At 35.6% G+C, this 127170-nt stretch overlaps 3 protein-coding genes across 5 annotated transcripts; 1 reads left to right on the plus strand and 2 right to left on the minus strand.

The window, feature by feature from the left end:
* The first annotated feature begins 25125 nt into the window (after positions 1 to 25125).
* LOC142341440 (uncharacterized) lies at positions 25126 to 43088 on the plus strand. Its single transcript, XM_075392381.1, has 5 exons — positions 25126 to 25735; positions 30028 to 30220; positions 35819 to 36100; positions 39456 to 39496; positions 42811 to 43088. Exons 1-5 carry the CDS (start codon positions 25427 to 25429, stop codon positions 43036 to 43038), a joined length of 1053 nt encoding a protein of 350 aa, XP_075248496.1. The 5' UTR covers positions 25126 to 25426; the 3' UTR covers positions 43039 to 43088.
* Positions 43089 to 47651: 4563 nt separating this feature from the next.
* On the minus strand, positions 47652 to 93981 carry LOC142340652 (uncharacterized). Its single transcript, XM_075391343.1, has 8 exons — positions 93736 to 93981; positions 93191 to 93332; positions 82980 to 83253; positions 64293 to 64474; positions 55800 to 55960; positions 51218 to 51362; positions 50117 to 50295; positions 47652 to 47971 (listed from the first exon to the last, which is right to left on the minus strand). The coding sequence occupies exons 1-8, from the start codon at positions 93979 to 93981 to the stop codon at positions 47687 to 47689; spliced, it is 1614 nt and encodes a 537-aa protein (XP_075247458.1). The 3' UTR covers positions 47652 to 47686.
* LOC142341438 (uncharacterized) lies at positions 66696 to 82305 on the minus strand. 3 transcript variants are annotated; one of them, XM_075392379.1, is made up of 8 exons: positions 82036 to 82305; positions 81525 to 81707; positions 81024 to 81336; positions 75418 to 75546; positions 74726 to 74888; positions 72526 to 72850; positions 72042 to 72211; positions 66696 to 67158 (listed from the first exon to the last, which is right to left on the minus strand). In XM_075392379.1, the coding sequence occupies exons 1-8, from the start codon at positions 82177 to 82179 to the stop codon at positions 66867 to 66869; spliced, it is 1719 nt and encodes a 572-aa protein (XP_075248494.1). In that variant the 5' UTR covers positions 82180 to 82305; the 3' UTR covers positions 66696 to 66866. The 3 variants fall into 3 exon arrangements, with proteins under 3 accessions (XP_075248494.1, XP_075248493.1, XP_075248495.1); XM_075392378.1 differs by having other exon boundaries at positions 66696 to 67167; positions 82036 to 82303; XM_075392380.1 differs by having other exon boundaries at positions 67080 to 67183.
* Positions 93982 to 127170: the final 33189 nt, after the last annotated feature.

Raw genomic sequence — 127170 nt, forward strand, 5'->3', positions numbered from 1 at the left:
ATAGCAAACCGCGATGATTTGTCATTACAGAGAAGCCCTCTCCGTAGAGGTAGTATCTAAAGTAGTCGATTGACCAATCGACTCCCAAAAGTTCTAGTTAATTGGTACTGTATCGTTCTTCTGTAGGATTAAGAAATCCTGACGCAAATGCTGTCGGTTTACATCCATCAGAAGTTTTTTGTTCGAGGGCAGCACCCAATCCAGAACGGTAAGCTTTACTTTTTACACGAACATCCAGTGTGGGATTAAAATGGCTATTTTCAGTGCTTGCAGCAATTTCTTGCTTGAGGCATTTCCTTTATGATACGGTAATGTTTAGTGTGTTCTTCAGTCTAGAGAAGTTTAGCGGATTTTGTAGAAGTGTTCTAAGGTGGTGGCAAAACTGTGCTAGGTTTGGTATGAACTTTTTTATATAGTGTACTGACCCATGGAAAGATCTTAGGCATTTTAAAGTTGATAGTGTTGGTATTGCTAATATAGCTGCAGTTTTGTTTTCAAGTGGTGATATACCAGTTTGGGTGAATTTGTACCCAAACCATTCAATTTCCGTTTTAGCGAAAAGACATTTTGGAAGACTTATTCTCAAGTTGTCATCGTATAATTTTTTAAGGCATTTTTGTGACATAACTAAGGTGATCGGATTCTGATCCTGCGCTAACAATTAACAATTATAATATCGTCAAGGAAACAATAGGTGCTTTGAAGGCCTACAAGTGTGTAGTTCATTGCTTTTTGAAGTTCAGCTGGCATGTCAGTAAGACCGTAAAATCCAATGTTAAATCTATAGGTGCCGGCGGACTCTCCACAAATGATATTGACGTTACAGGGTTTTGCGGTGTCTTTGTACAATTGTAATTGACAATACGCATATTTGACAATTGTAATTGACTCTAGGCATATTTGCTTGTGGAGTTTTTGACGTTTGGGTCTGTGATTTTTTTATGTTTGCGACACTTTTTTGCGAACTGTCCGATAATTCCACAATTTTGCATTTCTTACCATTTGCCGGGCAAATTTGGCGGTGGTTAATACTCCAGCGCTGACCACAATTAGCGCAGATGCTTGTATATTGGTAGTTTTGGGAGACAGTTGGATAGCCAGTGAAATATTTTGTGGCTGCTGGTAATTCGTGTTGCGATTTCGTCCTTGGAAATTATTGACAATGTTGACCGATTGAGCGTTAGTATTCAAATACCGAGTTAATTTTAGTTGATTTTGAGCCCCCATTTTTATGTTTTATGCAACTTCAGTAGCTTTGGCGATACTGTCTCTTTCAGGAGTCCTCTTTGAGTGTCCTGATCTTGCATGTTGAGTATGAAAGTATCTCTAGTTAGAGTGGTTTCTGCATCAACCAAACTACAATTTTCTGCCTGTCCAATGAGACGTCCATAGAAGTTTTCCACTGATTCCTTTTTTGTTTTTTAGGAGAGGAGAAAACAAAACAATCATAGGAGATGTTTGTAGTTTTTTGAATGAAACCTCCATCACTCGCCAAAGTTCCTTTAAAGGCTCTTTTTCGATTTGGAAGTGGGGGTGTTTGCTTTTGAAGATAGAACAACCTTCTGTTCCAATACGTAGGTAGAGGAGAGATGCAGCTTTTTGTTTGCAAAATTCCCAGGGTTTATCCCCGCGCAAAATACCATTTTCATCTATCTTCTTTCATCTATTTTACCAAGTTAACTTTAATTGTTCGTTGACGACTTTTCTGTCCATTTCAGTTGCTTGAGTATGGTTTTCCACAGGTTCTTCATATGCTGGTTCAGACGGGTATGTGACCGCTAGAGGTGGTCCATTAAGCAAAGTTTCCAATTGAATCCCCTCTTTAGCCAACAATGCAAAGTTCCATTGTTGCGTCCATTTGTCCCACGAAAGCAATGGTGTGATAGTAGGTTTCTCCCAGAAAGCGACGATGTGGAAAAGCGTCTTGCGGGTGTCAACTGCTGACTGCACCATGTTGTACTTATTTAATCTGTGACTAGTCAATTGAGTAGCAATTGTATCTTTACCAACTAAATAAGGCAATTGCGGTGCGATTGACAAATTACTATTCACTGGTTCAATTCCGAATTATGAACTTAGCATTCGCGGCGTGAATGACTTTGCTTATTTTGAGCTTGCTAAGTGAAAAGCAGTTGACTAACTTTAAATTGCGACTGATTTACAGAGATGCAAATGAGAGATTGAAAACAAAATAATGAAAGTTAGTTCAAAAGTAAATTAACAAATTATGGGCTTGTTCACACCTTAAAAAGGAAGTAGAAGTTTGTTTATAGTATGAGCCGACAGTTTCCTGTCTTCTTGGTTGAACAATCATAAAACAATAATCAAATAATATTTGACGAACTGAATTAAGATCAACTGCCCTTGAATTGGATGAAAAGATTAAATCTGAACTAAAATACGGTAATTGATATTCTGATGATAATATCCATCACGTATGACACGGATAGCAAGACGCAAAAAATTGCTCCGTTAAGCCGGTGAACCACGCCGCGCGCTTTTTAACAATTGCTATAAAGATGGAGACGGGAAACAAAATTGTCGAAAATGATTTCTACTACACACAATTGTTATACTTACCACCCGCTTGTATCAAACTGTTTTGCATATTATTTCACAGAAGTTTGTCAGCAAAAATAGCTTCCACTAGACAAACCAATCTATTTCCCAAAGTATAAAGGCAATGAACATTCAAACACAACCAAATATTACTTCTCATCTTCACATCTCAAATACGCAAAACGCTGGTGCTTGCGTTCCTCACCTGTTCTTTTCCAATACGGATAAATTGAGACTTTATTGATCAATATGTCACAATAGAAATGGTTTCCGCAACTGTATAAACAAATTCATCACTCGCTCGGTTTCCGGAAACAACGCAATGGTTACTTGAAGGTACAGTAAGAAGCGACGAACACTTTCCAGATTCTATTTAGGATCATGCTAAAAGAGGCAATGTGAATTGAGAAGTCCAGATGCCATGAACAAAAGAAACAACTCAAATTGGTACCCAGAAAGAGACATGCCAGTCTTGAGCTAGCTAGCGAACCGTCGAAATTAAACCGACAATAAAAATTAATAAAAAAAAAATGAGTGAGGAAAAATCTGGACGGACTCTTTTCAGTACATGTTCAAGGCTTCGTGTTAAAAATAGCATGTCCTATAAGTTTTTAAATTTGACAGAAAAGCAATTTTCAAATTAAATTTACAAATTGTTTAGTTGCCAAATATGTTATATTGAGAGGAACGAGGAACATTCCTTTTATCCTATCCGTGAAGACACATTGAAATCACGGCTGAGAAACCTTTAAACGAAACAAAGACTGCGGTGCATAAAAGAGACAGCAAGAAGCAGGTTGAAAGTCAAAAACGTGATGACGGGGGTTTCATGTCGTCAAATTAGAAGAAAATTTTTGCGATATATTAGTTGTTTCCAAAGGAGCCGACAAACTTTCTACAGCAAAAGCACCCCTATGAGTTAACTCGTACCCACCAGTGCCATCAACGAAACCAAAAGGGACAATATCTGAATTTCCACCTTCTGATTTTGATCAACGTGGACCAACAATCATATGCTTCTCCTAGTTTGATGCTGCACATCTAAAATTCCTCACAAACGACTCCCGTCGAGGTAATTTAGCTTTGAATCTGTTATGTTTTTGGAGAAATAGGTTGCGTCAAATCTGCTAACAGAATTTTTTCTGACCTACTACGATTGCTACATAAATATTCTTCAGAGAACATATTTTGAGATTATAATAGGCACCGTTATAACGCTTGGAAGCAGGCTTGACTACCAATAAGCAACACCGGCGTTGGAATTAGACAAGCAGTCGACCAATTGAAAGCGGCATATGCTCCGTCAGCATCGTAGTAACAGAAAACCAAAATTTCAAACAAACGGTTGAAGATCTGGACAATCTAAAATTTACCCAGTAGACACAACACAATGTTCAAGAGGCTATTGAAGATGCCACTTTTTCCCACCTTCTTGGTCACCAGAGTTCAAAGAGAAAAAATACTCGTTTGTTTTCACTATCATTGCCTCAATCAGGTGTTTGGCTTTGGAAACCTCCAATATGTAGTCTAGGCCTTCACTTTCAGCCAAATGAAATCAGAGCCGGAATGAAGTATCGGATTGGTGTTCCGTTATACATTGTGGCCCGAAAATACACGTACTGTAAAAACGGAAGACTGAAACAGCTGGGTGGTCATGCACTAGATTGTCATGGTTGTGGGATATGATATCGCGGCGCGATAGAGTGAGGGATAGAGTATTCGCTGGTGGCCCGACTGCAAACCAAGCACCCATCTGCAAACAGAAAAATGTGATACCGGAGAACAAATCAAGGCCAGGAGACATTTTTTGTCCAGCTTGTCAACGGGATAACCAGCTGCATTAGATATAACCCTATCCTTGCCACTTCAGACCAGTCTAATTTTATATGCTCTGGCGAGGAGGGGTATTTTTGCTCTGACAAATGCTGAATAAAGATAACATGAACAGTATGCACAAAAATGTGTTGATTTAGGTACCCAGTGTGCTTTTCAGTGTTGGTTCGAGAGACTTTGAATCATATAGCCTTGCTTGCCGATAACCAAAGCTTTCAAGCGATCAATTGCCTTTAAACGATTATCTCAAGGAGTTTTAGTGACCTCAATGTTGATCGATACAAATCTTCTGTTATGATACTCATTCATGAGACAACAGCCTCAGCTCCACAATGGTTAATTCATATTCTTGGCTCACCCAAATTTTAGTTACCCGTTATTGCTTTGAGAGAATTCGTTTGTCACCCAATGATTGGGAAAAATCCTTTTTTTCAACCCGATTGTAGGAGTAGATGAAAACAAAATTTTGAGGAAATTTTTGTGTGGGTTCATGGGAACAAACAGAAGACAAAGTCTAAATTGCGCGGGTGATTACCATGGTGATTCGCGGATGCAAACTTGATCGTAATAAAAATTGCTGATAATCAACTAAACATAGAACTGATTTCGACCATGAGATCTCAAACCAAGTACTCAATTTAAAAATTATATAAAAAAATATTCACACTACCTTTTACTTAACAACCTTTGCCCCACATAACATATACAGCTGATGTCGCCATAAGATGAGCAAACCAGACCAAAATTCTACTCTTGTTGGCAATATCTTCACAGATTGTCAAGATCCCAAATGCACGGGAAAAACGCCTGAGGAAAAATTTGTATGAGATTTGGTTTACAATAGCGGCAAATGGCAGACAATTTTTTTAAAAAGTTTTTTTAATCTTCCTTATAATGTTTTTCTTACTTTCTGTTTGTGATAAGAAGCAGTTTCTTCATTTGTTTTATAACAATTTAAAAATTTGTTGTCAATAAGCTATTAATTTTATTCCAAAATGTTTGGTAAAACACATTTGTTCAAAATACATGTGTTAAAGTGTTTCGCAAGTGCGACTCATCATCCTTAAAATGAACGACAAATATAATCATAAAACACAACCAGTTAAACCTGTCGCACCAGTTAAACTTGAAGTAGAAGTTTTTTTATTGTATGAACAGAGAGTTTGCTGTCTACCTGGTTGAACAATCAGGAACTAGTAATCAAATGATACATGACGAACTGAATTAAGATCAACTGCCCTTGAATTGGATGTAAAGATTAAATCTGAACTAAAATACGGTAATTGATATTCTGATGATAATATCCATCACGTATGACACGGATAACAAGACTCAAAAAATTGCTCCGTTAAGCCGGTGAACCACGCCGCGTGCTTTTTAACAATTGCTATAAAGATGGAGACGGGATACAAGATCGTCGAAAATGATTTCTACTACACACAATTGTTATACTTACCACCCGCTTGTATCAAGCTGTTTTGCGAATTATTTCACAGAACTTTGTCAGCAAAAATAGCTTCCACTAGACAAACCAATCTATTTCCCAAATTATAAAGGCAATGAACATTCAAACACAACCAAAAATTACTTCTCATTTTCACATCTCAAATACGCAAAACGCCGGTGGTTGCGTTCCTCACCTGTTCTGTTCCAATACGAATAAATTGAGACTTTATTCATCAATATGTCACAATAGAAATGGTTTTCCACAACTGTATAAACAAATTCATCACTCGCTTGGTTTCCGGATCCAATGCAAAGGTTACATTAAGGTACAAAAAAAATGGACGAGCACTTTCCGGATTCTATATAGGAGCATGCTGAAATAAGCAACATATAATCAGAGAAGTCCAGGTGCCATGAACAAAAGAAACAACTCAACTTGGTACCCAGAAAGAGACATGCCAGTCTTGAGCTAGCTAGCGATCCGTCGAAATTAAACCGACAATAAAAACTATTAAAGAAAAGTGAGTGAGGAAAAATCTGGACGGACGCTTTTCAGTACATGTTCAAGGCTTCGTGTTAATAATAGCACGTCCTATAAGTTTTTAAATTTGACAGAAAAGCAATTTTCAAATTAAATTTACAAATCGTTTAGTTGCCAAATATGTTATATTGAGAGGAACGAAGAACATTCCTTTTATCCTATCCGTGAAGACAAAATGAAATCACGGCTGAGAAACCTTTAAACGAAACAAAGACTGCGGTGCATAAAAAAGACAGCAAGAAGCAGGTTGAAAATCAAAAACGTGATGACGGGGAGTTTCATGTCGTCAAATTAGTAGAACATTTTTGCGATATATTATTTCTGTTTCCAAAGGAGCCGACAAACTTTCTACAGCAAAAGCACCCCTATGAGTTAACTCGTACCCACCAGTGCCATCAACGAAACCAAAAGGGACAATGTCTGAATTGCCACCCTCTGATTTTGATCAACGTGGACCAACAATCATATGCTTCTCCCAGTTTGATGCTGCACATCTAAAATTCCTCACACACGACTCCCGTCGAGGTAATTTAGCTTTGAATCTGTTATGTTTTTGGAGAAATAGGTTTCGTCAAATCTGCTAACAGAATTTTTTCTGACCTACTACAATTGCTTCATAAATATTCTTCAGAGAACAACTTTTGAGATTATAATAGGCACCGTTATAACGCTTGGAAGCAGGCTTGACTACCAATAAGCAACACTGGCGTTGGAATTAGACAAGCAGTCGACCAATTGAAAGCGGCATATGCTCCGTCAGTATCGTAGTAACAGAAAACCAAATTTTCAAACAAACGGTTGAAGATCTGGACAATCTAAAATTTACCCAGTACACACAACACAATGTTCAAGAGGCTATTGAAGATGTCTTTTTTTCCCACCTTCTTGGTCACCAGAGTTCAAAGAGAAAAAATACTCGTTTGTTTTCACTATCATTGCCTCAATCAGGTGCTTGGCTTTGGGAACCTCCAATATGTAGTCTAGGCCTTCACTTTCAGCCAAATGAAATCAGAGCCGGAATGAAGTATCGGATTGGTGTTCCGTTATACATTGTGGCCCGAAAATACACGTACTGTAAAAACGGAAGACTGAAACAGCTAGGTGTCATGCAATAGATTGTCATGGTTGTGGGATATGATATCGCGGCGCAATAGAGTGAGGGATAGAGTATTCGCTGGTGGCCCGACTGCAAACCAAGCACCCATCTGCAAACAGAAAAATGTGATACCGGAGAACAAATCAAGGCCAGGAGACATTTTTTGTCCAGCTTGTCAACGGGATAACCAGCTGCATTAGATATAACCCTATCCTTGCCACTTCAGACCAGTCTAATTTTATATGCTCTGGCGAGGAGGGGTATTTTTGCTCTGACAAATGCTGAATAAAGATAACATGAACAGTATGCACAAAAATGTGTTGACATAGGTACCCAGTGTGCTTTTCAGTGTTGGTTCGAGAGACTTTGAATCATATAGCCTTGCTTGCCGATAACCAAAGCTTTCAAGCGATCAATTGCCTTTAAACGATTATCTCAAGGAGTTTTAGTGACCTCAATGTTGATCGATACAAATCTTCTGTTATGATACTCATTCATGAGACAACAGCCTCAGCTCCACAATGGTTAATTCATATTCTTGGCTCACCCAAATTTTAGTTACCCGTTATTGCTTTGAGAGAATTCGTTTGTCACCCAATGATTTGGGAAAATCCTTTTTTTCAACCCGATTGTAGGAGTAGATGAAAACAAAATTTTGAGGAAATTTTTGTGTGGGTTCATGGGAACAAACAGAAGACAAAGTCTAATTTGCGCGGGTGATTACCATGGTGATTCGCGGATGCAAACTTGATCGTAATAAAAATTGCTGATAATCAACTAAACATAGAACTGATTTCGACCATGAGATCTCAAACCAAGTACTCAATTAAAAATTTATATAAAAGAAATATTCACACTACCTTTTACTTAACAACCTTTGCCCCACATAACATATACAGCTGATGTCGCCATAAGATGAGCAAACCAGACAAAAACTCTACTCTTGTTGGCAATATCTTCACAGATCGTCAAGATCCCAAATGCACGGGAAAAACGCTGAGGAAAAATTTGTATGAAATTTGGTTTACAATAGCGGCAAATGGCAGACAATTTTTTTTAAAAGTTTTTTTAATCTTCCTTATAATGTTTTTCTTACTTTCTGTTTGTGATAACAAGCAGTTTCTTCATTTGTTTTATAACAATTTAAAAATTTGTTGTCAATAAGCTATTAATTTTATTCCAAAATGTTTGGTAAAACACATTTGTTCAAAATACATGTGTTAAAGTGTTTCGCAAGTGCGACTCATCATCCTTAAAATGAACGACAAATATAATCATAAAACACAGCCAGTTAAACCTGTCGCACCAGTTAAACTTGAAGTAGAAGTTTTTTATTGTATGAACAGAGAGTTTGCTGTCTACCTGGTTGAACAATCAGGACCTAGTAATCAAATGATACATGACGAACTGAATTAAGATCAACTGCCCTTGAATTGGATGTAAAGATTAAATCTGAACTAAAATACGGTAATGGATATTCTGATGATAATATCCATCACGTATGACACGGATAACAAGGCTCAAAAAATTGCTCCGTTAAGCCGGTGAACCACGCCGCGTGCTTTTTAACAATTGCTATAAAGATAGAGACGGGATACAAGATTGTCGAAAATGATTTCTACTACACACAATTGTTTTACTTACCACCCGCTTGTATCAAGCTGTTTTGCGAATTATTTCACAGAAGTTTGTCAGCAAAAATAGCTTCCACTAGACAAACCAATCTATTTCCCAAATTATAAAGGCAATGAACATTCAAACACAACCAAAAATTACTTCTCAGTTTCAGATCTCAAATACGCAAAACGCCGGTGGTTGCGTTCCTCACCTGTTCTGTTCCAATACGAATAAATTGAGACTTTATTCATCAATATGTCACAATAGAAATGGTTTCCACAACTGTATAAACAAATTCATCACTCGCTTGGTTTCCGGATCCAATGCAAAGGTTACATTAAGGTACAGTAAGAAGCGACGAGCACTTTCCGGATTCTATTTAGGAGCATGCTGAAATAAGCAACATATAATCAGAGAAGTCCAGGTGCCATGAACAAAAGAAACAACTCAACCTGGTACCCAGAAAAAGACATGTCAGTCTTGAGCTAGCTAGCGATCCGTCGAAATTAAACCGACAATAAAAACTAATAAAGAAAAGTGAGTGAGGAAAAATCTGGACGGACGCTTTTCAGTACATGTTCAAGGCTTCGTGTTAATAATAGCACGTCCTATAAGTTTTGAAATTTGACAGAAAAGCAATTTTCAAATTAAATTTACAAATCGTTTAGTTGCCAAATATGTTATATTGAGAGGAACGAAGAATATTCCTTTTATCCTATCCGTGAAGACAAAATGAAATCACGGCTGAGAAACCTTTAAACGAAACAAAGACTGCGGTGCATAAAAAGACAGCAAGAAGCAGGTTGAAAGTCAAAAACGTGATGACGGGGAGTTTCATGTCGTCAAATTAGTAGAAAATTTTTGCGATATATTATTTCTGTTTCCAAAGGAGCCGACAAACTTTCTACAGCAAAAGCACCCCTATGAGTTAACTCGTACCCACCAGTGCCATCAACGAAACCAAAAGGGACAATGTCTGAATTGCCACCCTCTGATTTTGATCAACGTGGACCAACAATCATATGCTTCTCCCAGTTTGATGCTGCACATCTAAAATTCCTCACACACGACTCCCGTCGAGGTAATTTAGCTTTGAATCTGTTATGTTTTTGGAGAAATAGGTTTCGTCAAATCTGCTAACAGAATTTTTTCTGACCTACTACAATTGCTTCATAAATATTCTTCAGAGAACAACTTTTGAGATTATAATAGGCACCGTTATAACGCTTGGAAGCAGGCTTGACTACCAATAAGCAAAACTGGCGTTGGAATTAGACAAGCAGTCGACCAATTGAAAGCGGCATATGCTCCGTCAGTATCGTAGTAACAGAAAACCAAATTTTCAAACAAACGGTTGAAGATCTGGACAATCTAAAATTTACCCAGTACACACAACACAAAGTTCAAGAGGCTATTGAAGATGCCGCTTTTTCCCACCTTCTTTGTCATAAGAGTTCAAAGAGAAAAAAGAAAAAAAAACTCGTTTGTTTTCACTATCATTGCCTCAATCCAGTGCTTGGCTTTGGGCACCTCCAATCTGTAGTCTGGGCCTTCACTTTCAGCCAAATGAAATCAGAGCCGGAATGAAGTATCGGATTGGTATTCCGTTATACATTGTGGCCCGAAAATACACGTACTGTAAAAACGAAAGACTGAAACAGCTGGGTGCTCATGCATTAGATTGTCATGGTTGGAGGATATGATATCGCGACGCGATAGAGAGGGATAGAGTGTTCGCTGGTTGCCCGACTGCAAACCAAGCACCCATCTGCGAACAGAAAAATGTGATACCGGAGAACAAATCAAGGCCAGGAGACATTTTTTGTCCAGCTTGTCAACGGGATAACCAGCTGCATTAGATATAACCCTATCTTTGCCACTTCAGACCAGTCTAATTTTATATGCTCCGGCGAGGACGGGTGTTTTTGCTCTGACAAATGCTGAATAAAGATAACATGAACAGTATGCCCAAAAATGTGTTGACATAGGTATCCAGTGTGCTTTTCAGTGTTGGTTCGAGAGACTTTGAATCATATAGCCTTGCTTGCCGATAATCAAAGCTTTCAAGTGATCAATTGACTTCAAATGATTATCTCAAGGAGTTTTAGTGACCTCAATGTTGATTGGTACAAATATTCTGTTATGATACTCATTCATGAGACAACAGCCTCAGCTCCACAATGGTTAATTCATATTCTTGGCTCACTCAAATGTTAGTTACCCGTTATTGCTTTGCGAGAATTTGTTTGTCACCCAATGATTGGGGAAAATCCTTTTTTTCAAACCGATTGTAGGAGTAGATGAAAACAAATTCTTGAGGACATTTTTGTGTGGGTTCATGGGAACAAACAAAAGATAAAGTCTAAATTGCGCTGGTGATTACCATGGTGATTTGCGGATGCAAACTTGATCGTAAAAAAATTGCTGATAATTAACTAAACATAGAACTGATTTCGGCCATGAGATCTCAAACCAAGTACTCAATTTAACATTTATTTAAAAAAAAATATTCACACTACCTTTTACTTAACAACCTTTGCCCCACATAACATATACAGCTGATGTCGCCATAAAATGAGCAAACCAGACCAAAACTCTACTCTTGTTGGCAATATCTTCCAGATCGTCAAGATCCCAAATGCACGGGAAAAACGCCTGAGGAAAAATTTGTATGAAATTTGGTTTACAATAGCGGCAAATGGCAGACAATTTTTTTAAAGTTTTTTTAATCTTCCTTATAATGTTTTTCTTACTTTTTGTTTGTGATAACAAGCAGTTTCTTTCATTTGTTTTATAACAATTTAAAAACTTGTCAATAAGCTATTAATTTTATTCCAAAATATTTGGTAAAACACATTTGTTCAAAATACATGTGTTAAAGTGTTTCGCAAGTGCGACTCATCATCCTTAAAATGAACGACAAATATAATCATAAAACACAACCAGTTAAACCTGTCGCACCAGTTAAACTTGAAGTAGAAGTTTTTTATTGTATGAACAGAGAGTTTGCTGTCTACCTGGTTGAACAATTAGGAAATAGTAATCAAATGATACATGACGAACTTATTAAGATCAACTGCCCTTGAATTGGATGTTAAGATTAAATCTGAACTAAAATACGGTAATGGATATTCTGATGATAATATCCATCACGTATGACACGGATAACAAGACTCAAAAATTTGCTCCGTTAAGCCGGTGAACCACTCCGCGTGCTTTTTAACAATTGCTATAAAGATGGAGACTGGAAACAAGAATGTCGAAAATGATTTCTACTACACAAAATTGTTATACTTACCACCCGCTTGTATCAAGCTGTTTTGCGAATTATTTCACAGAACTTTGTCAGCAAAAATAGCTTCCACTAGACAAACCAATCTATTTCCCAAATTATAAAGGCAATGAACATTCAAACACAACCAAAAATTACTTCTCATTGTCACATCTCAAATACGCAAAACGCCGGTGGTTGCGTTCCTCACCTGCTCTGTTCCAATACGAATAAATTGAGACTTTATTCATCAATATGTCACAATAGAAATGGTTTCCACAACTGTATAAACAAATTCATCACTCGCTTGGTTTCCGGATCCAATGCAAAGGTTACATTAAGGTACAGTAAGAAGCGACGAGCACTTTCCGGATTCTATTTAGGAGCATGCTGAAATAAGCAACATATAATTAGAGAAGTCCAGGTGCCATGAACAAAAGAAACAACTCAACTTGGTACCCAGAAAGAGACATGCCAGTCTTGAGCTAGCTAGCGATCCGTCGAAATTAAACCGACAATAAAAACTATTAAAGAAAAGTGAGTGAGGAAAAATCTGGACGGACGCTTTTCAGTACATGTTCAAGGCTTCGTGTTAATAATAGCACGTCCTATAAGTTTTTAAATTTGACAGAAAAGCAATTTTCAAATTAAATTTACAAATCGTTTAGTTGCCAAAAATGTTATATTGAGAGGAACGAAGAACATTCCTTTTATCCTATCCGTAAAGACAAATTGAAATCACGGCTGAGAAACCTTTAACCGAAACAAAGACTGCGGTGCATAAAAGAGACAGCAAGAAGCAGGTTGAGAGTCAAAAACATGATGACGGGAGTGTCATGTCGTCAAATTAGTAGAAAATTTTTGCGATATATTATTTCTGTTTCCAAAGGAGCCGACAAACTTTCTACAGCAAAAGCACCCCTATGAGTTAACTCGTACCCACCAGTGCCATCAACGAAACCAAAAGGGACAATGTCTGAATTGCCACCCTCTGATTTCGATCAACGTGGACCAACAATCATATGCTTCTCCCAGTTTGATGCTGCACATCTAAAATTCCTCACAAACGACTCCCGTCGAGGTAATTTAGCTTTGAATCTGTTATGTTTTTGGAGAAATAGGTTGCGTCAAATCTGCTAACAGAATTTTTTCTGACCTACTACGATTGCTACATAAATATTCTTCAGAGAACAACTTTTGAGATTATAATAGGCACCGTTATAACGCTTGGAAGCAGGCTTGACTACCAATAAGCAACACTGGCGTTGGAATTAGACAAGCAGTCGACCAATTGAAAGCGGCATATGCTCCGTCAGTATCGTAGTAACAGAAAACCAAATTTTCAAACAAACGGTTGAAGATCTGGACAATCTAACATTTACCCAGTACACACAACACAAAGTTCAAGAGGCTATTGAAGATGCCGCTTTTTCCCACCTTCTTTGTCATCAGAGTTCAAAGAGAAAAAAGAAAAAAAACTCGTTTGTTTTCACTATCATTGCCTGAATCAGGTGCTTGGCTTAGGGCACCTCCAATCTGTAGTCTGGGCCTTCACTTTCAGCCTAATGAAATCAGAGCCGGAATGAAGTATCGGATTGGTGTTCCGTTATACATTGCGGCCCGAAAATACACGTACTGTAAAAACGGAAGACTGAAACAGCTGGGTGGTCATGCATTAGATTGTCATGGTTGGAGGATATGATATCGCGGCGCGATAGAGTGAGGGATATAGTATTCTCTGGTTGCCCGACTGCAAACCAAGCACCCATCTGCAAACAGAAAAATGTGATACCGGAGAACAAATCAAGGCCAGGAGACATTTTTCTGTCCAGCTTGTCAACGGGATAACCAGCTGCATTAGATATAACCCTATTTTTGCCAATTCAGACCAGTCTAATTTTATATGCTCTGGCGAGGACGGGTGTTTTTGCTCTGACAAATGCTGAATAAAGATAACAAGAACAGTATGCCCAAAAATGTGTTGACATAGGTATCCAGTGTGCTTTTCAGTGTTGGTTCGAGAGACTTTGAATCATATAGCCTTGCTTGCCGATAATCAAAGCTTTCAAGCGATCAATTGACTTCAAATGATTATCTCAAGGAGTTTTAGTGACCTCAATGTTGATTGGTACAAATCTTCTGTTATGATACTCATTCATGAGACAACAGCCTCAGCTCCACAATGGTTAATTCATATTCTTGGCTCACCCAAATGTTAGTTACCCGTTATTTTTTTTGCGAGAATTCGTTTGTCAACCAATGATTGTGGAAAATCCTTTTTTTTCAAACCGATTGTAGGAGTAGATGAAAATAAATTTTTGAGGACATTTTTGTGTGGGTTCATGGGAACAAACAAAAGATAAAGTCTAAATTGCGCGGGTGATTACCATGGTGATTCGCGGATGCAAACTTGATCGTAAAAAAATTGCTGATAATTAACTAAACATAGAACTGATTTCGACCATGAGATCTCAAACCAAGTACTCAATTTAACAATTATATAAAAAAATATATTCACACTACCTTTTACTTAACAACCTTTGCCACACATAACATATACAGCTGATGTCGCCATAAGATGAGCAAACCAGACCAAAACTCTACTCTTGTTGGCAATATCTTCCCAGATCGTCAAGATCCCAAATGCACGGGAAAAACGCCTGAGGAAAAATTTGTATGAAATTTGTTTTACAATAGCGGCAAATGGCAGAAATTTTTTTTAAAAGTTTTTTTAATCTTCCTTATAATGTTTTTCTTACTTTCTGTTTGGGATAACAAGTAGTTTCTTCATTTGTTTTATAACAATTTAAAAATTTGTTGTCAATAAGCTATTAATTTTATTCCAAAATATTTGGTAAAACAAATTTGTTCAAAATACATGTGTTAAAGTGTTTCGCAAGTGCGATTCGTCATCCTTAAAATGAACGGCAAATATAATCAAAAATACAACCAGTTAAACTTGTCGCACCAGTTAAACTTGAAGTAGAAGTTGTTTTTTTATTGTATGAACAGAGAGTTTGCTGTCTACCTGGTTGAACAATCATGAACTAGTAATCAAATGATACATGACGAACTGAATTAAGATCAACTGCCCTTGAATTGGATGTAAAGATTAAATCTGAACTAAAATACGGTAATGGATATTCTGATGATAATATCCATCACGTATGACACGGATAACAAGACTCAAAAAATTGCTCCGTTAAGCCGGTGAACCACGCCGCGTGCTTTTTAACAATTGCTATAAAAATGGAGACGGGATACAAGATTGTCGAAAATGATTTCTACTACACACAATTGTTTTACTTACCACCCGCTTGTATCAAGCTGTTTTGCGAATTATTTCACAGAAGTTTGTCAGCAAAAATAGCTTCCACTAGACAAACCAATCTATTTCCCAAATTATAAAGGCAATGAACATTCAAACACAACCAAATATTACTTCTCCTTTTCACATCTCAAATACGCAAAACGCTGGTGGTTGCGTTCCTCACCTGTTCTTTTCCAATACGTATAAATTGAGACTTTATTTATCAATATGTCACAATAGAAATGGTTTCCACAACTGTATAAACAAACTCGTCACTCGCTTGGTTTCCGGAACCAACGCAATGGTTACTTGAAGGTACAGTAAGAACAAGCGACGAACTCTTTCCAGATTATTTAGGATCATGCTGACAGAAGCAATATAAAGTGAGAAGTCCGGATGCCATGAACAAAAGAAATAACTCAAACTGGTACCCAGAAAGAGACGTGCCAGTCCCGAGCTAGCTAGCGATCTGTCGCAGTTAAACCGACAATAAAATTAATTAAGGAAAGTAAATGAGGAAAAATCTGGTTGGACGCTTTTCAGTACTGTATAGTGTATTAAAAGTAGACTAAAGAATGCGTAAAGACTGTACAAAAAAGTGTAACTTTCTTAAAATTACACTCTTACATTCTTTTCCTTGCTGATTAGGAGTGGAAGAGTGGAATTGGCTTTACACCCTTCTTCTCGCTTAATCACGGTGGAATACGTGTGGACAACTAGGCTCGGGGGGGGGGGGGGTACATGATGAATGTTGCATAATTAAGGCTCATTCGATAACTTTGTTAATTTGAGAGCCAGGCAAGTATGAAATTAAAAAGATAAGTTGCTTAGTCGCCAGATACGTCACGTGGTAGGAAAGAAGAATATTTCTCTGATCCTATCCGTCAAGACGATTTACAATCGCCGCTGAAAAAACTTCGAGTGAAACAAAAACTGCGTAAAAGAGACAACGAGTGATATAATGTATTATTCATCAAATCTTTTATTTTTGAAAGTGTGTGAATAACGCATTATATCAGCTACCTGTCAGTTCGGTTTCCAAAGGAGCCGACAAACTTTTTACCGCAAATGAGTTGTCCCGTAACCTCCAGTGGAAACATCGTCACCAATACTCCCAATCTGGTCCTGCATATCTAAAATTTTTCATAAAAGACGCCCGTCTAAGTAATGTGGCTTTGAATCGATTGTTTTCGGACAAAAACCTGCATCACATCAGAATTTATTTCTGGCCTAAACAAATTGCTAATTGCTACTTAAATACTCACACTATCTTCTGCTTAACATGCGCTGCCACACATAACAAATACAGATGCTGTCGCCATAAAATCAGCGAACCAGATCAAAGGTCAACTCTGGCCGACAATATCGTCCACCAACTGAATCAGAACTGACGGCTCCAGGGGGTGCCAAACAAACAGGGAAAACTACTCGGAAAAAATGTGTAAAAAATTAGAGTTACATTAGCAGCAGATGACAGAAAAACTGAAAAAAATTTCAATTAATCTTCCTTACATCATTGATGCAGACGGAAATTCAGAATGTGTGCTCCACCAATCAGAGACTGAGAAGACTCTATTTTTTCATATATATTTCTAGCACGGCTGACTCTAGTCAGTCTAGTAGATAGCTGCACTATGTGTATATCTCCTCTATTGATTAAGTGCCTGATTCACAATAATAATTAAAGCTTGTCTTTACGGTTTTACAGAGTCGGTTAGTTTTAGACAGCTAGGTAATTCTTCTTCGCGCGAAGAAAAAAGTAGCACTTAAAGTAACTCTTTATAATTTCAGGCAGTAAAAGCAGCACAATTATAGTCTGCCTTTAAGATATTGTTAATTTTTGATTGTGATGACCAGTAATTTCTCTTGTTTGTTTCACAACAATAGTTGTGTTTTATCATTATATTTGTTGTCCATATTAAGGATGATGAATGATTCGCACTTGCTAAATACCTTACCATGGGTATTTTGGTTACTCTGCGCAATTACCGCATGATTTTTTTCACTTGTACCTCGGCAGATATTTTATTTGATAGGTTTAGCAAATTGCGAGTCAGTTGTGCGATTCAGACCTGTTTTGTAAATGTAGTTTTTTATAGTAGTCAGTTGACTTAGAAATATATCAGAAAAAGGTGAGACATGTAATTTCCCGGGCTGATTGAAATAGGACACTTAAGAACTTTTTAAATTGTAAAGCTAATATCACTGTACCGAGTACGTGACTCAATAAATTGCCTTGTTTGACAACTAATCCATTTTGCACTGAATTAGTTTTGAAAACTTGCTGGCCGTAGCAAAATCTTGTGAAGGGTGCTTTTTCCGGCAAGAATATAGAGAAAAGGGGCCAAGATATGCAAATTCTTGAGTAAATTGCAAGGTTTCTGAAATGTGTTGGGAAGGATAAAGGGAGACTAAGATCAATAAACTTGATCGAACTCTATCCTAGCTGAAAGAAATATCGTCTCTGCTTTTCCAACTTCCTCGACTCCTAATGAAATAATTCATGAGCCACATTTTTTGCTCCTGTTGCCGTGCAATTAGCTATGAGCTGCTTCATAACACACTCCTCCTTCTTCTGAAATGCTTTAGGTCAAGCACTAGATAGTACCTCATATACAAAAGGAGAGAATGATCGCGTGAAGATTGCAGTCGCAAGTGCACAAAAGATTTCAATGCCAACGCCAATTGATCTGTTGCTATAGACTGCATTTGGAGGAGCAAGTGCTCAGGAAACATTTTGGAATGTCCAGACGGTCTTCTACTTAGAGTTTCAAAATTTAATTGTGCTGGCATCGGAATTAAAATATTTGTTTAAGCTTTGTAATACTTCTTCATTTTTGCCTATGGCTTTCAAGATTGTTGCCATAACAGATAAATGTTTAAATATTCAAAAAGATTTTTGCGTTCAAAAACAGTTTTCTGTATTGTTTAAATTTAATTCTCTAATCTCTAAAAAAGATGTAAAGAAATGTTTGAATCCTGCATCGAGAGAAAAAAGATAGCCACCAGTTTGGTTTTCACTATTTATAAGACAACTCTGGTTATTGATCACTCAAATTCGTTGAAGTAATCTTTTCATATTCCAGTTTTGACAAAAAATCCGAAAAAAAATTATCATAAAAAAAACAAAAAAAATGTTTAATGCAGTTTGCAAAGATCTAAATATCATAAAACTGAGGACATATACTGCAGTAATTACTAATTCTGATCAAAGTGTTTGAACTTTTAGACCTCAAAACTTAAAAATTAAATTAACAAAATTTCGTTTGTGTTCGGAACATTTCGAGGCCTCAATTGTGCTGGTACATAATTATAGGGAAGCTATGTCAGAAATTTAATATTCGGGGTGGCGGCCATAAAAAGCTTGGAATATAAACAAAAATCAAACTCAACGTAAAGTTTTCAGAAAGTATGTAAGCTGAATTGATTAGTGGAATCCAACTGGCTGCTACATATGAAAAATGATGACGTATCAATGCCATTAAAGGTTTTTTAGTCTTATTTTTGACATACTCTGACAATTTTTGTCCCAAAAACAAAAATTAAAAGCGTTTTGCGCCCATTATCTCAAAGAGTCGACAGTTTTCTGAATTGCAGTTCGACAAATTTAAACTGGTTCTGTTTTATGATTAAATTTGTCGTCCGTCTCAAAGATAATTAGTCTCACGCGGGAAATACTTTACCATATGTATTTAGATTACTGCGTCAAATTACAGTATGATTTTTCACTTGTACTTCTACTGATGCTTCATTTTATAGGATTGGCAAATTGCTAGTCGGTTCAGACTTGTTCTTGTAAATTTCGTTTTTTCAAGTAAACAGTTGAGTTAGAAAGATATAAGAAATAGATCAAACACGTAACTCCCTGAGCTGATTGAAATAGGACACTTGAACAATTTTTAAATTGCGAACCCAATCTCAGTGTAACCGAGCACATTATGACTCAATAATCTTTCTTGTTATATAAATAAATCAATTTGCTCTGACTTTGTTTTTTAAAACTTGTTGGTCAAAAACTTCCGGAGGCTGCTTGGTTCGCAAGAATATATAGAAAAGCTGCCAAGATATGTAAATGCTTGAGCCCGTTGCTGCTTTGTTTCTGAAATTTGTTCGGCAAAATAAACGGAGACTTAGACCAATATATTTGATCGAACGCTATCTCAGCTGAATTAAATAGAGTCTCTGCTTCTTCTACCTCCTCGAATCCTGATTAAACAAATTAGGAGTCACATTTTTGTTTCTTTCGCCACGCATTTAGCAATGAGCTCACTCATAACACCGCTAAGTGGTATTGAAGGCTGCCCTCCTTCTTCTGAAATATTTTAGGTGAAGCACTAGAAGCTGCCTGAGACACAAAAAGAAAGAACTTTCTCATGAAGAGTGCAGTTACAAAGTGCACAATAGATTTCAATGCCGACGCCAATTGATGTGGTGCTCTAGGCTCCACTGGGAGAAGCTAGTCTATCAATTGGAGTTCCGGAATTTAATTGTACTAGCATCGGAAGCTGTTGCAGCTGCTCAAGAATCTCAGCGGAACCTAATCTTCACGGCCTGGTTCTCGAGTTTTACGCCGGCCTGGTTCTTCACTCGGTTCGATTTGACTAACAATCTCGTGGAAACTATTAGTCGCTCGGTTGTATTAAAGGACTGTTACTTTAATTTTGTTGATTGAACTAAGAATAAATCCTTAGTGATAATCTATGTCCAATCTCGTGCTGAAGTTTGTAAGGCTTCAGCCCAAAGCTATTACTGTTGCTAACTTCTTGTCAAGAAAGCTGAACTAACCTATAACGCGGGATATTTTAAGATCTAGCAAAACTTAATATAAGACCAAAATTGATGAGGAATCGAACTCTGTCAATCTGAGAGTCAACTGCTCTTTGTAACAGTTTCTATCGGTTCTAAATACAAAATACTTGCACTATTCAAACAATAGGGTTAAAGTAAGTAATAAGATAAATATCATTTATCACATCATTGTCACTGATCGCTGATTGGTTAATCAAGTGAAGTGATTTAAGTCAATGTTTACATAGTAAATGTCAAATTACCGCACTATTTGCTTTTGTTGACATAAGCACTGATGGTACGTACGTAGCACTAAATGCCTCAAATGTATGACATTTGACTTTTAATAATCACCTAAGGGATCATAGAATAAACAATTTAAGAAATTTAACAATAAATGACAAAATATCAAAAAATGCACTTTTTACACCATATAAATGTTGATAGCCACACCTATGGGTATTATGCAATAATGTTCGTTGGGTCCGTGGATAGCTTAGGGGTTACCCTAACCGTGTGCTAAAACCTTGTGTTGCTCAGGGTATCGCTTCCCAAAATCGGGGGGCTGGACAAATTTTCGGTCCCAACTTGTAAAATTTTTCAGTTTTGACCTTTTTTGATTTTTGATAAAATTTCAAGTTTTAGGGTTTTAATTTCATTTCTGTTGGTCTGATGGCTCATGCTTCTGTTCATTTGTGGCGCCAACAGAAGCAAAATATATGCTTATGCTTTGTATGGCTTCTTCATTTTTGCCTATCGCCTCCAAGATTGTTGCCATTACAGATAAATTTATATTTTCAAACAGTATTTTGGGTTCAAAAATTTTTTTTTGGATTGTTTAATTTTATTTTTCGCTAAAAAAGATATAAAGAAAATTTTGAATTCCGCATCGAGGGAATAAAGATAGAGTCGTCAGTTTAGTTTTCACTATTTATACGACAACTCTGGTTAAGGATCGCACAAGTTCTTTGAAGTAATGTTTTCATATTCCAGTTTTGACAAAAAATCCGAAAAAAAAACTATCAGAAAAAAAGACAAAAACATTTTGTGCAGTTTCAAAGTTCTAATTATCATAAAAACTGAGGACATACTGTAAACATTAATACTGATGAAGGGTATTAAATTTGTGAACCTCAAAACTTAATAAAATAAGATAAAAAACTTTGTTTGAAGATATTCATGGTGGGTAAAACGCCTTTAAGTGTTTAAAATTTTTTGGGGCTTCAATTGTGCTGGTGCATAGATAAATCGAAGCCACTTCAGAAATATAAACGTCAGTGTGTCATAAACAGCTTTGGAATCGAAACAAAAATTAAACTCAAAATAAAGTATTCATAAACTATGTAAGTTGAATTGAATAGTGGAATCCAGCTGGCAGCTAGGCATGAAAACAGTTGACGTAACCCTATCACTAACACTTTCGTTTTATTCATGTTTTTGAAAAACTCTGATAATTTTTATAATTAATAATACATATAAAATATAAAATGCTTAGCGCATAGTATCTCGACTACTACATGGATTTCAGTTAAATTTTTGAAGAATGGAAACTTTGATTTTGGCGAAAATTGAACGGCAAAAGATATTTAAAATACTTTGATGAAGCGTTGAAAATTGTTATATCTCGTAAACTTTGTTTTAGAACTTTATGTTTCAGTACAAAATTTGAAGTAGGTTAAATTTAAAAAAATTAAGTTAAATTAAAGTACCAGAGTAATTTTGTCTAATCGTCACATGTCTAAACAACGATTGCGCTTCCAATTTTGATCAATCCGGGGACGGTATCCGATACCAAAAACAATTTTTTGGCAGTTCATGCGAGCATCTGGACTCTAAAACATGTCAACTACTCTTTCAGTGCCCAATTGAGACGGTTTGTATGCGAACTTTACAGGGTTTAAGTAGGGTTTCCTCATTTCAAACTTGAAAAACTCCTTATTTGAGTTCCAGTTGAATCAAGAATCATACTTTGAAATCAAACTAATGCATTAAAATTTTCTTTTTGTGTTTTTGAGATAACGCTAATCATTGCAGGCATTATTACTTACATTTCCAGCTTTTGCAGTACCATATTCACAATAATTTGTTTTTAGGGTTTTCTTTCGGCCAACTTTTTTTGCAAAACTGTGGTGTGCCAAGCTTTGGTGATCATTTCGGAGTTGAGATAACTAAAAATTTAGCGTTAATCAGGAAAAAAACATAACTTATTTTTTTCATGACAGTATCAAGATCATTGCATTTTATACCAGGAAAAGGGTTACTTTGAGCAATCATTTATGCAGTTGACATAGACATGATTACTAAGGCAATCCTTTTATTCATTCGCATGTTAATTAACATCCTGTTTTCAATATGTGCATACATGTAATTAAGTCTGCCTGTAATCTACTCAGAATGCGTAACACCAACGCCAATCGTTATTTGAAGAACGCCGCCACTCTTTGATCTCAATGCTAGTGAGTGAGCGCTCTAGTGAGTGCAAGCTGCAATTAATGCTGCTACTGTTCTAGTGCGGGCTGCAATTAAATGTCCTCTGCTGGCGAATTAAATGCCTGTCTGCAAATGCCCGCTGCTAGCTAACGCATTAAACGCTTTTATCATGCTTTTACGATGTGCCTAAAATCTTTGAACAAAATATTTTTTTAAGGGAAAAGTTAATTCATGATTTTGTTGGATAAACAAAGGAGTTAAAGGATAATGAGTTAATTAAAAAGTTTTTCTTCTCAGTTTCAGTCTACGCTATCGAACTCTTCACTGTCGAACTCCGGCTAACCTTCCGCAGCTTGTGTTGAATCTTGCACCGCTTCCATGTATGATGGATCACATTTTTTCATCGTCACCGACCTCCTCAACTTTGCATGGCGACCAGGAGGAGGCATTATAAATGCCATCACCGACCTCCGCCGACCTTCGAATGCTGAATTGATTAACTGCAGAATTGATTGCGCATGCTGAATTGATTGCCAATGCTGAATTGAATTGATTTAATGCTGAATTGATTGCGAATGCTGAACTTAAATGATGAAAGAAGGAGTAGAAAAGGTATGATGCATCAATTAACAAACGGTGCCCATTGCGTCTCTGTCCTCCTGAGTTGCGCAAACTGAACGCCAACACAACACGGCTCAACCCCAGCTAATAATTGTCCCAAACGATTGGGACGATGAAGGGGTTCCTATTAGTGGTAAATTGCATTTTCCATCCTACATATTTAAAGAAAATTTTAAGATGCCAACAATTTTTTTTAAAAAAAATAAGAATTTGCACCAAATAATTATGTACAAAAAAGGCAATTTTTCTAATTTATGAATGATTTTTATCTAAAAGAAGAATCTTCTAATTCTTTGTAATCAAAAATGCTAATCTGTCAAAAAATTTGAAAATTGATATAACACTATTCTGTCAAAATCTTTTGTACGATAGCATTTCATAAGATAAGACGAACAGCAGTTTCAGCGCATAAAATGTAGATTTCAAACGCAATTGTTTTAAAAAAACTGTTGGAACAATTTTCAATTAATTTTAGTTTTTTCAGACTATCCCGGACTCTAGTGGCATAGTAAAACAGTAGTGATTCGTGATATTCATATAGAAAAGCGTTAAATCAGTACTGAATCAGAGCATTCTAAGGGCAATTCACCTCTCGTTATGTAGACAAAACGCAGAACCCGTTTTTCTCTACTGAACATACCGTGCTGATTCTTTTTTCTGGTCAGAATAAAATCATTGTAAAAATGAAATTTTCGAAAATCGCAAAAATTTACAATCGTGTGTCTGGCAATTAAACTTGATAAACTCCCAAATCAAACAAGTCGTTTAAGGCCCTTTAGTTTTAAAAAGCTTATTTTTAATGCATATTTATGGTCACTCTTTCTTAGGCACAATTAATTGTTGTCATACCTTTTTTATCTCTTCTTTTAGTCTGGGAAAAAATAAATTAGTCCATAAAATAACTTGCAAAGTTCTTCTGAAAATAACAAAAAGAAGGCAAAGTTTCGGCAGCAGGCAGAAGTACTGATCGCATTTATAGGATGCCAAAATTTGAAATATTGGGTAATAAAGAATTATAAAGCTCTTGAATCCCCCCAATCCCTTTAGTTGGTATCAAATGTTTTGTGCTATCCAATATTGATACATATAAAGTTGCTGTATAATAATTATAAACTTCAAGCGGGCCGTAAACAGTTTTAGGTTAGTCTAATAGACAGAATTTATGACATGATAAGAGCTCGGATACCAAACTGATCGAAGAGGTGAAATTTGTCTGATTCAGTACTGATCAGGACTTGACGTTCAGTCCGGGTAGATCAAAAACAGTTTCGAAAGAAAAAACCCTAGAATGATGAAAACCCGCTGGCTTCAAATGTTAGCCGTTTACGGGTCCGCTGCCTTCATTTTTTCTGCTGCTAAAAAGCAATGTTTTGAGAGCTTAAGGGTCCGAACGACTGAAATGTTGGTGGCACTTTCCTTGATTTCGTCATTCGTCCCCCAGTGACCACTTAAATATTGGAATTAAGACTGATAAAAAGAATAATTCGTTAGAACAAAGTGCGCGTAAAATATCATCTGCTTCTCATTAATTATGAATGCCTCTTGTAACTTTAATTTGATCACATTCGACAAGTATTTACAAGAATTAGGAACAATTATATATCCAAATTTATTCAAAAAGGTATATTTATAAGAAAACTTTTTTTACACAGTCAGGCCACTGTTGATATCACCTCAAATGGAGATTTTTTTTGGTTCGGCTTGCTTTTAGAAAATTGTTGAACAAGTGCCAAATATTTTTTTTGTAAAATCTAGTTAATAATTCACTCTATGTTTTTGCTTACAGATTATTACCACTGTTGTCGAAGTTGCGAAAAACTAGCAAGAGAGATTTTGCAAGACATTTTCAACCACGAATGAATTTCTATAATATTTATAACAATAAGAAACAATTTAATCAAACTTAATATCAGAATGAAGTTGACCTACTTTTTTTATAGCACCCTTCGGGGCGACAAACCTAGTTTTAAAATAATGCAGCTTTATATAATCGACTATTCAATATCGCGACTTTTTAAATCATTGAAGCCGAATTTTCGTTTTATTATTTTTGTTCTTTCCTTACAATTACAGCAAACGGTTGGACCTGATATATCCTTTGACGCAGTGGAGTGTCCATGTATTAATCCGATTGGAAATCCTATCAGCACTGTGTTCACAAACAAACTCACTTCTTGTTTCGCCTTCTGTGTTGTGAAGAAATGCTACGCTTTCAGTTTCTACGTGAGTAAAGCGTGAAAAAATGTTGTCAAATTTCAAATTTTCAACAGAAATTTCACCCAAATATCTGTGCTTCCAACATAATTAATATTTGATCCAATTTCTGTACAAACAATTTTGCTCGCATAGAGAAAACACTGCATGAGCAAGACGCCGCTCTCTTTTCGCTCCACTCTTTAAATTTGAGCAGAAGCTAAATCATTACAATTTTTTTCACGTTTTCCATTTCCTGCTCTAAATGCACTCCAACAAATTTTATTATTTTTTAAAAAAAGGACACTTGTTCAATACTCATCTTCAAGTCGTAATAATAAAAACTAAGGCGACTTCTGGTTAAATGCTTGATTATTATGAAGAATACCAAAATACACGGAGATACATTGTGATGACAATAACGATACGTTGAGTGAGATGAATTCTGTAAAATTTTACAGAACGACTCCAAAAAATTTTCCATTTCATTTTCTAAAAGAACATATCTGGGATCTTTTCTGCTAGCGCCCCCCCCCCCCCAGCCATATATAGCCGTTAAATTTGCACCCCCAAAGTCTAAGTTTTCGCGAATTGTAAGAGCGATATTTGTATTTCATTGAAACAAGAAAGTCTAGGTAGATTGAAGGCACTTTTAGAATAGTTTCCTTAAAAAAATTTAAAAAACAAACCCTTATGGTAGCTGATAACAACAAAAATGCTCTAATGCAGAAATTTTTATTGATGCTTACGTTATATGCGACAAATTTTGTTTGAGTACGTAATATTTTCAAACCATAGCTGTGCTGGCTTTCAGTAAAGGCATAAGGTTCATATATGTTCAGGTAAAAGGTTACTTAGCTTTAACAATATGTTTTAACATTTATAAAGGGGGGGGGGGTGCCTAACTAAGCGGGGGGGGGGGGGCGCTAGCAGAAAAAATCCCATATCTGACACCTAAAAGTATACCATTTTCGTAAAACCCAAAGAGAAAACATTTTGAAAGCAGGTTTTTAAAATAAGGCTTACACTGAACAAAGTAACTGTTGTTTATTAAGGATTTTGGAAAAATAAGACGAATTTCAACCGGCAATTCTCTATGATTGGTTAAAGAAGCTGCCGCAGACAATGAACATAGGCGCAAATTAAATATAAACGATCAAGAACTAAGTAAAAAAAATGAAAAATACAAAACTAGTAGCATTAGAATTTGCCGCAACTTTCATCATATGTTTTTCTGCCCAAATTTGTATTATTTCGATAATAGACTGCAACAAAATATGAAGCAGCTATGTTCTTTTGCAATTTAATTTTCTCAGATTTTGAGTTGAGTTTTTTCTCAAGGATATTAATAACTGCAATCAAAACTGCTGAGCAGAACTATTATGGTTTTTTTTCTTGCTTTTTCATAATATTTTCAACTTCTTGTTTTTATCAGTGAAGTTACGCCGGCTTTAAATCGGCTTATTGTTTAGTTGTTCACTCAATTTGCCGACAGCATTGAGTGCGTGACTTGATTTGCCACACACTTTCAGCGAACAGTTTGTTCTCTGATGCGAGTCATTTTTTCACCCTTTGTTTATATAACTCTGAAATAAATTACCCTCTCTGTCTCTCTTTCTTTCTCTTTCTCTCTCTCTCTCTCTCTCTCCTCTCTCTCTCTCTCTCTCTCTCTCTCTCTCTCTCTGTCTATCTTTTTTAATAGCCGCTAGCCGCACAGCGATAGCTGGGGCTAATATTGGCCATCGCTTGTTTTTTTTTTTACAATTCAAAGAATTTCAATTGTATTGGGGCGCTGTCTTTTTTTAAGATCTGTTCACACATTTTCATGATTTTTGAAGTCAGATTGGAGTAGTGATTTTGGTCACGCCGAAATAGGAAGTGGAGCGAAAAAGCGAGTTGTTTTGCGGCGAGAAATTTTTTCGCTCTAAATTTAAATTAGAGTGAGAAAAAGGTGTTTGAACAAAAATTCGTTTTCTCGCTGGTGGTTTTTTGTTCACATGCGGCAATTTCACTCTGATTTTTACAATTTTTTGGATCGGATTTTTTTCTAAATGGTTTTTCCAATCCATTAATAGCTCATTCTAGGCCTAGTTTTTTGTTTGAACCAAATCTTCATTTCTCGCTAGTGTTTTTTTGTTCACATGCGGCATTTTTTGCGACACCGTTTTTTGTGTTTTTTTAAATTCTTTTATCTGATGAAAAATTTTTTATCGATTTTTAGTCAATGAAAATTCTTTGAGTTCTACGTCAGGACTTGTCCTGTTATGTTTTTTATTTCATCGTCGCGATTTTCATCACGACCATATGGCGTCACAACCGGTTCAAATCTGCTTTTTGTGCATTCGTTCATGCAATTTCAACAGAAATGCGGGTGTGACGTCATTTTTAACTCTTATTGGAGCGAGTTTTTTGTTCATTCGTGTGATTAAATTTTTGGTCACACTTGCCTTACCTCACTCTCAAAAATGACTTCCCCTCTTTCAAATTGACATTTATTTACTTTAATTCAAAGAGATAAGGCCAAATGGGTGTGTGTGTGTCACTCTAATTGAAGGCTATTTGAGAGCAGCTCACAGAGGCAGCAAAAACTTATACAGATTTTTAATCAAAATATAACAAACCAGCCTTCAATAAAAAGACGAATTTTTTGGTCTGTATTTTTTACAGTTTTTTAGACTGCAGATCTACGAATCCATTGCGGCTATTTTCTGGCATTCTGCCAGCTACGTTCTTTCTTTGCCTCTTTCTTTCTTTGTTTGTTTCTTTATTTCTTTTTTTCTTTCTTTATTTCTATTCTTCTCTATCTCTCATAAATGTTTCATTTTAGCAGGATGAGTAAAAATTGATTAAAGGTAATTTAGCTGACGTCAATTCAAAAACAATTTTTGTACAACTTCAGTTTGAATCAGTTACGGACTTCGCATTGGTTTTAAAAAAAATATTTTTGGATTTTTTCCATTTTTGCCCCCAGGTTAGTAGGTGCATATTATTTGCATCCCCTTGATGCACGTTACCTATTTTAACATAATTATTTAGTGTTCAATCAAACTTTACTCCCTAAGAAGAGGTTGCATAATATACTGGAAGCTCAAACGGAAAAACTCGTCTTTCTCCCAGAGCTTTTTTACGTCCCATTCTATTTTTTGTTCTTTATAGATTATATGTCCAAAAATTTATCACAAATATTTTTTTGCTGTCTACCAGCCAAATGCGATATCGAATATAAATATTTTAGAATCAGGTATCAATTATGTTTTATTTAATTTTCTCAGCAAAACAATATTTGCACGTAAGTCCCTCGTTTGAATGATTTTGTAAAATATTTCATTTCGCATACATTCATGTTATGGAAATCTTTCTGTTTGTACATGGTAAAATAAAATGTGATAATAAAATAGAATTTTTTTTTCAAAAAAGTGAACGCGAGTATTCATATCAGGAGTTGCAACTAATCTATAGACGTCTAGTTTTTAACAATAAAATAATCGAACACTTAATCGAGAAAATAAATAAATGTATATCGAAGTTTTTACATCAATCTAATTATACAGCAATTTTTTAATTCGTGTTTTGTTCAATTTAGAGTTGTGGTGAACTAAATTTTTGAACTCGACTTAAAAAACTGACCTGCAGTTAATGCGTAAATTGAATGAAGGGTGCCAAAATGACCAATAATGGCGCATTTTCAGAGGAAAGCAAGATTTTTCACGATAATCCTACTTATTGCAAGTTCTAAGATTTTCAGCCAAGATTTGCAATATCTGACAGTGACTTCAAATATTCATAATCCTGCAATATATTAAAAATAAAACTTTTTTAGCGAGAGCTAAACATTATGAATTGATTTAAACTCTAGTTAGAAATTGTTGTTTTCAAACGTAAGAAAATCGTCGGTATGTTTGGTTTTAAAAGTTAGAAACCTTCGGCACGTTTGGTTTCTAATGTAAGAAACAGCCGGTTTGTTCAACTTATTTGGTTATCAGGCTTAAAAAAGAAACTTCAATAAACTTTTTCATTTTTTCAGGCCTTCTCTCTAAGAAGAAGGTTCTCGTAAACAGAACGCTATTAAAACTATTTCACTATGTGAAAACAAAAAACTCAAATATCGCACGGAAAAACCGAAGATTTCTAACGTCTTAAACCGAAGATGCCGAACATTTTTTACGCTTAAATCCGAACATGACATCAATAATTATAACCAGATGCAACTGTTTCTAATTAATTTACAACCAGTAATGATCAATTAACTGTTATTGAAATCATCCATAACTAAAATTAGTTGTAACGCACTTGAAATTTAACAAAGAAACGTCATGTTTTAGCCATATGAGCAAGAATGCGCAGTATACGCAATAGGCAACATTGGGTACATTCTGCAAGCCCTGCAGCAGATGGACTGTCAAGGATGGCCCCATGCCCCAGTTGGAAGGAAGTGGTACCTCAGGACAGCCGGGGGAGCCAAATCAGAAACAATAACATGCGATGATTACTTCACAATGTATCCACACGCAACAGGTACGAGAAAAAACGCGCAGAATATCGCTGAATTGCGCTAATAAAAGCTGAAAATAGTAAACGCGCTACTTTTAAAAGTTTCTGCACAAAAATCACTTTTTTTCCTCGAATATTTCGGCTCTTAATCAGTACTTCCTAAAATAGTTTCAGTGCTTGATTACCACTTTCCCCTCACTTTATTCTGAGCTTTCCACATTTTTCTAAGCATATTTCATTTTTTCAGCACATTTTTGTCATTTTCATTGCTATTTCAGCGCTCATATGTATCTGTCAACTATGTCCGTTTCCTCTTCCCTGGAAATGGGAAATCATTTCACAAATGGTTCTGAAATAAACGACAAAAAATTAGTTGCAAAAAAATCAGCGAATAATCCCACAAACCGCGTCGCTAATTTTTGCAAAAATTTTTACAATTCCTTTGTCATCTCAGTGCTTACGTTTTGGTTACAATTTATACGGTTTTTAAATTGTTATGTTTTGGTAATTAATTAACCCGACTTCATAATTTCAAAAAAATCCCTCATTTAAAACAAAACTCTTTTCTGAAAAAAATTTAACAATAGAGGTAGCCACCGACATCAAATGTGCGGAAAAGAGAGACGAGATGAAAAGATTAGAATCATTAGACATGTCTCTAGTATTCACAAACACTGTGAAATGCGAAAACCAGCGACCTATACATCAAAATTTGAGCACTTTCTCGTACTCATTAACTTTGCCGATCTTAATACATGTGCGTAACATACATGCGTAAAACAGTGTGCTTTTTGCTATGTGATGAAAGAGTTAATTGGAACGTACTAGAACAAAAAGACAAAAAGTTTAAATATATATAAAAATTATCTGCAGATATGTTTATGTTGGAAACAAAATATGCATAGTTTCTATGGTTTCGTGTCAACAAAAATTACAATGTTTACATGCTCTCATATAACTGTTAAACAAACACTTTTGATGCTGAAGAAAGAGCTTATGTTAACTGTTAAACGAAAGAAACAAATTATCCTCAAAAACCCTGCCGCTTCTTCCTAACCGACTATCATTTGATAGTAAATTGATCTGCTTGCGTATGTACCGGCAAAAAGAATTATTAACAAAGTCATTTCTGTTGATTTTAATTATAAACTAAACTTATTCCCCAATTGATTGTTGATATAAACGTATAAATTTTAATAGTTTGCTAGCGTATTTTTTAATTCAATATGGTCAATTAATTTCAATGTTTCAAAAATCAAATTTCTTGATGAGTACGAAATGTTTTTTTAAAAAGGAAATTGAAAAAATAACCCAGTGGTTAAATATTACAAGTTTAAAATGTTATATACAAAATTAGTACAATGTTAAAAATCAAAATTAGTTGTTCCGGTTTTTAAAGGTAAAAATCACTTTTGAAGCCACCAACATTTCTTTCGAACGGTACAAGTTTGAATTGTTGGAGCAGATGCTGTTTTACTTGCGTTTAAAATGTGACCGTGATCTGATAACCCAGACTTCACGCGGAAGTTTATTCTATTTTTGGATGCTTCTTTTTTGTAATGATCGACTGCTCGACCTTAGGAGAGTTAAATGTTCAGTTTTGCTGTTTTTTCTTACTAAGACGTGACCACTTAGAAAAAAACTCTCAAGGCCGTCTGATTTCAATAGTGAAATATCACTTTTAAGTTTTGAAGCACTCATATTGCTGATTAAAAGTTTTGCAGGCAAAAAGTCAGATTCTGCTCAGAGATCTCTAGATATCTCAAACTTTTTTCTCACATAGCAAACTTTAATTCTCCAATTGATTTGTCGATTAATTCGCTGCATTGCAGAAAAATTCAGGTTCTGAAGAAATAGAGCTCTGAAAGTTATATGAGAAAGGACTCGGAAATTGAATAGCATCAATCGTGCTTTCAGAGTAACTAATAACATATAAGGTAAAGGATCCAATCGCTGTGGCCATATTGGATAGGGCTTTGTTGAAATTTAAATTTTAATTGGGAATCAATCATTGCAGTCAAGTATATGCAGTAACTTTGGGGCTTAATATCTTGTCCCCGAAAAATTATTGGATCACAATTTTCATTTTCTTTCGAGTCGCATTGGAGTAATTGAGATAGGCCTATAGTTCTCAAAAATTTTTACCTCCCTTTTTTTGTTGACCAGACTAATGAAAGCAAGTTTCGAATTTTCTGGGAAAATATTTTGACAATGTTATAATGTATGTGCTAAAAACAAACTATAAAGGGTTCCGATTGCACATCATCGACTGATTTGTCTATAACGAGACACTCCCTTCCTTTGCCAATTTTTCTTCTTGATGAAACTCCATTGTTCTTTACTTGTTGGTAATCCAATGAAAAATTGTTTGCAAAACTCGTTTTGGGTTGTTTTCAAAAGCCTACTAACCAAATTTCTCTAATACTTGAAACTGGTATACGCTTGCTCTGATGAATTCTGTTTCCAAATATAAAAAAGTCTGTGTTGTTTTGTGATTTCTTCTTTCAGTTCTTTTGTTAGCCATTGTTTTTCAGCAATTTTTTTTCTTTTTGATTGAAAACTGTTTATAAGTGGGGTGTGCAACTCTAGAAAATTACGGTAAACGTTTTCGAAGACATTGTACCTGCTATTTCAATCTTCACATTGAAATAATTTACTCCAGTCCTGATTTTTAAAGACGAACAATGAATTTGTTTGCATTGAACTTTCTTTTGTTTCTACTGATAAATCTTTGCTTCCTATTTTTAGGTTCCTAAAGAAGATTGGTAGTTTATAAAACAACTAGGTAATCCATTTCAACTGATGGGGAAAAATCTGAACCTCTTGAACTTGGTTTATGCTGGAAGACCCCTGATCGATTAGTGTTACGCCCTGTCTGGTGGCTCGTGTTGGTTCTTTTGTGTTTGACGAAGTAAATCCATGAATACTCCCAAATTAATTGGATTCTCTCCTGTTGAAATAATTCAGATGATAATCACCAAAAAGCAAAACTTCGTCAGTGATTGAGAACACCGAGGAAGTTCCTGATGTTAATTCGTCAATGAACAAAATTCTCAAGTTTTTGTTTGGACAATACGAAGCCTTAATTAGGATTCTATTAACCGATAGCCCAGATATTTCTAACCATAAGGACTCAAAAAAAGTTTTTATTGGGTACATTCATTTAGATTATTTCGCTCTTTCGAAGATACGTCCCTTGGAACCCAGATGGCAAAACACCCGCCCTTATTCACTCCTGTTTTTGATTATCTTGATTTTGAAAAAAAATTTATGTTTTGGACTCAAAAACTCAAAATAAAAGTTTCAGACAGTGAAAAAGTCATATTTGTTTTCTAAATTGCGTGCACTGATATATGTCTATCAGCATGTCTGATTCATAAAAGTGAGAAAAGGGACCGAGATTTAGATGAACATCACTACTTAGGAGCAAGCGCATGAAGTGTAAAAAATACCATTTTGCTAACTTTAAAAAGACAAAAAAGCGCAACCTAATTCTCACATTATGATGATCATGATTTTGGTTGTGTGACATAACTGAATATATAATTTTTTTCATTTATGGTGCAAAGCAATAAAAATCAGAAACTATTAGTTTGGATATGATCATTTTTTGCTGTCAAAAACATTAAGTCTCAAACAATCAACCGATTGATTAAAAACGTTGTAATTGTCGCAGTGCAATAATGTTCTATGATACAGTAATTTCATGCTGTTGATAACAGTTCAGAATACTCTTGACAATTTTTTGTGTTTAAGTGTTTAAGTGAATTCCTCCATCCAAGTTTAAGTGAACACCATCATTAGATATTTCCGATGATGTAATGTAACATTTCAACATTTGTCCTTTTAATTGTTCCATTTAACTCCAAAGCAAAATTTTCCAATTGCTTATGGAACTCAATTGCAATTTTATTCGATTCTCACGTTCATAATGGCCATTTTTAACTTGTGGAGTTTCAGAAAGTAGAAGTCGACGAGGTTTCAACTTTTTAATTAATTTGGTAACAGTATCACATAATTGAGAAGCTACAGCCGTCCCTGAAACACCCTTATGATTACTATGATGACCGGCTGGAAAAATGAGTGATGGGCATTTTGCTCCTGACGAAACTGTTTATCCCAAATCAATAATTGTAAGAAACATCAGATTGCCTGTTTTTTTGTATGTGCTGTCTGAAAACATAAGACGGTTAGTGTTTCTGTTAATAAATTTTGGAAAAAAAATTTAGTTCAGACGGCTCAAAAAAAAGTCGAAATTTGAATATTGTGACCCATTAAATTTTCCAAAAGCGAACTTATCTGGTCTCGTTAAAATCCAATTTTCGATTGGAATTGATCAATCATTGGACAATTGTACGCGTTTGCATTTTCTTTCAATTACATCTGCTGTTTTGTTTTTCAATTACATTGTTTTGTTCTACGATCCTCTCAAGCTTGTATGTCGATTAATAGTTCCTGTTCTTGTACGATTTTGTTTTTTGTTGTAACTGTTTTCGCATGTTCTCGACGGTGTTTGTAAGTCTTCAAAGCCCATTACTCAATTAACAGTGAAAATCAAAGAAATTGGATCTTTCTCTGCTTCTAGAAAAATGCTGGAGTACAAAAAAGGACATAGGTCCTAAAAAATTTTTTCCAGTATATTACTGTATAAAATAAGTTTCAATTATTATTAAAATTTTTATAGGAGTTGAGCATTTGGAACTTTTATATACTTGACATTGATTTCTTTCAATTTTCATGATCTGTATCAAAACAGAGACAAACTAGATGCACGAAAAATTTTTGTGCGTTCATGATCAGTTTCTTGTGCGTTCATGTTCAGATTTTCGTGCGTTCATATTCAGAATTTCGTGCGTTCGCCAGATTTTCGTGCGTTCATGTTCAGACGTTCGTGCGTTCAAGTTCAGAGTTTCGTGCGTTCATGTTTAGACTTTTGTGCGCTTTTTGATGTTTCCAGACCATGTAATTTTAAACGCACGACGCCCCTCTCGTTTGTTCATCTTCGGTCTGGAAATACTTGCTTCCGTCTGGGACCTCAACCTGGGAACCGAACCAACCAAGCTATCAAACTTTTGCTGTCGAAAACTAGTGAGAACATTTCACAAAGTACAAATGTGAAATTCGCTGACAAATAATTATTATTACAACTATAATGCAGATATCCCTAAATGTAACTCTTTTACCCCGACAGAGAACTGACTAAGCAATTCGACTGTTTGGATGTCATCTGGATTGAGATGCCCTGGCTTTTCTGTGTAATGGTTGCAAAAAACTTGGAATGTTATCTCCTGCATTAGTTATGTCAAGAAATCTTTTCATGCAAGCTTTGAATTCCCAACTCAAAAATATTTAAATTGAAAAATTTTTTTGGTGTTAAATCGGAAGCATTTAAATTAAAGTGACCACGTGGTATAAGTTACAGGCTGAAAATTATTAGAAATTAACCTTCAATTATTTGACAAAAATTGTGCCTAATTGAATGATAAAACGATACGATACAAAAAACCACTTCAGCCGACAAAAATGACGACCTTTGAGCGCTTTCGGCGAAGTAAAACCGCCAAAAACCGACGGTTTAGAGTGTTCAAAATAGTCGAAATTCTCAAGTCGGGTTTTTTTCAGACGGACCGACTGACAAACTCCGTCAACGGGGCTTCAAACTGAGTAAGGACAAGAATCGACATTTTTGCTACAGGGAACACGGCCACCAGATGCGACTGGACTATCTGGCATTTTCCAACTTCATAACTGAGATCAATGCCAACTCCTACCACAATATGACTGCCGAGGGATACATGGTTAGACTAGAAATGGACCAGTGCATTATCCGGATGCCCTCTGAAATCAACCCGTTTTGGGATTTGCCCTACTTTTCGCCTAGTATACACGGGGAGAGCGGAAGAAGTTAGTATTATTTACCCAGAACATTATTTACACCCCATTTAATATTGCCAGCCAACATGCGGTTCTGAGGTAATTTTGATTGGAGGTTGATCATATTAAATAACAAGGCGAATCGTGATAATGTGCACAGCACATTATGTTCCGACCCCCCCCCCCCAACCACTTCGAACGCCCTCCACGCATACATGATTGTGTGTGTGTGTGTGTGTGTGTGTGTGTGTGTGTTTGGGTATGTGTGTGTTTTTGTGTATGTATGTTTTTTTTGGGGGGGGGATGATATTTAGTACTTTGGGGACACCGACTTTTTTCCCAACAATATAACTTCTGTTGACTTCTATAGATTGAGATGAGCAAAAAATTCTTTGTCGCTGCAATTTTTGACTTGGCGCGAAATCATCAGCAGCAAAACAACTCTGCCAAAAATCACAACTTTTTTGATGATTTGAACGCACGTTTGATTTCTGCAAACACAATACAATTTACTCCCATTTTAATTATCACCATCAGAATGAGGTCAAAGCTATTATTGCAACCATCAGTTTTGGAACCAATCTATCCCCCCCAGCAAAGTGGGTATGTAACTTTGGGTCTTTCCCAATATAGCCCCCACCAGCTTAGTTGTCAGATAACCTATAGCCCCCATCATGGTAATTATACCATAATGGGGGCTAAAATTTCATGGGGGGTCTATAATGGGAACGACCCGTAACTTTTACGCCACCCCACGCCTACATGCTAATGTTTTGCACAGTAATACTCTGCATCACAACACATGAATTGTAAAACGTAGTAATAAGAAACAAGGTACGGAGGGCGGGGGAAATAGATCCCATAATTCTCCCCCCATATCTAAAAGATAGACCGACACATTTTTTTATAAATTTTTAGTTGAAACAGGCTCAATAATGGGGTCTTACCCATTATAACACCCCCCCAGTTTAGTGGTTATATAACTTATAACCCCCAGTCATGGTAAATATACCATAATGGGGAGCTATAATTGCAGGGGGTTATAATGTGAAAGACCATTTATGGAATAGGTTTCAACTACATATGAACTAAAGTTGTGCAGATCTATATTTCGGTCTTTCCCATTATATCCCCCATGAAATTTTAGCCCCCATTATTGTATAATTACTATGACTGGGGGGGGGGGGCTATAGGTTATCTGACCACTAAGTTGAGGTGGGGGGGGGGGGGTCCTATAATTGGAAGACCCCTGTTTTTTAGACAAAGGGAAAAAATTATGGGATCTGTTCTGCTCCGCCGCCCCCTATCTTTTTTTCATTACTACCATTTACAATTCAAGAGTCCTGATGCAGCGTATCACTGTGCAAAACAACAGCACGTAGGCGTGGGGCGGCGTAAAAATAGATACCCACTTTTGTGGGGGATAGACTAGATCCAAATCTGCTAGTTCTTGAAATTTAAATTTAGAAAGGTTTTGTCAATCTGATTTGGTGTTTTCGAACTTTATTGTTCAAAAACCCCAAATCAGGGTGACATAACTTTTTTAAATTTAACTTTCTAAAGCCTTTTAATAATTTTTTAATAACCTTAACTGGCAAAAACAAAAAATTTTGTTTTTGCCTTTTCCAGACAGAAATTAGAAATTTTTGAATCTATTCTGTTTCGAAGGTTTTACGAAATTGGTATCATTCTACCCTAGGCGCAGTGAATATTTTTACACGGTAATTTGCTATCCAAAAACCGAAAATCTAAAACCAACATCAGAAATACACTTTGACACCACGAAAATGTCAATATGATAACTAAAAAAATATATTACCTGATCAGGGATTTTTCAAAAAAAACTTATATAATCTATTTCAAAGGGCTTTTCAATGATATGACACATGCTTTTATCGGAAAAGTGAAAAAAAACTGTAAAAGTGAACAAAAACGCCAGAATGATCACAAAATTTTGGAGCTCGATAACTCCCTGTAAAAAATGAATTTCGAAAAAATCTTTTTAATTCTATAATCTACACTGGACGGGCTTTTTAATGATACCACTCATAAGTTTCTACGATGAATATATCGATCGGCGAAAATTCACTGAACAAAAAAAAACCCATTTGAGTATATAGTTCCTCCCCCCCATATGATGGGGTCGGAACAATAATACAGTCGGGCAGGGGAGGGGGGGGTGGTGTAACTTTCAAACCTTTATTATATGACGTAGGTCATCGAGACCAGACGTATATTTGAGGCAGATTCGTTCCGAAAGGCAACACACAACCCACGATTTTCTTATACCAAATAGCTATTGACCGACAGTCTTTTCATAATTCGAGCTACGGTCTTTTTTTCAGGTTCAAGCCATGATCAACCCTTACTATTATCTGTTCACTAAGCTAAGCGCCATACCAGCATTTGGTATGGTCAGAGACGTCGATCTTTGAAGTGAAACCTTTATATTTGTCATTAAAGCCCATAAAAGTGTTTTGACAATTTTGACGTTTCTGCTAAACTTTTTATGATCTTTTTATGTTTACTAAGGACCATTACTGATATTAGTATGTTTTCTAATATTACATACAATCATATATAACCTAATATGATAGCTATGATTCTTTTATGGTGTTTAACACTTTTATGAGTATATTCTCATGGTGACTTTCTTTTCGTTGCTATACTTTATATGACTTATACTTACTCAACCGAGGCTTTCCGGGCATTTTGTGGAAGAATGGCAAGCGACTCATCTAATTTCATTGTTAGATATTTTTCTTATTGTTCCGTGGAAACAGAAAAATCAATATATGACGAAAAAATTTAACATACTTTTAACCAAATTCGTTTGATTATAATTTTGAAACACAAATTTCTGTATTTGTTCCTAAAAATAACTCAAAAATAAAATCTTTGTAACTATGTTAACATCTGATCGTTTTTATTAATTGCTCTCAAACAAATTTTGTAGCAAACATATTGGTCCTGTAATATGTTTATCGCGATTTTTTCGCTTGAATGAGTTTTTGTCTGACCATTTGATTTTCGTCCTCAAAAACGGGATAAACAGGTAGATCTCGGAGGTCATCAAGTGACCGAGCAGCTCTATAGAGCCTTAGTCTTAGAAGTCTTAGTCCAGCTCAATCACACTCCTCATCCCCCCCCCACCCCTGTCCAGCTCTCCCAGAACCCTACCCCCCATCGCTTGACCCCCCCCCCCCCGCCCCCACTCCGCTCACACCCACCTGATGCATCTCTAAGTACCAGCTGGCAACTACAGAAGCCCACCGCTCGCTAGTCGTTTGAGAGCGATTCGCCCGACGTTAGTGGGTTATGTTTATCCAATTAAATCACCTCAAAAGTTTCAGTTTCGAACCAAAACTTGATCTGATTGTTTCAGGGGTCGCAGGAGGTGGTGCATGTTATCAACGCTTCGCTGACGTTAGTACAACTTAATATATGTCGGCAGTTTCGTCAAAACTATTACCAGTTCACCTTACGCTGATCACCCGGGTTACATTTCCAAAGAAAACATAGACCAAACTCCTCCCCTACCCCCCCCCCCCCCCACTCCTCCTCTTCCCATCCCACCTCCACCATACATTCTAATCTGAGGAAATGATAAGAGAAATCTAAAAAACGCCCGTGTTATTTTCACTATATATCCAAGACCTTTAAAACGAGATTATTCGAGGTGCGTAGTGGCCAATCAGATTTTAGCGCTCGCTTATAATAAAGCGCATACCATAAATATACATTGTGACAAAAAAACCTAATGTGGCAAAACAGTTGCAAAAATTAGTGGCGCATTTCTCAATCTCATAATATCTCGAAATGACTTTTCAGATTCTGCTAATTAATGTATGGTTCATTTTTCTCAACTATTTTCACAGATTTAATTTCTTGATTCCAATGCAAAGATTCTACATATCTGGATGTTTGTTGGCCACATAAAATTTCAATGAAAGTCATTTTTAGTATGATGCGTATCATTGTGTGTCAGGGTGCATCAAGTTTTGTTTTATTTTTCGTTGACATTCTTTCAAAGCACAATGCAACATATTTTTTTTCAACTATTTTAATATTTAAGAATTGGACCCATAGTTTAACATTTTAAAATTCTACATTTGCTGATTGTTTTGCGTTGTAGTTTTTCAATCAAAAGTGTTTTCATATTATATTTGAATTCTGTTTTACATTAAAAAACAAAGCTTAATCCGATGTATAAATACATTGAAACTAAACACAATTTTTGCGAACTTTGAACTTGCTGAAATAGGACACAATGATTCAAAATTGAGTCATCATATTTAGCAACAGGGTGTCAGGTGTGTGTCAGGGTGTATCAAGTTTTGTTTTATTTTCGGCTGACATTCTTTCAAAGCGCAATGCAATATGATTTTTTTCCACTTATTTTGAAATTTATGATTTGGACCTATGTTTAAGATTTTAAATTTCTAAATTTGCTGATTGTTTTGCGTTGTAGTTTTCCAATCAAACGTGTTTTTATATAACATTTAAATTATGTTTTACATTAAAGAACAGAATTTTATCTGAGGTATAAATACATCGAAAGAAAACAAAATTTTTTTGAACTTTAAACCTGCTTCATTAAGACGCAATGATTCAAAATTGAGTCATCATAAATAGCAACACACTAAATACACCATACAAAACATGCAATTTGACAAAAAACGATTTGAAAAAAAGCCCAATGTAACCAAATACCCAATTTGGAATTGCCAATTTGAAACACCCAATATGATAAGCTATTCAATAGTGTCAATTAACTTGTGATAAGAATACAAAAAGAAAATAAAAAAATACCTAATGCCAGAAAGTACCCATTGTGAAACCATATTTAAGACAAACCTAATAATATAATTGACCGTTAAAACTATCAGTGCAAAAACTGTTTAGCATTAGTTACATAACCAGTGAGATAATTTTAAATTTGATTAAGTATTTCAACCAATTTTTGGATGTTTTCTGTTACCCCCAGTCGTATATGGCTGATATTTCTCAACCCCCCCCCCCCAAAAAAAAAGAAAAATGGTTCTCTTCAATACCAAAGCCCTGCTTATTTTATTTAATTACCCCAACATCTATGCTTTAAGAGAACCAGAAGTTGGATAAAACAAACTTTCATCCATGCGCACATTTTTAGGCAAAGTTTATTCTGATTTATGTATTAATTTTAAACCTTCGCTGTGCTAGTATGTAGTAAATTCACTTGGCTCTTATATTCAAATTGAAAGTATTTTTTTATTAGCATTAGGTCTTGCTTCAGCGGCAGTTTTCACTTGATATTAAACCATCACCAGACAACTTGAGATCAGATTATCCGCTTATGCCGACCAGAAAAGTTTGCATTATCAACTGCTAATTTGATTTTGGATTATTACAAAATAAACATCAAAGGGAAAAATTGGGCATAATCGCACTGGGTTGTTTGATGTAACAGTTCAATGTCTATCCGCCAAAAAATTAATTACCGCCACTAAAAAACAGAATCTTTCCTGTTGTTTTCTGCCGCCAAAACGAAATCTTTTTGTTTGTTAAAATAAAATCTGGGACATTCCGGATCAGCAGATGAAAATTTACATTGGGTTTTTTCCCATTAAGATGTCCAAACAAAAACAAAGAGTTTTCTGGTTTGAGATAAATATCTACGATATAGTCTTTAATTTTCTGTGGATTATTGTAAAAGTGGTAGGACAACACATACAAAGGACAACAGATCGAAAGCCAAAACTGAGACAATAAATTGAAAATGAGATTGTTCAAAGTGCGTAGTGGCCAATCAGATTTAAACGCTCGCTCATAATACAACGCATAACATGTTCGGTCGCGATAATTTGTTCGGTTGCGCTAGATTCATATTTAATTCCCACGGGCCGCTAAGGCATGGCCATGGCTTGCGAGTTTGATTTTTGATCTATGGTGCAAATTTTAAGGTTTTCGATCTCTTGTCCGATTAGCATTTGGGCAATGCGTACTTATTTAACTCTGGAATACTCTTTAAATATTGAGGCAATGAAAATTCTGCTGATCTACCTTTATGATGAAGTTGAGTATTAGTATTAGGTGAGAACAAGATAAGTCTACTTTGAGCGTAGACACGTAGCGATCCAATGCTCATCCTTAAGGCTATAAAACGAACATCCATAGGGTATACCTAACTTGTATACCCGCGTCGAGGTTTTTGGGTAAATTTTTGCAAGAAATGTGGTAAATGCGGTAAAAAAAAATAATTCACCGCATTTCTTACAAAAATTCACCGCATCAACTTTTGCGGCAAATTAATGTAGGAAATGCGGTGAAAAAAAAACAATGCACCGTCTTTCACCAAACTTCTAACAAAAATTCACCGCGAAATTCACCTCATTTGTTTTCCACAACGTTTATTGAACCTGATTTAAATTCACAAGAAATACAATAGAAGTAAGCGCGGTGGAATAAGAAGTTGTTTACATGCAGGAGGTGAGAGGTTCGAACTCGTGTATGGAAGTTTCTTTATTGTAAGAATGCGGTGAGACCTCGGTGAAAATAAATAACTCTCCGCGATTCACCGCAAAAAGATGATAGGAACACGCGGTTGCAATTTTCTTTTCACGGCATTTCACCGCATTTCATGAAAATTCAACACCAATTCTCGACCCGACTATGGAGCAATTATTAAATATAGATAACATGGCTGCACTCTTTTAATACGAAGGGGGCGGCCATCATTTTTTATGGCTGCTCTGTTTCAGTACGAAGGGGGCGGCCATTACTATTACCTGAACAACACAGGAATGAGGATCAGTTCCGAAATAGACATGGAATGTTATGGTCCCACCACCAGTGGGGGTACAGTTGAACAGTCGATGTACCACGTGAAGACATTCTGCAAGGGTCAATGCTCCCAACCTCTAATGAAACATTTACCCGATTATGGTAATTTGTGGTATCACGTACCACTCTTCAAGGAAATATTCTGAGAGAAAAAACCAGAGAAAAAACTTTTCGATCTATAATGCCTTCCCGTACCCCCCCCCCCCCACACAAACCTATGAGGACTGAGAACATATTGCTTATTCTTCTTTTTTCTTTCCTTGTTTTCTCCGTATTGTTTTGTATGTATTGATATCTCTCTCCAGTCAAATGTGATATTTTATGACACTCTATTCAGCGTTATTACGACACATTTTTTGTAAGGGATCATAATCAGCTTTGGGGGAAAATATCAAGTATATCCGTTATTTGTATCCCATCTACATCCACTAATTATAGCTCGACAAAAACAGAACAAATTATTATATCACTCATTTATTGTATCATTATTCCAGCACGCATCGAAATTGTAGAGCTAAATTAATAAATAAGCTTTTCCGGAAATATGATCGAATAGGGAAAAATACGAAAAAGATAAATTTGAGTAACCAACCTATCACTAGCTCAAAAATAGTACTGCATCAAATACTGCTTCAATAATTTATCAAACGAATGAACCGACATGATAAAACAGGAAAAAAAGCGAATTTAGCTTTTTGATCGAATTAATTGTACATAGACTCAAGTTAGTTGAGTTCAAAATCCGACAGCTGCTTGACTCTATAGCTGTGCAGTAGTCCATCTTGTTTTTTGCAAACTTCAGTTACATTTTTCATTTCACAAATTCTGAATAATTAATTTTGTCCGAAAAAAAATTATTTACTTAATTTGATTTAGATTACAAGAACTCAAAGTGATTATCAAATTTCCACCAGCAGCATGAATACGTAAAAAAATGCGAAAAACGACAGAACTAATTATTTAATTACCAGATTTGAAGTATTTAAATAATAATAAGTATTTCATCACTTCCAGGTTCAGAAACGGACGTGCCTTTATAACCAATTTTTTTTCTCATTTCAAAAACACGAAAACTTTTTCATGAAATCAGAACTAAATTTTTGCTGGACGAACTATTTATGCATAATTACAAAAAAAATCAAATTCAAACGCATCGGCGACTTTATGTACCCAAATTAGGGATTAAATTAGATCATAGCCAAAAAAAAACAAAAACACCATAAACAACAGATACTTTATACGCTCCCTTTAATGTAGTTAATTATATTCTCGTGTTCCCTTATGAACTAATAAAGCAATTAACTTTCACTTGTCCAACTACACAAATTTATTTTTCGCGGTTAAAATCAATTTGATACAATTTTTTTTGTTTTTTTTACTGTTTTATGTATAACTCATAACACATTCAATTATAATGTCTAAATTGAAAAACATAATGAAAGAGTGGATCAGCGCCTTTTAGGAGTTTTTGTATCTTATAATTAGTCCAATACTGCATTGGTCTTCTTATTTTAACAGAGCGTACCACGAGACCGGTGAGACAAAAAGAACAAAAATCTTCTAGTTAGACTGAAATTTGATGGCTACAAGGGGTGAAAGAAACATAAAATTTGACTTTTCAAAAGATTTTTGTCGCTTGTTTTTAAAACTTCCACAATTTATTTGTTGGCAATAAAAACTTTACGGCAATACATTAGATTGATCCCCTGTTGACTTAATGTTCATATGGATGTCACATTTCACTCTTCATTTCGTTTTCCCAGTTTAACTCTAACAACTACGGGAACTTTCTTTTGCATGTTTGTGAAATAAACTGTGTATAAAAAATTATAAAATTTGTTTTTCATCGATATAGTTTGACTGACGAAACATTGATCTAAAGGTTTTATTCAGAGAGTGAATTTATGTTTTAAATGGTTATCTCATTTCTTAAAAGAGCAATTGAGAACGAAATAAAACACCGGATTTGTTAATTTGCGCCTAGCTTATTTTTTATTGAACCCATTTTTTTATAACCATAATAAAGTGATAAACCACAGAACGTAAAATAGCTATTGAATTTTATTATGCAATTCAAGACAACAGATTCATTACTACCGGGTCAATACAAAATGAACAGTAAAATTAAAATGTACAAGTGTATATATTAATACAGAAATGCACGAACCTACATCAATTATTCCTCAAAGTTTAGGGTGTTCTTTCTGTTTCATTTTTTTATTTGGGGGTTTGCAAGAAGTATTTGGTAACAATTTGTTACAGTTGGGGAAAACTACCATTTTGGGAACACACAGCTTTCAGGTTAGTTAAGTCGGGAAGCATAAAGATATTCCAAAAATTTTTTATAATGGAAGTTTTTGGCCGAAGAAGTTTACAATAAAGTAAAATTGTCTTTTGCATCATACCTAATTTGACAAATAAAGTATCGCAAAAAGGGTGGCAATTTAGAGATTGGACGTTTCCGTTTTGATCACATTTTTATACTTCGATGTTTACCTCTGTAAGGAAGACTTTTTCATTTAGTCAAAATGTTTGGCTTCAGCACTGCCTTCACACAAAACAAATTTAGGTTTAGAAGCGGTATTTAAATGACAATTTTAAACTCAACAAGACTTATTTACGTATTATTTAATTGTTGATCTGCTGATTTGATTAAAATTGTTATGGTACCCAAGTCAATTGTTAATTCAGGTTATGTGTATTTGAAAGTTAAAGTAAAACATCAGGTTAAACAAGTTTTAGGACGCTATCGAAGTAGCGTTCTTAATTCTGAGCATAAAACATAGACAAAATCATTCTTTTATGATAACGCTACAGCTGTAGTCTAGAATAAAAAAGCTGTTCATTCAACAAAATTAGCGTCGAAATATCTATATCATGCAAAAATACAATTCAGCAATCGTTGACGCTTCAGCTTTAACACTCCGCGACAAGAAGAGGACGCGTGTTAAAGTTAGGGCTGAACTTGAACACTCTGGTAATAAATTATTATTGATAAAAACATTTTGAGTTTGTGGCTTCTAATCCCTTCTGTACTTGTTGCACTACTCTGTGAATGGTAAGCTGCATTGTTTGTTAGGCAATCTTGTGAGCTGCTGTTTACTTGTTTTGAACGGATCGTATTGATGAATGTGGCAACTCATGTTGTTCTGAGTTTTAATTCGTTATATTGCGGTGGCTTGAAATTTAAAAGCTAATTGGAGTTTTTTGGCCAAAATATACAATCCTCCCGCACAACGAAAAGGCTTAAAATTATTGATTGTTGAATATTTTGTTTCCAGGAGATGAATAACTGAACCACTTTTTGATAATCTTAACAATGGGTTGAAATGTGTTGGCTTTGTTGCTGCGATCTTTGTGTTGTTCAGTTCTTCTTCATCTATGACTCGACAATTATACAGCAGGGCGAGTCAATGTACCTGCTGCTGTATGAATGTCAAAAGATCTTGGTATTCCATCGGCTCCAATATTTTTTTTAATTTTGTTTTATGTATAATTCATACCTCAATCAATTTTAATGCCCAACTTAAAACGCATAAGGCAAGAGAGGATCAGCTCCTATAGAGAGTTTTTGTATCTTATTGTCAGTTTATTATTGCACTGTTCCTCTTATTTTCATAGAACAGTGAGCAAAAAAAGAACAAAACACTTCTAGTTATACCGAAACTCAATGGCTACAAGGGGGGAAACGTACAATATGACTTTTCTTTAAAAAAATGGTTGTCGCTTCTTTATAAAACTTCAAAAACTATTTTTGTCATGATAATTAACGGCAATGTACTAAAATGTTTCCTCGCTAACCTAATCTTCATATTGGTATCACAGTTACTTCATTTTTTGGTTTATTAGTTTCAACTTTAGTAGCCACGTGCACTTCTGTTCTCTTTGTTACAATTTGTACAAAAAATTGTGACAAATAACGAATTTTGTATTCCATTGATATTGTTCGACTGATGAACTCTTAAAAGAATGATGAACCCTTAAAAGAAAGTGGATTCAGAGAAAGGATTGTTCTGTGAAATGAATATGTATCTCATTTTTCAAAAGAGCATTTGTAAACTATACAAACCACTGGATCTGTTATGTTGCGTCGAAAGTAATTTTTAGTCAGCCCATTTAATTTGTTTTTACCCAAAAAATGTTCTAAGCCACAGGACGTAAATTAATAATTTAATTATATTATACAGTTCAGGACAGCAGTTTCATACTACCGGGTGAATACAAAATGAATTATAAAATTAAAATGTATAAGTTTATATTCTGATACAGGTATGCACGAACTTAAATCAAAATTTTTTTGTAATGGAAGTATTTGGCGTAACAGCTGTACAATAAAATAAAAATTGTGTATTGCAACAGACCTAAATTGACTGATATATTTTTGCAAAGAAGGGTTGAAAACAACGGACAACGCACAAACGGAAAAGATCTCAGGTTCAACATTCTTTCAATACCTCTTTTTCTTCTAAGTTGGTAGCAATAGCAGATGTGAGATTGCCTCTTTGAAGAAGAGGGTACACAGAAAGCTTTAAAAAGCATTCAAACGGAAAAGCAGAGGCCTAAAAGAAAGACCTGCTTCCGACCTAACCTAAGAGAGCATGTTCACGCGTGATCAGTCAGTCAATCACACATTTGGATTTTTGAGTTATTTTCAATCTCAATTTTCAGAAAGATTCCTAGCCTTTTTTAAATCAAATAATAGGTACTTGCTGTATAATCAAAATAAAATATGTCATTGAATTTTAAATTGAGCTTCGGATCTAACACGAATTTAGAACTATCAATATCGGATTTTTAAATCGAAGGTTTATCTGCAAACAAATCATGTTCGTCATTGTCCTTATTTGGCTGTTCTTTTTGTTGTTGACGTGTCTCATAATCTAGTAGTTCCCTCTCAGCTCTCCTGCGAGCCCTTTCAGTCTCGAGAGGGGTAGACCGGCCATCTTTTTTGTTCTCAAGGGCGCTACTCTGGTGCTTGGCATCGCTAGCTGCAATCCAATTTTGGGTTGCTTCTAATAGAATTGCGTGAATTTCTTCTCCATAAATGTCCTTGTCCTCTACAATGTCCAGAGGGGTATCCTGTACAAAATATTTTAACCCAGTGAACTGAAACTTATTAGACATTGATGAGAAACATACTAAATCTTGTCAAATCTTGCCAAGATCTTGACATGGTACTTACCATGAAAATATCAAGATTTGTACGAACTTGCAAGATCTTTGCGTGAGTATTAAAAAACAAGATCTTGGCAAGATAACCTAGAAAGATTGACCATGACATGGCAAGATATATCAAGTTGTACTTAAGTGTTTGATTGTCAATAGGATGTGGTACCAAATACGTAAAAAGATCCGAAAACAAACTGGGCAATATTTGACGCCTATTGGGGGTATAACAATGTTTGGAAGAATAATTAGTGCCGTCTCACCTGATTCGATCCTATTTACTCTTGTTTTTTTTTTTGGTACTATGTCCTGGTAGTAGAATTGATAATTTTAAAAATCGGACTTCACCAACGTATCTCTGTTACTGGGCATAAACTCACGAAAGTATCAAGAGCGCACGAAGGCCTTGACTAATGCACATTCTATCTGGAACAACTTGAACAGACACTTTCCGTCTGGGGCGGTATCAACGTATGTAATAAAAAAGCCCTTTACTCTTCTATGTAAAAAAACATAACAGACTAACGTCGGGCGAATTGCTCTCAAACGACCGGCGAGCGGTTGGCTTCGTCAGTAGCTAGCCACGGTTTAGTGAAGCTAACTTTAGCTTGATTCGACTCTTCAGTTTTCTAGCCTTGTTAGTATAAAAATCAAATAAAAAACAGATACTTTAAAAATTTGCAAATTATTGCAAAATTTAAAAGCTTCCAGATTTCGCAGTGAAAATGTTCAAAACCATTTTTCGTCCCTGGAGTTATGTCGACTAATCCATCTGCAAGATTTGAAAAGCTTCGTTGGCCAGTAAGGATCGTTGAACTCAGAAAAGGCCAAAAAAATTTAAAAATTATGGAAATAATCGCAAAGTTTAACAAAATCTGGCTAAAATTCAAGATATCAAAATCTTCAAAACCATTTTATTGTCTCAAGAGACTATCCGGGATCCATAATGCAAGCTTTAAATAGATTCAGTGGCTCAAAAAGATCAATAAACTTGGAACATGATAACAATTTTCCTCTAAGAAATCTAAAAAAATCAAAAACTTCTGAAATTTGTGATAATAAAAGTTGAAAACTAATCCATGACCAAAACATATTTGCACTAACTTATTATCAAACCCTAACGGAGATTTTGTGTTATGCTGAAAAACCTGAATATTAACAATAAATGTCAAAAAAATTGAAAAAAAAATGCAAGTTTTGTAAAAAAAAATGCTAAAATTCGTGGTGTTGAAATCTTGAAAAACATTCCATTACATTTAGAAACTATAGAGTAACCTATTTTCAAACCCTAGAGGAGATTCCTCAGCTCTTGAGGCTGCAGAAACCGAAAAACCGACAAAAAATATCAAAAAAAATTGAAAAAATGCAATTTTTTTCAAAAAAAAAAAAATTGCTAAAATTTGTCATTTTAAGAAATTGAAAGCTATTCCATGGCAAAAAATTTTTTTTCAGTAAATCATTATCAAACCCTTGAGGACGTTTTCTGGTCCCTGCGTCTGGAAAGACGTAAATAATGAAAATGCCAAAAAATTTGAAAAAATTTGCACGTTTTGTCAAAAAAATGCTTAAACTCGTGATGTTGAAACATTTCCACTACCACTAGAAACTACGCAGTAACCTATAATAAAACCCTAGAGGAGGATCCTTGACACCTAGTGCTGAAAGAGCTCAAAAAATGACAAAAAACAGTGGGGTGGGGGGCAACAGCGCGGTGGGGGGTGGGGGTGGGTTCAATAGAATAGTGGGGGGGGGGGTCAACAGTGGGGGTGTCTTCAACCTCTAAGAACCGCCCCTTCACACCATAAGTATATGTCTCCAAAACAGTTTGAGCTGAAACAGACTTGAAAGGCTCGAAGAGCACTTAATGCCCGCTGGGCGCTACCTGTTTATCCCGTTTTTGAGGACGAAAAGTCAAAAGCGTCAGACCAAAAATCGGTCAAGCGAAAAATCGCATAAAACAGACCCCCCGTGCGCTTTTAATTGTTTAATCAATAACGCATTAACCTGAGGCTGTTCTCTGGTATTATCTGGCATTCAGTGAAATATTACTTAACTTACGTAAATATTGTCGACCAGAACGGGGTTCGAACCCGCTTTCAAAAGAGCCCTGGCCGAATTGACTCTCTCGTACTCGGCGCAGTAGTGAAGAGGAGTCCATCCATGTCTCCCTGGCTGGTTCACATAAGAACCAAACTTGATCAGGAATTGGACTATAGTTGCATTGTCACTGCCCAAACCTGGAAACAAACCCAAACCTGTAGAGACTAAAGGTTCGGAGTTTCCTTATAAGATTAGGCTGAAACCAGGCAAAAACAGCGTTATGGCTCAAACTGTCCATAAGAAGTCCACAAAACGAGTAGCTAGAATGTTCTGAATTTAAACTTCTCACTGTAAAATTTGACATGATCAGAGTAGAATTACTTAAAACACTCACGTGCACATTTTAAAAGTCTGCAGTGCCAGAAGTTAAAATGCCAGAAGTTGCTACTTAGCCAGAAGTTGACTTCCGTTGACTTTCGTCGTTTTAAAACGTGCGCGTTTCGTGTTTTAAGAAGTCCTAATGGCGAGGTACACTGCCCCGAAAATGTTTTTTTTTGGTCATACCAACTATCTCTCACTAGTGAAGCCTGTCTAAAAACTTATCGTGAACGAACCCAAGTCTGATAGAGTTCCTTGCTCCCAGATCAATATTGTCAAATTGGATCTATTCTGTCCCCCCCCCCCCAGTACGTTATGCGCCCCCCAGTTACAGAGCACATGTCATTACATAGTAAATCATTATGTAAAAATATGGCACGTGCGTCGGGGGGTGCAAATAATATGTACCCACTAAGCTGGTGGGGCACAAACGGAAAAGATCCCATAAATCTTTTATGACCCCCCAAGCGCGCGTGCTATTTTCTTACATAGTAACATGCTATATAACAAAATATAATTTGCAACGGGGGGTCATAAAGGATTTGTAACGGGGGGTCATAGCAGAATAGATCCGTAAAATTTAGGGGTCTTTCCCATTATAGCCCCCCTCATGAAATTATAGCCCCTCATTATGGTATAATTACCATGATTTTTTTTGGGGGGGGGGGCTATAGGTTATCTGACCACTAAGCTGGGGGGGGGGGCTATAATGGGAAAGACCCAAATTTAGCAACTACTAACATGCAACATGTATTGCAGTTTCGTTCAGTTTGTTGAATGCCCGAGTGCTGGCTTTGAAGTCAAGCAGAATGCGTACGATGTGTTCGAAGCCTTTGGAACTGGCGAACATCAGAGCTGTGTTGCCGTCTTTATCCTGCTGGTCAACCTATAACGCATCACAAAATAGGCAGCATTGGGTGACAGAGTCTGGAACACGCACGTGCAACTTTCTAAATGCCAGATCTTTTCAGTGCCAGATTTTGCAATGCCAGATTTTGCTACAATTAAGGCCAGATTTCAGGCTGCAAGCGTTCAAGTTCTTGTTTCAAGTACAGATTGCGTGACGCTGATGAAATCACTAAGAATGTCTGGCATCAATGGAGAACTATGTAGGGATTTGAGATGCTCGCCAGAATTTTGAAGATAGTTAGTAAGAAGTTACCTAACTCTGCTTGTAACACTATCTTGATAGTTTGAGATCAGGTACTGAATCTATGAAAATGTGGTTCTGTAGAATCCGACACTGCAGAGATCTGGTATTTGATTTAAAACAATCTGGCGTGTTTCAAACTGTTTTAAAAGATTGTTTTTATAATCGGCAGTTTTTTCTGCTCGGTCGCTGTATTACACAGTAAAACTTTTTAAGAAAATTTTTGCTAGTCTTCTGTCATCTGTCATCTATATCTGCTATTTCTGTCTATATTTCTGCAACTTAGATCAATGGCGATAAAACTTAAAATCATTATTTCATTACTACTTTATTTCAACACCTAAACGATAGCCATGACCATGCGTTTTTTCTTCGAAAGACAACAAAGACGAGGCTAGTTAAATGTTGGTCGAAAGACATTTACCACCGTGTTGTAAGGAGGATTGCCCAGAAGGAAAGGAAAGCTGCCTCGGACGCTAAACATGGAACCACAGGAGTTCAATGGTAATAGGTTCCTGGAAGCCCTGACCCGAACAAGGTGGAGAAGTATAATAGTGAAACCGTTACTGCACCATTCACATTGTCCCTACGTGAGTACGACACCACAATCATAGGGGAAAGCAGAGAACTACACGAAGGTGTACAGATTGTGAAGGATGTGATGTCTCAATTTAGGAAAGAAACAATGAAGACAAAGAGGAGGTAGCGGTCTTTGGAATGAAAGAAGCGGACGAAATAAGGATGCTAGGAAGCTGGTTAGGCCCAAAGGAGGATACGAAAAACCGGAAAAAAAGAACTGGAATACTTTGGGCAAAATGTAGACCACAACTAACCAAGAGCAAATTACCAAAAAGGAAACAAGCCCAGGTGGTGGAAGCATGTGTTGAGAGTGGGCTCCTGTTTGATTGCGCGGCAAGGCCATGGTACACTAAGGAGATCAAAACACTACAATCTTGGATCGACAAAAGGTATCGCCATATCTGGAGCAACAAAACGGGTCCTCCCCTTATACAAATGGAAAAGCAAAGTAAAAATATGCAAGACATCAGGAATATCCTCAACATCAAATCGATCAGGTGGAAGACAGAGAAAAGAACACTAGAACGTATCCGGCATGTCCTACGAATGAGCAACCAAAGAATAACAAAAATCGTGGTCCTTGGCTGGTTTGGTAGCCTAGAAGAAGTAAAGAAACGCCAGGTAAAAAGAGGGAAACACTGTTTTATTGGAGGAAACTCCTTAAAGAGGCAGCGTTAACTGGGCCGAGAAGGGAACCATCACTCAAGACCATCAAAAGTGGAAAGAAATTGTAGGGAGGAGAATGGCACATCTGGAAATTTGGGAACGTCAACAAGCACATAATCATCAATTACCGGAAACAGTGGAAGAGAGAGACTTCAAGACCAAAACACCTAATCTATAATGCCCAGAATGTGGAAAAGTATGCAAATCAAATGGTGGCCTTAAAATTCATATCAAACATATGCATTCCAACTCGACCAAAACCTTCGAATGTCTGAACTGACTGTAACGTACACTTAAGATCCGAACGAGCCATGAAGAACCATCTGAAAAAGTGCAACCCGGCTGACGAACGGAGCAAGTCCAGAAGATACATTCCAAGAACAAGAACATCCAGATGGTGCGGCGAGGAAAAGTCTGCAACCAACATGGCCCGACATGAGGATCGATGTAAATCAAGGGGAGAGGGTATGCCTCCAAGAGACCCGGAGGCGAACACCTAAGGAGAGGAAAAAGGTAAAAGTGTATGAATAAATCTAAGTTTAAAGTTACTTCAAATGCTGGCTTTCAATTTTATTGAAAAGTGGAAAATATGTTATATAAGTTTGTTTATTATATTATTCAAAAAATTGGATTTTTTCCCATTTAGGCCCCCAAATACGTTATGCAACCCCAGATTACAGAGCACGTGTCATTGCATAGTACAAAATAAAAAAATACGGCACGTGCGCCAGAGGGAGGTGCAAAAAAATCGCACACACTAAGCTGGGGGTCAAAAATTAGAAAAATCTCCACAATCCTTGAATAGACAACCTAGGTGAAAACTATCTACAATTTTCCCTTCCAACCAGCTGAGTTTTTAAATGCAAAACAGTTCTAAACAATTTGTCTAAGCGCTACGTCATGAAGTAGCAAAAAAAATTATTTATATAAATTTTCCCTATAAATTAAAGTAATGACCAGAATTATATAGCTCAGGAACATGCTGTTACTTGATCCAAAACGTTTCATTGTGCAAATAGCCACTTCAGCATATTTTCTACCAATTTTGCCCATAAGCATTTACTTCTCTCAATTTCACAACATGAATCTGAGAATATATCGTTTCCTAAGATTACGTACAACTATGCCAAAGTAATACTATGCCAAAGTTTAAGAGTGCCAAAACTGAAACAAGTCGTAAAAGTGCTGAACGTGTCAATACCAATTAATTATCAATTTAATGCCAACATAATGTATTTTCAAAGCAACCAGGACACGCTGATCAGTAGTTCGGTTGTGATAGATTCATATCAAGTCCCACGGGTTGCTGAGGCATGGCCATGTTCTGCCAATATCATTGTTAGCGTTAAATAATTTGGCGCTTCACTAATCTTGTCCTAATAAATAATAAAACCAAACTTCATTGTGACTAGTTCAGAATTTTTGCGCTCATTTGAGTTAAAGTGATCTGATTGGTTGAAATTTATCAGGTGAAATTATTGAATAAATTTTCGGCACTCTTTTAATCGCCATTGCGTTCTGTCAGTATATTTGTACGTCACTTTTTCTAAAGAACACTTAAAATAAAAGTCACGTCTCTTGTTTCCTGACATCTTCCAGCCATCAGTTTTGAGGAAGTTCCAAAATCCCACTGAATTGAAATTTTTGATTGACTTCCTTTTATCAACAGTAAAAACTTCAGTTTCTGCTTTTCCAAAATTTTTGTTTTCATAATAATGTATGCACTAACCAATTAGCTTTTTTGTGTAGTGCTTTTAAAGCCTTTTAAATGGTAGGATCAGCTGTTACAAAAAAGATATAGCATAATAAAGGTGAAAAGAATAATTTTAGACGTTTACGTTCCACGCGGAGGTGGTACAGTTCTAACGTGGTTTTCATGTCGAATGAGTTGAAAAAACAACGCTTTTTCCTAACTTATATGGCTTGAAGACCAAAATATGAGCTAGTCTGGCCATTACATCTAAAACACAGAATTACAAAAAAGATGTAAATTATGAATGAAGAGAGTCATATTCTGCAGGGATGCGGTCATGTAGGCCGTGGAGATTGTTGACAGAACAAATCAGCACTAAATGAGTCTTAAGAGATTCCCTCTTTTCGAGACGGCTTCGGGATGACAATGTGTTGCTCATAGATCAAATATTTTAATACAACTTTTTATAATTACAGCCAACAATTTTTTACCTTACTCCAAAATGCCAGTTTTAAGCACATGAAACAGTCGATATGTTCAATCAGACCAATTTTTTTGTCGGTATTGATGGTGATTCGGTTTTCAGACGTAAGAAATCGTCGTTATGTTTGGTTTTCAAATGTAGGAAATATTCAGTGTTTGGCTTTGAAACGTTATATATCATCGATAGGCCGATTTCAAACGTAGCAAAAATCCTCGGCATGCTCAACTTTAAACTTTAAAAAACTTTTTATGTTTGATTTCACACAAGAAGAACGAACGTATAAGCAAACGTCGTTATTTATTTTTTTACTTACGATCACATCAAGACTCGATGAATGTAAATTAATGAACGGAATTCCTAAAATTTCCTTCAAGAAGTACATTTGATATTCGTACGAATAGAAAATTATCATGACACAGGTTATATTATACACGAAAACTCAAACGTTTGTATGAAAAAACAATTTCTTACGCTTCACAACAATAACTTCCTACTTAAAAAACAGAACATATCTATGATTCCTTACGTTTAGCTTTCAGAATTTCTAATTACATCTTTTGTCATTTTTATTCTAGACGAGGGTAGTCTGAGAAAACTTAATGACCTCTATAAGATCATACTAATAATAAGCTGATATGAAACGTTCCAGAACTGAGTTTGGTTTTTACTATTGAAATATGCCGGGTCAGCGTTGAAATGATCTGAGACACAATCCCGGGGGCAGTTGCAAACTATTTTTTCAAGAGCGTACCTCTGCGCCAGAAGCGAGCAGTATCTCGACGACCCTTGAGTGACCTCTGTAAGTGGCCCAGTGAAGGGCAGTGTGTCTATCGTCATCATTGCAGTTGTTCACATCTGCCCCGTTTTTGATCAACACATCTGATATCCGGTCATGTCCATACATAGCAGCAGCTAGTGACACAGAAAAATGAGTACTCTTAGTGTTTAACCCTAGCAGAAAAATATCAGTTTCCAAGCCAAAAAAAACACAACAGCTCTTCAAGCTTGTTCGTCAGTGTCGCTGTTTGCTGTTTTTGTTCGGTATTTAGCTTTAAAATATTTAGTCGGTATTGCCGTGATTTATGTGAGAGATTTTCAGCATCACCGTCTTTTAAAAAGGTTAGACACAATAACAAAAGTACTGAAGATTTCTTGCAATTATACTACTGAAAAACATTTCTTATAATTAAAACCAGTAAATTAACACACCAGATTTTTCAATGATTATAGCAACTAATTTTTCTATTATTACATCTGACCTCACCTAATAAGGCAACATTTTTCTGATCTGAGATGTCGCATTTATTGTCGGATGCATGTCGCAAAATGTCCTTCAAAACTTCCAAATTCCCTTTCGAAGCTGCCTGGAAAAGAGTCGACATCCTATTCTTCACATCGCCTCTCCAATCGCTGATGTCGCATACAAAAGTTACGTAGTAGATTACGGATAAAAAGCGCGTGGAAAAACGGTGGAAAACAAAGCAAATAATGAGTTAATAATTAATTAGGTAAGTCCATAAAATGAAGCTGGAGACACGCACGAGTAACAAGGAAGCAAAAATTTAACCATCATATAAATGCGCTGCAAGGAAAAGTAGTGCAGATATTTATCTTCTTTTGTTGAAAGGAATGAGCTCCAAATTTAACAAACTTCGCGTTGAAACTTAGGGATAACAAGGAGGCTCGGTAATGTGCGTACGCACATAATGTTCCGACCCCGCTCATCCACATTCTTGACTTAATTGGCAACCAAGTGATGAAGAGATAGAAAACTTTCAAAAACATACATATCGTTCAACAACCAATGGAATACAAAAAGCCACACTAGGGGGCCGATGAAAGTTGTTGATAATAGGACTATAGAAAGGACAATAAAAGGACAATAATAAAAATCAAACAACAAACATTATTTACGACCAAAACTCGATGTCTATAATAAAAAAAATCATACAATCAAACTCGCAAAAACCTAAACAAAACAAAAATTGCCCATCCTTCATTAGAAAAAATATGGACCTGTCCGCAATGCGACTGATTAACAGGTCGACAAAAAAGAGCAAAGAGGTGCGAAGTTCAAAAAAAATTCTATTTTTCAAAACAATTAATTTCACAGTTATTAATGTCATTAGACATCAACTGAAATCACTAAAATGATCATTTATATCTTCATTGAAAGCAATTGAGACATGTCATTATCCAATGTTCAATTGCTCAAAATTTCAAAACCAATGGGACCTACGATTATTGTTAAAAATTAAAAATAAATCAAAAATCATTTAAAATAAGCAATTATATAAAAAATATCAAACATTTTAAGAAATCTCGTAGTAACAGTAGCAACAAAGCGGCAAAAATGTGTGAAGCTGAATTCGTTATCAAGATTAAATAACTGCTCACTGGAAACAGTTTGTGACCTGTGTTTACAGAGACTGAGCTACAAATCGACTGAAAAACTACTTAAAAAAATGACAAGCTCAAAAACCCAAATATGTTTTTGAAAGCACATTTTTTCAAGAGTTATATCAGACTAACGATTTCAAAAAAGTGATGTATTAAGTTTCAACACCCCAAGAAGCCAATTGGGCCTGCCTGTTAATAATGAGACTAAGTCACGGCCCCACAAAAAATAACAAAGACAGAAAGAAGCCAAAATTTCAAACAATTTTACGACATCACAAGGTTCAAAACACTGTAATTATAAGATATTACCTGCAAGAGCTGTAGATTATCACTCATCTTAACATCAACGAGTCTTCTTTATAAAATGTCTATATAGACAAGAAAACAAAAAGAAACCCAAAAATTAGCAGTACAGAAATCTCGAAAACTTTTTAGGAAACTAATTGGTCGAAGCAATCAGTCACAAGGTAAAGCCAAACGCGAAAAAAATGTTTTAGTCAACAAAAGCTATTGAGATTTTTTAGTAGTATGTCTGAGTTTCATGGTGACGAAAATTAAAGCAAAACAAGACTTAAAAAATTCTTTAAATTTAATTTGGAAGTCGTTAAAACAAACAGCTGTAATCTGAAATTTTAAACTAGGTTGAAATCTACGTCCTGGGTCAGCACTCGAGACTTATCGTTATCAGTTACATGGAGCACAAAAAGTAAAAGAAAGACAAACACAGGCAAGCACAAAAAAATCCACAAAATTTTGCGAGATAACTGTGTCTGAGCCCAAAAAGCACAAAACTTTTCAACAAAAACAAATAACATATCCAGATACGCCTTTTTAAACGCTGTGAATTTTCCCTACTCTGCCTTCCTTCCGTTGGATTGTAAATATTTTGATAATTCGACGAGGAAACAAATTGAACTCACAAAATATGCAATTTTGCTTTAAAATGAAAAGGCCTAGTATCAAAACAAAGAGACCATTAGTTGAATATTGCGTTACTATATAACTCATAGAAAATAAGTTTCCGCCTGTGTTTACTGAGACTGCGCCCGAAGCTGGGAGAAATAAGATAGAATATTGGCAGTTCAAAAATTCACCGATATTATCTTCAAAGAAATATATTCAAAGTCATAGCAAACATTAGATAACAACTGAAAGAATCGTCTAGGCTCAATAATACCATTTAAAAAAGGTAACTGAATCTTTGTTTCGTGATACTAAATTGTTGGGCTACAAAAAGTATAACAAATAAAAGCATAACTCAAGAAAACCATAAAATTTTTGCAAAAACAATAAGTCAAAACCATGAACGTAACTCTATACTATAATCTCGTCGGACCTAGTTTATTGTAAATAGCGTCTATCATTAATGGAGCCCTGATTCAAAATTCTTTGTCAGTAGTTGACGAAAAAAGTTTACATAGCGGAAGTATTTTGATAAAAAAAAACCGCGCCCAATAAAATCTAAAAACTGTTTTATCGTAAGGACCCATGATGAGATCAAGATCGACCCAGCTCTTCCTGTGCGTCTGTAAAAACTCTAAATTGTTCAACGGGCTGCGAAATATATCAATTTGTTAATAACATTTTTCAGTTTGCCAAAGAAATAATGCATTTTGTATAATTATCGAGTTTAAATAGCGGAAGTATTTTGATAAAAAAAACCGCGCCCGATAAAATCTAAAAACTGTTTTATCGTAAGGACCCATGGTGAGATCAAGATCGAACCAGCTCTTCCTGTGCGTCTGTAAAAACTCTAAATTGTTCAACGGGCTGCGAAATATATCAATTTGTTAACAACATTTTTCAGTTTGTCAAAGAAATAATGCATTTTGTATAATTATCGAGTTTAAATTTGCGAAAAAAAACTGGCAAAATTATAATTCCAGAAGACATCGGGAGAACATCTAAGCCAGTGGGAGAAAATCTAGCGCTGTTTTGAGCTTATAAAAATATGGTCGCAGTGTTAAGGTGTTTACTTCCAGCAAATTTAAAGCAAGTGGGCTAAAAAAGCGAAATAGCAGAGATTGATACTTCTCTTTAAAAAAACATAAGCAGACTAAAGTCAGGCCAAATGCTCTCGAACGACTGGCGAAGAAAACAATTTAGAAGGGTAATAGGATAGAGAAACTTTTATGGTTCAAAAACTTCTGACCGGCGAGGGTTCTAACCCTCGAACTCTGATAAGAGTCAGCAACATTAACCTCTACGCTACACTAGCTAAGTACTGTCATCGCTCTCCATTGGTTTTATTTTAGCAACAGAGTTAATTTCTGAATGTGCGCAGTTCAAATCACTAACAAATCAAGCTTAAAACATCAAATCTTAACTTTTTATAATTCTCCGTTTTTGTAGCTCTTTATTTTAGACAACTGCTCAGCGACTTAAAGATCAGATAAAAATTGGAAGAAAGACTATCCGAGATTAAATAATTGCAACAAACTGAGAAAAGTCATATATTCTTGAAGCAGTAACACTAATTTTCAGTAATTTTTTCCCCTGTATTTTCGGAAAATAATTTTTAATGCAATTTACATATGAAATGTCTTGAATGAAAAAAAACAGTATATTTCAAAAGGTTATCGTTCAAGACCACCATTGTTTGCTGTAAAAAAAAGTAAGGGTTGGGGAAATATCGCACTTGAATTTTCGGAGAAAAATCAGTTTATTTTATCCTTCTCAGCTAACACTTTTGAACACTTTGAAGTTGAATTTATAAAATACTGCAAGAACAGGATGCCTATTCTTGTGCGACGTAAATTTTCCAACCGGCAGTTACTTAAGTTTCGTACTTTGTTCTGGGTATTTAGTCTCAATGATCTGAATAGAAAAACTACGTCTCTGCTTTAGCCAAAACTGGAAGTTCAAACAATTATGTCATCGCTCTCCATTGGTTTCATTTCAGCAACAGATTTAATTTCTGAATTTGCGCAGTTCAAATCACTAAAAAATCGCAGTGTTAAGGTGTCTACTTCCAGCAAAATTAAAACAAGTGGGATAAAATGCGAATTAGGTCCCATTTTTGACCCTAAATTCTTGCCAAAAAAACTCGGATCGAACAATTCGTCAACCCTACTCTATCTTTAGAGATGAAATCAATAACACTACAATTATCAATTTTAATATATTTTAGCAAAATTGACAAAAATCTGGGCAAAAATACCAAAAATGTGAATAAAAACAGCCTAATTTTGTCTAATGTTCAAAAAACTTAACACCTCGATAACTCACTATAAAAATTACTTCAATCTCTTTTTTTAATTTAAATTCTAGCATAATTCGTAACACATTGCGGAAAACGCAACAAAACTACTCAGCACAGAATTTTGGTGTACGGAGGATAAAAGGGCAAAATACGATCAATATAATTAAAACCTAATATTCATTGTCTAAGTTTTCTTGCTAAAATTCTATTCAAAATCAAAAATTCACAATTGGTTTGAACCACAAAGTTTTCTAGTATCAGCAATCATATAACTTTATTAAACAATAAGAAAACAAAAATACCATTACCTAAAGCATCAGACAAACAGTTTTCTTCGGTCTAAATACTAGAAGGATGGACTCAAAGTTTTGAAACCAAAATTCCAACTGATGGCGTCATAAGAAGAACTTTCACACACAGCCATTTTACTCAAAACACTTTCCAATTTTAACGAAAAACTTTTCTCCGTATCTGTAAACCAAGCGTTCTGCATTTTTTTCCAAATAGTTACTTTAGCAAACTAATCCTTAACAATTTTCCGCGAAAAATCTTTCAATTAACCGACATCATTAATGAGCGAATTTTCTTATTATTACTTGAGACCTTATTTAAATATGCCAGAATTCCAACGAGCCGTGTTATTTGTAGAAGCCATCTGCATAATGAGGTTTAAAACCACACAGTCATTTGAGGGATCATGCAATTGTTTACCAATTATGTTTTCTTTGATTTTTCTGCCGAAATAATATCTCGTTAAAATGTCTTGTTGAAAACAAAACATGTTAATGATATACTAATTAGGCTAGTTTACAATTGTACTGCTAGTTCCATTTAGAAGTGGCAGAATAGTTGCTTTTTCAGAATAACGAGCAAAAAAATAACATGATAAAATTGCAGAGATTGATGCTTTCCTTTAAAAAAACATAAGCAGACTAAAGTCAGGCGAATTGCTCTCGAACGACTGGCGAAGAAAACAATTTATAAGGGGAATAGGCTAGAGAAACTTTTATGGTCCAAAAACTTCTGACCAGCGAGGGTTCCTCTACGCTACACGAGCTAAGTACTGTCATCGCTCTCCATTGCTTTTATTTTAGCAACAGAGTTAATTTCTGAATGTGCGCAGTTCAAATCACTTAAAAATCAAGCAAGTACAAATTCATTCAAGAAATCAAATCTTGTTATAACTATTTTTATAACAAAACTTTTTATAACTCTTCGTTTTTGCATCTCCTTATTTTAGACAACTGCTCAGCGACTTAAGGATCAGATAAAAATTGGTAGAAAGACTATCCGGGATTAAATAATTGCAACAAACTGAGAAAAGTCATATATTCTTGAAGCAGTAACACCAATTTTCAGTAATTTTTTTCCCTGTATTTTCGGAAAATAATTTTTAATGCAATTTACATATGAAATGTCTTGAATGAAAAAAACAGTATGTTTGAAAAGGTGATCGTTTAAGACCACCATCTTTTGCTGTAAAAATAATCAGGGTTAGGGAATTATCGCACTTAAATTTTCGGGGAAAAATCAGTTTATTTTATCCTTCTCAGCTAACACTTTTGAACACTTTGAATTTATAAAATACTGCAAGAAAAGGATGCCTGTTCTTGTGCGACGTAAATTTTCCAACCAGCAGTTACTTAAGTTTCGTACTTTGTTCTGGGTATTTAGTCTCAATGATCTGAATAGAAAAACTACGTCTCTGCTTTAGCCAAAACTGGAAGTTCAAACAATTATTTAAAAAATGTAGCAAAATAAATACATCTGGGGCATAAATAAAATGGCGCTAGGAATATTGGCCCACAAGGGGGTCTAGCCGACAAGAATACAATTACAAATTTAGCCGACAGCTCAATGATGATTCGCCGACAAATTTGATTGGTCAAAATATCACTAGTATTTGTCCAACCAATTTACAATTGGTGTGCGGTCGGGTTGTCGGCTAAATTCTCCTTTTTTGGGTAGTCGGCTAAACCCCCAGTCAGCCAAATCGGCGATTGCCGAAATAAAGTATAGATTAATTCTCTGCAACCATACACTGACATAGATTTATTATTTATGTTTGTTTGGCACTAGGAACTGTCAACACGGGTAAATTCAAAAACCGGGCAGACTTGTAAACAACGAATGAAAAATATAGCACCCATAAAGATACAGTCAAAAAAGCACCATAACAAGCGGCAGTGTTGGGTTCCAACCATCCACTGTAACTATTAACTAACAACATTATTGGAGCTATCATTTCAGTTCTGGTAATAGATCTCTCAGGAATGGTTCCTGTACTTACAAACACTGTTTCAGTGATTAGTTTACTGAAACAGCCTCCCAGCAGTATGAAATAAGGCATACAGTTAGCTTTAGCACTCGGAATTAGTTCGAACATGGCAAAAGAGTAGAACCAAATGATGGCACATTGTATGAAGACATAGTAGACGTTGGCACGTTTCGGTGACTTCATTTGCTCGTAGATCTGGACAACTGAGTTTGAGAGGAGAGGAAAAGATCCCAGAACTCCGAAGATGAATCTGAATGTCGGAAGCGTGAAGTCAGTTCCTGAAACGCGAAAACAGCACGATGAATTCGGCGAGGTATAAAAAGTATTGCATTCAAAACGTAGAAAGTTTCTCAATTCGTTAAATATCCTTACATTATTAAAAGACAAAAACTATTTATAAATGCTGCAATTATTCACATCTTGTCATTCAGACAAATTGACTAAAATTCTGACCACTATCATTGTAAATTCATAAAACCATATAATTATACTATGAGTTCACGTAAATCATTTCTTATCATCATGAATCTTTGGCCATCATAGTCCAATAACCAGATCAAACTGTCATATATATATATATATATATATATATATATATATATATATATAATATATATATATATATATATATATATATATATATATATATATATAATATATATATATATATATATATATATATATATATATATGTATGTGTAATATATATATAATATATATATATATATATATATATATAAATATATATATTTAATTTCAAAATGTCAGAGACCCCCAAGACCCAACCCAGCACCTTCGAGTCTTTCTACCCTCCTCTTTGAATCGAAAACAGCAATCAGTTATCGATTGCGACTTTCATACACGGTATTTCAAAAAAATTCTAAGGCCATATGGATTTATTTTTTAGCTCATCGTCTCACCCAATGAGTGAAGAGACTAAAATTAACTACCAAACTAAAAGATCAGGCTGGTCATGAGGATTATACAGCAACATATTTGTTGGCCTTGAAAACTTTTTGCGAGTTATCAGTTCAAAATGTGAACCAAATGGTAAAATGTGATTTTTTCATGATTTGAACTGTGATGAGAATTTTGCAATTATCTATGATTCCATAAAGAGATCTATAACTAAGGAGTTAATTTACTTTCAATGCCTTTCATTACCATAACTATAGTTTCGTGTTGGTTTTCCGTACCAGCATAAAATAAATTTGAATTAGTGAGACTTATAATTTCATTATGAACCTTTTTCATCAGCCATTTATCTATCACTAATACAATAACGAATTCGAACACCATCATCCATTTCATAATCTCAGACCAACATCAATTAAGTACACAATTCTGAGTTGTTTTTTCCATACGTGGAATGTTGATGGCGATGTCCCAGAATGAGTACCCGAACAGGAGAGTGACTACGATTCCTAGGAATGAGGTGTACTGTATCTCTGTAGTGTCTACCATCTGGAACTGTATCCTACCAACTGCCAGTTTGCGAGAGAAGAACAACAGACTGTACGTGTCAGTCAGCAGAAACAGCACCAGCCTGTGTAAAAAACAAGTGTGATCAATGGTGTTTTCACAACCCCCAGTAAAACGAAATTTGAAACCTCTTGATAAGATCCTGTTACAGTTCTTCGGATCTATTCTGTGCCCCAAGTATTTTTATGCCCCCAATTACATTTTGTATTGTTATGTAGCAGGCACATTACTATGAAAAAATAGCATATGCGCCCGTATTATGCCCACTAAGCTGGGGGGGGGGGGGGCTTGCAAGATATTCGCGTGTGCCGAGAAATCACATTGTATACCAGACTTTTATTAAAGCATTAGAAGATCTATACTCAAAACTTAGATATAAAAGGTCTTGATACACAGTTTTGCCAACAAAGTCAAGATCTTGCATGTCTCGGAAAATAACCGGGTTATAATTTAAAATTTAAGCACAGTAAACAGCGAACACTAGCCAGCCACTACTGTAAACAAGATTTAAAATAACTTTCAATAGGATAGTCGGTTTTTTTTTAAAATTCACTTTAGGTAATTTTAAATTGCTATGAAAATGCTAACGGGTTGTACATGTTACATAAAACATTTGTATTATCTGTGTCTCAAGTTGTTATCAAGACCGCGTCGAAATATTATACACAAAAACCGTTTCAGATGCCTTTCTTTAATGAAGCAGAAGCTGTAAATTTCCCTAAGCAAACAATTTAAAAAAGAGTCTAAATTCATACAAGAAAAAGGACTTCAGGAAAAAGGTCTGCAATTACCATAGCCGATTTCTTAAATCAGCAAACAGCTGTTTTTCATACATGAAGATGTGAACCAATAGCACAGTTTTCATTCACCTTTTCATTGTTCGCTTTTTTATTTCAAGATAACAGTATGCGACATTGCTGCTTATCTATCGAAAAGTTTCCATAGTCTTACCGCAATTGAGCAGGTGCTATGTTTAAAGAGACAACCATCAAGGTATCAAGGTATCTTCATGTTCCTGTACCTTGATGTTCAGCCCATTTGATCAAAAAATTTGCTTAATTGACCAAAACTTTTGTTTAATTGATAAAACTTCACAATCGTTTCCTTTCACTTTTATCGGAATTTTCAGTAGCTCAGAGATTGTGGCTCTCAAAAGCTTACGAAATATTTTCTACTCTACTTTAGATGCTAAATTATTAATATATGTATAGATCTATCTGTTAATGGCATTTCCTCAAAATTATACTTCATATTTTACTCCTGTTCATATCGTTTTCTGTTCACTGCCGTTTGCCTTTCAATTACACTCTGACCTCAACGAAACATAACCGACTTACGTCCGGCAAAATTTTCTCAAACGACCAGCGAGCGGTTGGCTTCGGTAGTAGTCAGCTGCGGCTTTCGGGGGGGGGGGGGGTTGTCAAGCACGGGGGAGGGGTCAAACATAAAAACCGCCTTTCACACAATAAAATTGTCTCCTCAAAACAGTTTTGGCGAATTGCATACTTAGAGAATTGTAAGGCGTACGGCTCTAAGAAAGCTGCTCAACCACTTAATGCCCTCCGACCTTTACCTGTTTACCCCCGTTTTTGAGGACGAAAAGTTAAAAGGGTCAGACGAAAAATCAGTCAAGGGAAAAATCGCATAAAGAAGACAACAGGACTAATATAATTGCTACAAACTTTGCCTGAGAGCAATTATAAACAATGAAATTGTCGCTTTACTTACAGTTTATCAGTCTCTATAGCTCTGAGATGGTCAATAAATAGCATTCTATCAAAAATAAATCAACGGTTAAATCTGTCAAGCAAAAATTTAGCATAAAGATACAAACGATTACAATAATAGCTTCAAACTTCGTTCAAGAGCAATTAAAAACTGATAAAACTACTATTCAGCACCTATTTGTTAAAAATGCTGAAATGCGTTACAAGGTTGAGACAGAGCAGCCGAACGCCAAGTTCTGTATAAACGAAGCTTGACATATTTTGGCAAGAAGCTCTATTTGTTCAAAGTCTACTTGACTAGAGAGATGAAGTCTTAAGAAGCAAGAAAGAACACGACAATGGGCTATAAAAAACACCCAAGTTCTAGATCTTAATTTGTTGTATTGGTTAGTACAAAAAATTAAAACAAATTAAAACAATTTAGAAAGTTCTCGAGATGTTCATTTCTGTATTTTTAGTTCATGCACGAAGGAATTAACAATGTTTTTCGTTTAAATCATTAGCCCATCACTTTGATTTCATCAAAAATCTGCTTACATTAATTACGTCATACAAAAATAGGCACTATAAAATATTAAATTATCAAGACACTTTCTGGTTTCATAGTAATCCAATATATAACATTCGCTATAACGCCGAGGTAATACTGTCCAGAATACCTCTATCAAAATCAGCAACTTTTATGAAGCAACTGAGTAGAGCAAACTATATGTCAAACAACTATCAATATTAGTCCGGATTAATCGAAGTTTCTTCACGAAGTGTGCTTGTATCGAAGTGAGATTTCCGAATTGATTTTCCTCTTATCTGTCTAATATCTGGCTTCCTCCTGGATGCATTTATTTTATCGCAATCGCCCAAAGCGGAACTTCGAACAAGAGCACATGGCGTTTCAATTTCTCCAACCGATTCAAGCGATTGCTTTGACTGTACCGAAAAAGTTCTATTCGATAACTGCTGTAGTTCCGATTCAGTTCCACTATCTATTCGTGAAGCGTCTCTCGTCCCGTTTTCTGCAAAACTGTCAGCGCTTTTAACAGCATATTCTGTTTTAAAAGAGGTCCTTTTCGGTAAAATAGCGAAGTTATATCGGTCCAAGGAACTCGCCACAACACAAGAAATTGCAAAAGAAGAGGATAGCTCTACTTAGTCAAACTAAGTAAAACTAGGGAAAATTTTACTCCCAATTCCCAGACACGAGAACAAAACTTTTGTTGTTTGTAAGCAGTGTAAGCAAACCTAAGCCTTTTTTTTGCAATGAAAATTGATTGTATTATCTAAAAAGAGACGCAGAACTGGGCATTCAAATTTATCTAATTCACAACAAGGGTTTGAAATGTCAATTTTGGCTGGCCAAATTCCACTGAAAAAAAAAACGTTTCAAAACTTAGCTAGTAGACCAGCAAAAGAAGTTCGTATAACTTTTAGTCTCCTCAAAATACCGGTAAAATCCTAGCCGGCAGATTGCCAGAAAAAATTGCGATAGCTTTCTGAACTTGTAGCACAAACTGAAGTGACCCAAAAAATAAGAAAACTTAAAAAACTGAGTGACGCCTCAGCTCGATTCAGAACAGGCATAGTAGCGGATACAATTTTGAAAACTGATCATTTTGCAACAATCACAGTTCTTAAATCAGTGATGCTAAAATCAAAAACAACAAAAAGAAAATTTTTGACAAAAAAAACTATTCAGCCATAGCGTTCCAAAATTTTATTGAAAATTCAGGTTGGAGACATTTTACGGTGCAGTAGCGGGACATATGATGTTATTAGAACTTCAAAGAATTATTGAAAGAGCATTAGCACTATATGCTCCAATTAAAGCCTGTTATATTAGAAAAGACAAACCAAAGTTTTTGCTTCAAGAAAAATGGCTATGTGAGAAAACAAAAAAAACAGTTTTCAAGAATTAGCGATGACGAAATTAAAAACGATTTAATTCTTCAAAAAGAAAAACAACTTCTCTCAAGTTTTACGGAGTTAAACAGTGAAAAAGCCAGATGGAACTTCAGTCAAGATCTTCGTAATAAAGAAAAGACTCAAACAAGAATTCACTCTTTATAAAACAGTTTTGGTAATAAGATAACAAAGCCTATGGCAATTGCAAATCTTCTAAATTACAGATTTTCTACTCTAGGAGAGTTCATTGGCTTACAACAAACAAACAATATTCCTCATAAAACTGCTCCGAGAAAGTGTTTCACATTCTGATATATAACAGCCAAGGAAACAAATGTGCTCATGGATTTATTGAATACGAGTAAACCACTCGGTCATTCAAAAATACCAGCTTGGGCATTAAAAGATGCTAAATTTGAAAATAGGAGTTCCACAAGGTACTATTTTAGGACCTCTATTATTTAACATTTACGTCAACGATTTAGCAAAGATTGTAGAAAAGGATTACACGGTCGTCCAGTATGCAGACGACACTTTTCGTTTTACATCCGACACTGATGAAATATCGTCAAAAACAAAACTTGAACATAACATCCCAAAAATTATCGATGTTTTTGCAAAGTCCCAGTTGATGGTGAACAAACAAAAAACAGAATATATTGTGTTCAGCACCAGGAAAAGGTTAACAAAGAGTGTTCTGAATATCGACAACGAACAAATAGCAGAATCAAATAGTGTGAAGTATCCTGGCGTAGTTGATAGCAAACTAAAATCTGAAGGAGAGGTAAAAAGATTCTTCAGAGAATGGCTTGTGGAATAAAGGTTTTGAATACACTAAGTAAAAGTTTACCAGAGAAAACGAAAATCATATTTCTTAATGCAACAGTAATAAGTCATCTACATTATTCCGCTTTAATTTTGATAGGGTTGCAAAAGTCATTACTCACAACTTTAGAATAACAATTGAATTGAGGAAAAAAACCATTTTTAATAGGAGAAAATACGATCGGTCCACAAATCTCAAACTTCGCAACAAAATATTACCAGTCTTTTTTCTATTGAAATATTGCTCAAAAAATTTTTTCGCTTACTCAGCAACGATCTTCCAGCATATTAAATTGAACCTCTCTCTACCATGAGAATAAAACAACATGACAGTTCAAAAACATAACGTTCGATATAATAATGAACAATAAGTTTTTAACTGATTCTTTTATTGCACAAGCCATTCCAATTTATAATAGTCTGCTTTCTAATAATAGCCTGAAAACAACATCGAAAAGTTCTTTAAAAATAACTGAAAGAATATTTTTTGAAAGAATTTTTGAAGCACACAAAAGTAACTGATATGAAAGATGACATTGAGAGCATTAGATTTTAATTTTTTTAAAAAACCTTCATGATGTACATATAAAATTGTGAGAACATTTTATAATCGCATTTTAGGCCATTTTTACTAATGTAATGTCACATTTTAGTAGGGTAATTTAATGATTTTATAATTTTACATATTGTTATTTTCTTAACTTTACATTGCCTCTTCTACCATTTGTTTTTTATTCTAATGTGTACCAGAGGAAATTAACAATGTTTTTTTTTTTTTCGTTTCAGAAGCTACCCTCAAAACATAGCCGGCAGATTGCCGAAAAATAGCCGTGATAGACGCTTGGGGCTTTCCATGAATTGAAACAACTAAGGAGATTAGATAGACAGATCAACCACCAGTCCTTTAAAAGACCACTAGACTTTTTGGGTTAGCTTTGGACTGTCATTTTTATGAGACATATAAGCTCTATAAGGAGAAAGCCCTAATAGGGCTTTTCAAACTTAGGATCTCGTCCGTCTGTGCCCCCTCAGCCGAGTGGGCGCATTTTATTTGCACCCCTCAGATGCACGTGCACTATATTTTACATAATAACTTTCTAAGTAATGGCTCGTGCTCTGTAAATGGGGGGGGGGCGCATAACGTACTGGGGGCACAAACGGAGAAAATCCCAAAATTAATATTCAAAATCAAAAACTCAGGACTCTAATAATCAAGAATTAGTGCATATATGTTTGGCACTAATTTTGACCTTCAAAAAGTAAATGTTCATAAAATTTAAAGTTCCATAAGTGAGTTTAGAAGTCATTTTTTTTGGGTGAGGTAAGTCATTGAAAAAGTCAATTCCAAGAAGTCAGGGTTGGACGAAACAAAAATCTGTTAGACGAAGTAAAAAAACATAGCAGGACAAGTCCTGACGTACAATTCAAAGAATTTTCATTGACTAAACAATAAACGACTTATAACGGACTGTGAGTGAATTGGGAAAACCATTTCTTAAAAAATCAGATACAAAATGCTGCATGTGAACATAAAAACACTAGCGAGAAATGAAAATTTGGTTCAAACAAAAAAACTAGGCCTAGAATGAGCTATTAATGGATTGGGAAAACCAGTTGAAAACAAACGCGATCCAAAAAATCGAAAAAACGGTAAAAATCAAAGTGAAATTGCCGCATGTGAACAAAAAACCACTAACTAGAAAGCGAATTTTTGTTCAAACACCGTTTTCTCACTCTAATTTAAAATTAGAGCGAAAAAATTTCACGCCGCAAAACCACTCGCTTTTTCGCTCCATTTCCTGATTCGGCGTGACCAAAATCACTACTCCAATTTGACTTCAAAAATCATGAAAATGTGTTAACAGATCTTAAAAAAAAGACAGTGCCCCAATACAATTCAAATTCTTTGAATTGTAAAAATTAGGAGCGCTATAATAGCCGCCTGGAATTGAGGACGCGGCTATTAATAACATTCAATTAGAATGAGACATTCCAATTTGACCATAAAATTAAATTAATTAGTCCTTTTGAGAGCAAGAAAAACATTCACTAGAATTAACAAAAACGCGCTCCAATAAGTGGGAGAAATGACTCTGACGTGACCCGCAACTCAATAGGAAAAATACTTACTTGAACGAATGAACCAAAGCTGATCTGAAATGAGCCCGACGTCACAGAGCTTGACAGAAATCTGGACGACGAAATAAGACAAGAGGATGCCCATAACAGCTCACCCATCGCTATTGCAACTAAAGATGTTTTCCTAATCGCTGTTGTGTTAACTTAAGAAGAATTTGTAAAAATACAATTTGAAATATTTCTATATTCTTGCGAATATAGAATGATTGATTAGGAATGTCATTCGCAAGAATATAGAAATATTTCAAATTGTATTTTTACAAATTCTTCTTAAGTTAACACAACAGCGATTAGGAATGTCAATCATTCGATTAGGAATGTCAATCAAAACGTGAGAACAAGTCAACACAAGTAAGACAAAAAATTGCACCAATCAATGAGAAAAAGTTGACCTGTAGTGAGCGTGAAAAACAAACGTAACGCACATCTTGATGGCAAAAAAAAAACAGCACGACCCATACTGACTTAAAATTCACAAATTATTGATGACAAAACAAAAAACTAAAACCCAAAAATTCGAGTAAAGATATGTGAACACAATTTCGAATACCAACCGATAAAAATCTCCTGATCACATTTTCAAAACATAACCGGAACATGTCGCGAAATGACTCGAAAGTTAGTTTTTGACAAAACGTTGTTTTGGAACTATCTAGTGCCTATCAAAAAAACAATGCTAAAAATTGAACCAAAAAAGTATTGACAAGTTAAATTGCCTTAGAAGAAAAAAATATCGAATACTAAAATTTGATCAAAAACCGTTTGCTCACTTAACCAGGAAAATCTTACACTACAAAACCACTCGATTTCTCGCTCCATTAATTTTTTCGGCGTCACCAAAATTATCAGTAGAAAATTACGCCAAAAACGCACGAACAAACTGCTTAAAAAGTTGACTATATCGACACATCCCACGGGTCGTGAAAAAAGCAGCGCACAAATTACAACTTAATACTTTTGAATTGTAAAAAATAAAAACAAAGTCAATGGTAGCTTTCGCGAATATTAAACGGATTAAAATGATTAAAACAGAATAGACACCTCCTCTCTGACATTTGATCCATCTGTAGCTCCTCAAAGAACGTCGAGGGACTTCTGTCACTGTTATCAACATCTACATCATTCTCAACTGACAATTTCCTGTTATTATTCTTACAATATACTCTCGTTATTACTTGACCTTTAGTCGTATTATTTGTAGTGTTTTCACTCTTGTATAGAATCCGTTTCCTTATAGCACAGAAAAGATAAATTACAACTTTCCACCCAGTCCTTTATATTTTTCAAGGTGATCTTTTCTGCCTTTCAAGGCTAAAAAACATCCAAAAAATGAACACCTTTAGCCATAACAGACCTCGGCTTCAACATATGGTATTCAGCCCCCTCCCCCGTTGTTGTAATAAATTATAACGCGGAACACATAATTGCGGTGGGCTATGACATTATGTCAAATTGTGTCATTATGACTAAGTGGGTTATGACATTATGCCAAATAAGGTTTATCAAAAGAAAAGGGAACAGATTCCTTGAATGAAACGTCAGATAATTGACTGTCGCATCCTGAACTAAATGAACCATCAAACATCGTTCTTGCGCTCGACTGTACTTCGTCAGAACTTTGGATTTCGGACAAGGCATCCGCCGAGGGAGCATCATCGTTGCCATGGCAACGTAATTCATGTGAACCAACTGGTCTCATTGAAATCCAACGGGAGACTCTTTCATGGTGAGTGACCCAAGTGATCTCGACTTCTTCAAATTCACTCTGTTCATTTTCGTCACTTTCAATTACTTCCGCGACGACTTCTGCTGTACTCGAAGGATAAGCCGACGTGTTCACACTTTGCTCACTTTAATCAAGCTGTCCTTTTCTTCTGAAGAACTCTTGGGATTTTTCGTTTGTGCCCCCCTCCCAGGAACGTTGCTAGTGGCGTGGGGGGGGGCACAAAAGTAAAGGATCCCCCATCTTAGTGAGTGCATATTATTTGCACCCCCCAGGCGCCATATTTTTACATAACGATTTACTGTGTAATGACATGTGCTCTGTAATAACTGGGGGTACATAGCGTATATATATGAGAAGTGTTTTATAATCAACAAAATTGAGCAGTGCTTTTAATTTGTTCCACCGACGAAACAAGCCATAGTTTAGTTTGGCTGCCTGAAACTCTAAATGGGACTCCTTTAACACTTTGAAAACCACACGACGTCCAAAAAACAATATTAAAAATGGACATATAATAGCTATAAAAAGAAGTATAGTTCATAAGACAATTACGTTGTCTTTAATCAAGTTGTTAAAACAAGGTAACTATTTAATTAAATCTGAAATCTCTCCAAGTTAGCTTTCCAAAAGATAGATAGATCACAGGATGCAATAATTTTTTTATAGTACTAGAGTATTTTTTCATAGTAATTCAAGAAATTTTACCACAAGCAGTTATGTTTGAATTAATTAGATCAATCTAAAATTGTGCAATACTTGAAAAAGTATTTTTTGTAGATACATGGACCCGAATTTGATGTCAACTTGGAAAAGATCACTGCGAACATTTTTCGGTAATGCAAGGGTCATTATCGTTCCTCTTGAAAAGCAAGAGAGTACAAAAAAATTAATTGTTTGCTTGACGTTCAAAACGTATTTGAAAGGTCTCTGATGCTGTAACTTTACATCCTGAGAAGAGTCCTTTTTTTCAAAGGAAACGCGATTTTACTGCTCAGTTAAGCTGTTTCTCAAGAGAAATCAAAAAAGATCGATTTATGACAATTAGCAGGACAGCACTGCAGTGAAAATGACTCAATACCAATGCTTTAAATAGTTTTAGCCTTGTAAGAACCAGAAAATTGTTTTTATTAGCATAGATTGCTCGTAATCCACGCGCCTCATTAGTTTTTCACATCGTCTTGATAAGTTAGGTGTCGATCTAGCTAATCACTCAATAAAACGCACATAAAATTTTTAAATACTCGAGTTCGATCTAAATAAACGCTCAAAAAATTCAGGGACCAGACGACAAACGTATGCTGGCTACACAATTGGAGATCAATTAAACTGTGAAAACGCTGGTTCCGGAAAACAAACCCAAATACGTTTTTGAACTGATGGCCATCTTCGGGAAGATAACAATAATTGACAGAAACTATAAAGATCAAAAACAAGGACAGGTGGGGCAAAATTTTGGAAAAATTACATAATCAAGAAAATATTCTTCTGTTATTATGGATTAATTAACATAAACTGACTAACATCGGATAAATTGCTCTCATACGGCAGGCGGGGCAATTTACTTTAGGAGGTAGCTTAGAAGTTCTAAGAGGCGCAAAAAGACGACTCGGGAGGGGCTCAGATAGCGATCTGACACTTTAATCACAATCATATAGGGGCTCTGTTACTTCGTCGCTTACAATCGGGCTTATGCTCGCAACTTAGTACTTAATTTTGGAGTTACAGTAATTTAGATCACAGAGAAATTAAGAAGCCAAGCGTGAAAAAGTCACTTGAGAGCAAAGAACGTTCTAGAACAAAAGTGCAAAAACATGCAAGCGAAAATTTGCAATTAATAATAATTGCTTCAAACTTCGTTTGAGAGCAATTAAATATCGTTTCATTATTATAGATCTCAGATTTTAAAAATTCTATGCTGCAGTGCCAGCAAAATTCCAGATTACCTCGCGTACTCAGGGGATATTTTTGCACAAAAATGGGTGGGAGAAGAAACGGGCGCCTTAAATCTTCGACGTCTGCGAATGAAGAATGTGAATCGTGATCTGAAGCACTTGGTAAGCTACTGGACTGTTCGATAGAAATGGATACGATGACATTGCTTTCTGTTTCTGGTTCAACAACAATCAAGTCTCCCTCCGTAGATGATGGCCCAGAGTCTCGCCCTGAGATGGTCGTTTCCTGGATTCTCACAATTTGGACTTATTTTTGAAGAGACCGTTAAATAATACACAATTCTCAGGGTCTCATCCCGATTAAAATTTGTTCCTCGTGCCATTTATGAGTAGCAGTTGCAAAACATAGAGTGGCTACAGAGCGCGTATGTTAGAAAGTTTGTTGAGATACCAGCCTGACTTTTGTTTTTGGTAGATATCTTATCCATTGATAAACAAAAATGGTATCAATGACAATGGTATCATGGAAAACTGAATCGATTGTTGAAAAAGTATATATAAGATTATCAATGCTATATGCATGGTTAAGTCTTCCCACAAAAGTATTAAAAAAAACAATCCATTGTAATCCTCTTGAGTTTATTCGATATATTACAATGAATGTTTAGATAATCTAAATAACCATTTGCAATATGCGGTTCCGAAAACAATTGATCAAAAAATAACACGTCCGAATGGGATGTCTTTAAAAACACACGGCAACAAAGTTAGGGGATAAATCCGAGATAGGAAACAGGACCACTCGATGTCACAAAAGGAGCACTTCTAGAAGTGGTTGTCTCTTCATCGCCGTCTGCAGAACCATCCAAGATACTATCATCTAACAGAGGCAACTGCGTCAATTGAGTCCCCGTCAAACTCATCACTTCTGTCAGAGAACCTTTTCCGTTAATCTCGAATGTAAGTTATACCGACATAACTTGTGAATAGTGCGTTTGTCAATTAGATTTTTTCTCATTCTAGCTTCCCACACAAAAAGGGAAGCTAGTTCAGAAAATCAAGCAAAAAATATTGATCAGCTTCTCTTATAATCAGCATTGTCAAAATACTGAATATAGAACTACCAAGCATGGTCAAATTAAGTATGATTAGGAAACGCGTTTAAGAATTTAAATATCATGACCTAAAAAATTAACAAAAATAGTGTAGAAATCATTAACATAGCCGGCAGATTGCCGGAAAATAGCCACAGTTGACGCGCTTGATGACCATCGGGATTGAAACAGAAAAAAAGAGAAAATTGACCGAATTTTTCTGTTTTTTAAAGTAAAAAAATGTTCGGATTTGGCGTGCAGTCTCAGTTAGATTTTAAAACTATGCTTCAAAACTGAAAGCTATACAGCTTAATGTCAGCTAGCAATGGCTCTAATGAACTTCGATAACCTAATAAACTATGACTTTTTGACCGGGCATTATCGGTTTATCCCGTTTTTTTTAGTTTGCTCCTTTGACTTTTACTGAATAACTACATTGCATAATTCACCGGGTGAAAAACTTTAAAATCCATTCAGTTGAAAAAGCGAGTGAGGTAAGTCAGAAGTCAAGCGTGCAAATTGTGACCTATGTAAAACGTAAAATGAGATCAAACGGTAAAGCGAATTAAAAAAACCTAGCAGGACAAGTCCTGACCAACAATTCAAAGAATTTCTATTGACCAAAAAAACAAGACCTAGAATGGACTATGACTGGATTGGAAAAACCATTCAGAAAAAAATTCTCTAAAAAACAAAGAAAACAGTGAAAATCGAAGCGAAAATGCAGCATGTGAAAAATAAACCACTAGCTAGAAATGGAAATTTGGTTCAATTAAAAAACTAGTCCTAGAATGAACTATGAATGGATTGGAAAAACCATTTAGAAAAACATCCGATCCAAAGATTTGAAAAAACAATAAAAATCAAAGTGAAATTGCCGCATGTGAACGAAACCACTAGCGAGAAAGCGAATTTTTGTTCAAACACGGTTTTCTCACTCTACTTTAAGAAATTAGGGTGAAAAAAATCACGCCTCAAAAACACTCGCTTTTTCGCTCCACTTCCAGTTCGGGCGTGACAAAACTCACCACTGCATTTGGACTCCAAAAATTATTAAAACGTGTGGACAGATCTTAATACAGCGCCCCAATACATTTCAAATTCTTTGAATTGTTATAGAAAAGGAGAGCGCCTAAAGAATAACCGTCGAGAGGCTGACGGCGGCCAATAAAAATCCATATTTCTAAATTGAAAAATTGAATATTCGGGACAATACATCAGTTGAAAACACATGCCACCTTTTGATAGAAAACTTGGGCAAAAAATAATCAGGCCTTCCAAATCAATCAGCTGATCGCCGATCCACCTTTTTTCACTTAACTAAGGAGGCACAAATAACTATAAGTACATAAAATCTCAAAAGAAATTGTAGAATGAAAGAAAACAGTACAGGTAAAAACGAAGGCTGGATTCATGTTGGAAAACCTATGTAATAGCGAACACAAATAAATACAACCGACTAACGTCTAGCGAATTGTTATCAAACAACTGGCGAGCGATTAGCTAGCTACGGTTCACAGAGGCTGGCTTTAGCACAAACCACAACAAAAAATGAGAGAAAACCTACGGGCATTAAAAAATTTTACAACGCAGCTTTTAATTAATAATGCAAACCAAAATCCTATTTTTATTATAAAAATCAAATTCATGGGATCATTTCCGTTTGCGCAGATTAGTGAATGCATATAATTTAGACCCCCTAGATGAACGTAACTCATTATTACATTACGATTTACTATATGATGGCACGTGCTCTGTAACTGGGGAGGGGGGGGGCGTGCACAAGGTACTGGGGGGGGGGGGGCAAAACGGAAAAGACCCAAATTATTTAACAATTACTGATCCAAAATATCTTTTATAAATTTTTCCCTAACTTGCAAGCTGAAATCCTATTTCAAAAACGTCCTATTTCAGAAGAAACGGTATTTAAAAAAACACTTGGCTAAAATATTCAGCTTTGGATGCTCTTTAATATTTCCATTCAAATTTTTCTCTTTCTCATGAATATGTATGCAGGGTGTCAAAATTGTATGTCAATGTAGTGTGTCATGAAAATGTGAGGTTGTGGGCGTTCTTTTCTAAGAATACCCTCCTCCATCCACGCCCCCCCCCCCCAAAAAAAAATAGCCACTGATTATGATAATTACCATGATGGAGCTATAGGTTATATGAAGACTAAACTGGGGAGCATAATGAAAAAAGAACAAATTTACGATCACAAGCTTGGCGAAAGAGATGAAATCATTGACTCTGTAAAAATCGTCTGATCTCATTACTTGGTTTTCTTAAAAGATTAGAAAAAAGCTTGCACAAACAAATCACAAATTATATTAACAATATGAAAATAAGTTGGTCGCTTCAGCTAGGATTCCAACGTAAGGCATCAGCAAAAAGGCTGTTTTATATTTCACCCACCGAACCAGTCCAACTTGAAACTGATAATAGTAATCAGATCGTTAAAGCCGTTTTGCTCGATTGATCTATAGCCTTTGACACACTGCAGCATCAAATCTTATTGAGAAAAAAACAATCTCTATACTCTACAACCTCTGCATTGGAGGTCATATAATGTTTCTTTACGGATCGATTAAAAGTTTGGGTTAATGGAGTTGTCTAAAATTAGATAGAGCTAAATCGAGGTATTCCTAAGGGAATAATTCTGAGACCACTTTCTTCAACTTACATATTAGAAACATCACACAGAAAGCAAGCAAAACTGGTAGGATTTTGCACAAAGGCAATGATTGTTTGTTTCGTAGAAATTCAGATATTTCTTTGAATTCATTGCAGGAAAACATTTAAAAGCTTAGAAATAATTTTTTTTATAAATAGGTTAAATTGAATTCGTCTTGATTAAAAATGATACCAGGCTCAATTATTCCGAAACTGAAGTTGTATGAACATCTACAGTAAAAATCAAACCAATGTAAAAACTTAGGTGTTAACTTAGACAATCACCTTGGTTCTCACACACAAGTGGAAAAATTTAAGAAGAAAATGGTTGTTGGTATGAAAACCATTGAAACTGTACAACATAAATTTCCCACCAGTATTATTCATGCCCTTTCACGCACTTTTCATTATTCATTTGGTTTATTCTGCTTTGTCTGTTCAACTTTGTTGCTTTCTGTGGAGAAGCAGATCAATTTGGCTTTGAAACGTGTATTTTGTTCCAAACCATCAAGCCGTCAAATAAATAAAGAAAACGTAAAAATGTAATCGGCATAAGTCAGCTGATCGAATTAAAAACATCAACGTACTTCTGTAAACCCACTAAAGAATGAAAAGAGCCTTTCAATACCAGCCTAAATTAACTACGGCCACTTATAACAAGTGTAAGTATACAGTTCTTTAAAGGCCGATTGAAAAAATGTTTGATAGCCAAGCCGAGTTCACCAAAGCAGTTCCTATTCAACACGCTAGAAAAGGTGTGAATTCCGCTTCAAATAACTTGTTACCAGTTAAACCTAATAACATAGCCAGCAGATTGCCAGAATAGCTGTGAAAGAACAGATTTGAGTGCCGTATAATAGAGATAGAAACAGATACAGATATAAGTTGAAAAATTATCAACGCCGCTCAAAAAACTATGTAAAAAACAATCGCGGATAAATTAACAAAGCTTGATAAAACCCACTGCTCAGAAGCTTTTTCACTAGGGGCCTTTATTACGCACATGAGTTCCTTTCACCTTAAAATAATTCAAATTAATCTTAAGTTTTAAAGTGCAAAAGTCATTTGTATTGAGTGAAGTAAGTCACGTTTGCTCAAAACTAGTAACGCATATGCGCTAAAATTGTTGGCTAAGAGAGTGACAATTGACCTCACGCGAGAAAATGCCGTTAGTGAGATGAAGAAGTCATTCAGAAAGTTTGATGTTTTCAGCTTTGCTGTGTGAACAATTTTAAAACGAAAAATAGCGTCAAACAATGACACAAAAATCAGACGTAGAATTCAAAGAATTTTCATTGAATAAATATGATAGACAGAAATTTCAATAAACAATTATTTCTAAGAAATCAGGGATCTTTTCCGTTTGTGCCCCCCCAGCTTAGTGGGTGCATATTATTTGCAACCCCCAGACGCACGTGCAATATTTTTACATAATGATTTACTATGTAATGACACGTGCTCTGTCACTGGGGGGAGCATAACGTACTGGGGGGGGGCACAAACGGAAAAGATCCGAAATCAGATCTAAAACAATTTAAAAAATCAGAAAATTAATCTCAAAATGCCGCATGTGAACCAAAAAAAAACCTAGCGCGAAGCGAAAATTTGGTTCAATTGAAAAACTAGTCCTAGATTAATCTATGGATGGATTGGGAAAACCATTTAAAAGAAAATACGATCCGAAAAATTGAAAAAGCAAATTTTTGTTCAAACACCGTTTTCTCACTCTACTTTAAAAAATTAGGGTGAAAAAAATCACGCCACAAAAACACTCGCTTATTCGCTCCACTTCCTGTTTGGGCGTGACCAAACTCATCACTCCAATTTGATTTCAAAAATTATGAAAACGTGTGAACAGATCTTAAAAACAAGACAGCGCCCAAATACAATTCAAATTCTTTGAATTGTAAAAAAAACCAAGCGCACCGCAATATAGCTCCGCTCAGCTTACAGCTTCGCTGCCGTAAAAAATTGAATCTATTCTGTTTCGGCCCCGCCAGATTAGTGAGCATATATCTTTTATGACCCCCCGGCGCACGTGCTATTTTCGGGTCTTTCCCATTATAGCCCCCCCCCCCCCAGCTTAGTGGGCATGTAACCTATAGCCCCCCCCCCCAGATGAAAATTCATAACCACCTCTTTAACACAAAATCGGATATCGATGTAGGCGAGCCACTGAAATTAATAACCACTTCTTTAACACAAAATCAGAAATCATTGTAGGCGAGCCGCCGGATGATGACATGGGCTTGCCCATTATAATTGATTTTAGTTGACTTCTCATAACCGCATTTCAGCTGCTACAGAGATAATACGAAATGGCTCCTATGAACTTGATGAAAATTGTAGAAACCTGCAAACATAAATGCCAGCATTCGATACTGGAACAAAACAAAAACTGTTGTAAGCATAAATGATGAATTTAATTGGATGCTATAACTTGATTTTTTTTTTGGGGGGGGGCTATAATTTTCTGGGGGGGGGGGGGGGGCTATAATGGGAAAGACCCTAATTTGTAACGGTTCATAAAAAACACTGGGGGCGAAACAGAGTAGATCCAAACACGGAGCTGGAGGGCTATAATGGCAAAGACCCATACACACTTGCTATGTTCGAATGACATTAACAGAAAAGATCCCTTCGTTTAAAGGCAAAACTGACGCCGATTCAATAACTGACCGCAGACTCTGGAATATCTGTGCAAAGGACGGTCGATCTGAGACGTCAACTTCCGGAAACTGTGGGAAGAGCTTTGCCAAAAGATTGACCAGCTCTTTATCCGTTGCAACGAAACCTATATCTCGATTGACGAATAAATTCGTGACGTTTTCCAATATTAGCCAATGCCAACAACGCGATCTAAGGGTCACATCTAGTACGATTTCTCGAACGTGTTTCAGAACACTTGCGATTGAGGTGAATCTTCGGTGGCAAACGATACAACTTGCTTGCCTGTTAAGGAATCTTTTCCGTTTGTGCCCCCCTCCCTCCTGCTTAGTGAGTGCATATTATTTGCACCCGCCCCCACACGCACATGCCATATTTTAAAATTATGATTTACCATGTAATTACACGTGCTCTGTAACTGGGTGGGGGGAGGGGGTGCATAACGTACTGGGGGACACAAGCAGAAAAGATCCCTGTTAAGCTCGGGATGTTGTTCGAAAAAGCTGGTATGGACTGTATCCGATATCCAGAAATTAAGTAGATAATGATTGCTTAATTGAGTGATTAGATCTTCCTGTACTAAAGAGATGATGCTTCGGATTGAAGATCGCACCATCTTCTTACATCGTCCACATGGAATTCCGACTGGGCAGCCCTTGAGTCAAAAAAGCAACTGTTTCCATGATCCAAATACGGATTTTAAGATCCTTCCGACCACCGGATCCTTTCGGTTAGTGCCCCCTCCCCACTTGGGTGCATATTATTTACACCCCCCCCCCCCCCCCACCCCAGAAGCATGCGCCTTATTTTTACATTATGATTCACTATGTAATGGCACGAGCTGTATCAGGGGGTGCAAAACGGGGGGGGGGGGGGCACAAACGGAAAAGATCCCACAATTGTCAGCTTTAAAATGGCCAATTAGGGCGAGTGAAAAATAAGTAAGCGTAAAAGCTTCTTTTGGGGGTTATGAAAAGAGTTGCCTTGAAACAGAAGACGAGCGGAGGCGACATGAAGATTGGTCTCCTCATCAGAGGAACAATTTCGAATCCGCTTCCTGACTCTTTCCCAGAACAATCCACAATCCTGTTCCCTGCAGTCTTTCTCTGCAGCTCTTCACCCGACATTTCAATTAACGTAGTAAGTAAGCGAGGTAATTTTTGTGGGAAATGAAATTGGTTGAATTGCAAAGTAGTTGTAAATAAGCACGTGCTTTTGATATAAACTATTTGATAAATTAAACTTCATCTCGTGTTCAAACCTGTTGTGATTTGTAAGGTTATACCGAATCAGTAAGTTGGGGCCTTTCCCGTTATATTGTAATACATCACGTACACCTGGGGTGCGAATAATCTGTACCCTGTAAACTGAGGGTCAAAAATGCAAGGCATCCGTTGTTCAAATGGGTGTAACAAAATCACGCACAAGATGCTCTTTATGATGCACATTGGAAAATGAATCGGACCCCTTCTGCCCCCCCCCCCCCCCCCCCCAGCTTATTGGGCTTTTATCTTTTACACCCCCAGGCGCACGTTGTAATTTTTACGGATCTTTTCAGAGGTCTTTTCCATTATAGCCCGCATTATGGTATATTTACCATGGTGGGGGGAGGGGCTACAGGTTATCTGACCACTAAGCTTGGGGGGGAGGGCTATAATTTGAAAGACCCCTTTTATGTTTGAGACCCCCCCCCCCCCCCCCCCCCCAGGTGCAAGTGCCATATTTTTATATAATGATTTAGCATGTAATTGGACGTGCTCCGTAACTAGGGGTCGCATAACGTACTGTGGGGGGGGGGGGGTTGAAGGCAACAAACGAAAATCCCTTTTTACTCAGTAACGTGCTATATAACAACACATCAATTGTAACTGGGGGGCGTAAAAAACAATGGTGGGCCGAATAGATCCAAAAATCAATTCAAGCTTACACTAAATAGAAATCGATTTTGATCATTTCCAGTGCCATTACGACAGGAAACAACTGGAAGATATTGGCCATGGAATCCAGACCATGATCAAACAGTTCTCCCACTACACTTCCCACGCCCAGAGCCCTGGCATGCTTCCCGTCCAGATTGTCACATGTGTTGTAGAAGAAGCCACAGCAGACTGCAGTCAAAAGCAGACTGTATGGTCTGGCAGCTTCCAGTCCCCAAGAGTAGAGCACAAGAGGCACGAACCCAAATACGTTGCCAAAGAACCCTATAACACAACATTTCTTTTAATCCATAAAATGTAAATTCAATTTTTATAAGCATAATAAAGAAGTTCGGTTAAACATTTACATTTTAAGAACAGTGTATACTACTCGTAGGAATTGTTAGAAAGATAGTTTAGAAAGTTCTAAAACCTTGTTCTTGTACATCTATTATTGCAAGCTTTTCATGGCTGGTGATTTCACCCTAATGGACTGCTAAGAAATTGCAAAGAAATTTAAAATTTCCCTTAAATTTTCGTGCTAGTGATCACCAATCCAGAAAATGTGAGTTTTGTCCATTGAAATTTTTCTGAGAAGCAAAAAAGATTGAACCAAACTCTAAACATACCCGGCAGATTGCTGAAAAATAGCCGCCGTTGCTTCCCATAACCAATATTGGCATTAAAAGAAAAAAAAACTAACCAAAAAAGGGATTTTTGTACACAAACAACTTTAAAGTGCAAACTATTTTGATGTCATTTGGGAGCTGAAAATAATCCTGTAGCGTAGACGACACATGGGGCTAGTATCAATACCAATATGCATTAGAGATGGTAACTAAGAATTAAAGTTCGAGTAACGGACATCTAAAATTGGGCTTTATGGGTTAATCCCATTTCTGCTTTTGATTTCATTTTTTTGACAAACTCTGTTAATTTTGAATTGCTTTGCTGAGCAACTGCTGTCTAAAACAACTTGTAGCAGAATGAGTGGAACTAGCCTAGAGAAGACAAAAAGGTTCAAGCAAATGTTGAACAAGCTGTGAACTAAGGTAAAGCGCAAAAATTTCAGTACGACGATCTAAAAAACGTAGCATGACAAGTCTTGAAAAAAAATCCAAGTAATTGAATGAATAACTTAGAACTTGATTTTACTTGATCAGCAGAACAGTTGAACAGCTCCAGCCAAAAACAAAAACAATCAAAAGTTGAGAACCAAAAATGAAACAAACTAAACAAGAACATAACCAATACCAAAAGTTTTGAAGCTTTTAGCCTGAAGGCCAAATTTGATACTCGTAAATAACCCTTTATTCCAAGCAGAAGCCTTGAAAGAGCTTTATTGGCCAAATAAAAATACCAAAAATTGATAATTATGACATTTAATTAAAAAAGAAAATTGGAAAATTTAAAGAAAGTTTCTGAATTTCGCAAAATCAAAAAGTTCAAAACCAAAAGTTTTCTCTAGAATCTGTCCTGTAAACTATCTGCAAGACCTCAAAACGTCTCGTTCCGAAACGATTCATATACTTTGAACAAAAATGACTAAAATTACAAAATTTGAAAAAAAAGCAAATTTTAATGAAATGTTGATAAAACTCTCTTTTAGTTCTTCAGTACCATTTCATTGTCTCAAAGAGTTATCCGTTAACTCAATGTCAAGCCTTAAAAAGATGCAATGGCTCATAAAGATCGATAAACGAGGAACGGGACAAGAAATTTCAGAAATATTGAAAAAGTCAATTTTTTTTTAAAAATTGCAAAAAATCGTGACATCAAGAAGTTGATCACAAATCCATTGCCCATAGCAACTAAGTGCTAACAATCTAGCAAACCCTAGAGGACGTTACCGGACCACTGAGAAAAGAAAAAGAAAAAAACAAATATTTTTAAAAAAAACGTGGAAAAAATTGCAAACTTTATCCAAAAATTGATGAAATTCGTCATATTAAAAGGTTGAAAACAACTTCATTGCCAATAAAGACTATGCCGTAACCTACTATTATACCCTAAAGGAGGCTTCCTGGATCTTGGGGCTGAAAAACTCAGAAAAAGACAAAACTTAAAAAAACATCAATTTTCTTGAATATTTTGCATTACCAAAAGATAAAGGTCAAAAAACGGCCAAAGCAAGTAATTATATCTTACAAAAGGCCTCTGTCAACTTTGAAAATTGTCAATTCAAGACCAATCAAACAAAAGAAAATTGAAAAATAACAAAAGAAATGAAAAAATGCACCATTTCGGGCTCAAAAACTAAAAGTGATCTTTTGATCTTAAGTTAGGCTTTCCTAGCAGCTTCAGCACTTTAAGCACTTCGAAGACTACTAACACTACCTTAGGGATTCTAATGAAAGTTAAAACCCACTGTGCTTAACCTGTTTATCCCGTTTTGAAAGACCAAACTCATTAAAATTTTGTGAAAACATCTTATAAAAAAACATAGCCGGAAGACTCAGGAATCCACTCGGAGTAGACATTAATTACGCTCAATCTCACATCTAACTGAACTAGCAAATTTTTCTTAACTTCTTGACTTCTCTTAACTTCTCTTCTACATGGCTCTGTTTGATAAAAAACAGAGGAAACAAATTAGAAATTAAAGGAAAACTACAAACATTCTTGACAAGTCTTCACGAATTGAATCTCCAATGACAGTTTTCGGTAACAGCATGTCCAATATACTCAATTTCTTTCCAAAGAAATGGAAACAACAGAAAACATACCCGGCAGACATACCTGGCTGGAAAATAGCAGTCATTGATTCCAATAAACTCGATTGAGATTCAAAGTGAAAAAAATGAAGAAACTGATTTTTGTATAAAAAATTGAATTAAGAATTATTTAGATTTTTGTCAGAGTAAGACATACTCCTGCTATTTAATGAGAGGATACAGAGGCTAGTATAAATACAAATAAGCATAAAAGACGGTCTAAAACAAATTTCATGTAATAATAACAAAACTAAAAAGGGCATGACAACCAATATGAATACAAATTTCAACTAAAAGAATTGTCCCGGAAACCAAAAACTTGGGAAAAGAGTACAAAAGCCGCTAAAAAAGCTTCCAAAACAGCGAAATCACAAAAATAGCTCGAGATTGCTTATAAAATTCAAATAATTGATTGAGATGGACACAAAAGCTCCAAAAACAAATATTTGTTAATATTGTTTTTCAGATGATAAAAAAATATCGCACATGATAAAAAATATCGCACATGATAAAAAAATATCGCGCTCGCTAAGCAAAAAATTTTTTACACCTACATTTTTCACTCTCTCAAAGCGCAGCGTTAACTGAAAATTAATCTCTCTTCGAACGAATGCTCTTCAATTCGTTCAGCCGTTTGACCTAAACACTTAGATTTCACGTGCAGCATTGACTTTTACATCCTGTTTTAAATACATTCCAAAAAATTGTCGATAAAAAATGCTCCACGAATACCCCTCTTCGAGTTCGAGTCGCAAAATAACACAGAGCACCAATACAATCCAATGCTTGGATTGTAAAAAAAAGAAAATAGGAGCGCTATAATAGCAGGCTGAGAAACTAAGGCGGCTATTTTTAACCCAACCCACGGAGAAAGCAGTAACAAATCTAAAGTCATGATCACGCAAGCTCTTCCAAACAGATACTGAAATAAAATTAGGCGTCGAGAGTTCAAAACTTTTCAACAGAAGAAAAAATAGCGTCAAGAAACGTGTGCGAAATTAAAAGCTGAAGAAGTAAAAAAAAACTGCCAGAATCATTAAATTCTACCCGGAAATTTTTACACCCTTCCAATCAATGCAGAGCATTTGATAGCAGGAAGAAAAAAACAAGATTAACAAACAAAAAACAAATTGGGTAAAAAACAGAAAATTCAAAACTTTCCCAAACTGTGATGCCAAAATTGTTAGTTTCACACTAATGTTATTCTTCATCAAAAAACGCAACTTTTATAGCAAACGCTTCTATTAATAGCACGAGCGGAAAATGTAGCAAAAAGTGAAACAAATGGTGTCAAACATAAGAATCTGCCAATTTTTGAAAAGCAATGACAAAGACAAGAAATTTAATAGCAACTTACTGCCAACTTTAATCCGTCAGAAATATGCATTGTTCGACGCCTGCAAGATTTAAAAATTCGTAAATAGCTAGATTCACTTGATTAAAACAAGAAGAGGAACAAGGGCAAGACTCAAAAGTTCACAAATAAAAATTATTGAAAATAGGTGGTTCGAAGTGGTTATTTCTCACAACTTTAGAGCGAAATCGCCATTTATGATAACAATTTAAATGTATCTAAGTAAAATACCCGTTTGAGATGAGTTATCGGGTGTTATTTTGATCAAGAAATTTTATTGTGCAGTGGGTACAAAAAAAAAACGTTTTCCGGTTCTGCTTTCAAATAACCAACTAACTGTTTTCAAGCAAACATCCAAAAAAAAACATTTAGAGAGGACATGGGATATATTTATACCTTCATACCGCAAATTTCAACCAATCGCATTAGATTCATGATACTCACATCGTTGGAAAAGAAGAGTGAAAAGATGGATTGGAAAGCCCAACTTTATATTACGATTACAATATGCATTCAACATTTGGTAGAGGACATTTTAACTTTCTTTTCCTTTCTTTCTCCAGTTTTCCTTTTCCCCATTGTCTATCACTGGTTGATAAAAACTCAATCAGCTGCCGGTGGAAAATTTTCCTCTAGTGGTTAATTCTGTTCCCTGCGTGAAGGGAGTTCCAAACAAAATGGGTTTACGGAAATTTATCAGTTTTTTGCAATGCCTTATTCGGATAAAAAGCAAGTCGTCTGCTCGATCAGTAACTCTTTCTCAATCAAGTAAAAAAAATGAAATGGCAATTTCAAAGCGAATTTAAACTGTTCCAAAATTTCTGTTTAAATCTGTTTTTGGTGAAATAACTTTTTCAATAAGAAAGATGAATTTCTATAGTTCTTACAATTTATTAATTCACGAAGTAGCTCTGCAATTTTCAACAAAAGACAGAATCAATTGTGAGAAGCAAGGAAGTTGATTAGTTAAATAGGACTAAAACGTCTCCCTTTATCGGTAAACCTTTCTTAATCAACTAGCAAAATTGAATTGTGTAATTTTGAAGACAATTACACTGTTTAAGTTGGAAAAAAAATTTCAATACCCAGGTGGCCCACCTTAGACGAAATTTTGAAAACTTACTAAGACTTATACGCTGCCGTACAAAACTTACAAAACTTTGTACGGCACCGTAGAAGGCCGTAATAAGTTTTCTACGGCACCGTAACCAATTCATGTAATTAACAATTTCTAAAGTCTACCCTCCTAAAACCGGGTTTAAAAAGAACGCTTATCTCATACAAGTCATTTTTTTCATTACCTTTTGGCACTTTTCACATCTATGAAAAATTACAAAAAACTTACAAAAACGTACGGCGCCGCATTAGGCCATACCAAGTTTTGTAAATTTTCCAAGGTATTGTTTTCAAACATTAATTTGCTTTGCAGGAACGCCTGACGGTCAAAAATTTTGCCTTGAAACAGTTCGAAGTTGCAAAAACCTGTTACGCTTATTCTAAGGCCGTACCGAACTTTGGAAGTCTAATATCTTCTTCAGTTTATGTCATTAATCAACCAAAAAACTGTTCAACTCCAGAAATCCATCTAAAGCGTCAAAACTAAGATTTTTTCCAAAGAAGATCAATGCTTAAGTATTATGTCTCAAAAAATTATAAGCTGTGAACTGAAGTTCAAAAAAAACAAAAGGTTTGCGGTCTAAGTGGATCGAATAAAATTTGAACATTAAACTATCAGTCGCACTTACACACCGCTGGTGATTAGATTCCAAACTGCATGACCACAGTTTATAGTGAACTTTAAAAACAGTTATTTTAATTGTTTGCGGTCGGTTCAATTCACTGCTCTCTAAATTCTAAAAAAAATTATGACATTTTTGGGGCATTTAAGAATTCAGCAAATATTTGTGCCAATTCCTCTTGTCTGCGTCTTTATCTATTTCGTATTAGCAATTGGTGACTTTTGAGTTGCGTTTCAAATGGTTCCTAAAGTAGTGAGGAAATTTCATTTAAATTTCACAACTTTTTCGTCAACTGAATCTCTCATTGATATCTTTTGTAGTTAGTGTCAACTAGAAAAAACATCAACTCCAAATATACATCAAAAATGTCCAAGCTGAAAATTTAATTTCCAAAAACGATCAATGCTTAGGTATTATGTCTGAAAAAAGATTAACTGTAAACTGAAATTCTAAAAAAAAAACAGAAGGTTCGCAGGTTAAGTGGATCAATGAATCAAATAAATATTGCACTGTTTTACATATTAAACTGTCAGTAGAAACTGCACAACTGGCAATTAGATCACAAAGTACATGCCCTCATTTTGTAGGGAAGTAACGAAAAGTTTATTTTAAATTATTTCCGATCCTTTAAATTAATTCCAATCTGGTTTCTGTAAAAAGCAATTTCTGAAACTTTTGGTGCATTTAAGAACCCAGCAAAGTTTATTCGGGCATTCCTTCTTGTCTGGGTACTCATTTAGTTTGAATCAGCAATTGGAGACTTTTGAACCGAGTTTCAACTGGTTTCTAAAGTAGCGAAATAATCACATTTTGACTTCACAATTTTTTCGTCAAGTGAATCTCTCACTAACGATATCTTTTGTAGTTAATGTCATTAATTAAAAAAAAAAGTTCACCGCCAGAAATACATTAAAAGCGTCAAAATCAAAGATTTTTTTCAAACAAGACCACTGCTTACGTGCTATGTCTCAAAAAGAGGGAATCAGTTAAACCGCAAAATTTTATTTTTTCGAATTTCATCTTACAGCTAAACTCTAATCAAACAAAATTAGCACTGTTTTTAACATGGAACAATTAGTACCACTTACATAGCTGGTGAATAAATCCCTAAATACGGGCCAACCGTTTATAAGACAGAAAAGAAAAATTAATGTTTGGTTTGTGCTCGGTTCAATTAATCTATTCTGGTTTCAGAAAACTTCTTTAATTCAAATTTTGTCTCGTTTGAAAATTCAGTTATTTTTGAGCAATAACAACAACAAGAGTCTTCTTGCAGACCTACAATCTGATTACTTGAATTATTCACAAGAATGATTTAGGAAGAATCGTCAAATGCGCAACAAAAAGTACATTTGATCGCTTTAAAAAAAAGTAAATCAATGTTTCAAATTTTTTCGAACTCTATAGTTTTGGCATCTAAATGGCTGATCAACAGCGCAATTTTTGACGCTCAATCTTTTCCTGCATGTGATGTAACTTGTTTGTCCTTAAAATTTGTTGTTGAACGGTTTTTCAAGATTGATTCCTGAAGAAAATGTCCAATCTCAGATTTTATGGGCTGAGGTATGCTTTTTGTGATCGGACAGGTTTTTTGCGTGCAATTTGTGTTTTCCAGACAATACTCAAGCCCCTTATGCAAACTATATCAAGGCTTGGTGGTATTTCAACAATTTTTCCGTTTTCATGACTTCGTCAAACTTCGGTGTATGTTGTTTTATATCAACTGATGAAACACCATAACCTTCAGGGCGAGGTGGGAATTTTTCCCCATCTCATCATGAAGGTTTGACTGAACCAGGAACGCAAAGGTGGACTAAATTTACTCCCAGAAACGCGCCAGAGGTGCCGTTTAACGCCGTCAAGAACGTTTTTCCGCATTTTTGGGCATTAAAAAATCGCTGAAAAATGGGGTATAATTGAGGAATTTGCTAATATCTCCTGCAGTACTGTACCAAATTTCTTTGTCATAGTCATATATTGATGATACTAAACTGTTATTGTTTGCCCTGCTGGCTGCCCTCTTCATTCTTGCTGGTAAAAAAATTTTTCAATGCCAAACTTGAAAAAAATCTATATTTTTAGTTTCATATAGATTTTAGCGTCGATAACGTGTTTCAAATACTCATTTTCACAAGAAAAGCTCAATGATTGCTTGAATAGTTTATTCTGTTCCCAACAACGGGCGTGAAGTGGGAAATACTAAAAAAGTTGAAAAGCCTCCAGTGCGTTTCAGCTTATGATATATAATTCTTCTCGAAATTTGGGAAAAATTGTAAACACCTTGAAATTCTTTTGTTTTTAAAAGTTGTAAACAAGTGAGGGTAAAGTGGATCAAGGATAGTTTTTGATACTTTTTCATTAGACTTTTGCTCTTTTTAGGCACACAAGCAAAATAAATTCAACGGTGCACATATCTTAACATATAAGACCTCACTTCGTTGTTTTTTTGTTGAATACAAAACTGATAAGTAACCTTTTTTCATCATTAATAGCCCAAAGGAAAATTTTTGTATTGCAAGTGAAATCAAACACCAAATTTTCATTTCAGCCTAGTCCCCATTGTGTCTATCAACGTCATACAACTTCAATTGTTGCAAAAACGCAGTATTCGAACTATGCTGCACTTTAAGAACTAGAAAAATTAAATAAAGTCTTTTAAAAAGTTCCAATTTGTTTTCCAATTGTTTGATTCTTTTTAGTGTTTTGACGCCTCTTTTGAGTGCTATTGTTTGTTTTAACAATTCTCTTTCACTAGCTGCCTGAAAAATGTCTCTTAGCAATTGCCAATGAAGACCTACAACATTTTTTTCTTAAAATGACAACTTATCAAATTTTTTGATTGAAAAAATTAGGATACGCTTTTGAAAGCAAATGTTTCGCAGTTAAAAGTTTCTCTCAGTTGTTTTTCATCATTTACGTCATTGAAAGCCTAAGAACAGACCATTGCTCGGTTGAATTCAACTATTTACGATGGATATTCAGGTAGAATCTGCAAATGCTGAGGAACGAAGTTTATTTTCGTCGCATAAAAGACGAACTCAGTTTTTATACTTTTCTTTTTTCTCTGTGAATTACGAATCAAAATATGTAATTTTAGCGCATTCTCTTCCTTCTAAGCGAGTCTATGATGGAATTAATGGTCTGCTTCCTACAAAATTTTTGTGAAAGGGCAACTTAACAGTGAATGCAGAAAAACGAAACATTTCTCAAATTTTAATCGCTTAGTGGTGTTTTGCGGAAGGAAAAGGTTCTTCGGCGTGCAATTTGTGTTTTCTAGGCACCATTTCGGTCCCTGGAGCTACTTGAATCAATTCATAAGGTTAACTGGACAATTTTCCTTCACGAATTCATCAAATTTCTCAGGATGTTGCTTTGTGTCCAAACACAAAGCATCATAACCTTCATGGCGATGTGGAAAAATTTTTTGTACCTTTCCATGAAGGTTTGAGAGTTGAACTACACTATAGCAAGAAACACCCTGGCATCGCTGTTTCACGTTGTTTTACGTTAGTTTCGGAGATTTTGGGCATCGATAATGGGCTAAAAAATGGGGTACAAGTTAGTACTTTCCTCATATCTTCTAAAGCACTATACCGATTTAAACTAGCGTGGTCGCATTTTGTTGATACTGAAATCTTCTAGCTTGCAGGTGGTTACCGGGTTGGTAAAAAAAAGTAGTTCCATGACCAATTTGAAAAAGTCGATATTTTTGGTCACGTTGAGTCACCAAAAATCAATACTCTAAAATGCGTGATTTACGGTGCATATATAGGTCCCTTAGATTCCTCAGTTAGTGGTGAGTCTCCTCATATATATTTTGAATGCAGTTTTGTGTAGTTCAAATGGTGAATTTTAGTGAAACGTGAACCGTACTCGAGCGATTTTTTCATTTGGTGCAGTAGCTTTATGTTAAAATATCTCTTGGTAGATTGAACCGAGTTTGGATCTGATTTTTGCATTCAACTCAGCTTGAGTTGTACTTAGCTTTCTGTGAATGGCGTTGTGTTTCTTTCAGCCGTTTCCGAGTTATTCGCCAGGACACAAACCCCCCTTTTGATATTTTTCTGTCCGGTGTGTTTGTTTCTACATGTTAGACCAAAAAACAACAATTTGGTCTCGACAATTAGTTCGTTAGAGTCCCTCGATACTCCCTCATATATGTTTTATGGGGCGTTTTCCGTAATTTAGATGTCAATTTTTGCTTTGTAAGTCACATCTCATTTCTGACGAGATTGGTACGGTACATTATCAATGCAATATCTCGTAGAATAGACCGATTTATATGATCTCACAGAAAGGGTATCTTAAGCAGTACTGCTTTTGATTTCAGTTTGGTTTTATTTCGATCGGCCAGTTTTGAAATATTTACTATTACAGATACCCCAATTTTGACCTGCTGAAACAGGAGAACTGACCCTGTGACTTTACTATTACAGATACCCCAATTTTGACCTGCTGAAACAGGAGAACTGACCCTGTGACTTGAATTGCTGACCTGTAGATCTTACTTTGAGAGTTGTTTAAGTAGCTGGCTAGATTTATCGTATGCCAGTGATACTGCCAGCAAAATTTGGCTGTTTCAGTTAAAATAGTTAATTGACATATTTGAAATTTTGAATGTTCCTGGTTCATTTTTTGGTTATTTGGTACGAACGGCTCAACCGTTAATAAATCTGCCTACAGTAAACTTTTTTCCTATTCAGTTGCATAGTTAGAGTGCTCATTATGCGTGCCTTTTTTGATATATTGAAACCTAAAAAATACTCACAAGAAGTTGTAACTTTGTGTACGAGCATGGGAAACGTCCCAATTTTCCATCGGACTCGGTCGTTTTTTGAAAATAACTCTGTGTATAGAGGGAAACTTTTCATTTTGTTTGGTGATATGAACAGCTCAGTGCGAGAAGGTTTCAATGCGGTACATGTCATATAGTGTTTTTCCAAGAAATAGTGAAATTAACCCGCGAGTCGAGCGTATTTTGGGTAATTTTGAGCGTTTCTGACGTCAGTCGTGACGTAACTTTATTCTCGTATCCATTGCAAAATGCATTTCCATGCTCTCTGAGTTTCATGGCATTGTTCCTGAACTCATGCAAAAATTTGGGGTGGGTCAGTTGGTGTTTGGGGGGTCGCTTGGGGCGGGGTGGCGGTTTGGCGCCGGGGGTTTCGCTGGGTGGGGGTGATCGTGTTTCTCGTGTGTTGTCCATGACGTTCTTTTCATTATACTAACAAAGTGTTTTTTCAGAGTTTGTTTGCTTTGCTTCTCTTCTCTGCTGTCGTCTCCTATCAGTTGGGAGTTCGTTCCGGTTCTTTACTCGCTGGCTTGGCTAGCTGTCGCTTTCTTTCGGTCTGGTTTGCTCTGCACCGCAGAGATGCGGTTTTTGAGCCGGTTTTTTGGTCCGAGTTCCGACACCGTGTGAATGTGTTCTTGCAAAGCAAGGTGATTCGTTAAAGCTTTGCGCTCATCTTGGATTTGCAAATTTGCGCTTTTTTGTTTGCTTCCGCTTTTTTTAATCTGGTTTGCTGTGCATCACACAGTTTTGGTTTTTACACCTTAGGACTTGTTCAAAGATTTGATATTCTACCAGAGAGTGTCATAGTTCTGATGGGCTCTGAAAAAGGGCTAATTGTTGATCTAGCTGGTCAAAGTAAAGAGTACTTAACACGGTGTCAAATTTCGAGCTCTTGTGCGTGTCAAATTATTCTGTGCGTTTTCATAAAAAGTTAATATCAGCATAGTCAAGGACTTGTTCAAATGATCTGAAGATCTACGTAGAAGTATCATAGTACTAGTAGGTTCTGAGGGAGAGCTAATTGTTGATGTACCTGGTCTGAGAAAAAACACTTACCACGTTGTGAAATTTGGAGCGCAAAAATTAATCTTGCGCGTTTTCATAAAAAAAATAATATCAGCATAGATAAGGACCTGTTCAAATGATTTCAGTGTCTACTTAGTAGTTTTATGGTACAGTAAGTTCTGATAGAGACTAATTTTTGATCTAGCTTGTCTGAGAAAAAAGTACTGACTACGTTGTCAAATTTCGAGGTATCAATCGGTGCGTGATATAACATTTAATATATTGTTGTGCGGGCGCGTTGCTTGCACCTCTAAATCCTTACGCCAGTGAAATTATGGCATTAAATTACATTTAAAATTTATTTGCTTGGGTAGATCAAGCAGAAATCTAGTTTTATGTAGGTGTCTAACCTATATCACTTCAAGTTGTTTATAGGGTTTCTTACCTTCTTCCGGGAGTGACAATTATTAATATTAGCCTTTTTGAGTGCGGTTGTTTTGCATCTTCGAGCTCTAAAGCCAGTGAGTTCGACACTCCAAATTGGAAAAAAGTAATGCTTGTGGGGGCAAAGTCAAACAAACCTAGTGTTGTATGGGTGCCGTACCTACACCACTAGTTTTTAAGAGGGTGTCTTATCTTCTTGCAATAGGTGCGTAATATAACATTTAATATATTGTTGTGCGGGCGTGTTGCTTGCACCACTAAAATCATAAGCCAAAGATATTATGACGTTTAAATACTTTTAAAATTGATATGCTTGGCAAGATCAAATAGAAATCTAGTTTCATGTGGGTGTCTTGCCTATATCACTTTAAGTTGTTTAGAGGGTGTCTTACCTTCTTCCGGGAGTGACAATAATTACTTTTAGCCTTTTTGAGTGCGGTTGTTTTCCACCTTCGAGCTCTAAAGCCAGTGAGTTCGAGACTCCAAATTCGAAAAAAATAATGCTTGTGTGGGCAATATCAAAGAAAAACCTAATGTTGTATGGGTGCCTTACCTGCGCCACTAGTTTTTAAGAGGGTGTCTTACCTTCTTGCATTAGGTGCGTAATATAACATTTAACATATTATTGAGCGGGCGTGTTGCTTGCACCTCTAAAATCATAAGCCAAAGATATTATGCCATTAAATTACTTTTAAAATTGATATGCTTGGTAAGGTCGAATAGAAATCTAGTTTTATGTGGGTGTCTTACCTACACCACATCAAGTGTTTTAGAGTGTGTCTTGACTTCTTGCGGGTGTAAAAACTAACGTTTTTTTCTTTGCGGGCGTTTTGCTTGCACCTTTAAGTTCTGAAGACCGTGAGTTCATGATTTCAAAATGGAAATATAAGTATTGCTTGTATGGACAAAGTCAAAAACAAAGCTAGGTTAACATTCACGAGACATAGAAACGGACTACTGTGTGTCTTGTTGTAGAAACGGACTACTGTGTCTGGAGAGCTAATTGTTGATGTACCTGGTCTGAGAAAAAACACTTACCACGTTGTCAAATTTGGAGCGCAAAAGTTAATCTTTCGCGTTTTCATAAAAAAAATAATATCAGCATAGACAAGGACCTGTTCAAATGATTTCAGTGTCTACTTAGGAGTTTTATGGTACAGTAAGTTCTGATAGAGACTAATTTTTGATCTAGCTTGTCTGAGAAAAAAGTACTGACTACGTTGTCAAATTTCGAGGTATCAATCGGTGCGTGATATAACATTTAATATATTGTTGTGCGGGCGCGTTGCTTGCACCTCTAAATCCTTACGCCAGTGAAATTATGGCATTAAATTACATTTAAAATTTATTTGCTTGGGTAGATCAAGCAGAAATCTAGTTTTATGTAGGTGTCTAACCTATATCACTTTAAGTTGTTTATAGGGTTTCTTACCTTCTTCCGGGAGTGACAATTATTAATTTTAGCCTTTTTGAGTGCGGTTGTTTTGCACCTTGTGTGGGCAATATCAAAGAAAAACCTAATGTTGTATGGGTGCCTTACCTGCGCCACTAGTTTTTAAGAGGGTGTCTTACCTTCTTGCATTAGGTGCGTAATATAACATTTAACATATTATTGAGCGGGCGTGTTGCTTGCACCTCTAAAATCATAAGCCAAAGATATTATGCCATTAAATTACTTTTAAAATTGATATGCTTGGTAAGGTCGAATAGAAATCTAGTTTTATGTGGGTGTCTTACCTACACCACATCAAGTGTTTTAGAGTCTGTCTTGACTTCTTCCGGGTGTAAAAACTAACGTTTTTTTCTTTGCGGGCGTTTTGCTTGCACCTTTAAGTTCTGAAGACCGTGAGTTCATGATTTCAAAATGGAAATATAAGTATTGCTTGTATGGACAAAGTCAAAAACAAAGCTAGATTAACATTCACGAGACATAGAAACGGACTACTGTGTGTCTTGTTGTGAAGTGAAGCGTCAACATTGTCGAAAAACTGATGATATCTGGTGCCCGAATTGTGGCCTTGCAAATAAGGCGGTTTTTAGATTCTTCTCTTCGTTTTTGTGATGTTAATAGATACTAATCCAATACACATTCTCCTTCTCTGCTTTTATGTGGTCTAATTTTTTTCCTTGCATTTTCTTGTTATAATCATGTGTCTCCAGTTTAAGTGATATGTCTTCATCGATCCCTAACTCTCTTGTTCTCGACCAAAAATTGCGAGAAAACAGGGATGTAAAGGTCCGCAGGGGTGTAATGGAGTCTGTACCTGATGCCGAAAAACGCAACGCGGCAAAACTGAATTGGTTTTTCTTCTGCTGAGCGGATAAATCCGTGTTCAGACTGAACCTCAATTACTGTTCCTGGCTCAATTGGTATGGTTTCTACGACAGATTGAACATCCCAAAGCTTACAGTTTCAAATATGAAAACTCTGAGGGGCTTCTATGTTTGCCAGTTTGTAGAAAAAATACCTGAAAAAGAGTATCAAAGTCGATTGGAGAGGCTGGAACGGATCATTAACATTGCGGAGCCAAAAAATGAGACAATCGCGGAGCTCTCAATGTCTCTAGATTTAATTTTTATCTATCTTAGTCACGGCGAAAAGTTTTATTTGATTGTAAGTTAGCAAAGGTGTTTAGAACGAGTTTTAGAGATAAATTTGTTTCCTAGGCAAGCGAACGATGAAATTGTTCTCATCGATCGTTCGGTAGGTGACTTGTTTGAAGAGTTTCAAGCAAGTTGTGAAACTCAGCCATATGTTCTCACAAGCGCACATAAAAAAAAGAAGACTGCGAAAAGTCAGCTGATACAGCCGAACGATCTCTCGTTGAACCTGTCATACGTCTGGGTACAATTGTTGAAGATCCAGATCTCACCATTCAAGACGGCGACGTAAACATTCAAGCGGCCAGTTCTGAGAACGGTTGCAGTGAGGACAGGGTTATCATCATAGGATTTTTCATTATACGCTTTGGATTCAGAAGTTCCCTTTAGACTTACACTAGAAGTACCCAGACTGTTTTTTTCTAGAGTTTACGGACCAATTTGTTCAGGTTCTTGTTGCGGCTGCAATGCGAATAATGAGTCTCTATTTCCGCTCATTTACAACGGCTTGGATATAAAAACTATGTACCCTACGGAGAAATCCAGTATCTTTGAAAGAGACTTGTACCGTCACCTTTTAGGAAAGGAACACGATGTGAGCTAATTCTCCTCATTCTGGGCATACATACCACCAGAGACACTTGCGGGAAACCGTGTGATGAGCACAGATACAATTTGTTCATAGGTACTCTCTGACGCGTTTCTACCTCAAAACGAAAACATTTAATTTAAAAAAGTAAATACTCGTGTCTTTGAGTGCTAAGTGGTTATTGTGATCTGTTGCGGGCTTTTTCTTTTTATTAATTTCTTTTGCCTAGAGTGGGTACAGCGAAAGTACCCTCGTGCACCTGAGACAACATTTTCCTCTGCTCACGAAGCTGCAAACAAATATGGTCTCGACAAAAGAAAACATGGCGTTGACTTCGGTGCTAAAGCAACGAAGATGGTAAAGCAACCTGAAAACACTCATCACCACAATGAGGAAAACCAAGATGAGGATAGTCAAGCTTATGATGTGTTTGAGCTTTGTGTTGAAACAAAAAAAACTTCTGTAATCTTCATCTTAGCAGCTCATTACTTTGTCCAATGTGTTTCTCTTAACATTGTTCATTCCATGCTATTAAATATGAATTAAGTAATTTCCTTGTTCCTTGTCTTGTATTTTTCACTCGAATTTGCTTCCGAAAACATTTTGAACATTCCTGTAGAAGTGCTGATAACTCCGTGCCATAAAGTTATCTTACAAAATTTGGTTCAATTCAGGTCAGTAGTAATAGGGTGAGCAAGGCTCCCGGGGGGGGGGGGGGAAGGGGGGTGTAGACCCCATGTATTAAGATAGGGTATAGGAGTTATTTTTGAGAGAGGGTCTACACTAATGTATTAAGATAGGGTATAGGCGGCGTACATGTATTAAGATAGGTTATAGCGGGGCCACGTATTAAGATTAGTAATAGCGGCCGCCACGTATTAAGATTAGTTATAGCGGCCGCCACGTATTAAGATTAGGTATATCCTCCGCAATGTATTAAGATTGGGGATAAATCTAGGGGTGTTCCAGGGGGTGAGTAGTAAGGCAGGAGCAGACCAGGGTGATATTCCGGAGCCACTTGTCACGTGATTTTAGAGGTCATTTAGGGATTAAATATACATGCAGCGCGCAGGGGAATTGTACAGTCAGCGCGTACGTACAGGCGGGGAATTGTACAGGCAGCGCGCATTAACGGATAATTTCCCTCGCAGTAAATGTCAACATTTTTTGGTTTAACCACAGCAATGTATTAAGATTAGGTATAGCCGCCGCAACGCAATGTATTAAGATTAGGTATAGCCGCCGCAATGTATTAAGATTAGGTATAGCCGCCGCAATGTATTAAGATTAGGTATAGCCGCCGCAATGTATTAAGATTAGGTATAGCCAACGCAATATATTAAGATCAGGTATAGCCGCCGCAATGTATTAAGATTAGGTATAGCTGCCGCAATGTATTAAGGTTAGTTATATCCACTAAAATTGAGAAAATGAAAATTTTTAAAAGAATGAATTATGAAGGTACAAAAAGACAGACACAGTATTAATCAAGTACATTATAAGTAATTTTAAACACAACAGAGAGCGCTCACAATACGAAAATTGATTAAATAAATTACAAGTTCAGGGGTACAGTATGAATTCCATCAGATAACACTTTTCGTTTAGGATAAAAATATGAGAGTCCTTTCTTTGTTTGTTCATAGGTAGCGACGCAGTGGTTGATTGTCCGAAATCCTCTATTTGTAGATGTTAAATTGATGATTTCTTCCATCACTCGCCGATATTTTTCCAATGGTCCATCTCCGGTCTCTTCCAATGTTCGTTTGTTCAGTCCTTTGCTGCTGAATTTGTACTTATCCGATTTGGCATCGTAGCAACAATATGTTTTGCTACAGAGACAAATCATTTCAGTACATCTAAATTCTTCCTTGAACAGACCTGGTTCACGCTTATCGTGCTTTTTATGTTTATCACAACAAGTTCTAGGGAAGAAATTTTGTACAGCATCAGCTTTGAAAGAATCATCACAATCGTGTTCCCTCAGAGCTTCCCAATCTGCTTTTTTAGATGGACGAATGCAATCGTACAAATTATCGTGCGCTAGAGCTAAGTATAAGGAGTCAGTGTCCATTTCTAACTCTTAGAACGTGTCGACATCGCCAAATTTATCAAAAAAATTGTAATAAAGCTCCAACATACGTAATTTTGCGTACTGAAGTATAAAAAAGCCGACTATTATCGGTTCACGGTGCTCTATTTTTGATTTTACAAGTTCAACTTCGTATAGTTCTTTTGATACACTGTTAAGTCTCTTAAACAAATTCCCGTTAATAGCTTTGTGTGTCTTTTCATTGTTCAAGTATTTTGTCTCTGTATGTCTGCTTCTGTCCATGATTTGGTAACCATAGGAACTATTCCCTAACAATTTCATTGTTTCTGCTACAACGCTTGATTCAGGATTTTCATCTCCAACTCTTCTAGCATCAACAACCGATTGGACAAAATTGTTGAAGCATTTTTTGGGTGTGTACTGAACGAAGCGATAAATTTTGGTGCATTTTAGCCCAAGACTAAGGTAAAAGTTGAGTAAAGGTGTTATGACTGTTCCATTCTCCAACTTGAAGCTTGAAATTAACATGCGTTGCGGTTGCTTGAGTAAATCGTTATCAATTGCATAATCCCTCATATAATCACCAATATCTGCTCGACTAACATTAAAGTTTTTAAAGATTGGTGGAAAGTTCGAGAACTTGTATTTCAACCCATCTGGAACTTCGAGATCACACTGAACGTAACCAAATAGTTTATCTTCTCTTATCTTTGTAAGTAGAGATTCTTGAGTCAGAGGTAGCTTGAATGGGAAATTGTTTCTCACGTGAATTTTTACAGATTCATCACCTTTGACAGTTTCCCACCAGTTACATTCCAATATCTCAACAACTTTATATCCTTTGTTTCGCAAATAGTCTCGTCTTAGTTCATCGTATTCCCGTTTCTTTAATCCTTTCTGAGTCTCTTCCTCTGACATGCTTGCTCTTGCTTCCTGACATGCACAAAAGCGAAAGTAACAACCCATTGCTTCAAAAATAGTTTTACAGTGAGCACAAAATCCGTCTACATTAAAACAATCAATCCTTTTCTGAGTTCCAGTTGTGTAGTAGCTTTCAATAGTGCAGTTAGGACGCTGAGATTGTAGGTACGACATAACCATGTTCTCAAATTTCCTCGATTTATTTTGCCTAGCTTTAAACTTCTGAGAGTCTGAATCAAACTCCCATCTAGTGTAAAGCCCAGTGGGCATTTCTTGACACATTGAGAAAGGGTAAAGTTGACTGGCGTCTATACCCACAATTGATTTGCAAATGTTTTCTGTGTTTCGAATATAGGTTTGATCCACAATCGCTTTTCTAGTAAACACAATAGAGGGACCACCGGTCATATCTTCGCGTATTTTATCATGTAAATCTTTGTCTGCTTCAACGAAAGGATAGAATTTGCTATTAGTTGATTTGTGTAGACAAATATTTGCTAAATTAGGTAGTGTGCAACCCAGTTTTAACATATCAATCCCTTTGTTATGATAGAATTCCATCATTTTCTGCATCGCTTCTAGTGTCTGGACAACATCTTTGTTATTATACCACCTGACAAAGTCTTGAAAAGTTGTCATTTGTTCGTGCTCCCACACACTTTCCAGGTAATTGTAGTTGTCAAATCCCGAGGGGGGCACTACCTTCAACCTAAGTTTTTTCAGAGCCTCCTGTTGGGAAAGTCCACTATTCAACAATTTTGTGAAATCCGTAAATTCTTTTTCCAAGGGATTGTGATCTCTCAACTTACTAAAGAAACATTCGTAAGGGGGAAGGAGAGTTACATCCAATTTGTTTGGTGAGTCGAACCATTCATAAGGGAAAAATCCTTTGGTCTCATTTGTCTTGTAAGCTTTGAGGAACGAATCTAGTGATGTTGCTCCACCAAGAAAGTTTAGAATATCGAGAAACTGAACATCACCAAATTTAAAGGATACCAAATGATTAGCTTTTTTAATAACCGTTGGTTGAATATCGCGCTCGTGAATGAGGTAGGGTAGTAAATAAGACTTGATAAGATTCAGATCATATTTCCCGCTGTTGAATCCAAATACCGGTAAAATGCTGACATAACGTTCAAAATGTTGTTGTAGTTCGAGAAGTTGATTTTTCTGAATTTGGAGGAATTGAGTCGACATATCAATTTCTTCTTCTTCGATATATTGAATTTCAAACATTGGAGTACTCTCATCTTTCCTTCCATTTAGCTTCTCGAAAATAGAACTTACTCTGCTTTTAATTGCATTTTCAATTGAGGAAAATTTTTGCAACATTTCTGCTTTACTTCTGCTAGCTAGTTCTTCTAATGCTTCAACAAAAGATACAATCAGTGTCTTGGGGTCTTTGTTGCAAAGGAAAATAGGTTCTTGTAATAAATTAGAGGAAATTGACACAGATATTGGTTCATGTTTTCCTATCCAAGTAGTTGTATTGGTATCTTTTAGTTCATTAGATGGAACGCAGATTGATTCGAAGTCAAATACAACCGTACTGTTTTTGAACAGTTTTTGTTCTTCCTCATATCCAATTCCAAAACCGTCAAGTTTATCGAACAAAGTTTCTCTCAAAGTGTAAACACTCTTCGGATAAATGTGCTGTATCCTATCTTTACAAGATTTCACGTGACGGTGGAAATTACCAGCACGCTTAATAAAGGTATCACAATTAGGACAGCGGAATCGTTTGAAGAATGTGTTGATATCATCAACATAGCAAATGTGGTTGTTGTAGCGTAGTAGATTGATGCTGTTCTCGTAAATCTCAATACTTCTTCTGGCAAGTTCACCTACAAAATCCCCGTCCTCAATGTCAATGTCATAAATGAAAATGTTGTGTTTTATAGCGTTTTCAACAAACACAAGGTGATCCATTGACACTCCTCTAAAGTTAATTGCGTCATGGCCAGACTCGTGGAGAAAGTCACTGAACAACTTAGCTGCGTTTGTTTCCAGCTCAGCTGATCCATACAAGTGAACAGCCATAGCTCTAAACAAGCAAAGGTAGTCCTTGTAGGGCTCTCCGTATCCATTCGTAACAAGACAATTTACATCGCTTCTCCTCAACAACTGTTCAGGTATAACAGCATCTAAACATCCCATTGGGATATTGTTGAGAAGAGCACAGAAAACTGTTACATTCGTAGTTAGTGCATACCGCCATTTTGTGTTTGCCCTTTCTTGAGCACAAGTCTCAATCAAATCCAATTTCTCTACTCTATCCTGAAGTGAGACTAAGTCTCCCTTAGAACAAAGCAAATGAGACTTCTCAAAGAAGGTGTTGTTCTCATGAGCATAAAAGTATCGGTATTCGTCTGTGTCAACATTTCGTAAAATAAATCCCAGGGATAAATTTATTTTTGCAGCACAGTTAAGCTTTTCAGACACTTCCTTCAGTTTTTCATTAATTTCGCTGGGATCAAGTCTCGACAATTTAAAATTGAATACTCTATGTCTCCCATTCTCCATCTCAGTATTGTCAAAGAAGTGTTGACAGGCACTAAGTTCCTGCTGTAACTGTTCGTTGTTCCTATCCAATTCTTCAGATTCTAGTACTTCTTTCAAGCTTTCGCTGGAATTGGTTCCAACTTTGGTCGATGTTCCGTGTTTCGGTCTCTTATGTTGTTGAAGAGAATAAAAACTTGGAAATTCCTCCAAGCATATAGTGCACACTGTACTAAGCTTCTTTTCTTGAGGAGCGTGATGCTTAGCAAGGTGGTAGTTCAAGTCCTCTTTCCTCTTTGTGTAGAAATGTGGACACTTGGGACATTTTAAAGTCCCACTATCACACGATTTTTTGTGTCGAGCCATTTGCTGCTTGACAACCATTTTCTCGCACTTTGCGCATTTGACAGGTAGATTTCTGTCAAGAGAAGGCATTGTATTGTTGTGATCCAAAATAAATTGAATAAATTTTGAGTAAATTGCCGAGCAACTGTATCTGATAACAAAGTGAGAATGAATACAATTTTTGGTTTTTTAGTTAGAATAACTTTTATGACTAAATATTTCCATATAAGGAAATGACGTAATTTCTATTTCTAGTAACATTACGCAATACGAAAGTTCAAGAACTTCCTACGAAGCAGTCACAGTGTTACATTCTACATTGTATTTAAATCCAGAAAACATCCAAAATGTGTAACCTTATTCCTTGGAGGAAAATCGGAAATCTTAAGTTATATTTATTTGTCATATTGCTGATTTGTGTTACTTTTTTTTTTACAAAACAATACTATTCATCCCAAAACAGACTTCTTAACAAAATCTATCTGTCAGATGTTTGCTCACTTAGAGAATACGAATTTTATTGTAAACAAACTAATGTTGTAATTTCATCGAAAAAACACTAAATGTGTTTTTACAATAATATTAAAACATTAGAGAAGAAAACTCCTACTTTAAATGAAGATAACTTATATACAATTGACGTTAACGTGATTATATTACAAATTACAAACCAATCAAATTTTAGTATTAAGAAACTTGTTGTAAAAGTTAATGATATCGTTTTGCTTATCTCATTCTCTTTTAACATTTTTTTTATTTTAATAGATTAATACGTGAAATTTTACTCATTTGTGAAACATGTTGATCAAAAACCACTTACAAATATTGGAGAAGATTTACAAGAGAAAAGAAGGTATACCTGATTCATACAAAATTGACGAAATTGATGTAGATTCATACTTTTTTTTACAATTTTTTGGACATTTTCACAAAATCCAACAGAATAATCCGATTTAGTAAAAGACTTGAGTATGCAACGTTCTCTATTAAAAAATTTGAATATGAGGAGTTTATTGCGAAACAGTCTTTCGATTTATCCTCAGAATTGCATGTAAGCAAATACGAATTGTTGTTCATTTTGAACTCCGTCCCCGATATATTGGAACAGTACAGAAATATTTCACAAACAAACTTTGTTCCTCTCCCAGAACCAATAACAATAACTTCTTCACTACAGAGTGCTTTGTACTTCCATTATTACAACGACTACAATGCAGTGGGAGTACTGATCAGGTTCGGAATTCGTTTACCTAACGCATATATACAGAAATTTGATTCCAAAAATGGAACATTTTCCGAGATTGATCTGAAATTTGACGAATTGGAAAAAATTTATCAAAGCTTGACTTTTTTGGTATATTATGTCACTTCATTTCAACTAAAATAAAACATTTTAGGTAAAAGCATAGTCGGAAACCTGTATGTATCCTTCACTTCCTACCTTGTTAGAAAATTTTACCCAAATCTGGATTTGAATTACAGTTCATCCAGAAATTTCAAGCTAAACGTCACTTTTTCTCATAAAATCTTCCATCTTTGGTTACTCTTGTCTGATTGGACAGAGCACACTATATATAGAGGTTGTTGATTTTGACATTATCATCTGATCCAACTTCTCTGAAAACATCCTCACTACTTTCTCACATTATACTAACTACTCCTCAACATTTTATCGTGCTATCGAGCTCCAACATTCACTTTCTTCTTGTTAAAAAATACTTACTTTAGTTCTAACTTTTGTTTAAATCTAATTTATATATCCTGTTCCCTTCCTAAAAAGGAATTTTGCTGCTTTATAACTTTCTCTCCACTGATTGCTTTTATCACGTTCTCAACAAGAATCTTTTCATCCATTCTCATCACTTTCTAACAAAAACCTCTTCTATCATTTATTCCAAAATGGAGTTCACCGTTCAAAATAAGAACCTTCTGTACTCATTTTCTTTTACTGACGATATTGCTCGGATAGGAGTTCGAGGTTTATCAAACCGACTGTATGAGTCTCTGATCACTTTACCCATTACTGTGTGGCACATTATTGAGCACCAGCGACAACAGTTTGATACATATCATCAGGGACAGGCCCCAATCACAGAGAATCAGCTCGGAACTCAAGCGATGGGACACGAAGTTGCTGTTGTCAGTGGACACCACTATCCTCACGTTAATGGATCTGATTTTCCTGCCAACTACGTAGCTGGCAATATTCAGTACACATTTCCTTGGGAGGAAGGGCAAATTCCAAACAGTTGGTTCACTACACCGGATGTAGGTGAGGTATCAGGCCCGGAGGTGGAAAATAACCTTCTCCAAATAGCTTCAAGAGCTCATAGTAGAGAACATAGCGAGTTGAGTATCGATACTAGTACCACCACGTCATTTAACGATCTGGAAAACTTTGATCCAGCGCAGTTCTATGGATCTACTGACATGTCAACTACACCCTCGATGACAACCCCTTCGATTGAGGAAGGAACAGCTCATAACCCTATCTTTTTGAGTGATGTACCTAATACCCCAGTCACTGTTCAACCAACTCAATTACCTGGTAGAATTGAGCGACAAAGAGGTTTCGGTAATGAAATTCAGAACTTACCAGAATATGTTATTGAAACTCTTTTTGAATGATTTCAGTTTTGTAAACTATTTTGTATTTGTTCGTAAAAATAATAAAGTTTCTGAATACCTGTTGGGTGTTTCGTATTAAATTTACATTTTCAAGTTTATAATTTTTTAACTACTTTTTTCAAGTTTTCCAGAATAAAAGATTAACACGAAAGGTTACTTGATAATTTAGGTACTTGGTTATTATTGAAAATTTGTTTTTCGACAATTAAGAAAAATACCGAATTTAATTTTGATATTTAAGAAAATTGTCGAATTTATTTTTGATAATTAACAAAAATGTCGAGAAAAAATTCGATTTTTAAGAAAAAATTACTGTTACAAATCCGATTTTTAAGCTGCAAGAACAGATTCAAAACTTGTCATTTTAAAAATTAATAAAATTTATGTTTTTTGCTTAAAATCATACCGTAAAAAATAAGAAAAATGAGAAAAAAATTGCACATTTTGCACGCACAGTTTGGTAACAATTTTGATTTTTAAAAATCTGAGGTTCTATATTTGACTTTTAACAAAAAATTTTGTGTGAAAATTCGACATTTAACAAACAAATCGACTTCAAATTTCGACTTTTAGAATATACACTAATAATAAAACATTTTAGTACAAACACTCTATTACTTTCTAACTTCAAAGTACAACATGGGGTTATCAATTATTCCATGACCATCTAGTAAACAATCAACAATTTTTATTAATTCACTCTCATACTTTGAGTTCTTAAGTGACTGAATTCGGTCGAAGAAGGATGATCTCAATGTTTGTGTGCTTGCATTTCTTTGCTCAGCTCTCAGTAGATGTCTCTTGATCTTTTTTTCTACTCAATTTCTTCTTAGACACGCTGGGTAGTTTTTCAACAAATTTGGTTTCCGAATTATGTTGTACCGCTCTCTTCAATTCGGTGAAAACAAGTCCTGCTTCTTCCTTTGTGTGACCAAAAAACTGATGTTTATATAAGGTGTATAAGCAGTCCACTGTCTGATATTGAAAAGATAAATCATCCAATTTTTGGAATAATTCATTAATGGAAGATGAAATGAGAGTTATGTGATAAGAACAATTTTTCAGAGGACAAAAAGTGTAATTGTGAGACGCAACAGAGTATTCACTAGTAAGCAAGTAAGGTTTATAATCCTTAACTGATACGCAAATGAACAAGGCTTTCTCACAAAATTTTTTATAAAAGTCAGGTAAAACTTGACACATAACTGCTGCCATTCTGTAACCAAAGTGATTTTGGAGTGATTCTTTTAAACTACCGTATAAGGAAATAACGCAATTCAGTTCAAACGCAGCGAAAATTTCATTTGAAAAATGACACAGTTCAAGAGACAGCAACTCAGAAAAATCCGTTGTTTTACTTGTTCTAAATATTTCAAACACTATTACTCGCTAATGCAACACAGACGTGCTAAACATCAAGATAAATATGCTGCTCTAGTTCAAATGTTTGCTCAACTTAAAATTTCTGACTAAGTTTCCTTATAAGGAATTTTTGCAAAATGACGCAATTGAATTTTCCATATTTGGAAATGAAAGAAGAATAATGACATCATTACCAAATAAAGGTGATCGGAAACAATAGAGGAAGTAAAATTACAAGTCAAATCATTCAATTAATTTCTCTCTGTCACATTAAGTTGATAAAATGTCTCTCTCTAAAGTCTCTCCGTTTTACTCGAGTGATCCGTCTATGTTTACCGATTCTCAACCTAAAACTGGAACTGATTCGGTTCCATTTTATATAGACTTTGGTTCTAAAACAAAACGATTTGGGAGGTTTACTGTGTCCCAGATTTTTAAAACGGACAAAATTATTCCGAACCAACTTTCCAAGTCTTCAAAAAAGATAATTCTGGAACATTTGAGAAGTACCAACAACTTCGAATTGGAGATTACGAATTCAAGAAATTCTGTTTCCTCAAGAACAATATCCTGAATGGGGAATTGGAACTGAGTGAGCACCCGACTCAATTTGATAAGAACCCATGTATGGAGGATGTGCTGCAACGATGTCACAAAGTCAGAGAGGTCAGCATAGGACGAAATCGACGAAAATATGTGACTTTCATTCAATACGTTCAGGAGAATCCAGCCTCCATTTATGTGCAGATTCGGCTCTTTTGTCGCAAAGAAAACAATGAGTTCAAGCAGGTGACTTATGTCAGCTACACTTTGGACGAGTTCAAGGAACTGATTCAAAATTTGAATGACTTTTCTAACATTGAACAATGTACATTTCAATAATAATTGTTGTGTGATTTTGTAATATGTCTTTGTCTTCTCTACAATAAATTTTTCATTTTAAAAATCTTTGATCTGAGAATGAGTTGGGATATTGGTTGCTCAAGAAACATTTTTTGAGTCTCAGAGATAAGTCAAAGGTTTTTCACGCTAGACTTCATTACGAACTTAAAAGATATTCCTATACTGTTCTTGAAGCTCAAAATTTTCCCAAATTAGAAAATTTGGACATAGAGTCCCAAATTTCAGAATTTAAGTGGGTTATTCACAACGGATTACGCAGAACAAGTCTTATATATCGTTCAGATAGACAACAAGTTACCATTTCACAACATCGTTGGAACGGATATCAGTGGAGTTTTCTGACAAATATTGAATTGAAAAAAGAAGAGTACGAGAACTTACTAGAGCATCTCCCTACACTTTTATCTTAAATTGAAAAGTTTAAGAAAACTTGCATCGACATGAATGAAGGAACGCAAAGTTGATGGATATTGTCGTTCTTGTCAACATATTCAATTGTTACGGAAGCATCCTTTCAATGTTTCCCGAAAATGAAAAACGCAAAAACTGTTTTTTAGCGGCCTGTAAAATTTGGGACGAGAATATAAATTTGGAGGAAATTAACCAAAAATTTCCCCATGGAGGACTTACTGGTTATGGAAATTCCTTTTTAGACTTCTTCTTTGTTAGATTGAAAGTTTTTCGATTACATGCTATACTACACGATTCTGCTGGAGCGGTTAAAGCAACTACAAACAAAGGTCCAGGATACTGTTACATGTTACCAAATTTTCCAAGCTCATGTTTCTTGGGACATTTAACTGGGTAAATCTTTTGTGTCTTTATTAAATTTTATCATCCTCAAATTTCCAAAATGCTAGACTGCTAATCATTTTTGTAATAATTCAACCTAGAAAAAAGAATGTCTCTCGTTGTGTTTGATATTGAGTGCTTGGAAGGGAAAATTGTCAAGGAGTTGGGTGTTTTCAAGGATGGAATTGTATTGGGATACAGTTTCCTCCCACCCAAAGACTATAAACCTACTTTTCAAGCAAAGTGGAACACTAAAAACTTACATGGGATTAATTGGAACAGTGGAAAACTGGAATACACTGAGTTGTCATCAATCATTCAACAACATTGTTCACCTACAACAGAATACTTTGCAAAAGGGTTAGAGAAGTGTAATCTTCTCTCAAATTACTTGTGTAAAGATGTGGAGAATCTAGATGATCTTGGTTGTCCAAAAATTTCCAAACTTCTCAATAACTCGGATACTGACTGGGATTGTAGCAATTATCCGTATCGACACAAAAAGACATTTCACTGTGCAGAGAAGAAAGCTTATGCTTACGGAACTTGGACTCTGGATTTTTTTGATAACGTATAATATTTGTAATTTCTATTTGTAATTTCTATTTGTAATTGTGATCGTTTTGTAATTTATTATTTTTATTTTACTACTTTTGAAATCTGAGAGAAGTTGCATTCCAAGTTCAAAAAATTGATTTTCCCTTAAAAATAAGGTACAAATGACCGAGCATACAGATAACGGTTTAAATTTAGGTAATTTTGTCTTTGATGATAATAACCAGGAACGAAAATCGTGGAAATGTTTTGGACAGACTTGTAATAGATCTCTGGTGGTTTTTTTGTCCCAATTTTTTGTTATTTTGTTAATATTAGCGTGCTGTATAGTAAGAATTACTCTTGCCGAAACCTGTGAAGAAACAACAGTTTGGATTGCTATCTTATCTAGTACAGTCGGTTATATTTTACCTTCTCCTAAACTATGAACAAAATAATTTCTACTGAGGAACGCATTTTTATTTCATTGGTGGGACCAAGCGGGTCTGGAAAATCTCATCTTATCCATGATTGGCTAATTATTGGAACTTTTCAACCCGATTTTGATAAAATTTACTATTTTTATCAACATTATCAATCACTTTACGGTCTAATGTCCAAAAACATTAAGAACATTCATTTTATTCAAGGAGTTGACTTTGAGTTCATTCAGAGTCTACCCAATAATGGAACAAAGTATTTGCTGATTTTTGATGATTCTTGTGAGGAAATCTCAAGCTCGAAAGAATTTGTCAAAATCGCGACAGCTGGAAGACACAAAGGACTTAGTACAATATATATAAAGCATAATCTTTTTAATCAGAGTAGGTTGGGAAGAGATATTGAGCTACAATATACTCAAATAGTTTTATTCAAGTCTCCTAGAGATGTTCTCCAGATTAACACTCTTAGTCAACAGCTCGGGTTAGGATCACAATTAAAAGATTGGTATACAAAAGCTACTTCAATCCCGTATGGTCACTTACTCATTGATCTGACTCCGAAAACAGTCAACTCTCTTAGATTTTGCACAAAAAGTGGTTCTATTCCCACTATTTTTTTTCTCCCTAAAATGAAACAAGAGATTACTTTTTTGAACGATGAACACACAACATCTCTCTACGCTGATAACGTTCCAAAATTATTCCCAGAACTTCAAGAAAACGTTCCTAAGAAATTGTCCAAAAGATTTCATTCAGTTTCTAAACGAATGCATAGTAAACCTTCTCGGGGGACAACTACAGGAAATACAAAAACAAGACGTAATAAAGTACAGAGACGAAATTCATCAACTCGTGCTAAAAAGAACCGGAAAAAAAAGAAGAGCAATTTTAAGTTCACGAAAAGGAATAGAGCTCAAATCAATTTTTACACCATCTATCATTAATAGATTGTCTTGAAATGGAACAGTTTGTTTTGATTCCTCAACACCTTTACGAACAAAAATTCAAATTAGAAGTTAAAAAGTTGGACACTTTTGAGCAGAAACCAGTTTCTGTCCCAACACATTTGAACCCTAATTACAAGAAATCAACAACAAAACCAGATCTTTAAAGAACGAATCAATTGTAGATCAAATTTTGAATTCACCGCAAGTCAAGCTATCTCTCAACGACACAATTTTATTAGATGGAAGAGATACAGAAGTAGCTTTTGCAGATTTTATTTTTGCATTAAAAAGAAAGAACGTTGATTTTCCCGACATATATTACACAATACTTGACGCTACCGGAAAAAATCCGCAAAAAGTAATAAACAAAGATGCCAAAAGCAAAGACAGAGGGAGCTGGATTCCTTTCAAAATCTGAAAAAGCCAAGCTACAAAGGATGTATAGAGATGGAAAAGCCGCATATGGATCAATTAAAAAACTAAAAAAGGCAAGTGGGTTATCCAAAAAGAAAGTTGCCTACTTTCTACACAGTAAAGATTCCTACACAAAGTATCGTCATGCAACAGGACATTTCAAAAGATTACCAGCATTTGCTAAGCAAATCAATGAGATCTGGTGTCTCGACCTAGCTTTTATGGATAAATTATCGGATAGTAATAATGGAGTGAAGTATTTATTAGTATGTGTTGACGTCTTTTCTCGCTTTGTTCGTTTGCAACCAATGAAGTCAAAGTACTCTACCGATGCAGTTGCAGCTTTCAAAAAAAAGTTGCGTAAAAAAAGTATGCCAGCGAAAGTATGGGTTGATCAGGGAACAGAGTTTAGCGGCGAGTTTCGAAAGTTTTGTACGGACAAGAAAATCAAAATTTACTCTACTAGAAGTGAAACAAAAGCTGCTGTAGCAGAACGAGCTATAAAATCTCTGAAAAACATTATTTATCGCTATATGGAAGAAAATGGTGACAATTACATGAGAAAAATGGATTCCTTCCTCAAAACTATGAACACAAGAGTTAATCGTCAACAGGTAAAGCTCCAAAAAATGTAACAAACAAAGACTTTTTGTCAATTTTTTACAGAAACCCAATTAACCAATATAATCGACCACGTTTTAAAGCGGGTGAAATTGTTCGGATATCAAAAAAAGATATTCCATTCAGAAAAGGTTATAAATCTCAGTTCACAAATGAAATATTCAAAATTGTTGAAGTTGCTACTTTTAAACCACCAACCTATAACCTTTGTGGAGAACAAGGCGATGAAATTCTAGGTAAATTTTATGAACAAGAGCTTTCAAAGTGTATCATTTAAAGATGAGTTCTTTCACTGTTGAGTTGGTTTCCAATGCGTCGTTTGATTGTTACCCAAACAATACACTAAGTTCTTTCACGAATTTTCTACCTGAACAAATTAATCTTGGTGGAGAATGGGAGGTAGCGATAACAGAACTGTCGTATCCTTCCTTGTACCAAAACATAACAGAGGGTAAATTCTTCTATCTAGATGAAGCAACGCCATATACAAAACCATCGGATTATTACACAATTGATCCAGGTCTATACCCCTCGATCTCTGATATTGTCAATGAAATGAACAAAAAAATTCAGGAACGTGAAAAATATGAAAAAACACCAATCAAGTTACACGTTAACAAAATTACTCAGCGAATATCTTTGAGTCTTCCGAATCAGAACTCTTTACTTGTCATTTTTAGTGCCGATCTTTGCCATGTCTTTGGATGCGAAGAAGCTGTTTATGGTATGGATGTTTTCATGAGTGGTGCTGGTCCACATTTTCCCAAGTTCCCTTATGACATTGTACGAATACACACCTTAATGATATATAGTGATATTGTTGAATACAATATTGTGGGTGATACAAAAGCTGCTCTTTTACGATGCATTCCGTTTATATCAACTCAACGGGAGAATACATGAATTGTCAAAATTTTCCAAACTTACAATTTAAAAAAATTCTAAAAAACTCATTCCACAGCATAAAACTCGAGCTCCGGGACTCTTATGGTGAAAAAGTTCCTTTCAACTCTGTTGGTGTAACAAGAGCGATACTAATGTTTAGAAAAACTTCTGACAATCATTTTTAGATTTAAAGTTGTAGAAAATGGTTGCTGATAGTGATTTACCGTATTTTCGTGGTTATTCAAGACAGAGGGGAAGAGTATTCGGAGCATTAGCACAAACAATTGGGAGGACAGCTATTCCATTCTTGAGGAGATATGTTGTCCCAGCAGCAAAAAGAGTTGGTGCTGATTTGCTTGATATAGCTGCACCAGAAATTGGAAATGTTCTAACTGGAAAGAAAAAATTCAAATCTGTGGCTGCAGATGTTGGAAAGAAAACATTACGTAAACAGCTAGGTGGTGGAAAAGTTAGGAAACGTCGCATTATTAGAAGAATTCCCCCAAAAACCAGTCGACGTCGTCGAACTAGAAGAGATATTTTTTCTAAGCTAAAATGAATACTAGATCAACAAACGATAGCAACTTTCGTTATGGTCACTTTACGAACTCTTGCTTGGAGATTTTTGACAAAATTCCTGTTTTGGAACCAATTGAATCTTCTCACATTCAAGAAGTTTATCCCAGTACTTCATTGGATGAAAGCAGCATTGAGTTCGAGTTCGAAACAGATAGAAGCATATATCTTGATATGAGAGATATCCACCTTCAAATCAAAGTTGGTTTACAAAAGGGAAGATTGTTTGATGACTTTATGAAAAAAGACGAACATGGAAAAGGAGATATGGGAATGTCTTTCACAGATGATGATTTACATTATCTAACTCACGTCAACAATTTATTGCACTCGCTCTTCTCCAACTGTGAGGTGTATCTGAACAATCAACAGGTTTACAACTCAAATGGTCTCTATGGACACAAAGCTTTAATTTTCAATGAATTTAACGCTTCCACAAGAAATAATGAAGGTGTTTTGGCTTGTCATGGAAATGAATTTGAAAAAGAACCCAGAAATTTTGAGAAAAGCCCTTTTATAGATCGAGAGGAAGAACTTTTGTTGAAAAACGGAACTACTTATTACGGTAAATTAGCAATTGATTTGTTCCAATGTGAAAAGTTACTGCTACCAAATACAAAAGTTAGACTGAAATTGATTCGTGCAAGACCCAATTTTTACATGATCTCCTACAATCCTCACGTCTCCCTTAAAGTTCTTGACTGTTCTCTGTTTACAAGACGTGTTGTTGTTAACGAAGTGTATCACCAGACTATCAAATATCAATTAACTCATCAACCTTCTTGTTACAACCTCACGGAAACAATTGCACGCACATTTATTATTCCTTCAGGACAGAACCAGTTTATTCAGGAAAATGTTTTTAACAATGCTCCAATCAGAAGAATAGCTATTGCGATGAACACAAATTCAGCATTCACAGGACATATTCAAGAAAATCCTTTCCATTATCAGCAATTTGGTTTACGGGAACCAAGAATTGTTCGAGGAGGTAGAGCTATAGTATCAGTTGATACAAGCAATGACTGTAGGGCACATGTAACAACAATGAAAGCAACGAATTTTAACGAAGAGATTCCCGCGTTACCACATAATCTATTTCAGAACCATTACGTACGTACTTGTATTTGATCTCACTTCACTTCAAGATGCTGGAGAAAATGTTCATTATCCTGAGCTCAGCGGTGAAAGTATCCGATTAGAAATGTTTTTCGATCGCCCGCTAAGAAGCGTGACAGAATTAATTGTTCTAGGAGAAAGGATGTCCACTGTTAAAATTGATCAGTTCGGAACGGTTGCTAAAAATGTGTGAAGATTTTTGCGTTAACGAAAATTTTTCATATTTTTTTCAATGAGTCCTACATCATTGCTTTCTGCATTGGAACATTTGTGGGTTATATATTATCGTCACCCAGTTGCCATTCTCTTCACCAAATAATTTCTTAAAATGGACGTTAACTGGGGGCGAACTAATTCAAACTTTTTTTGTTTACGTTCCTCTCCTAATTTTTCTGTTACTTTTTTTATAATTTTTTTATTCTACCCCAACTCCCATAACATTTCTGTTGACAAAATTAGAAAGACAAACAAAGTTTTATTAGAGCAAGGTAAAAAGTCCAATGATTGTTGCTTTTTTGAAGAGAATGAGTCTTTTCAGCTTGACTGTACAGTTAAAAATCCGTGTGTTAATGGTACTTGCCAAATAAAGCAGAGAAAATTTGTTTGTCATGGATAACACTTCCCTGAGACAGATGATTGAACGAATCCCACAACTCAAATACCGCTATATTGGATCGTTTCCAGCAGATTGTGTTCCAAGACTACCCACATTCAGCTTTGCTATCATCAACACTTCTCCGAGCAGTGAAGCTGGAGAGCATTGGATAATGATTGCTCGACTCAATCGAACTTATTACTATGCTGATTCTTTGGCTCGTCCAATCACAAAATACAAATTTTTGAATAAAAAGTATCAGAAAATGATACAACAGCCAGTTCAGAAAACTGATAATTTGTGTGGAGTTTACACAATATTTGCAGCATTTCAACTATTTAAATTTTTTCAAACAAAACTTAACAATGTTCATGATGTTCATGTTTTAAACCTTATAAGTAATTATATGTGAATTAGATAAATTTAATGTAAAATAAGTCGAAGTGTAATAAAGTCGACAGTAATTTTTTTCTAAATTCCTTAATTCTACGTAAGTTACTCAAATTTTTGTTGTCGACTTTATTAACTACTCGGCTAAATGTACTTTAGTACTCTTTTCTTTTGTACTATCAACATGTAAACGTTTGATTAATTTTGTATTAGCATGTGCTTAATTTATACTGTGGCTGTTATTTTGTACTTTTTAATTCAATTTTTTTCTTTCATTTAACATTTTTCCATGTTATCAGCGCGTAAAAGTCCACTAGTACTGTGACAATGCCAGATCAGCAAGAGGTAGTTTCGATCTACCGACCTCTGGGTTATGAGCCCAGCACGCTTCCGCTGCGCCATCTTGCTATTTAGGGTCGGCTATACCTAATCTTAATACATTGCGGCGGCTATACCTAATCTTAATACATTGCGGCGGCTATACCTAATCTTAATACATTGCGGCGGCTATACCTAATCTTAATACATTGCGGCGGCTATACCTAATCTTAATACATTGCGGCGGCTATACCTAATCTTAATACATTGCGTTGCGGCGGCTATACCTAATCTTAAAACATTGCGGCGGCTATACCTAATCTTAATACATTGCTGTGGTTAAACCAAAAAATGTTGAAATTTACTGCGAGGGAAATTATCCGTTAATGCGCGCTGCCTGTACAATTCCCCGCCTGTACGTACGCGCTGACTGTACAATTCCCCTGCGCGCTGCATGTATATTTAATCCCTAAATGACCTCTAAAATCACGTGACAAGTGGCTCCAGAAAATCACCCTGGTCTGGTCCTGCCTTACTACTCACCCCCTGGAACACCCCTAGATTTATCCCCAATCTTAATACATTGCGGAGGATATTCCTAATCTTAATACGTGGCGGCCGCTATAACTAATCTTAATACGTGGCGACCACTTTTACTAATCTTAATACGTGGCGCCCGCTATAACTAATCTTAATACGTGGCGCCGCTATAACCTATCTTAATACATGTACGCCGCCTATACCCTATCTTAATACATTAGTGTAGACCCTCTCTCAAAAATAACTCCTATACCCTATCTTAATACATGGGGTCTACACCCCCCCCCCCCCCGGGGAGCCTTGCTCACCCTATTACTACTCAGGTCTAATCCGTTCCTATAAGTTCATGCTGTCGTTACTAATGTTTCTGCATTTCTCTGCAGTTTGCAGTTTAATATTATGCAATAATTATTCTACAAACTATTGTTTCGCTTCAAATAATTACTTTCGTATGCCATTTCCATCGATTCAATTCAAATTCTCTTTTCGTTCTTTTCGACTGCGCTTAGATTTTGTGCGCTTCCTTTTCTTTTTCATTACTACACCTTGTACGTTAACCAATTGGTCTGCTAGATGTTAAAAATCAGTAATGCCTCTTAAGTTAAAAATCTTCTTGAGTGGAAGGTTACAGTTCACCTTTTTTGGTTTGATAACGTTTATTAACGTAATTTTTCTGTGTCGGTTCAGTTGAGCCAGTTCCATAGTCGTATCATGTAGTTTTGAGGGCTAAAATTATTGACACTCGCGAGTTTTTTAAATGAGAAACAAAAAAAGCGTTTAAACTGCATGTCTTCCTTGGAAAAGAAGATAAAAACTCAATTTAAGGACCTGAGGCTGCCACATGACACAGAAGAAAGCTCCAGTGAAAGTGAAGAACAGTCAGATGCCTCAGAGGATGAAACAATATTGCCCCAGAATTGCCGCGAAATGAAACTGAGGAAACCGATGTCTCCATTCCGGACCTTTTTGAGAATTTGGAAGATTTCTTCAATCAGACTGTTGCTGAATCAGAAGATTTGGATCTGCACGAAAAAAAGGAAGTTTATGATCCAATGGGCGTCAGTTCTCAGCCTTCTTTTGAAAACTTTTTTCACTGTGTCGAGAGCATTATAACAAAGCATGGCACTTCGCACAAAGAAGCTTCTGAGTGGTTGCAGCTTTCTCGCTTAGCTTTTCCAAACTTTGAAAATCTTTCAAGTCGCTTGAGAAGAAGATACTTCAGAAGTCCCTTTAGACTTACATTAGAAGTACCCAGATTGTTTTTTTCTCGAGTTTACGGATCAATTTGTTCAGGTTCTTGTTGCGGCCGCAATGCGAATAATGAGTCTCTACTTCCGCTCATGTACAACGGCTTCGATATAAAAACAATGCACCCTCCGGAGAAATCCAGCATCTTTGAAAGAGACTTGTACCGTCACCTCTTTAGGAAAGGAGCATGATGTGAGCTAATTTTCCTCATTCTGGGCATGCATACCACCAGAGACACTTGGGGTAACCGTGTGATGAGCACAGATACAATTTGTTCATAGGTACTCTCTGACGCGTTTCTACCTCAAAACGAAAACATTTAGTTTAAAAAAAGTAAATACTCGTGTCTTTGAGTGCTAAGTGGTTATTGTGATCTGTTGCGGGCTTTTTCTTTTCATTAATTTCTTTTGCCTAGAGTGCGTACAGCGAAAGTACCCTCGTGCACCTGAGACGGCATTTGCTTCTGCTCGCGAAGCTGCAAACCAATTTGGTCTCGACCAAAGAAGAAAACAGGGCATTGAGTTCGTTACGGAGATGCTAGAGCAACCTGAAAGCCTTCATCACCAGGATGAGGACAACCAAGATGAGAATAGTGGAGCTTATGATGTGTTTGAGCTTTGTATTGAAACAAAGAACTTCTGTAATCTTCAATTTAACAGATTATTAATCTATCCATTCTCTTTCCATTAACATGTCCACGCTGTTAAATTTGAAAGACGCTTTGTATGCTTTGTATTCAAACATAATATGCTTTTTATTGGAACAAAAAAAGTTTCTGTAATTTACATCTTAGCAGCATTTTACTTTATCTAGTGCATTTCTTTTAATATTTTACATTACATCCTATTAAATATGAAATGCGTAACTTGCTTGTCTTGTATTTTTTACTCATATTTGCCTCCAGAAAAATTGTGAACAATACTCCAGAGCTGCTGATAACTCTGTTTAAATTTTGTATTTAATCAAAATATGCTTTGTATTGAAACAAAAAAACTTCTGTAATCTCCATCTTAGCAGCTTATTACTTTGTCCAATATGTTTCTTAACATTGTTCATTCCATGCTATTAAATATAAAATAAGTAATTTCCTTGTCTTGTATTTTTCACTCAGATTTGCTTCCGAAAACATTTTGAACATTCCTGCAGAAGTGCTGATAGCTCCGTGCCATAAAGTTATCTTACAAAATTTGGTTTAATTCAGGTCTAATTTGCTCCTATAAGTTCATGCTATCGTTACTAATCTTTCTGCATTTCTCTGCAGTTTGCAGTTTAATATTATGTCATAATTATTCTACAAACTGTTGTTTCGCTTCAAATAATTACTTTCGTATGCCATTTCCATCGATTCAATTCAAATTCTCTTTTCGCTCTTTTCGATTGCGCATAGATTTTGTGCGCTTCCTTTTTTTCATTAAAACACTTTGTACGTTGAACAACTGGTCTGCTAGATGTTAAAAACCAGTAATGCCTCTTAAGTTAAAAATCTTCTTGAGTGCAAGGTTACAGTTCACCTTTTTGGTTTGATAACGCGTTTAACGTAATTTTTCTGGGTCGGTTCAGTTGAGCCAGTTCCATAGTCGTATCCTGTAGTTTTGAGGGCTAATATTATTGACACTCCGCGAGTTTTTAAAACGAGAAACATAAAAAGAAGTTTAAACTGCATGTATTACTTGGAAAAGAAGATAAAACTCAATTTTAGGACATGAGGCTGCCACATGACACAGAAGAAAGCTCTAGTGAAAGTGAAGAACAGTCAGATGCCTCAGAGGATGAAACAATATTGCCCCCATAATTGCCGCAAAATGAAACAGAAAACCGATGTCTCCATTCCGAACCTTTTTGAAAATTTGGAAGATTTCTTCAATCAGTCTGTTGCCGAATCAGAAGATTTGGCTCTGCACGAAAAAGGATGTTAATGATCCAATGGGCGTCAGTTCTGAGCCTTCTTTTGAAAAATTTGTTCACTGTGTCGACAGCATTACAACAAAGCATGGCACTTCGCACAAAGAAGCTTCTCGCTTAGCTTCTCGCTTAGCAGAGTGGTTGCAGCTTTCTCGCTTAGCTTTTCCAAACTTTGAAAAACCTTCTTTCAAGTCGCCTGAAAAGAAGATACTTTTGTCAGTAACAAATCGAGTCTTGAAGTCCAAAAAAAATTTCCATTGGGGAATTGTGTTTTCTGGATTTCAAGAAAGAATTAGAACAGATTATTCAGCGTCGCGAAGTGAAGCGTCAACATTGTCAAAGAACTGATGATATCTGGTGCCCAAATTGTGGCCTTGCAAATAAGGCGGTTCTTAGATTCTTTTCTTCAATTTTGTGATGTCATAGATACTAATCCAATACACATTCTCTTTCTCTGCTTTTCTGTTGTCTCATTTTTTTCGTCGCACTTTCTTATTATAATCATGTGTCTTCAGTTTGTGTGATATATCCTCATCGCTCTCTAACTCTCTCGTTCTCGACCCAAATCTCGAGAAAACAGGGTTATCATCATAGGATTTTTCCTTATACGCTTTAGATTCAGAAGGTCCCTTTAGTCTTGGACTAGAAGTACCCAGATTGTTTTTTTCTCGAGTTTACGGATCAATTTGTTCAGGTTCTTGTTGCGGCTGCAATGCGAATAACGAGTCTCTACTTCCGCCCATGTACAACGGTTTCGATATAAAAACTATGTACCCTCCGGAGAAATCCAGCATCTTGGAGAGAGGCTTGTGCCGTCACCTCTTTAAGAAAGGAATACGATGTTTATAATTCTGCTCTTTCTTGGCAAGCATATTAACAGAGACACTTGCGTGAAACCGTGTGATGAGCACAGATACAATTTGTTCAAAGGTACTCTCTGACGCGTTTCTACCTCAAAACGAAAACATTTATTTTAAAAAAGTTACTATTCGTGTCTTTGCTTGCTAAATGGTTAATGTGGTCTGTTGCGGACTTTTTCTAATTTCTTTTGCCTAGAGTGCGTACAGCGAAAGTACCCTCGTGCACCTGAGACGACATTTGCTTCTGCTCGCGAAGCTGCAAACCAATGTGGTCTCGACCAAAGAGGAAAACAGGGCATTGAGTTCGTTATGGAGATGCTAGAGCAACCTGAAAGCCTTCATCACCATGATGAGGAAAACCAAGATGAGGATAGTCAAGCTTATGATATGTTTGAGCTTTGTATTGAAACAAAGAACTTCTGTAATCTTCATTTTAACAGATTATTAATCTATCCATTCTGTTTCCATTAACATGTCCACGCTGTTAAATTTGAAACAAGCTTTGTATGCTTTGTATTCAAACACAATATGCTTTTTATTGGAACAAGAAAAGCTTCTGTAATTTACATCTTAGCAGCATTTTACTTTATCTAGTGCATTTCTTTTAATATTTTACATTACATCCTATTAAATATGAAATGCGTAACTTGCTTGTCTTGTATTTTTTACTCATATTTGCCTCCAGAAAAATTGTGAACAATACTCCCGAGCTGCTGATAACTCCGTCTAAATTTTGTATTTAATCAAAATATGCTTTGTATTGAAACAAAAAAACTTCTCTGTAATCTCCATCTTAGCAGCTTATTACTTTGTCCAATGTGTTTCTCTTAACATTGTTCATTCCATGCTATTAAATATGATATAAGTAATTTCCTTGTCTTGTATTTTCACTCAAATTCGCTTCCGAAAACATTTTGAACATTCCTGCAGAAGTGCTGACAACTCCGTGCCATAAAGTTATCTTACGAAGTTTTGTTCAACTCGGGTCTAATCTGTTCCTATAAGTTCATGTTATCGCTACTAATCCTTCTGCATATCTCTGCAGTTTGCAGTTTAATATGTCATAATTATTCTACAAACTGTTGTTTCGCTTCAAATAATTACTTTCGAATGCCATTTCCATCGATTCAATTCAAATTGTGTTTTCGTTGTCTTGATTGCGCTTAGATTTGGTGCGTTTCCTTTTCCTTTTCCACTATTACACCTTGTACGTGAAGCAATTGGTCTGCTAGATGTTAAAAATCAGTAACGCCTCTTAAGTTAAAAACCTTTTTGAGTGCAAAGTTACAGTTCACGTTTTTTGGTTTGATAATGCGTTTTTAACGTAATTTGTCTGTGTCGTGAGTTCTGAAACCGTTCCGAAAATTTTTGATAATGAGTTTTCTATATAGCCCTCATCTTGAAAGATTGTCTTCCGCCTTCTTCATTTCTTCAAACTTTGTTGACCTTTTCACTACTTTTGTTTTATTTCTTAAAGATTCATGAGCTCTTTGGAAAAATTGAAGAAACTTCGATTCTTTTACCAAGTTGAAGACCAGATTTGTTGAAGCTTTCAAACCCTCAAATTCAAACTTTTGTTGAGCTAATGTCAACATATGTATACAACGAGCTCAAAGCTATCGACAGTCGTGTTACGGTTGTTCAGAAATATCTACAAAAAGCGTATGATCAATTTCAAGTAGCACAAATAAGTTTGAGACCTGATGAGTTTGGTAGACATGGACTCCTATACACAGAAGTTCCTCTGTTGAAAGGTCAGTTCCTGCGTGCTTGCGGGAATTTAGAATACATTCCAGTAGAGGAGGGAAAAGTTCACTAATTTGTCGGTAATAGCCCCTCTTGAAGGCTCCAGCCGTAGTCCAATTATAGTTGGACCCGCAAGATTTGTTAACCATAGCTGCCGCCCAAACTGTGAGTACTGGGCAATCAAATTAAATGGAAGAAAAGCGATACAAATATTAGCCTTGACTGGAATATCTGCCGGAGTAAATTTGTCTACTTTCTACGGGAGTAGTTTTTGCGAAAATGAAAAGGCGTTTAAACTGCGTGTCTTCCTTGAAAAGATGAAAACTTAATTTTAGGACATGAGGCCACCACATGACACAGAAGAAAGCTCTAGTGAAAGTGAAGAACAGTTAAATGCCTCAGAGGATGAAACAATATTGCCCCCATAATTGCCGCAAAATGAAACTCAAAACACCGATGTCTCCATTCCGAACTTTTTGAAAATTTGGAAGAAGATTTTTTCAATCAGTCTTTTGCTGAATCAGAAGATTTGGATCTGCACAAAAAGAACAAGTTTATGATCTAATGGGCGTCAATTCTGTCTTTTTTTTTTGAAAACTTTGTTCACTGTTTCGAGAGCATTATAACAAAGCATGGCACTTCGGACAAAGAAGCTTCAGAGTGGTTGCAGCTTTCTCGCTTAGCGTTTCCAAACAGCAAAATACCTTCTTCAAAGTCGCTTGAGAAGAAGAGTCTTTTTTCAGTAAAAAAATCGAGTCTTAAAGTCCGAAACTTAGGTCGCAAAACGTTGCTCTTGAGCGAAATGAAGGATGATAAACTAATGGAATTTGCCCAGAAGCTAGGGAATACGTCTAGACGTTTCGTTGAACGACCAGTTGTTATCGAAACTGCTCTACCTTTGCATGTTAACCTGAACGACGAGTGTCTTCGTTCGACAATGGAATTCAACTATGTGAAGTTAGATTCCTTAGCTAATTCATCCGATGCTAATGCTTTGATAAGTTTCATGGGATCCTCGTGTTTAAAAATTCGAGAAACTGTATATTTCAAAAAATCTGAAGACAGTATTTGCCTCGTAAATTTGTTCAACGTTGTCAAATGGTTCGGATTTGAAGAATGAAAAAGTGAATCTGAAGTAACTAATTTTGTAATTTGTGAGTATTCGAGTTTTCAAAAGGAAATTTATCTGGATAGCATTAGAAATAAATTGATTCGCATTGATCTCGATAATCAAGTTTGCCTGTCTAATTGGATCATTTTGAAGATGAATAGTTACTTACATTTCTATGCATAAAATTAACTGTATAAAACTACTCCCTTTCTAACTTATTTCCTGCTGCTTCTTTATTTTGATTTGAAATTAGTACTTAATTCATACTAAAAAGTTTTTCTTCATTCCGTTTTTCGCTTTTCTAATTTCTGACTTTTTTTCTTGAGTGGTTAAGGATATCATTTTGCGTTCTTTCTTCGTTAAATTGGCCATATATATGAAATAAAATATATATATATATATATATATATATATATAAATGAAATATATATATATATATATATATATATATATATACATATATATATATATATATATATATACAGATAATATAGGTATATTAATTTTATATATGTATAATTTTTTGTAATATTTGTATATAAAAAATGCAAATATATATAATATATATATATATATATATATATATATATATATATAGAACTGAAATAAATTAAACTTGTATGTGTGTATATATTATATATTTATACATAAAAGTTTAATTTACTATGATTTTATATATATATATATATATATATATAAATATAGATTATATATAAATATATATATATATATATATATATATATATATATATATAAATATATAAAATCAAAATGAAATAAACTTTTATGTATAAACATACACACAAATAAAAGTTTAATTTAAGTAAATATAATCTAAAGAAAATAAACTTTATGATCAGATTAATATATTTATTATGAAAATTTATATAAAATCAGGATAAATTATATATAAATGAATATATATATATATATATATATAATATATATATATATATAAATATATATATATATATATTATATATATATATATTTGTATATATACATATAAATATATAAATATATATATATATATATATATATATATATATACATATATATATAAATCAGTCTGTTGCTGAATCAGAAGATTTGGATCTGCACAAAAAAAGTGCAAGCTTATGATCTAATGGGCGTCAGTTCTCAGTCTTTTTTGAAAACTTTGTTCACTGGGTCGAGAGCATTATAACAAAGCATGGCACTTCGGACAAAGAAGCTTCAGAGTGGTTGCAGCTTTCTCGCTTAGCGTTTCCAAACAGCAAAAATACCTTCTTCCAAGTCGCTTGAGAAGAAGAGTCTTTTTTTTTCAGTAAAAAAAATCGAGTCTTAAAGTCCGAAAAACTTTCCAGTGGGGAATGGTGTGTTCTGAATTTCAAGAAAGAGTTAGAACAAATTATTCAGCGTCAAGAGGACGAGACAAATAGCCGAGAAAAAAAGGAATGTCGCGAGCTCTTAGTTCCTGATGCTCTTGATTTCGAGAAGAAAATGCTGAGTGCGTTTTTGATAATAAACAGTGATGGTATCAAGTTAATCAGATCTAGTAGCAACTCACTTTGGCCTGTGTGGTTGGCCGTTGCAAATTTACCTCCTATTATGCGATCTGCAATCAACAATATTTTACTGTCTGCACTTTGAATTGGAACTGAAAAATTGCAATGGGAAAATGTATTCGAGGTAGACATTTAATTTTGAAAAAGATTTTCCAGAAAAGGTTTTCCAGAAAAGTTTTTCCGGGTTTTAGTACTCCTAGCAATTGATTAATTTTGCTCCAAATTTCTGGAACAATTTTAGAGAACTGCAAAGATAAACATATTCAAAACTAGTTTTGAAATTCGCCTTTGTGGTCATCTCCATTTTTAATGCATTTTAAAACTTTTTAGGCGATTGGCGAGCAATTGGTTCGATGTCAATTGAACTTGCCGATGAGAATTTTTCTGTAAGCCCTCAGCTAACTCTGTTAGCTGCTGATACACCCGCTAGATACTCAATTTTGAATTGGATTTCATTCAATGGGTATTGCGGTTGCTGCTACTGCTTCAATTCTGGTGCACGGAATGGTAGTAGAGTGCGTTATTACCCCATGAATGCTAGGGCATGCGAACACTGCAGAGCTATGAGGATGATATAAAAGTTGTTAAACGATATCCGAGTCTGAAGTCCCTCTAGAGGTGTCATAGGTCCCAGTGCGTTGTCACGATTTCTTCCACATTCACCTCTAACTGCACCGATAGACTACAAGCACCAAATTGCCCTCGGAGGAATTGATCGGGTTCTCCAGGACTTGGTCGGCAAAGAGCTGAAGAAACGCTGCACGAGAACAAATGAAAAGAGTTGTCGACAGAATGAAATTAAGATTTTTTTGTGTTAGCAGAAAATGATTTCTAATCGTAAAGCTTTCAATTTTTTTTGAGGTGGTTTTTAAAAAAACTTAAAGCAGGAAAAATAAAACCTTCTCTTAAATATATATTTGAATCTCGAGGGTTTTTGATTTGTATTTTGCTAGTTTCCCTTCCAAATTAAACACTCACCACGATCTTTGACTGAATTACAACACTTCAAAGCCAGCAAATGCAAAAAATGGCCGCTGTATTTTTGGTCCTGTTCTTTTGATGGGTAGAGTTTGTGAGGAGACGTACAAAAACTTCATGCTATAGAGCTACTCATTACGACTGCTTAAAATCGACACTTGCCTTTCCCGAAATGCTGAATATTTTCATAGAAAAGTCTCTCGACATGACGGTATCAATAAATGATGAGTACTGCATGACAATAAATGTTTCACTACCTCAATCATCTTTGCTGGCAAATGAAAAACTAAGAACCCTTATGCTGCACTACCGCTTTTAGGCTCGAATCTGCGAATAACCTTCTCAGCAAGCCGTTTTCTGGTACGGTCAGTCATCTGGATCTTATTGTTCAACGTTACTTAGGTCGCAAAACTTTGCTCTTGAGCGAAATGAAGGATGATAATCTAATGGAATTTAGGGAATAATTCTAGGGAATACGTCTAGACGTTTCGTTGAACGACCAGTTGTTTATCGAAACTGCTCTACCTTTGCATGTTAACCTGAACGACGAGTGTCTTCGTTCGACAATGGAATTCAACTATTTGATGTTAGATTCCTTAGCTAATTCATCCGATGCTAATGCTTTGATAAGTTTCATGGGATCCTCGTGTTTAAAAATTCGAGAAACTGTATATTTCAAAAAATCTG

This window comes from Convolutriloba macropyga, chromosome 6 (assembly GCF_964194025.1).
Source record: "Convolutriloba macropyga chromosome 6, txConMacr16.3, whole genome shotgun sequence".
Lineage (NCBI taxonomy): Eukaryota > Metazoa > Xenacoelomorpha > Acoela > Convolutidae > Convolutriloba > Convolutriloba macropyga.

What these genes read in the sequence shown, in the direction of transcription:
- LOC142341440 (XM_075392381.1), top strand. Translation starts at nt 25,427, where the DNA reads ATGAAGTTGACCTACTTTTTTTATAGCACCCTTCGGGGCGACAAACCT. An exon ending in GCTACGCTTTCAGTTTCTAC is followed by an intron (nt 25,736 to 30,027) that starts GTGAGTAAAGCG and finishes GTCATGTTTTAG; the next exon opens with CCATATGAGCAAGAATGCGC. An exon ending in AATGTATCCACACGCAACAG is followed by an intron (nt 30,221 to 35,818) that starts GTACGAGAAAAA and finishes GGTTTTTTTCAG; the next exon opens with ACGGACCGACTGACAAACTC.
- LOC142340652 (XM_075391343.1), bottom strand. Translation starts at nt 93,981, where the DNA reads ATGGACAACACACGAGAAACACGATCACCCCCACCCAGCGAAACCCCC. An exon ending in AAAATACGCTCGACTCGCGG is followed by an intron (nt 93,333 to 93,735) that starts GTTAATTTCACT and finishes TTTTGCTGGCAG; the next exon opens with TATCACTGGCATACGATAAA. An exon ending in AAAATCGATTTCTATTTAGT is followed by an intron (nt 64,475 to 82,979) that starts GTAAGCTTGAAT and finishes TTTTTTACACAG; the next exon opens with GCTGGTGCTGTTTCTGCTGA.
- LOC142341438 (XM_075392378.1), bottom strand. Translation starts at nt 82,179, where the DNA reads ATGTCGGGTGAAGAGCTGCAGAGAAAGACTGCAGGGAACAGGATTGTG. An exon ending in CGCTCGTCTTCTGTTTCAAG is followed by an intron (nt 81,708 to 82,035) that starts GCAACTCTTTTC and finishes TTTTGACTCAAG; the next exon opens with GGCTGCCCAGTCGGAATTCC. An exon ending in AGTTTTGCCTTTAAACGAAG is followed by an intron (nt 75,547 to 81,023) that starts GGATCTTTTCTG and finishes GTTCTCTGACAG; the next exon opens with AAGTGATGAGTTTGACGGGG.